The sequence below is a fragment of the Manduca sexta genome, chromosome 10 (genome assembly GCF_014839805.1).
Source record: "Manduca sexta isolate Smith_Timp_Sample1 chromosome 10, JHU_Msex_v1.0, whole genome shotgun sequence".
NCBI classification, from domain to species: Eukaryota; Metazoa; Arthropoda; class Insecta; order Lepidoptera; family Sphingidae; genus Manduca; species Manduca sexta.
The window spans coordinates 2,243,050-2,364,934 of record NC_051124.1 but is presented as its reverse complement, the minus strand read 5'-3'; the positions used below and the strand labels follow the sequence as shown (position 1 = coordinate 2,364,934).

The 121,885-nt window shown below is 36.4% G+C and overlaps 13 protein-coding genes and 1 long non-coding RNA gene across 19 annotated transcripts; 5 read left to right on the top strand and 9 right to left on the bottom strand.

The window, feature by feature from the left end:
• Positions 1-232: 232 nt before the first annotated feature.
• On the bottom strand, positions 233-11,340 carry LOC115441786. Its single transcript, XM_030166689.2, has 10 exons — positions 11,204-11,340; positions 9,540-9,676; positions 8,833-9,000; positions 8,153-8,295; positions 7,690-7,858; positions 3,092-3,290; positions 2,833-2,969; positions 1,496-1,663; positions 913-1,055; positions 233-604 (listed from the first exon to the last, which is right to left on the bottom strand). The coding sequence occupies exons 1-10, from the start codon at positions 11,323-11,325 to the stop codon at positions 434-436; spliced, it is 1,557 nt and encodes a 518-aa protein (XP_030022549.2). The 5' UTR covers positions 11,326-11,340; the 3' UTR covers positions 233-433.
• A 1,524-nt stretch (positions 11,341-12,864) lies between these two features.
• Positions 12,865-19,235, bottom strand: LOC115441789 (glutathione S-transferase 2-like). The gene is made up of 5 exons (XM_030166694.2): positions 19,115-19,235; positions 17,001-17,137; positions 15,879-16,046; positions 15,334-15,476; positions 12,865-13,126 (listed from the first exon to the last, which is right to left on the bottom strand). The coding sequence occupies exons 2-5, from the start codon at positions 17,131-17,133 to the stop codon at positions 12,956-12,958; spliced, it is 615 nt and encodes a 204-aa protein (XP_030022554.1). The 5' UTR covers positions 17,134-17,137; positions 19,115-19,235; the 3' UTR covers positions 12,865-12,955.
• Positions 19,236-21,571: 2,336 nt separating this feature from the next.
• On the bottom strand, positions 21,572-29,928 carry LOC115441806 (glutathione S-transferase 2-like). Of its 2 annotated transcripts, none has more exons than XM_030166715.2 (5): positions 29,726-29,928; positions 25,591-25,727; positions 23,830-23,997; positions 22,843-22,985; positions 21,572-21,837 (listed from the first exon to the last, which is right to left on the bottom strand). In XM_030166715.2, the coding sequence occupies exons 2-5, from the start codon at positions 25,721-25,723 to the stop codon at positions 21,667-21,669; spliced, it is 615 nt and encodes a 204-aa protein (XP_030022575.1). In that variant the 5' UTR covers positions 25,724-25,727; positions 29,726-29,928; the 3' UTR covers positions 21,572-21,666. The 2 variants fall into 2 exon arrangements, with proteins under 2 accessions (XP_030022575.1, XP_030022573.1); XM_030166713.2 differs by having other exon boundaries at positions 29,737-29,907.
• Positions 29,929-32,074: 2,146 nt separating this feature from the next.
• On the bottom strand, positions 32,075-39,847 carry LOC115441804 (glutathione S-transferase 2-like). The gene is made up of 5 exons (XM_030166710.2): positions 39,632-39,847; positions 38,682-38,815; positions 34,066-34,233; positions 32,838-32,980; positions 32,075-32,384 (listed from the first exon to the last, which is right to left on the bottom strand). The coding sequence occupies exons 2-5, from the start codon at positions 38,812-38,814 to the stop codon at positions 32,208-32,210; spliced, it is 621 nt and encodes a 206-aa protein (XP_030022570.1). The 5' UTR covers position 38,815; positions 39,632-39,847; the 3' UTR covers positions 32,075-32,207.
• Positions 39,848-44,200: 4,353 nt separating this feature from the next.
• LOC115441805 (glutathione S-transferase 2-like) lies at positions 44,201-54,778 on the bottom strand. Its single transcript, XM_030166711.2, has 5 exons — positions 54,542-54,778; positions 51,067-51,203; positions 46,521-46,688; positions 45,836-45,978; positions 44,201-44,614 (listed from the first exon to the last, which is right to left on the bottom strand). The coding sequence occupies exons 2-5, from the start codon at positions 51,197-51,199 to the stop codon at positions 44,444-44,446; spliced, it is 615 nt and encodes a 204-aa protein (XP_030022571.1). The 5' UTR covers positions 51,200-51,203; positions 54,542-54,778; the 3' UTR covers positions 44,201-44,443.
• Positions 54,779-55,361: 583 nt separating this feature from the next.
• LOC115441802 (non-structural maintenance of chromosomes element 3 homolog) lies at positions 55,362-58,017 on the top strand. The gene is made up of 5 exons (XM_030166709.2): positions 55,362-55,858; positions 56,321-56,492; positions 56,777-56,889; positions 57,338-57,433; positions 57,896-58,017. Exons 1-5 carry the CDS (start codon positions 55,643-55,645, stop codon positions 57,968-57,970), a joined length of 672 nt encoding a protein of 223 aa, XP_030022569.1. The 5' UTR covers positions 55,362-55,642; the 3' UTR covers positions 57,971-58,017.
• Positions 58,018-58,824: 807 nt separating this feature from the next.
• LOC115441800 lies at positions 58,825-64,000 on the top strand. Of its 2 annotated transcripts, none has more exons than XM_030166706.2 (4): positions 58,825-59,044; positions 59,696-60,178; positions 60,833-61,732; positions 62,509-64,000. In XM_030166706.2, exons 2-4 carry the CDS (start codon positions 59,706-59,708, stop codon positions 62,882-62,884), a joined length of 1,749 nt encoding a protein of 582 aa, XP_030022566.1. In that variant the 5' UTR covers positions 58,825-59,044; positions 59,696-59,705; the 3' UTR covers positions 62,885-64,000. The 2 variants fall into 2 exon arrangements, with proteins under 2 accessions (XP_030022566.1, XP_030022567.1); XM_030166707.2 differs by having other exon boundaries at positions 58,857-59,048.
• LOC115441807 lies at positions 59,656-64,321 on the bottom strand. The gene is made up of 3 exons (XR_005112182.1): positions 64,102-64,321; positions 62,397-63,504; positions 59,656-61,730 (listed from the first exon to the last, which is right to left on the bottom strand). It is a non-coding gene; the product is annotated as an uncharacterized LOC115441807 (long non-coding RNA).
• A 368-nt stretch (positions 64,322-64,689) lies between these two features.
• LOC115441801 (mitochondrial 2-oxoglutarate/malate carrier protein) lies at positions 64,690-82,280 on the top strand. Its single transcript, XM_030166708.2, has 5 exons — positions 64,690-64,941; positions 69,914-70,132; positions 77,940-78,119; positions 79,080-79,301; positions 80,089-82,280. Exons 1-5 carry the CDS (start codon positions 64,862-64,864, stop codon positions 80,267-80,269), a joined length of 882 nt encoding a protein of 293 aa, XP_030022568.1. The 5' UTR covers positions 64,690-64,861; the 3' UTR covers positions 80,270-82,280.
• Positions 82,281-84,156: 1,876 nt separating this feature from the next.
• On the top strand, positions 84,157-95,857 carry LOC115441824 (slowpoke-binding protein). Of its 2 annotated transcripts, XM_030166739.2 has the most exons (16): positions 84,157-84,377; positions 84,812-85,030; positions 85,736-85,924; positions 86,200-86,302; positions 86,885-87,006; positions 88,708-88,985; positions 89,458-89,508; positions 89,947-90,076; positions 90,406-90,477; positions 90,782-90,884; positions 91,484-91,669; positions 91,964-92,145; positions 92,468-92,642; positions 93,266-93,382; positions 94,476-94,606; positions 95,737-95,857. In XM_030166739.2, the coding sequence occupies exons 1-16, from the start codon at positions 84,301-84,303 to the stop codon at positions 95,783-95,785; spliced, it is 2,184 nt and encodes a 727-aa protein (XP_030022599.2). In that variant the 5' UTR covers positions 84,157-84,300; the 3' UTR covers positions 95,786-95,857. The 2 variants fall into 2 exon arrangements, with proteins under 2 accessions (XP_030022599.2, XP_030022600.2); XM_030166740.2 differs by lacking the exon at positions 89,458-89,508.
• A 248-nt stretch (positions 95,858-96,105) lies between these two features.
• On the bottom strand, positions 96,106-99,687 carry LOC115441775 (mitochondrial 2-oxoglutarate/malate carrier protein). The gene is made up of 6 exons (XM_030166676.2): positions 99,244-99,687; positions 98,615-98,845; positions 97,880-98,053; positions 97,503-97,605; positions 96,651-96,769; positions 96,106-96,303 (listed from the first exon to the last, which is right to left on the bottom strand). The coding sequence occupies exons 1-6, from the start codon at positions 99,390-99,392 to the stop codon at positions 96,123-96,125; spliced, it is 957 nt and encodes a 318-aa protein (XP_030022536.2). The 5' UTR covers positions 99,393-99,687; the 3' UTR covers positions 96,106-96,122.
• Positions 99,688-101,051: 1,364 nt separating this feature from the next.
• Positions 101,052-104,545, bottom strand: LOC119188950 (mitochondrial 2-oxoglutarate/malate carrier protein-like). Its single transcript, XM_037437253.1, has 6 exons — positions 104,316-104,545; positions 103,806-104,036; positions 103,429-103,602; positions 102,939-103,041; positions 102,113-102,231; positions 101,052-101,715 (listed from the first exon to the last, which is right to left on the bottom strand). The coding sequence occupies exons 1-6, from the start codon at positions 104,408-104,410 to the stop codon at positions 101,535-101,537; spliced, it is 903 nt and encodes a 300-aa protein (XP_037293150.1). The 5' UTR covers positions 104,411-104,545; the 3' UTR covers positions 101,052-101,534.
• A 383-nt stretch (positions 104,546-104,928) lies between these two features.
• LOC115441773 (mitochondrial 2-oxoglutarate/malate carrier protein) lies at positions 104,929-108,050 on the top strand. Its single transcript, XM_030166673.2, has 7 exons — positions 104,929-105,158; positions 105,539-105,766; positions 106,035-106,208; positions 106,398-106,500; positions 106,760-106,878; positions 107,276-107,464; positions 107,778-108,050. Exons 1-6 carry the CDS (start codon positions 105,082-105,084, stop codon positions 107,454-107,456), a joined length of 882 nt encoding a protein of 293 aa, XP_030022533.1. The 5' UTR covers positions 104,929-105,081; the 3' UTR covers positions 107,457-107,464; positions 107,778-108,050.
• A 2,495-nt stretch (positions 108,051-110,545) lies between these two features.
• LOC115441774 (sepiapterin reductase) lies at positions 110,546-119,421 on the bottom strand. Of its 3 annotated transcripts, XR_003938500.2 has the most exons (5): positions 119,258-119,420; positions 119,027-119,153; positions 117,683-117,852; positions 112,348-112,519; positions 110,546-111,541 (listed from the first exon to the last, which is right to left on the bottom strand). XR_003938500.2 is itself a non-coding variant. In XM_030166674.2 (3 exons), the coding sequence occupies exon 3, from the start codon at positions 117,670-117,672 to the stop codon at positions 116,872-116,874; it is 801 nt and encodes a 266-aa protein (XP_030022534.1). In that variant the 5' UTR covers positions 117,673-117,852; positions 119,027-119,153; positions 119,258-119,421; the 3' UTR covers positions 115,562-116,871. The 3 variants fall into 3 exon arrangements, 1 of the variants encoding a protein (XP_030022534.1); XR_005112177.1 differs by lacking the exon at positions 117,683-117,852 and having other exon boundaries at positions 119,258-119,421; XM_030166674.2 differs by lacking the exons at positions 110,546-111,541; positions 112,348-112,519 and having other exon boundaries at positions 115,562-117,852; positions 119,258-119,421.
• Between the last annotated feature and the right edge of the window lie 2,464 nt (positions 119,422-121,885).

The following is a 121,885-nucleotide window of genomic DNA, read 5'->3' as shown; positions in this document are numbered from 1 at the left end:
CTACTATATAAACAATTTAATAAGGAATATTTTGGTTGAATAATAATTTCATAAAGAACTTAAATGGATTTTTTTTTTGAATAATTACTCATAACTTTTACACTTAAAATATATGGAACAAATACTCAAGGCCGTTTGTTCGAGGGAACCCATCAATTTAATATGATATCAAATGTCCGTAGAATAAAGTAATATAATAACTCCAAGACATAGAGAAAATAAAAAAAACAAATATAAAAAAAAATGTTTTAATAGCTAATCAGTAATTCTTAAAATATAAACATTTATAAAAATATTATTAGTATTTATCACATCATGGAGCAAATCACACGCAGCGAAAAGCGGATGCCCTGGTTGCACTTCTGTCTACCCCTTCGGGAATAAAAGCGTGATGTACGTTTTTAATAATATGTATAGAAGAGTAGACTATTATCTAAACTTCCGGTTTGGGCGCAGAGTCAATGAACGCTTTGACTTTTGGAATGTTTTTGACGGCTTCAATGGGCTTTTTGAAGATAGGGTACTTCTCTTCGAGGTCTGGCATGCGGAGCAACATCTTAAGGCAGTCGAAAAAGCCGACGAAAACGAAATCAGCCCAGGTTAGCTGCAAAAAAATATATAAGACTCAATTTTGTAACTAAAATAAACATTGGTGTTTAACTAAGGATCTGCATACACGCTGTCCTCTTGCAGCATTACTCGAACGATGGCAACGTCAGCTCAATGTTCGTTCATAACTGATTGTGCATAACTTCTAAACACAGGAAACTGGAAAATTTATTACATAAAATGGCTACATATTTATATTTTCCCGAAAATCTATCTATTCCTACAGACGGAGTACCAACTCTACCAGAAGAACATTTTAAGTAAAGTCAATATACTCGAATAAAGATATCAGAAGTAACTCACCCTGCCAAGTGCAAGGAATCCGTTGTTTTTGGTCAAAATCTCGTTTAATTTCTGCAGGTAAAACGGAAACTTGGTCTCCGACAGTTCAGCGAACTTCTTTGCCCTCAGCGCTTCGTCTTTCTCATACATGGGGGCTGAACTAGCTGTAAACGTGTTTATTATTTAAAAATACACACAAAGAAAAAAAACTGCTCTCTAAAAATACATATTTGGCGAATGTACGGCATTTGTAGAGAGAAACATCAAATTTCTTACTTGTACTGATTTTATGGAAACTGCTGCTCGAATTTGCAGTAAAGCTAAATTGACTAAATCATATTTATATCCGCCCGGATAACGACCACCGTACACAAGTGGCGCATGTGTTGCATTCCGGAATCAGCCTGTGTGTATTAGATTCAACCAGATACAATTGTGTTGACTGGCGAGGGGTTATCATCTGTTGTCAGCTGACATTCTATCTGGACCCAACACCGCTTACAATCAGGTGCAGTGTCCTTCCAGTCCTTTGTCGTGGCAGTATAAAAAACATTAAAAAAATATATAAAATACAACCAATACCATTATAGATATTAGTACTTACAAAGACGGAAATCAGTAAAGAAATCCACAACTTGATCGATCTCGAAGTCTTCTTCGATATCTTTGCCGGCGAGCCCGTACTTGCGTCCGAGGTAGCGCGCGATCGCTGAACTTTGGGCATATTTCTTGCCGTCAATCACCAGCATCGGCAGCTGGCCGAATGGGGTCTCTGGGAAGTGGACATTCTTTTGTAATTAAACTTTCAAAAGGTGCCTAAAAGAACAAATCACTTTATTAATCACTCCAACCCATCAACATCGAGTACGTGAGATCTAAGACATGGAGAAGTGGACCAACTAAATCACTAAATTGACGATTCTGGAGAAAGACTAAAGCGAACACAGAAGTCCCGGTAGAAATAGCCAGACTAGACATAGTTGCAGATGAATCATGTTAGTTTACATTCACCATTAACACTGTACAAATACGTCTACGTGAATACATACAGAAAGCTTTAAAAACATATGTCATCACTGATGTTTTTGTATAGTGAGTTCTTAATTTAACTTTTCTTGATTTAAGACAATTAGAAAAGGCTGAACCATGGATCTTCGTATATTTGATACAATAAAGCGGCAAGTACAGATGTTATATTATAACTGTAACCACCTTCAGCTAACCAATAATAAGCAACACCATAATAACGAATCGAAATATATAATATATAGCTGACCCGAGAAAATTCGTACTTGTACTTCGTAGGCGTACCGCCTAACAGTCGATTTTTAATATATATATTTTTTAATACTTATTCTGCTATTCGGGTCACCTGGTCATCTAGTAAAATAAAAGAAAGTTGATAAGTCAACAATTACATTTTGTCAAAAAATTAAAATTAAAATTCTTTCCATCGTATAAATATTGACAAATATTGACATTAATATTTATACGAACACTCAATTGTTTTGCCTTCCCGGAACCCCTTCACTAACACTAAAACTTTATGGTATGGTATCAATGTTCAAATTGACATTTAAGTATTATTACAAATCTTTTGTATGCGAATATAGAAAAGTGTTGTTTTCAGGCATTTTTTTAAATTTTTCTCTCCGTAAGAACCACATCGTACTTCAAGGAATATTATAAAAAAAATAATTGCGAAATCGGTTCAGCTGTTCTGGAGATTTGCGCTTAGAAACACATTCAGATTCATATTAAAGATATATAAAAATAATAGGTATGTAATAAATAAAAAATCGCGATAATTAGTGATAACACCGACTTCAGTAGAGTGGTAGATAACGTCAGCCCTGCACTCCAAGTGTACATTCCAAAATAATGTTGCACTAATTATCCAAGAACATTTCATCACATCACCAGTTCAATAACATCACTCACCTGGTTTGAATTCACTGAATTTCTCGAACTCAATCCTGATGTCTTCGAACTCCTGCCCTCCATACGCCAGCAGCATTCTCTGACTCTCACCCAGGGACTTCAATTGGAAGTAGTAAAACGATACCTTCGGCATTTTGCTAAAAATATTTTACAGATTAATTGTACCTATCTACGTTAATGCATATACTACTTATCTAAATAAACAAGAAACTTGTGAAAAAATAATGTTCTGCCTACTCGCTAGCGTTCAGATCCTCACCACGACTTCACGGAATCTTCATATTCTTTAAAATATTTTTTTGTAAACTTGCAAGGCAAAGTGACCATAAGTGGAATGGAATCCAAAAGAATGTCGACTGACGCAGAGATGATTAACCCTCGGCAGTCGATACAATTATGCCGGCCTGTTGGAATCCGCTTCCTTCTCTGCATAGACGATATGAAGAACGCTTTGAACAGTTACAGAGACAGGACATCCTACAGCCTACTTCACTGACAGCTGGTAATTCGCGAACTTATTAATGACTAGTTTTTGCCTGCGGCTCCGCTCTGAAAAAGTTATTACGAGATATTTTCCCGGGATAGAAAGTAGCCTATGATATTCAGGAGTAATGTAACTACCTATTAGAAAAAAAAATCAAGATCGGACTAGTAGTTCTTGAGATTAGGGCGTACAAACGAACAGAATCTCCAGCTGTATATGTATGTTAGTATCGATAAACATGATTAAACTCTCAGTACTGCTTTCAAGATTAGTTTTTGCATGATCATCGTACCCACAAAATGTTTAGACACCCGGGAATGTTAGTTTCTGCTTGACAGATATTACTTCACAGTATCCGAACGTTACAGTCCAGCAATGAAACACGTATTTATTCTATCAAATAACTAACCCAATATAACCAAGGTCAGCAATAATAGTACGTATTAGAGTCCCACATAGTCCACCTAATGATACTGTACTCTTAGAAAATGAGTAACGTAACATTACGGGTGAGAATAGAAGAAGATTTACGAATAATGTCATTAAAAAAATATTTGTAGGTATTTTTGATGATTTTAATGTACCAAAATATTCCAATACTTTGTCTAATAATGTTGGTTGCAAATTAAAATGATGTATAGTTGAGGAGGAGATGCACAGAAGCAACAAATTTTGTGAGATTTTCAATATGACATTAATAAAAAAATATCCATCTTATAATAAAATTGAAATAATAAAGTAAAGATTACAGTATAATATAATTGTTGACATATTATCGATTAGATAGCTTCAAGGATTATGTCGTGTACGTCCTTTTCCTAGGGTTAGAGACTAGTAGCGAAGGATTAAGTTTTCCGTAAGGAAATCCGACGGAATATAAGTACCAATCATTTGCAAATATGGGATCTGCAAAACGTTTTAATAATAATTAGAATTTTCACATAAATTATGAAAGGGAAGACGACAGGAATCGGAATACATGGACCCTTCGCCATTGGTAGAGACTTAAATGGACACGACAATAGACATCCGCAAATGCAATAGATTTTTTAATTAAAATACACTCTCCTTGGATCTTTGTTTAGGGGAACAATATTTTTAAAAATATGGAGCAAAACCTATCGATTATAAAATCCACATAGTGTGGCCCAAACAGGGGTTCAAACCTAAAATCAATAAGTCCACAGACTGCCACAACAAAAGCAAACGAATAATGATTTTTTTTAAATATACACTAAATAAAAAAAAATCAATAATATTTTTAACTCAACTCAACCCAAAAAAGCGAAATACACTACAGAATTGCGTGGTGCCAACCAAAAAGATTTGAGGCAACCTATTACTACTATCTACTAATCAAAAAAAACACTAAAATTATCAATTCTCAAAATACACAGATGTCATTATTATTACCTACTATTATAACGTAATTTATTGTAATATGGTAACTATTCAAACCTCGCATTTCAAGTTACATAAAAAATACATACCTAAGAATGCGCAGCCTCACAAAATGTACTAACTCGTTACTAATAATCCATTGTTCCTAAACAACTAAACAATGCATAATGCCGGTTTACCAAAATAAAGTGCAGTGAAGCCACTTTGCTGAGCCATAATAGAAAAAAAATACGAAAATGCCATCACCGCAATACATTTTCAGTAATTACAATATAGTGGCATACTTACATGTAGTCAATAATCAACCATTGCCCCATTTGTTTAAATTATTAAAATAAAGACACTAAAATCCTTAAAAAAAACTGCGACAATGCTATCACTGCAATATATTTTCAGTAATTATAAATTAGTTGCATACTTACATGTATAGTGTTGTAAGAAGTGTCACGAGTACTGACTAGAGCGACAACATCAAACCCAGCGCTGATAATGTATATGTAGTCGCCTCGCGCCGCGCCTCAACTCGCACACGGTGTCGCCATACGATAAGCATTTACACGACTATCACGGTATTTCAACATCGCCTTCAATCTTTCTCTTTTTTACATTACTTCTGAATTTTTAAGGCTCCTTTTATCTCAGAAAAGCTTTATCACGCGCATGAAGTTGCGGACAAAAGCTAGTGCAGGATAATCATATATCAGGTATAATCAGCCATAATAATTATTGAAAAAATTTGAGATTTCAAATCGTCTTTAAATTTATGTGTTTGTATCAACAAACGTTTGTCGTCACTTAAATAAACTTTATAAGGTTTTTTTTTATTTAAGGTTAATTACGATGCCAGCGCAATCTATTCAAACAATCAGATTGAAAAATAATATCATTTCCCACGGAAGCAAATAACTGAGATAAAAATCCTATGTGCCTAAATATGTTCGCCCACCCGTGTGCCAAATATCATCTAAATCCATTCAGTTGTTTCTGCGTTTACTTCTAACAAGCATGCAAACATCCAAACACTCACAAATTTCCGCAGATTTATTGCACTAATATTTAACATATTTACCAAAACATAATATTGTTTCAACAAGTCATCGTGATGTGGATCTATTGTGTGACTAATACTGATTACTGTGGCCTCGGCGGTTTGTTCTTGCGAACATTGTGTGATGAGGTGATCAATATATCTAGCAGGAATATACGAATACTATCGAATACTATACTATCTATCGTATCGAGTCAGTTATCGTTTACTTATTTCTCCATAATTCTTTGACACAAATATACGTCAAATAACAAACTCGTACTCTCAGATCAATAACGATTGCCATAGGAGCCATACTAAAATAGCGACTTAAAATTTATATTAATACTATATTACCTTATGGCTTGGATAACGTGACAAAAAGAGATGCATACTCTTTCATGCATTCGAAACTTTTAAGGTTATTATTTTTAACAATTTTGACCGTTGCTTTTCAATAAACCACTGCATTTACCCGTGCGAATATTGGTATATTTTGTCACCACTTTAGTCAATGGAGCCCAAAATTATATTGATATAAACTTATATTCTTAGATTGCGTCCTACAAAGGCCCATTAACCTTGATAAGGTTTTCCAACATTACCTTTCGTAATAATAGCTGACCCATATATCGTCCTTACGAAAACTCGCACCTGCCATTTTATTTGTTGATGTTTGTCATTATTGCTCTACCTTGCTTATAATGGTTAAGGTTTTCATTAATTAGAAGTGATTCTCCGAACTGTTACATAAAAATCAACAAATGGGTAAGGGTTCAATATTTATATCAAACTGTAAGCTAAAGTAAGTGGAGATAGCTGTGTGAAGTGTAGGAAGTTCGAAAATATAGCTAGCGTGCCTTTTTGCTGACGGTGACACCTTAACATAGAAACAGGCTTCTATTCAAACCGGACAAGTACACAAATTTTATATTGTTTTTTAGTAATAAAAAAAAACTCCCAAACAGGCTGGGCCCGGGTGTAGCCGCGAACAACGCCTAGTTTTAAATTAATACCATTTTATCACCATTTGCCTTATTGCACAGTTTGTCTTCACATGAATCATCATACAACATCAGTCAAAACCGGGGTGATTAATATTCGTGGAGCAACAAACGAATATCACTATGACTTGCAAAAATTCAAGTGGTATGATAGTAAAAAAAATGATTATGCAATATTAATGAGATTTAATACAACGTGATGTATACCTCGGATATATTTTTAACAAGTTCTTACAGGTTTAATATATGTTATTTTTACTACGGTTGTTTGATTTTATAAAACTAATTCCATTATGAAAATGCCACTAAAATTGTTGGTTCTATGCATCTCCTGAAATATTCATCATTTTAATTTACAACCAACACTATTAGATAGACAATTTAATAAAGAATATTTTGGTCGTGTAAAGAATTAAAAAAAAACCTAAAATTGTTTTTTTTAGAATCTATTCGTAAATCAATTTTATTTGTAACTCGTTCGCCGTAAATATATGAAACAAATGCTCAAAGGCATTTACTCGAGTCCTTAACAGCTGTGCCTGCGTCCAACTCTCTTACATTTTGATTTTTACAAATTAGTTACTAGAAGATAAAAATATGCACTAATATCAAATGTCCGTAGAATATGGTAATAAAACAACTTCAAAACATAGCGAAAATAAAAATACAAATATAAAAATAATGTTTTAATAGTTAATCATTACCTAATTCTTAAAATATAAACATTTATAAAAATATTAATATGTGTTTTTATTAGCACAATCTTGCCGGAGTCATGAATTTGTGTACGATATAGCGATAGGCTTGCTCTATGTCACAACATTGAACTGAACACACACGACGATAAGCAGGTGCCGCGGTTGCACCTCTGTCTACCCCTTTGGTCATAAAAGCGTGATGTATGTGTTTTTTAATATGTATAGAAGAGTACACTATTATCTAAACTTCCGATTTGGGCGCAGAGTCAATGAACGCTTTGACTTTTGGAATGTTTTCGACGGCTTCAACGAGCTTCTTGAAGATAGGGTACTTCTCTTCGAGGTCTGGCATGCGAAGCAACATCTTAAGGCAGTCGAAATAACCGACGAAAACGAAATCTGCCCAGGTTAACTGCAAAAAAATATATAACACTAAATTTTGTAACTAAAATAGATATTGGTGTTTAACTAAGGATCTGCATACACGCTGTCCTCTTGTATTACACAATACAAAATGGCAACGTCGTGTAAATGTTCGTTGATAATGCATGACTTTCAAAAAATGGAGACTGGAAAATTTATTACCTAAAATGGTCACATATTTATATTTACTGAGAAGTTATCCATTCCTACGGTTGGAGTACCAACTCTACCAGCAGAACATTTTGAGTCAAGTCAATGTTTAAAGAAATCATTAGTAACTCACCCTGCCGAGCGCGAGGAATCCGTTGTTCTTGGTCAAGATCTCTACGAATTTCTGCACGTAAAAGGGATACTTGGTCTCTGACAGTTCAGCGAACTTTTTTGGCCTCAGCGATTCGTCTTTCTCGTACACGGGGGCTGCAGCAGCTGTCAACATGTTTATTATTTAAAAACAGACACAAAAAAATACTTAGTATAAACATAGCATATTTAATTTTGCTTCGACGATTATAAGAAAATGTATATCCTAAAAAACTCAATAATAAATCAATATTGGTAAACAGAACAAAACCGCCTGTCTAAAAATACATTTGTCGAATGTGCTGTATTTCAGGAGAGCAATATAAAGTTTCTTTCTCGTTCTTATTTTATGGAAACTGCTGCTTTAATTTGCGGTAGAGTTGAATTGGCTAACTAATAATACATCCATATTTATATCCACCCGTATAGCAACTGCCGTACACAAGTTGTCGCGTGTGTCGCATTCCGGGATCAGCCTGTGTGTATTAGATTCAACCAGATACAATTGTGTTGACTGGCGAGGGGTTATCATCTGTTGTCAGCTGACATTCTATCTGGACCCAACACCGCTTACAATCAGGTGCAGTGTCCTTCCAGTCCTTTGTCGTGGCAGTATAAAAAATAACTTTATAAAATGCAACTAATGTGAACAATAGTACTTACCGAGACGGAACTCTGTAAATAATTCCATTACTTGATCGATCTCGAAGTCTTCTTCGATATCTTTGCCGGCGAGCCCGTACTTGCGTCCGAGGTAGCGCGCGATCGCTGAACTTTGGGCATATTTCTTGCCGTCAATCACCAGCATCGGCAACTGGCCGAATGGGGTCTCTGGGACAATGAAATTCTTTTGTAATTAAACTTTCAAGAGATGCCTAAAAGAGCAAATCACTTTATTAAGTGATCACTCCAACCCATAAAATATCTATTACGTGAGATCTAAGACATGGAGAAGTGGACTGACTGATTGCATTATTAAATTGACCATGCTGTAGAAAGACATAAGGCGAATACAGAAGTCCCGGTAGAAATGGGCTAACTAGATTTAATGGTCAGTGAATCATGTTATTTAATTTATTTTTATTCTTAACACTGTACAAACAAGCCAGTCTACATGGGTACAGTGGGCCTGAAAGATGTTGTCACAAGGGGATGATAAAGTAAACAGTAGACATAAGCAACAGCATTACGAAACGAACTTTTACAACAGTTGAAATCATGTTTGCTTGCTTCATAATAATTAGTTGTTACACTGACAACAGTAGAGTGGTAGATAATGTCAGCCCTGTACTCCAAGTCCCTATTCCAAGATAATTTTTACCTAATTAACCAAGAACATTTCATCACATCATCAATTCATCATCACTAACCTGATTTGAATTCACTGAAGTTTTGGAATATAATCCTGATGTCTTCGAACTCCTGGCCTCCATACGCCAGCAGCCTCCTCATACCCTCACCCAGGCCCCTGAATTCGAAGTAGTAAAACGACACCTTGGACATTTTGCTGAAAATATCTTACTGATTAATCTTACTTATCTACATAAATAAATGTATTTAGATAGGTAATGACCTATGTTTGATCTCTCAATTGTACCCATATACACTTGACTGGTAGATCATGCTCAACCCATACTTTACCTGTATCGGTTAGCTTCCTTCTTTGCCTAGGCCCTAGACTATATGACGAAATCTTTGAAGAGTTACAGAGAGACAGGACATCTTATACACATATTATAAAAAAAAATGAAAAACAAGATAACATATTGCAGATATGAATATGTTATCTTGTTTTTCATTTTTGATATATAGAAAATCCACATAGTGTTGCCCAACCTGGGGTCAAAACTTTTTTTTTTTTGGTTTCACGGAGAAAGTGCCTTATTACTACCGCCCAGCCTTCGTGGGGGGCGACTGAGCGGTTATGCTGGGGTAACCGTGCCTTACGGCCCGGCGTTGAGCCGCCCGGATTTGATGGTGACCTTCAGGCGACCGCCGGGCCGAGTCCCTAACCCTATATACAACTTAACCTATGCACGGCCTACCAGCTAAAACTCCGCGGTGACCCTCTTCGGCGCATTAGGGACGGCTGCGGGCTTCCTCTGACGTTGAAGTCTGCGACCGCAGCCGCCCCTGCGCGGTGCCGTCTTGCGGCCCGTCTCCTATGGGGGCTCAGAAGCCCCGCGCACCGAAGGACGCCCTCGGCGTCTACGGCAGTGTGAGGCCAACAGCACACTGCCGTCCATCCCGGGGTCAACCGAAAGATGTGTAAAAATGCACAAAAATGCACTAGGGCGGACAGCCCCCTGCTGCCCGCCGACGACCCCCTTCGTGGCCCCTATTAGTCACCTCTTACGACAGGCAGGGGATACCGTGGTGGAATTCTCCAAACGCCCCCATTCCACAGGGCGAACCTGGGGTCAAAACTAGAACACGAACTAGACAGCCAAAATGAAAACAAAACGAATATTTTTTTTATTTTTTTTATAGACATTGGATTCACAATTATCAAAATCTCTTCAAACTTAAAACTACATAATTATATTTCCTTTGATATGCAAATTATCTCTCTCAGGGAATAAAAATCTCCATATTTCACCTAAATATTTAAATTCTACGGGAAAATAGAGATGGTCATAAATCCCTATATTCCTATGTGTAAGGAGTAGTGAGTCCGTGCACCCCATAAAATTGCGTGGTGCCCACCAAAAGGATCTAGAGGCAGCCTATTACCACTATCTAATTTTTTATAAACCACTATAGCTATCAATTCTGCAAGTCCACGGATGTCATTATTTTACCTACTATTATATTGTAACAACCATTAAAACCTCGCACCTAAGTTACACAAAAAATGTCAAGTAAGCGCAGCCTCATAAAATGTACTAACTTAGTAAACCTGTATTCAAAATCCAACCAATGCACAACGCTACTTGTTTAAATTATCTACTAGATACTAATAACATAAAAAAAACTTCTACAATGCTATCACCGCAATACGTTTACACTAGTTATAGTATAGTGGCATACTTACATATAGTGTTGTTCGAAGTGTCGCGAGTGACCGCTGACTAGAGCGACAACACCAAACCCAGCGCTAATAATGTATATGTAGCCGCCTCGCGCCGCGCCTCGACCCGCAGGCGGTGTTGCCATACGATAAGCATTTACACGACTATCGGAATATTTCAACATCGCGAAAAATCTTCCGTTTTTTTTTTTACTAAATAAGATAATATTAATTTCCAGTGCATCAACGACCGGAGATAATTGAAGTTAAAAAATGACGTAAGTGTTTCGCGTTCCGGGATCAGCCTGTGTAGGTATATTCGGCACCAACAGGCCGGCATAATTGTGTCGACTGTCGAGAGGTAACCATCTCTCGTCAGTCGACATTCTATTAGACCCCACAACACTTACCATCAGGTGCAATTCGCCGTAACCATATAAAAAAAAACTATTTGCCAAAATAGGCCTGTACGCCTGCATGCCAAATATCATCTAAATCTTTTCAGTTGTTTCTGCGTTTACTTCTTACAATTTTATGGCACAAATATTTAATGATTTTACCAAAACAATATTGTTTCAACAAGTCATCGTGATGTGAACTTATTGTGTGACTAATACTGGTTACTGATGGCCTCGCTTGTTTTTCGTGCAAACATCGTGTGGTGAGGTGATCAATACTTCTAGCAGGACTTTAGGCATTGTAGTATAATATAGTATCGAGTATTAGTAACCGTTTACGCATTTCTCCATAGTTGTTCGATAATAATATATGTGAAACAACTAACTCGTACTTACAGAACAATAACTAAAGCCATAGAAGCCATTCTAAAATAGCTACTTAATATTTATATCGTAATATGTCAATTTATGGCTTGGATAAGGTTAGAAAGAGATGCATACTTATTCATGCATTCGAAATTTACAAGGTTGTTACCAGTTTTCATGTAACTTTTTCATGCTAGTAATGTGAGTGTTAATTTTAAAAAAACCATCCGTCGGAGTATCCTGCCATGGAACAATATAAACCAAGGCTGGTAGCACTGTAATTAAGTGAAAGATGTATTTTTTTCCCATCTTCATTCTCTTCATTATGACCTTGGCGCCCAACAAGGAGTTTCACTGTCCAGAGTCGAACCTTACTTATTTCCTGTAATGGAAAGATTTCCCTTTCGACGCTATTGCTAACAAAATTGACCATTACTTTTAAATAAAACTACGACATATATCCCATATATACCACAGTGGTGCCCAAATTTATATTGATAGACTTGATTGTGTCCTACAAAGGCCCACCTACCTTGATAAGTTCTGACGTACCTCTACGTAATAATATCTGACCCATATTACCTTACGATAAAATGCAAGTTGGCGCAAAATAATAATTCCATATTAATTGGCACCTACTGCCTAGCCAGATCGTTTAATCGTTATGTGGGCACTTATCTAGATGAAATATATGGTACACTAAAATACATATAAATCATCCGAATACATATTACGAGTGAATAAAAAGTCTGAATCGTGGTATTTAGGACAACTGTACAAAATTTGACCAGGAGTCCCTTAGATGCGTTCTTAAGACTCAACGTTCGATTGCTTACCAAATTATGTAGCATTCTTTACAGATACAAAATGATACTGAAGTCGATGACATTGGTTAATGGAAATACAGTGAAAAAACACACATTTTATATATAAAAATAATTTATTAACAAAATAATACTTATACTTATATCACCAATTTTATTTATAATAGTTTAAACATACGGCGAAATCTTTATATTGGCGATTTTGGCGAGGAATCGATGTAAGCTTTGACTTTTGGAATAGAAACGACGGCATCAACGAGTTTCTTGAAAATTGGATACTTCTCCTCGAGGTCCGGCATTCGAAGGAAGAATTTGAGGGCGTCAAAGTAACCGACGAATATGAAGTCTGCCCAGGTGAGCTGTAAATAACAACAAAATGCCAAACATTAATTACCGGAGATTCAGAGCTAAGAATTTTACTTACTTAGATACTAATATTAAAAATACGAATTTACTGGTGGTGAGTCTCTCATATGTGAGAGTCCGCCTGGGTAGGTACTACTGCAATGTCTATTTCTACCGCGAAGCAGCAGTGTATAGTAACTGTTTTGTTCCGGTTTAAATGATATTGTGGCCAGTGTACATAATAAAACATCTCATGTCTCAGGATGGCGAGCGCATTACCAAACAATACGTTGTAATTCAAGGTATTGGATGGTGTTTCTACTGATCGTATCGCTTATCATCGAACGGCATTCGATCGAATCGAACGGCAACCTCGTCTCGTCATTAAAATCAATAAAAAAAAATCATACAGTCGAATTAAGAACCTCCTCCTTTTCTGAAGTCAGTTATAAAAATATCCAAATTATAGCTAAGTTTTAACGGTGATCCCCAAGATTGTACTTGTTTCGTAGACTTCGTTTTTAATTTATATCGCAAATGTAAATAATCTATACTATTATATAAAGCTGAAGAGTTTGTTTGTTTGTTTGTTTGTTTGTTTGAACGCGCTAATCTCTGGAACTACCGGTCCATACTGAAAAATTATTTTTGCGTTGGATAGCCCTTTATTCGTGGAGTGCTATAGGCTATATATCATCACGCTATACCCAATAGGAGCGGGGCAGTAATGGCTAATCTCAGGAACTACCGGTCCAAACTGAAAAATTCTTTTTGCGTTGGATAGCCCTTTATTCGTGGAGTGCTATAGGCTATATATCATCACGCTATACCCAATAGGAGCGGGGCAGTAATGGCTAATCTCAGGAACTACCGGTCCAAACTGAAAAATTATTTTTGCGTTGGATAGCCCTTTGTTCGTGGAGAGCTATAGGCTATATATCATCACGCTATATTCAATAGGAGCGGAGCAGTAATGGCCAATCTCAGGAACTACCGATTCGAACTGAAAAAATATTTTTGTGTTGAATAGTCCTTTGTTTGTGGAGTGCTCAAAGTTATATATCATCACGCTATGACCAATAGGAGCGGAGCAATAATGGCTAATCTCAGGAACTACCGGTTTCAACTGAAAAATTCGTTTTGTGTTGGATAGCCCTTTATTTGTGGACGGCTATAAGCTATATATCATCACGCTATGACCAATAGGAGCGGAGCAGTAATGGCTAATCTCAGGAACTACCGGTTTGAACTGAAAAAATCTTTTTGTGTTGGATAGCCCTTTGTTCCTGGAGTGCTATAGGCTATATATCATCATGCTATAACCAATAGGAGCGGAGCAGTAATGAAACATGTTGCAAAAACGGGGAAAATTATGAGTTTTGAGAGCTTCCGTTGCCTGCGCTGCGTAAACGGTTAAAGTTATGCAACAATGATGTATGACGGGATTGTTTCACTTAAAAGTTCTAAATAATATAACAAAGTCCCCCGCTGCATCTGTCTGCCTTAACGTGTTAAACTCAAAAACTACCTAACGTATTAAGATGAAATTTGGTATGGAGACAGTTTGAGACCCTGGGAAGAACATAGGCTCCCGGGAAACTACTATTTTTATAACGGAAAACTTTAGCCTGAAAAACTTTATAACGCGGGCGGAGCCGCGAGCAAAAGCTAGTATATTATAACCCGGTAAAGTGCTCTGTAGAAAATATTTGACCATTTATTAATTTCTTTAAATTGCTGACGCTGACGACCTACTGAGAGCTCTATCGATCCCTAGATTTTTCTAGAAACTTTTATACAGAGAGAGGCTTTTCACCTCGCCGAAACCGCGAGCATCACCTGGTAATTAACAAATAGTTTCACTCAAGTAAGGTCTAGTCGTCCATGTTGTAATACTATCAAGTAAGGTCAAGGGACCCTTTTCCGTCTATCGGGGCGAATCCCTCTTCTTGCAATTACAAGCGTTCTATTCTAAGGATGGCTTCGATTGCCATATAGGAAAGAGAATAAAAAAATAACCTATTTACCTATACGGCCATCAAAGCTGTCCTTCGATTAGAACGCCCGTAATTGCAATAAGACGGATATACCCTTGGAATAAGACCACCTACCTACCTTAAAACTATTCACCGTAATAGCAAAATTACTTATCGCCTTGTACGTTATTTTTAAAAACCAAACGCATTGGGAATATATTTTTATCAATAAAATATTAACTCACCCTGCCAAGCGCGAGGAACCCGTTGTTCTTGGTTATGATCTCCTCGAGTTTCTGCAGGTAGTAGGGGTATTTGGTTTCCAACATCTCAGCGTGCTTCGCATCCTTCGCTGCCTGATCTTTTATATGTGTAACCGCTGAGATATCTATAAAGATATTTATATGAACAGACGATATAAAGAGAAAGAAAATATTTTCTGAAAATGAAAAACGAAAAATCTCTCTTTCTTTTACAAATGGCAAAATTGCTAGCAAAAGAATTATTTGTCTTTTTAACCGACTTTAAAAAAAGGTCGTTAATTTATTTATCTAGTTTAACTAGCAATTTTAATTAGGCACCGACTCCAAAATTGGTATACAATATATACCTGTTATGTGAAATTATTTTTTGGTTTTGAGTGGCTTTTGAAGGCGGTTTAACTTTTTTATTAATGATCTTGTTAACATGTCGAGAAATAATAGACTACAACGAAACTAATATTTGCTGAAGTTGCTCAAACAACTTGCAATATGATTTGATGATCCTTATTCAATAGCACTGTACTTACTGGAACGAAGGTCGGAGAAGAGATCCATGACCTGGTCGATCTCGAAGTCCTCCTCGATGTCGTTGCCGGCGAGCCCGTACTTGCGGCCGAGGTAGCGCGCGATAGCTTTGCTCTGCGCGTATTTCTTACCATCAATCTCAAGCACCGGCACTTGCCCGAATGGGGTCTCTGGAAAAGTGGCAAATTTTTGGTCACAGCACGAACTATCTGCAAATGGTCCAATCTGGGTGTAGTGCTAACCATCAGGCGAGTTGCTTGCTCATAGCACTAGCTATCTGCAAATAGACAGCTCTGGGTGTAGTGGTAACCATCAAGCGAATTGCTTGCACGTTTTGTCATGAATATGTATATATAAACTGCATATCATGGGACAAAGAACACGCCCTATGCGCAGTGATAATTCCTTGCGGTGCCCGTCATGTCGCTGGCTGCTATTATAAGTTTCACGTTATATTTTTTGCATAATTGGAATTATATATATCATGGTTCTATGGCTTATTTAGTATGACATTTCAATAATTCCGAAAGATATAGAGGATACCATGAATTAATGTCGTTTCTAACTTTTATTCATGAAAATTCTTACTCTAATTTTTCCTACTCAAAACTGACATAAGACCTTGTAACACTGAGCTGGCGATGTGTTCGTTGTTCGTGGAGTTGTAGGTAGATCACAAACCTATCTCTCCACGGATAAACATAATCTACCAGAAACGTATATTCTATCGGAAATCAGCAAACAACGACTTTGAAGATACTATGGATGATAATACTTTAATAAGTATCTAAGTTAGCACCTAGATTACATTTTTGTTTGATAAAAAAATATGTGCTTATAGACATATTATGAAACAAAGTCCCCTTTTCAGTCTATCTGTATGTTATTGATTGTCTCAAAATCTACTGAACGGACTTTAATGAAATTTGGTTTAAGACCCTGGGAAGGTTATAGGCTTTTACTTTCTACCCAGTAAATACATAGCGGGATTTTTATAGTTGTATATAATTTTTACAAACGTAATTCTTGCATCAACCAAGCAATGAGCAAAGCATTTATCGACAACCGACAGTTATAGCTCTATCGTTACACTTGCTCGAACAATTTAACAAGTAATTACTCACGCGGTTTGAATTCGGCGAAGTTGTCAAATTGCAATCTCACGTCTTCGAACTCCTGGCCTCCATAAGCCAAGAGCATGCGTATGCTTTCCCCCACTGCCTTACCGTCGAAGTAGTACACCTTTACCTTCGACATTTTGCTGTAAATAATATGATAAATAATTTTATACTTAAATATAAAATGGTACACATCATACAATTTGTCGTTCAATTAAGTAATTATATTCCTTCCTAACCGAATTTCGGCTACGGCGGCCAATCTCAACGGAGGTCAGCCACGTATGCAGGAGATATTATAGTGCAAAATACACAGGTACACTCTCTGTTCCTTCACTCTAATACTCCGGTGAGACGGCAATCCAACATGACCGGAGAGAGATCAGGCGTAGGACCAATGGCTTTACGTGCTTTCCGAGGCACAGGAGTATCACACCGCCAACTTCCTGACTCCGAGCTGCGACTGAGCAATATTTTAAGATGGAAAAACCCAGTCATAATTATTTTGGCCCAACCCAGGATTCGAACCCAGGACCTCAGTAGGTAGTTGTACTCGTTCCGTGTACAAGTAATCCTGTAAGTATATTTAAAAAATTTACAACCTCCATCTTCTTTTAAAGTCGGTTCACAATTACCAACTTAGTAAAAGAAAAATTGTGCGGATGTTGCAGCTATGAAAAATTTTATTACAGCAGTAATGGCAATAGGGTGTGTAAAATTAATAATTGTTTCTTATTTATAATTTCGTTAAAAAAAACACTCTACTAATAAATTATTCACTACTAAGTTTGCTGTTTTCCGGGATTAAATAGTGCTTATTTTTTAAGTAAGACCTTCACCAATACTTCGACGAAAACTGCATTCAATTCTATGCAATAGTTTCTAAAAACCAATATTTTGGCTTCTGTTGCTCTAAGACACCCATATTAGTTTTTCTTCAATATCTACATAATACAGACATTAGCGTGTTATAATTTTATTATATTGTAATAAAATCATGCAATATAAACAGTTACGATGAAAAAAGTTAATTACTGAGATTTACCAAACTTATTAATGTCTCATGATGATTTGCGCAATACAGCGCTGTCATAATTACAGAGCTCTGCGACACACATATTGATGCGGAAGGCAATCATGATGCGCGCTAACCTTGGCGATCGATTTTCCTACAGCCCCCTAAACAAAATATTTTCATCAGCAGTTTTACTGAATCATAATCGCTCGAGGTGAAGTGTCGCCATGGCGATGTAAATATTAATTTACGATAATCGCTTAGTACGAGCGGCGCGGCGGCGCGGATGGCGGGAAAAACAATTGCATAGGAACGTTTAATGTTCCCGTATAATTGTTCCACCCTAGTGCTATTTGCTAGAGATCTAATTTTAAATATAGGCTCCATTTTTTCCTGGGAAAATATAAAGCAAGAGTTTTATCCAGGAAAACTTTTCACGCAGGTGGAGTGTTCATAAATATAAACACTTTATTAACTAATAAAAAGAACAGAAACTTTAAAATACAAATCACTAAAACCAAAATAGGGAAATCAGTACTAACTAATAGGAAGAATTTATTCATCTAATTTACAATAATTAAGATGTTCCACTAAATAATCGGCAACGCAGTAGATATTTTGTCTCTACTAAGTTTGTCCTAGGCGTTAAGTAATTAAAATCTATCTATATAAATACTGCTTATATTAAATAATTAATTATATTAATTCAATGGATAAATAATCTTTGAATTAAGGCCCTCCCCGAGCAGATAGCCTTAAGCATTCGTTCCATACATTTGCGGCGCACGAGTCCCGGGCGGGTATATGCAAAGATTTATGAATTATTTGTAAAAAAAAAAAACAATTTTAGAATAATTTAAACGACCAAAACATTATTTATGAAATTGTCTATCGGATTTTATTGGTTGCAAATTCATATGATGTGTAATTTCGGAAGAGATGCACGGAATCAACAATTTTAGTTGCATTTTAATTATGAAATTAATTAAACAATATTGAGATTACAAAAAAAATAAACATCCGCCTTAAGTACAGAAGTCTGATTTTAAACACGTTTTGTTTTATCAATGCCGGTATATTATAACTGTCACAATGTCAAACTTACAGTTTTTTTTGTACGATGTAATCCGTTACACTTGAGCAACAATGTCGAATTCATTGTTGATATTGTTTATATACCTGCGGCTCACCGAGTGCTACCGATAAAATGAAATAATCTGATCATTGTGCAATCCTAGTCAAAATAACAAATGATATCAGACTAAATTTCAAGGTGTTTCGTAATGTTATTGATTTATTTAAATCTTCTGCCGCTAGATGGCGGTATACAAAATTTTATAGTGCCAGCAATAAAACTGGTACTAGTGACATCTTAGCTTTCTTTCTTTTCCCGCCATCTATCACATTTATTTTGGCATTTGCCCAAATTGGGATTTGTATAAAGATGGCAGCAGGCTTTATTTTACAATTTTCTTCAGACACTATTTGCGTTCTTTTGGTAAAATTCTACACTCATGGGTTTGTTATCTCGCGGTACCCTTTTTTTGTTGGTTTCGCGAAGGAAGTGTTTAATGACCACCGCCCAGCCTTCATGGGGGCGACTAGACGGTTATGTTGTGGTCACCATGCCTTACAACCCGGCGTTGAGCCACCCATACAACGCACGGTATACTAACTAAAACTCCGCGGTGTCCCTCTTCGGCGCATTAGGGACGTCTACGGACTTCCTCTGAGGGAAGTTTCTGAGTCGTCGTCCGCAGCCGTCCCTGCGCGGTGCCGCCTGATGCGGTCTGTTTCCTATGGGAAGGGGGCCCCAAAGCCCCCGCGCAACCGAAGGACGCTCTCGGCGTCAACGGCAGCATGAGGCCTACCTTCCACACTGCCGTCCATAGCGGGGATACCTCGCGGTACCCTGGGGGGTCCTCCCATATGGCAAAGATTACCTCAGGATTTAAGTTAGCATCCCGTCCTGGGAAGTTTACCATAACCTCGGCGTACTCTTTCGCTTCATCATTTTATCAATGCACTTCCCCGCGAATAAATATCATAGTTCAATAATCACTAACTACTCGTACGTTTAATCTTATCAGGAACCAGAAATGTCGATGACCAGCGGAATGGTGATATAATGATAAATTATTGTACTAGATTACATTATCGATCAATACTAATAGATTTTTTTTACCTCCAAAACAAATTTGTTAATGTAGATTATTGATTTAAGTACTGTACAATTACTATATTTCATGCTGTCTAGTTGGTTGTGGAACGTGTGCCGATACGAATGTCCGCAGGTTCAAAACCGAGGGCACAAACCTCTGACTTTTCTAAAATGATGTGTGTATTCTTTATGAATTTTCGCTTGCTTTAACAATGAAGGAAAACATCGTGAGGAAACCTGCACACCTGAGAAGTTCTCCATAGGAATTTCGAAGGTGTGTGAAGTCTACCAATCCGCACTAGGCCAGCGTGGTGGACTAAAGCCAAAGTAGTAGCCTTTCAGTAGTAGAGGCCCGTGCCAAGCAGTAACACCGTATACAAGGCGAATGGGTGCACCCTGCTGCACTCTGTGAACTCTGTTATTTTGCCGTCTGCGTTAGAAATATTTTAAGATGGGTCATGCTTCATCTCACGGTGTGAATCCCTTATAGGTAATATTGCCGAATACTTTCAAATATCTTGAGAAATATCCTAGTAGTCTTGATATCGTGTGAAATGGGGTTTTCGTTTTCCTTCCTCCAACCCAGCACATTGCTCGCGATCTAACTATAGTAAGACGAAAAAGAATTAAGTTATAGTTATCCGTATAAAAAAACTTTCCTTCCTTAAAACAGCACTAATTCGTTAATTAGATAGAAAATAAAGTAGATTTAACGACATCTAAATTCCATATGGCGGCCTTCATTGGCGACCGTAATGGGGTGTTCGTTTGTAAAATGACCCTGCGTATATTATGGTTTGATACGGATTAGGTATAACGTGAGAGAACAGCAAGCAAAAACTAATCTGCTATCGGTAGGATAATACGACCACCGTACACAAGGTGTTAAAACTCGCCATATGGCCCACGTGTGTCGCGTTCCGGGATCAGCCTGTATATATATTACTAGCTTTTGCCCGCGGCTTCGCCCGCGTGATAGTTTTGTCTGGCTAAGGTTTTCCGTTATAAAAGTCACGCTATATATTTTCCCAGTAGCCTATATTCTTCCCAGGGTCTAAAACTATCTAAATACGTTGCGTAGTTTTTGAGTTTACCGCGTTTAGTCAGGCAGACATATGTGACTGGGACTTTGATTTATAATATATTTCTTTGAATATTTTTAAGAGGAACAAATTCGTCATACATAATTGTTGTATAACTTTAACTGTTTACGCAGCCTACGCAAGGGAAGCTCTCAGTAGTAATAAATTTTCCCCGTTTTGGCAACATTTATCATTACTGCGCATGCAGTACAACTACGCCACCGAGGCAGTCAAGTACTTAGCCGTTTAAAAAAGTCACTATAATACAGTCAGCAGCACCAATAAACAACTTGTAAATCAGTAAATAAAAAAATACAAATCATATTAAAATATATTTATTCAATATAATAATACTTAAAATAATAAGCATTTATTAACATATATAAAAATACAAATAAATCAGTGGTTTATGATTTAAAAAGGTGTTTCAGGCGCGGCGTCGACATAAGCCTTGACCTTGGGAATGGAGAGGACGGCTTCGATGGGCTTCTTGAAGACGGGATGCTTCTCCTCAAGATCAGGCATATCGAGCATCACTTTAAGGCAATCGAATAAGCCGGCGAACACGAAATCTGCCCAGGTCAGCTGAAAAAGAAAATAATATAAGACTCCAGTAGCGACCAGTCCATATAACCAGATTCTACCGGCTGCCCAATGGTCTTTATCTTTTACATAAGTATATAAAAATGAATCCCTATTTCCCTTGGTCACGCCATCACGCGTGAACGGCTGGACCGATTTCACTATTTTTTGTTGTTGTGTTTGTTAGTGTCAGAAGGTTCTTGTGAAAGAAAAAAGTCAAAAACATAATTCAATTAAAAAAATAATTAAGAAAACTTAACGAAATATAAATTTTATGTAACTGTCAATTATTTGAAATAACTGTCAGCGATTGACAGAATGCGCGCTGCAAATTCATAGTTAAGGTTATAGCTTAAGGTCCATTTTCATAAATTTAATATGACGAAATTTTAAAGGCCGAAATATCCATGATTATTAATTATTTTTACGTTTTTCTTTCAACTGCGAGAACTAATCACTAACTAGACGTGAATTTAAATTCTTTACTTGCCAATACTTGTTTAGTTACCCAGATTAAAGGTGAAACAAAATGTATGAAAAATGGACCTTAAGCTATAACCTTAAGACGGGACGTCTGTCGGGTCAGCTAGTGTAACATATAATTATCATTAGACCGATTTGCTGATCGCATTTATGCATATGAGAGCAACAGAAGCTAAACAGATTTTAGAAATTTAGTCTATCTGTCTTTATGTATGTACACACATCACGCAAAAACTACTGCATGAAATGGAATTCAGTTTTAATGATGTATTGCTAGACTTCTAACTTAAAGTATAGGCTCCATATTCCAGAAAAATATAAAGTGGGTCTTTATCCTCGAAAAATTTAATCACGAAGACGAAAGCCGACAAAATCTAATTATAAATAAGTCTGTTGGCAAACAGGCTGACATAATAATGTCGACTGGCGAGAGATACAATTGACACTCTATCTTGACCCCACTTCGGTTACCATTAGGCACAATGAAGTCATTGCCATAGCGGTCTAAAAAGAAAAAATACTTACTCTGCCAAGAGCGAGGAAGCCGTTGTTCTTGGTTATGATCTCGTCGAGTTTCTTCAGGTAGAAGGGGTATTTGGTCTCCAGCAGTTCAGCTTGCTTCTTAGCTTTCAGCTCCTCATTCTGTTCGTAGCGGACTGTCGCGGCGGCTGTAAACATTATTATACATGTGGACTAATAATTGAAAATATTTCGCATAAGGATGTACGATATTAAGTTTTATCCCAACTTATAACCATGATTTAGATTTGCTTTGATCTAATGAAATTAGTAGATGAAGTGAGTAAAAACTAATTATAATTTATATTGTGCTAAAGGTGTATGAAGCTCCAGAATCCAGATATACTGGCCCTTTTGTCCTACGAAGTGACCTCTAGTTACATCTTCGCTAATACCCCACTATTTTCTAGTATCAAAATTATTCTCTTTATACATCTACACCCTATATGATTACTGTCATTAAAGTCCATCCATAAATTACGTCACACGTTAAGAGGAACGGGGGCAGGTCAACTAAGTGACATGGCAAAAGCACCGAACATAAATTATAAAAAAAAAAGTAGATCTCTCTGGCTGTACATATAAGGTGTATGTAAAAGTGCAATGTTACGTCACCAGTGGTGGAGAGAGGTCCCGCAAATGTGACCACGTGATAAAGAACGGGGAAAAGACAAAATTCGTGTGACGTAATTTATGGATGGCACCTTATCCGTTCAATAATTATGACTTCATGAATTATTAAAGAATTATGACTTTGTGAATTTATCGTTCGCTTTAACGGTGAAGGAAAACATGGTGAGGAAACCTGCACATCTGAGAAGTTCTCTATAGGAATTTCGAAGGTGTGTGAAGTCTACCAATACGCACTAGCCCAGCGTGGTGGATTAAGGCCTAATCCCTCTCAGTAGTAGAGGAGGCCCGTGCTCAGCAATGGGCAAGTATATAATACAGGGCTGTTATTATTATTTATTATTATTATTTTCGCATACTTACTCATGCGGATGTCCGTTAAGAACTCCATGACCTGATCGATCTCGAAGTCCTCCTCGATGTCGTTGCCGGCGAGCCCGTACTTGTGGCCGAGGTAGCGCGCGATTGATGTGCTCTGCGCGTACTGCTTACCATCAATCTCAAGTACCGGCATCTGTCCGAATGGCATCTCTGGAAAATTCGAATTAATGTCACTCAAATGGTGGTGACTTCGTGTCCGAGGGGCCGTCTAGGTAGGTCCGATATGTCTATTTCTTTGGCCAAGCCACAGTCTGCAAGCACTGTTTTATTTTTCAAGGACAGTTTTCATATAGGCTGTCTACACAATTATGCCTGCCTGTTGGAACCAGATATACACAAACTGATCCCGGAACGCGGCACACTTACGTGAACTACTATGGCAGGTTTTAACACCTTGTGTATGCTGGTCGCTATCCAGGCGGATATAAAATATATCCACCGCCAGCAAATATCAAACTAGCTGGACAATGAACCAATAGTATGTATATTTAGAGTTGCAAATGCCTCATCAATCAGTATCAAAAGACTTGTACGTCACTCACAATCATCTTGTTAAACTCAGGTACTCATGACATTGTTGAACTATTAATCTAGGATGCACGTGGAAATCTGCCGAATCCGTTTTGAAGTGACTTGGCATCATAACCTTGGCATAATGCTTTATATTTACAAGGATCAACTATCAGGACGAAAAACAATAATTAATAATTTATGATTTAACATATCATGAAGCTAAATTAATAAGCATAGTAAACAACAACAAAAAATATCATAGTAAACTTGATAAGTATAATAACTGTGTGCGTAACCATTAACTAACAAAGAAATTTATTAACTTTCTTCTTCATTTTGCCACAACATGGCAAAGTTCTTTATTTCCTTATTAAAAACTGAAAACTGAGTAAAATTCTTATCCTATATAAAATTAATTTTAGCATTATTCGATACACTACCTACCAAATATTTTATTTGTATTTTAATTTGGGCAACAAACAGTAAACATACATCAACAAGTAAATTTGCCTATATTTTTACAAATAGCAGACTGAGTGCCAACACTTAATTTAAAAAACAATTACAATTAAAAATATCACTTATATTATGACACAAACGATTATCGAAACTCAAGGCAACCCATAACATCAAATCTTTCAATGTTTATACAAACACTTATCACTTAGTTAAGTAAAATAGATTCGTGACTGACTGAGACTGCCTCGGTGGCGTAGTTGTATTGCATGTCCGGTACAATAGCGCTCTGAGGTCCTGGGTTCGAATCCCGGGTCGGGCAAAGTGATATTTGGGTTTTTCTGCTCAGTATCAGCCCGGAGTCTGGAATTTGTGCCCGATATGGCGATAGGCTCTCGCCCCCTATCACATCATGGGACACGGAACATACTTGGCGAAAAGTGGGTGCCCTAGTTGCGCCTCTGCATACCCCTTCGGGGATAAATGCGTGATGTTATGTATGTATGTATGTATGTATGTAAATAGATTCGTTTTTTTAATATTCATAAAACCGTTATACTAAACTTATCTAATCCAGTATTAACAACTTACCAACAGTAATATTCAGCGATTAAATTTATCTAAATATTTCGAAAAAATGGTAATGTTTGTTTACATTTCATTGTTTGCTACCCTGACATAATCCTTCCTTGGATATATTAACTATATTATTGTGCTCTGACTGCTAAAATCCTTCGATATACGGCTTAAAATCGTCAAATATGAATGACTTACTTGGTTTGAGTTCAGCGAAGTCTTCCTTTGTGATTCGCTTGTCATCGAACTCCTGGCCGCCATACGCCAGCAGCATCCGCAAGCCCTCCGCCAAGGCCTTAAGGGGGAAGTAGTAGACTGCTACCTTCGGCATTGTACTAAAAATTGGACATTTATTATGAGTAACAGTGGTAAATATACTGTGAGCTCACTCTGCGTAGATCGGACCACCAACAAACATTTATAAAAAAGTTATAAATTGTTAAATGTAGGTAAGATATTGTAACTTTGACTTTGCGGATGAACAACAACTCAGTCCCCCCCCGTGACCATGAAGGCTGCAAAGTTTTCGAAAGGTTGGGAGGAAAGTAAAATATTAAAACCGCGATAAAATCCGAAAAATAGTTTAATTTAAGTGGTAAATATACTTATTACTTATATACAGATATACTTTTAGTTAGATTGTTAGATGTAATCATGCGGAACGGACGAAATACAGATTTCTAAAATATATTTTGATGTTTAAAAAAGTATTACATAGCATAAATAAGCATATTTGTATTGTTTTTTAGGCTTATTCCTTAATTCTTGTTATTAGCTAAAAAAAAAGAATTATTTTAGAGTTATTATAATTTTTATTTGCTACAGACTGCAGAGTGGATGGATATAATTAAATATTTATCAAGTAATACCTCTACAAACAATTATACAACGGAAACGCAATTCAATATAGTATGTAGATAAAACAGAATACTTATTTTTAAATGTAAAACAAACAGTCACATGTACCCTGGCATATCTCCAACGATACTATAAAAAATAAAAGGAAGACTGGGGAAATATAGACTAGCCTCTTTATTTTTCTTTAATTTCTTAATTTGTTCTAAATATATTAGAACAAATTAAGACATTTTCGTAAACAATTTCGAACTGGCACTATGACTTTCTATTAAATATGAATCCTAAATTATTTAAATACCGTGTATGCAAAGTGCAAACGCATTCATTGCGTCTTTTTTTGTTAGTCCGACTAGAGTCGGCTTATACAAACACACCGGACTTTCGAATGAGCGCTTTAGGCGCTCGCAACCTTTCGAAATTAAGTGACCATTCTGAGGGCAACCCACTAACGGGATACGAACCTCGGCTCAGGACGGTCACTGGGAGAATATAAGACAACGATCATAGAATGAGGGTACTAAACAATCTGTTACCCTGTTTTATCAGCACGCAAGTTGGAACAATTAGAAGGGTTGGTGGGACGGGGAACGCGGCGAGAAAGAACTGGGGTCTGGAGAGTGTAGGAGTTTCAGGTTTTTGCAGCCATGTTTTTACAGTGATATCGACCTCTGGATCGGTTAGAAATAAACGCGGCCTCCATTTAGCGCGGTCGAATGGAGTGTAATTCGATTTTTAAGGACTAACGTGTTCGGATAATTGACCAGCCGATCAGAATAACATCTGCTGGACATTTGAATAAGTGCCTGATTGTCGGAATATTAATGTCCACGTGGCGGTTGCGGTTGCGAACATACTACGGGGAACCAAAACCGCATAAGAATATGTTTAGCAAGACCTGCAGACGCTGAAGTCGAGCCGGCGGTATATGGCCGAACAGGTGCTACGAATGTCTTTATCGGCCTAATACACGTAGTATTCTAATCTTGTTGCAGGTTTTGTTGAATCTATTTACAATTTACCAAATATGGACGTGATAACGCGGACAACACTCATTTGATCGAATTCAAGGTCGCTTGAAATATTCCATGCGCATGAAAGCGAACAAAATAACAAATAAGTATAGATCACATCATACCTATGTATGAACAATATTTCGAGATATTAAAAATTCAACTGAAAGCATACTATTATTTTATTTAAAACAACCATAGTACTTATAGGCTCAATAATGACATTCAAATTCCATAAAGTTCATGTTAGAACAATTAAATTTTCCTCCAAGATTAAATTAATTTACTCAAGATTTTATATATTATTTATATATATACAGGGTAATTATTGCATTTCGTTACTAAATAAGATCACATTGAAAATATGTCGCTTCGACTAATTCTCTTCGTATATTATAGTAGTAATGGCCTTAGAGCATGGAAAAAATTAAAATAACTTTTTAATAATTATTTTATTCAAAACTTAATATTTTTATTTTACACAGATATAATTAGACAGACTTATAGCACTGTAGACACAGAGACAAACAAGTTTATGGTTTAATTTATTAACGCAATGTCAAAATCACCCTTATAATATAGGGTTAGGCAAAATAAAATAAATTCTTACTGCTACGTAAAATATCAACGCTGAACTCTGGTGAATGAGAATGACCGATTAAGTATATCAAATACAAGGTCACTTTTTCAATTCTCAATTCAGATACCGGGAATTACTAAACGAGTAATATTTTAAAACATATCTATACACGATAACAACCAGTGTTTACAAAAAAGGAAGAGATGCAATCATTAGACCCAAGCTTCGTGAATTAACTTTATACATAAATAAGTACTAGAATTATGTGCCACGAGCCGCTGCTTGTGTCTACCTTCCAGTCGCGAAGATTGATACGTTACTCGAGCCAATAAAAACCCTTGGTTAACATATCGCAACCAATTTAACAGAAAACGAAAACTAAGACAAACGTAAATAAACTTAAGAGGGAAGCCGGTAGGAATGAGGTTGTATGGACGCATCACCACTGCTACCCTCATAAAAAGCCATCAACCATTACAACCCCCGATTTAAATCCCTAAATCACTGTGTCCATAACGCCATCTATACAACGCTAGTGTAAACTATTTAAACTAGATTCATTTTTTTTAATATTACCCGCAGGAGCAAATGGCCGGGATAATAATTGCCTATATTTTAGTCCCGAACTCGGTCTATTTGCGACGCAAATTTCATCTAAATCTGTTGTGGTTTCCGCGTTTACTAAAAACGAAACATTTTCGCAAATATTCGTATTATTAGTAAATAAGATAATAAGTAAGATTAGATTATATACAGGCACAAATACCAGTCACATAGCACATGAGAATATTCCAAATGCCAATGATTTCTTATGTTTACGCGAATGTTAAACATTAAAATCAAAGCACTTTCCGATTAAAAATATAAAAACCCGCGGTAAAATCCGAAAAGTACTTTAATTATAAGATTCCAAGTTTAACCCAAATCTTTGGCGTCACAGATATATGCATTTATCATTCTTAGTCAATAATTCCCAATATAATATACCGTAAAAAGATAATGGTGATTCATTATGTTTTTGTGCCATCTCAAGGCTGCACACTAATCTGTATTTCCAGTCATATTTTAAGTATGATAATTGAATGCAGGAGAATAAATTTTAAATTCCTGCAATTACTATAATTTATAATTTTTTTTCATATCCCGGACACTATCTATTGGTGTCCGTTCGTAATTCTTCGCAGTTGTATGTATATATTTTTAAGCATCACCTTGAAAATAGCCATATTCTTTTTTGTCTAGTTTTAAGCTATTCATTTTACACTTACATAAATTAAATTTGCTTAAAAGAAGATTTTAAAATATCTAAAATATACGCCAATTTGCTATTAGCTCAGTTTTTATAGTTCAAATACCTACTCAGAAAAAAAACAAGTTTAACTCCTTTACCAACAAAAACCCGGCGTTATTTGCACAACTATGTCATTAAGTGATTTAAGTGGTAGTCAAGCGCCAACTGTTCTAATTTGGCATTCAAGACTTTACTGGCATTTTGAAAATAATTTACTAATTCACAATAAAGTTATTCTACTGTTCTTTTTTTGTTTGTCTTATAATTTTTTATTTTCTATTTCCTAGTCTAGTCTGTGTGAGCGGCTAACGACGAATACTTAACAAAATGTAATCCTTCATACTAAAATATTTTGTGATTGTAGGTAATTTTACAAAAAAATCTAGTTTTGCTAACCATCGCGTGATCATTTACGGTATGTAGGCGTGGCCGGTTAATTACAAAATAAATAATTCGTTATGTCGTATATTTTAAAGTCGTAAACGTGTCATAAAATAATTAATATAGAAATAAGGAATATAAAATATCATTAATCGATTTACACTGGCCCAAAGTATACTCAATAGTTAATGCCGGTATATAAATGTGACGTACCTGATACTTACAGATTTTTTTGCGATATAACAAGTTTCACGTGTACCAAGTACCACAACACCTAATTCAATGAATCCGAACTCCAATCCACAGACTATAACAGAAACCTCTGACAGAAACTACAGAGATACTTTGCTTACAATGTATAGAACACAGATTACGTATAGAATATTTATACTTCCGCTTGACGTAACAGCAGCGCCGCGTGCTGTTTGTCTTTTTATCTATTTGTTATGGCTCTAGAAACTCGTCCATTGAGCCCGTCTCCTATAACTAGTAGCTGTACTGTTTCCAGATATATGTAGTGTTACCAGTATAAATTAAATAACAATTACGTAAAAGACGTGTAAAATTTGACGAAAACATTTTTAATAAAAAAATATGTGCAGTCTAGAATAAGAGTAAAGAAGGTCCTTTGCAAGTTTTCTTATGTCATTAAATAATGAGACGAGTTTCTTACACGCTTATTCGGACCCAACTATTTAAAAATCAGATTAAAAAAATATTTATTTCCAATGAGAGTACGTTACTGGTACAAAATGTAGCGTATGTGTTTATCCAAAACATGATCCATATATGTATATGGTTTTGATAAACTTTTGTATTTCTATCATACGTATAAAGGACATAATATTATATTATATTATTATTGTAAATATTAAGTATTTTAGCGAACTATTATGAAAAAGTATCCACAGCAAATTATAACTCAAAAACCCACCACAATCGCGCTAGCGTAGCAAGAGGGTATAACATAAATTTTATGGGAATTGTATGCTATGTTCAATATTTTAATATTTCTGGTATAGTCGATGTATATGTGGTTGATAAAACATCAATACGTATATAAAACCTCAAATATAATATAGCAGAAGCCTTTTTGTCTTCTTCAACATCAAACTCTAATAACTTTTGGCACTATCTTTATCTTTTTTGTACATAATTTGACATAAGTATTTCGACGGACACTTTTCTATACACGAGATGATCTATCTGCCTCTACCCTCTATAATTCTGTATTTGTTCCTATTTCTTTAGGTAATATGCTCACGGTCTTGGTAATTAAATAAACTAAAAAAAATAACTAACGTTAAAATAAAATTAACAGATTGTAGATGTATAAAAGTGTAGCCATTCCGATCAGCGGTATTTCCGTCAAAAAAAAAATATTTTGTACTGATTTTAGCTGCAATTCTGATTCTAGAATGCAGTAGACGGATACAGATAATAGTTGTATATAATAATTTAGAGATAAGTAATAATTTTATACTGTGATCTTATATTGTGTAGTCTTTAATTAGACCAAAGTTAAAGGAATATGTCGTAACCTGTATTCCTGAGAAGTTATTTATAAGAATTTTAAAGGTATGTGAAGTCTGTCAATCTGCACTAGGTCAGCGTGGTGGATTAAGGACAGAAAAGGCCTGTGCCCAACAGTATATAATATCGAGCTGATATCATTATCATTAATTAAAACGACGATCCTTTACAGTGAGTTTCATCAGCTCTGTAAACACTAAGTATTTGTTGAACACTGAACGTTATTATTGTCTCCTCAATTTTATCAACACCTTGAAATTTGGCGCCGTTGTATTACGGTACGACTGCAGTGCTGTGAGGTTCCGGGTTTTATCCTCAGGTCGGAAGAAGGGATATTGGGTTTTTCTACTCAGTATCAGCCCGCGATCTGGAATTAGTGCCCGATACGACGATAGCCTTGCCCTCAATTACATCATGGGACCGAATATACATGGCGGGAATGGGTGCATCAATTGTGCCGCTGCTTTCCCCTTCAGGCATAAAAGACGTGAGAGTGTTAGTGTATTTATGTGAGTGAATCTAATAATTCAGACTTAGAAAAAGCTAAACTTAAATAAGAAAGAACTTAGTGTGAAACAATTGTTAGATATTTTTATCCCTGATTCTGTTGGATAACAGAATTCTTCCTCTAATCGCAACACCGAATTCGATTTTGGGTCGTCCATTCGATGTAGGCTTGCTACGTTAACGTTGTTTTTGTGCCGACAGGGGGCCTTAGTGATCGTGAAAATTGCATTGATTTCTTTGTCAGGCCTTTGAAAGGGCGATTATTATATATACAGCGTCAGGAGTTTAGACCGTTTGTCAGTGATACATAGAAACCTTATTTAATCCCTAAACTTCGTCTCCTCGATCTGTGGATCAAACATAGGATCATTGGCAAATCTAGAATTAACACTAGTTTTACACGCGGTTACGTCCGCGTGAAAAAGTTCAGGGGTAAAAGTGTGCCTCGTTCCATTCATTTCTGTAAATTAAATAGAAATATTTCTAGAATACAGCGAATGTCCATAACTTAAAACAATAAAACACAATTTATTAACAAAAATTTAATTCAATAACAAATAAAATAACCGAGTGTTAATGCGAGAGACAATCACAAATGCCGTTTTAAACCATAGGTGTTTTAGATCTTTTTTTAGGTACTTAGTGCTAAAGTTGTTTAGAATTGGTATTCGTATTCCCTGCCGAGGTCTACGTAAGCCTTTACTTTGGGCTGCGAAAGGACCGCCTGCTGCACCTTCTTGAAGACTGGGTAGGTCTTTTCCAAATCAGGCATTTGAAGCATGGTCTTCAAATATTCAAACATGCCGGTGAACACGAAGTCACCCCATGTCAGCTGTAAAGGGAAAATAAAAGTTATGAAAAATATATAAAACACGAGGCGGCATTTGATGGTATCGCAGACTTTAAAATGTACTCCACCATGTACTCCAACCATCATTTAACTCAGTCAAATTGTAGCAAATTATTGCTTCGTTGGCGGCCTATTTCGACCAAAATGCAACATTGCCTCAAAGGAAACCATGCGCTTATTTTATTAAATTAACAATTAACTCCTATACATAATGCAACTGTTACCTGAATTGCTCTTACCTAATATAATCTGCATTATATTAGACTAACATTAATTTAATACCTTCACAAATTACTATAGATGCTACGACTTAATATATATCTCAAATCATGATTAGATTAGATTCCTGACACGCCGTTGTTCTTCAGGCCTCTGACGTAAAAAATAAATACCATTTAACCAAAGTTTATCGAGTCTCAAAGTTTTAACATTTACCTTTCCAGCGGCAATGTGTCCGTTGTTCTTCTCAATGATGGCGTTGAGCCTTTTCAGCATGTCAGGGTACACGTTCTTGACGAAGTCCTCGTGTTTCTTAGCCTTCAGGGCCTCGTCAGCCTCGTAGAACACACCAGCGGCTTCTGTAATGTGCAAATTTTTATAAGGATAGTATCGCAAACTGTCGAGAAGTTGCACCAAATGTGTGATTTCTTGGCAAAGGTGTAGGCAGGTGGCGGTGTGGGCGCCAATGTGATCTCTGGATCAAAATTTAACAATTTTGTCGCCTACTTATAAATTAAAAGCTGGTTACATCCTTGTTTCTTTTCGCCATTTTAAGGGTGACTTCCAGAAGTTTCCAGTCCCAGTGAAGTATACTGGATACAATGTAAGATGGTTGATTAAAAAAATGGGTGCCAGTAAGAAATACTTGCCACTTTCATAGCAACATGTCGTTTAACTACGGCAATTATTTATCAGAAACGTTCAATGCGTTAATAAACTCATTAAAAGCGGTTCTGTTTACGTAACAGCTAACGTTGACTCTGGACGATCTGTCACATATTGGGCGCCAAGATTGTACCGAACTTCAAGGAAATAAATAATTTATATACAAGCAATACAACTTATTTACGAATAATGCTCGAACTTTCTCAAGATATAAAATTTTACATGATAGCGAAATAAACGTAGGTAAACATACAAGAATATTGCAAACGTTGTGCAATCACAAAAGCTTTTACTATCGTGTAATTACGGTCTCATTCCAGTTACAAAGAGTGCATGATAAGCGATTATGCGAAATGGCGTGATATCTACCGCAAATCAGTTGTCTTAATTAAAAAAAAACAAACCTAAATACTCTTATCTTATCGGTTTTTTAAGAGAGTAAAATTATCATTATTGCACTATGATAGAGGCAGCATAGAAGTCATCGCCTTATAGCCTCTCGGCGAAATCATCGGGCGCCATTTGAAATTAACTTCTAACACGATGTCCCTAAATCATGAAAATACCGTAGCACTCTTCAGTGCATTAAGGATGGCTCCGGGTTTTGAGGGTGCCTAGATAGCAACTGCAATGATCTTCTACTCACATCTTATCTAACTAAAAGCAATTTAATAGTTAGCAAATATGTCTTTGGTCTTCAACTCTATGCTATGTCTGTTGACCTAAAACCTCATTAAACTAGCATGTTGGGACACGGTTCGTATGGAATGATACTTACTAGCACGAATGTCGTGTAGGTACTCGACATTCTGGTCGATTTCGAAGGCCTCCTCCTCATTGCTGCCGGCGAGTCCGTATTTGCGGCCGAGGTAGCGCGAGATGGCGGTGCTCTGTGCGTATTTCTTGCCGTCGATGACCATCACTGGCATCTGACCGAATGGGGTGTCTGGAAAAATATGTACGGTCAGGTCTTTTGTCCCGGTAGAGTGCACCCACTTTTCACCTAGCTATGATAGGTGAGACTCAGGCTTTAATAAAAACGTTCCTCAATGAATGCCAGCTAGAAGTATGGTTTACTGATCTTAAATCATAAATATCTATTACCGGGGCATCAGAACTTTTATTCAAGTCATAAGAAAATAATAAAATTTAAGGATATCTACATACTAAAAAAAATGAGTAACAAAGTAGTTCGATTTTTGGTATATTTAGTATAAGTACTTAGTAAGTATATTTTTAGTTTAAAATTAGACCACTCATAAAGATAAATTTTATAGTCTTTCTACATATAGATGTCAAACTGAACGGCAAAAAAACATTTGGTATTCTGTGCATGATCGCGCGACGGCTGTTCAAAAACAACGCGACGGCCAAGGTCGCGAGGCGTCATACAAACAAATTGTATTGGAATGACTTGCAAAAATCGTTGCTAGCCGCCATAAAAACCGTTAATAAGTTCTGTTTGTTTCATCTATAAATACACAGAGATTAATATTGCTAAACAGATATTTATCCCGAGATATCTGTAGCTTTTGAACTCACATACAAATTCGTTCATTCACTATGATCTTTCGTGCAGGGTTATCGGAATCGTAGAAAAAATAACTGTATTGGCAAATAAATACCCAAGTGATTCTATATCTATTTCGTTTTTAACACCTTACATCTATCACATTGCAGCAAGTTTAACTACTGGACATAATTTGAAACTTAACATCTCATGTCTCAGGATGACGAGCGCGGTGGTATACCAAACAATACTTTGTAATTCAAGGTGTTGAATAGTGTTTTTATTGTTTATGGGCGGTCTTTTCGACAAACAGGCGAAGGATAAGCTCGTCTCGTCATTCAACGCAATAAAAAAAATCTATTTAATTTTTAACATTTTATGTACGTTAATTGCTATCGAGGCGAATATAAAATATATCCTACTACCAGCAATGTTATTAATAGAATCATAGCTAACATGAAAATGTTCAGTGTGGTCGGTAACACAAAGATAAGAAACGATGAGGTGGAATACTGGTCAAAAGATAATAGTATTACATAAAACAATGGTTGGGTATTGATAAAATCCAGTTCCCCTGAATGTTGCAAACTTTATTACATTACTAGCGGTTGCTCGTAACTCCTCGCGTAGTGAAGACTTCAGATAAAGTTCCCAGGTATTATTTTCGAGACCAAAACGTTGTCTATGTTTATCCAGGAAATGGTTAATTGTTGATATCCAATGAAAATCTTGTAAAACTTGACAGTTCTAAATGATAATTAAAAATAAATTTAAGTCTAAAATCCCGCATTAGGCCAGCTTGGATATCGATAGGCCAACACCCTCTCAATCGTCAAAAAAGTTCCCCTAAAATTACAATTAAATTTGGCTTATATAAAACAAAGTAATCTATCAAAGAATCTATCATTGACACATAAAACTCCGCCATGGGTCATCCGAGAAGCTATCAATTTAAACCGTAAACAAAAATTATCAATCAGATAACTCCATAAGATTACGTAACATACCCAAAAAATGCAAAACACCAATGTTATGTCAAAGTGATAAAAGCTAATTTACATTAATTACTTGTAATTTACGAAATCTTTGACCCCAGATCTTATCAAGTGATGGAAAAAAAATCTATTTTTACATCATTCATCTGTAGGTAATGTGTTTCACGGATTACCTTGCACAAGGTAAAACGGCATCTGATAGTAAGTTTATGAACTATAAGAGTAAAAGTAACAGCTTAAATAAGAGCTATAAGAATTGCCAAAATACAAACGTCGCTAAAGTAAAAGCTATAAGAGTTACTTACCACAACACAAATGATAATTTTGATAAAGGCAACAGTATGTAAAGAGCCCGTCCCGAAAAAACAGCCTCAGCAGATTAGAATACGCAAAGATTTGCAAATAAAACTCAAATGTGGGTGATTTTGAAAATTTTAAACTACCTAAATTTCCATTGACTTGTTGATCTAAATGTTTGGTTGAATATTAAAGGAGGTCCTTTAATAGTACTTTCTAAGTGCACAGAATCAAAAAAAAATGTGGAATGTATAATAGTATGAAATGAATGAAGCAACATACATATTTTAAAAACAATTAAAAAACCAAAGTGAAGATAACATACTGTAGAAATATGTAAAGAAAATCTATAAAAAAATTAAATTTAGAATAGCTTCTAAAAACAGTAAGCCAGTTGCTGGGCATAGAACATTAATGACATTTGTAACTGGCCATAAGGACTATAGGTCAACGTATTTTTAATCGTCAGAATTTTATCAAGCTAATAACGTCACTATTTTGATCGGTTCACAAATAAAAAGGTGGCATGATTGGAAAGTTTTCGAATACTATCTCATGATTTTATAGGCCGTAGATTTTGTTAAGATAACAAATATTGATAACATTATGTTCCTTGAAATGGGCGCCAAGATGTAGTGATAGTCTTACAGATACTAAGTGGGTGCCATTGATGGTACTTAGTACATATCGGTGGGTGCCAATAGAAGCAGAATTGAAATATTCCATTAATATTGTTCCCTCTCCCGCAATTGACTAAAAACAACTCCACACCTACCGAAGTTTAATAAGATACTTACGAACTATTAATAAAATCTACCCACGTACAGAGTAATAAAATGTCATTTCTAAACTCAATAAATTGATGACTAATTTTAAATAGACTTACAAACAACCAATTCTTCGCTGAAATAAACTAAAATCGCTTCCGTGTACAAGTAATTTGGAGTTTTTTCGGCTATTTCTGTGAATGACATACATCGAATTATATGAAGTGTGAATTCATGGTGATTGATTGATTGCATAATACTTAAGGAATGCTAACTCAGAATTCTGCATTTATAGGTATAAGATTACGAACCTGCTATACCGTGGTATCTGATAATTCAATTAGCAGTGAATTAAAAAACGAAGTTTCCAGAAATGTTATAAACTTATCTTTATATTTTTTATGGATACACTAAAAATCATCCTGCGTAAAAAAACTGAATTGAAAAGAAAGATTATAATTTAATTTTTAAATGGATACACTAGTTTCATCCTCCGTAAAAAAAGAAATATTGTAATAAAACATCTAATCCCTAATGAGAAAATAAGTCAGTATAGACTTCTCACTAAAATGAACCATGGACAAATAAAGCCGTAACTCATAGCCATGGATATTCCATGTGTTATTATGACTGGGATTGTACCGGTGCGTTTGACTGCACCTTAATGCATCCTGGCGGCTTGGCGGTGCGGGTGTGTGATGAGAGCGCGGGGGCGGGTATAATGCTGAAATTTACTGTAATTATATAGTCAGGATGTTCAGAATGTACCTAATAATACTTTTTTTGTAGAGTATTAGACTAAAACGTGATCACCAGCTCTCAAGGCCACGGCACATCGTCAACACTGCAGCAAATGACATCATGTATAATTTATACATATGTATTTGGCATATTGACATTAAGTATACTTCATAAGCGCATATGGTTATTTCCTTGCTTTACACGTTCAAATTTAATACACGTTTATATTATCTGTTGCGGCATCCTGCCTAGAGTCTTATAGGACTTTACTGTATTTGAAAAAAAATATTGGCATTTTAGTTTAAATTTTATTAAAAAGAAACGACTTCGACGAACCGCGCGTCTAACAAAAGCTACGTCAGTTAATTGGATTAACCAACATTTTTTTAACAATTGTTACTCATTGTTGGTTGATGACTGAAAATGCTTATATCTACATAATAGACCCCTAATATGACATCACGCGATCTTCAGAATATCGTTTTTATAATAAATCGGTTTCCTATACAATATTCAGGACTTGTGAACATAATAGCAGCGAAGAGTAACACGTTTACTATCGGCTTACTTTATAAAAATAGTGTTACTATCTTATCTACTAATGTAAATGGGAATGTTTGTAACAATGTTTAGGGGTTAGATGTAAACGTTATAACGACTGCATAGATTTGGAGGGAAGATGTTTGGATATAATACACATTCGACCTTTTATCGAGAATTATAGACCGCAATACCGTGCTTAATATTTATTTTTTACTAGCTGACCCGATAGACGTTGTCCCGTCTTAACTACGAATTCTGTCAATCGTTGAAATTAACTTTTCTTAAATTTTCTAACGTACCGCTCAACTTCCTTATTTTTTTCTTTCATAGGATCCTTCTCCTGACAGTAACAAACACAACAACAACAAAAAATAGTGAAATCAGTCCAGCCGTTCACGCGTAATGGCGTGACCAAGGGACAAAGGGATTCATTTTTATATATATAGATGAACGAAGTAAAATTAAACTATTATTATAACTTGACGTATATAATAGCTGCCTCGCTACGTTGTCTGCAAAAGCGGATATAGGCAATACTCACTCGGCTTGAAATCGGGCCAGTCTGCCGACAGAATCCTGTGGTCTTCAAACTCTTGGCCGCCATAAGCGAGCAGCATGCGGCCGCTCTCTCCCAGGGCCTTGCACGAGAAGTAATGGTACACGACTTTCGGCATCCTGGTGGAAATGAAACAAAATAGGTAAAGATCATACTATAAATATAAAGTTTTTTATGCAGGGGTACGTTACGTTTGGACCAGTGAACTCGGAGGCTAGAAATTATACTTAAATAATATCAGCCCTGTATTACATACTGGCCCACTATTGGGCACGGGCCTCCTCTATTACTGAGGAATTAGGCCTTAGTCCACCACGCCGGCTTAGTGCGCATTGGTAGACTTCACACACCCTCAAAAGTCCTATAGAGAACTTCTCAAGTATACAGGTTTCCTCGCAATGTTTTCCTTCTTCGTTAAAACAAGCGATAATGCACAAAAATATACTTAGCTAATTATAATTATGTGGTCAATTATGCAGAGAAATACGGGAAAAGATTTGTTGCGTTGACTTCACGTTGAAACGGAAGAATCAGGCAGGACATTATAAGGCTCAATAATAAGAAACGAATGAAACACGTTATAAAATGCTTTTCTGTTTGGTCGAGTCCAAATCTTCAAACTTAGGATCGGAACATAGTCTGCTCATCGAATGCGGTTTGGAAAATCGCGACCAATAATTCTAAAAATAAATCTTTATAAAATCATTGGTTGTAAGTGACTCATTCGCATGGCGAGCAGATGGGGTTACATCCCAAACATCTCTGGTTACTAGGAAAGAACCACACATTATTACAGAAATTAATTGGAAAACTTTAAAATGTTTTACTTATTATGTAAATTAGGAATTATTTAATTTGCTTGAAATACACGATAAAGATTATTAATAAGGAAAACCTGTTTAAAACAATGCAGATAATATAGTGTTAAAACTCACTTGTATGCGTGCGTTGACTTCGGCGAGGGAATGTTAACTGACAGCCAATCCACACCGATGTCTGAGGTGCCCTACGATCTGACAACAAATGATAAAAATGAACCATAACACTTGATCATACAGGTTTTTGGCGGTTAAGTAATTTTATTATGATAATTAAGCTACGGTCAAGGATAAATTAATATGCCATTATACATCTGTAATCATAAAAATGTCAAATACTTACATAAGTAACAACAGTGTTGAATTAAAACAATATAATTATAATGATATTACACTTGGCGGTGCGTTAAGGGTGGGAATTAATTTTTATAAAATTAATTTTTAAGTCTTTTAGAAAATTTTAAAGTATCCAAATATTCCTTATCCAATTGTTTATTCAATAGTGCTGGATATAAAATGATATATATTTTAAGTGACGCACATAATAGACGCTTTTGGTCTCATTTTTATTTTAAAATTATTGTTACCATAATCCACATTAAGTATAAAAAATATGAAACAACCAAAGTAAAGCTAATATATTGTAGAAATATGACGTTTATTTTTTTTCTATTTATACTTATTGCGAATAGATACTTAACCTCCAAAAATATGATTAACGCACCATTTACTTAGCTGACAAGCGTCAGAATTTACCAGCTTCCTAAACTATTTTAGGACAATATCAAAGCAACTCGTGCCGCGACTTCATGCAATCCCGGCAAAAAAAGGGAATATTAAGCATGCCCCTATCTATTCTAGCCTTTACCCGTGCTGAAAGAACCTCAAATCAAAACCTCAAATCGCAGGTATATTTTGTGTTCTTACCAACGTTTGTTTTTTCTTTATAACAATAAAATATCCAGTTCTACACAATATGGCGATAAGCTCGCCCCTATCACATCATGGAGCGGAATACACACATAACGGAAAATGGGTGCACCAGTAGCGCCACTGTGTACCTCATCGGGAATAAAAAGCGTGTGTGAGTGTGTGTAAACATAAAATAAATAGCACAATACCTTCTTTTTAAACTTATCCTTTAGGCCATTGAATGCCAAAGTGGTCCCGGGGGTCCACGGGAGATTTTACGAGGGTCTATATTGACGTGACCGAAAAATGGGGGTTAACCAGGGCTGTAGCTAGACTTGAATTTAAGGGCAGCTGTGGTTATAGCTAGGGCGGAAGTAAAAATGTGACTAGATCTGATGTGGTCAATCGATTTTTGGCTTTCTTGACTTGTGAACATGAATGAGTCAGGTTAATACTTACGTAACTGTTAGGGTAATATACAGAGTGTAACAAAATTCCCTTAAATCTCGAAAATTGTTATTCCACCCATCAATACGAACAATTCTTACTATGGGACCAACCTCCAAATCGTGAAATAAAAACCTGCTGGTCCATATATTTTAATTGAGTAGTTATGTAAAATTTTGTTGATTATTAAGGTAGGGCATTAGTATTTTAAGGTAGGGCATTGCCCCATAATACCCCCCCCCCCCCTAGCTACGGCCCTGGGGTTCACAATTCGTAAACGGAGGTCTACAAAAATGTATCTTGTCTTGATAATCAAAAACTAAAATATTGTCTTGACTTCACCTATCAATATAGACAGATAATATTTTAAGAAGCTCAGAAAGTTTTTACATGTAACAGATATATAAAAACTTGCATATTCTGGGGAATATGGTAGAAATTGAGCTGCAGAAGGTTCATCGGAACCAACAGTATTTTGAAAGTGCTCTATGGGAAAAAAAAGCTTGAGTAACTTTAGTTTAGGTGATTTAAAAATTTAAAGTTGTTGAGCTACTTACGTGGCTGAGTGTACTTGCTAAGATGCAATTGACACCTAATAAGATAAATTTATTGCTTTTAAAATGCAGCATAGTGCTAACAGATCTGATAATATTTGTTTGTTGTACACAAGATAATCTGTTTGATTATCTATAAAACTACAACAAATAAATAGCATTTAATCTTGGAATATGACTTTTCGTGTTTGCATTCTTAAAATGGAAGCGTATTTGCCGTTCTTGCTTTTTTATGCAAATGACTGAAGAAGCGAGTAGGTAATCGTCATGGAATATTTCTACCTAGCGACTGCCTGATATAAGTTTATATAGGTAGTGTAGCAACACCACGATATAGGATTTTAATTAACCTATACATAATGTATTGAGCGTATAAAGTCTAAATACATAATAATACATCACGCTTTTTATCCCAGGCGGGGTAGGCAGAGGTACTACCAGTGCACTCACTTTTCGACATTGTATTCCATTCTATGTTGTGATAGAGGGTGAGCCTATCGTCATATGAGGCACGAATTCCATTATTTATATTTTGTATTATGTGCTTTAAGAAACAATTAAAAGCATTGAATAGAGAAAATGAAAACTGATTTTTTTTATTGCTTTAACCGGGTATTGAACCTGGAACTTCACAGTGCACAGCCTGGTGCGTCATTCACTCAGTCTATCACGCCACTTTATCATTTTATTTCGATAACAATAAACATTATGACATTAGTAAAATGACAAATATTTACGATAAGGCAAAATTTGCCTTATTGGTGCTCAATACTTAGTTCCGAGGTCTCGGATTCGAATCCCAGGTCGGACAAAGTGATATTCGGTATAAAAAAATAAAAATATTAAAAATGCTTTATTCATCACGTAGGCGAACATGGTTGCACTTATGATAAGTCAAGGTACATGAGAACATTTAATTATTACTTAATTAGATTAGCTTATATAAATAAAGACAATTTATATTGAAAATAAAATAAATGAAAAATATACTTAGTAAACAAAGAAGCCAGCTCGGGCTGACAGGGAAGAAGAAATAAAATGATGTACTTATATATGTATTTTTGAATAAGCAACAAGGGAGAAACGCGTCGCGATCCTCACCGGTGAGGACAATAAAAGCCCTAACCTAGCTAACCTACCAGCCTTTCACTAACTACCTAAGCGATGACTACCCGAAGAAGAAAGGCAGAAAGAAACTCCGGGCTTTATTTTTTGTCATCAATTGTCCATTCTTTTATAATATTGTTATTAAATATATATTTTTTTAATAAGTCTTTTTAAGGTATATTACCTAGATTAAGATCTACATGTGTGCGGTTTTCTTACTAACAACCATACACCTACTCGTACATTTGCATTGTAACTTATTATATGTTATCATGGCTTTCACACCGACATCACGCATTTATCCCTGAAGGGATACACAAAGGCCCAAACAGGGCACCCACTTTTCGACAAGTGTGTTCCATCCCTACATGTGATAGGTGGCGACCCAATCGCCATATCGGGCACAAACCCCAGACTGAGCTGATACTGAGCAGAAAAACCGAAATATCATTTTGCCTGACACAGGATTCGAACCCAGGAACCTAGAGCGCTGCCGTACCACTGCGCCACCGAGGCAGTCTAATATGCATATAATATATGTATATAAATAGTATATTGCTTTCATAATATTTATTTATTTATTTATTTAAGGACCTCCAACAAAGGATACACGGCATATAAATACAATGTCGTAATATTGGTACAATTAACAATGTGACGTGCCTCTTCAATTATAGGAGACCACAGCATCCAAATTTATATATTAGTACAGCAGCAAAAATAATAATATTTGTTACTAATATTATTTAGGTATATAAGTAGAAACTTAAAGCATTAAGATTATTAATAACATTAAGAGTAGCGAAAGGACACAACTGGTGCACCCACGTTCCGCCATGTGTATTCAAATGATAAAGGGCGAGCTAAATTTAGATAAGTATTTATAAGTATTTTTATTTAAGTTATTTTAGGTTTAGGTTATCTTTAAACCTTTATAGCAGCCACTTGACTATTCAAACAATTATTCAACGTTAGCGATACCAGATACGTTATAACATTTTAGAAAAATGTGGTAATTTTAGTTTTATCCGTATCAATGACGAAAGGTGAAGTTTTCCGAAAGGAAACCCAACACAACATATAGTTACTATTATGCATAAATGCAGTCTGCAAATCACTCTAATGATAATTAGATTTCCACAAATTCTCCATGAAGGGAAGCCGGCAGGGATCGGGTTATATGGACCCTTCACCACTGGTACGTATTCTTATTGTTTTCGCAAAGATAACTTGGGAATTAAGTACGAAAACGTATTTTTTTTTCCTGGTGGATATATTTTAGATCCGCTTAAATAGCGACCATCCTATACAAGATGTTAAAACACGCCATAGGAGTCCACGTAAGTGTGTCGCGTTCTGGGATCAGCCTGTATATCCGGTTCCAACAGGCCGGCATAATTGTATCGATGGTCAAGGAGTAATCATCTCTCGTCCAACGACATTCTATTGGACTTCACTCCACTTACCATCAGGTGCAGTGGAGTCTTCCACGCAGGTATAATTTTTTAAAAAATCAATTGCGCCTGCGCACTCACCGGTCTCGTAAACTGATCCAAAGTAATTTTGTCTAAACTCATGGTATTATCCGATATTTTTATCTTTGTAATTCGATAACTATCGCTTACACGTGGAAACATTGGTAAACAGTAAAATCAATAAAAAAACGTCCAGATTATGTAATTTTTATTATTATTAACATACAGACTTAATACTGATATACACATAAAATATACTGGTATATTTATGGGTGAATACACATTAAGAAGTGAAAAGTGATTTAATCTTACTGAAATAGTTACAAATAAATCAATGGTTAATTAATAATTTTGAGAAGATTCAATAAAGTAAGCCTCCATTTTTTGGTTGAAAACCAATTATATTAATATCTTTTCATCCCTCGCTTAACGATTTAGAACTCCTTTTTAGGGGCGGAGTCGAGGTACGCCTTCAGTTTTGGGTTGGACAGGACAGTTTCAATGGGCTTCTTGAAGATAGGATACTGCTCCTCAAGATCTGGCATGCGCAGCATCTTCTTCAAATAGTCGAACATGCCCACGAACACGAAGTCGGCCCAAGTCAACTGTAAACAAAGATAAAATATAATATCCTCTACTCTTTTCAGGGGAAAAGTTATCAACGCATCACAATTCATTTCGTCAACTTACTGCCATTTTCAAAAGATCCCATTAGCTTTTTAAATTTCTCAAAAATGGCACAATTAGAACAAAATTTATCTTAACATTTCTACAAATGATTTATTTTTATTTGTTCCATTCTCAAAATGGGATTAAAGAGCAATCGTCAATGTCTTTCCGAGAATGAACCAATCCAAATAGCTGGATTTGGATCGTTTATTGAAAATGAAAACGGCAGCCAGTTAGGCCCTATGTGATGGAGGTGATACAAATGTGTATATCACATATTAGTGTCTATTTAAATATTCAATTCCAAAAATCGTTTGCCCGGAAACGAAATTTTGGCCTATTAAGTATCATATCATGTTCCACCCCTACCAAATAATCCATACATAGTTCACCAGTTTACTAGGTAGCTATTTGTTAATAGTGTAAGAAAAACTACTTGTTTCACTCACTGATTGTCACACATTCACTTTTATACACTCGTCACCAAATGAATAAAAACACCACACTTTCACTTGTTAAATAGTCACAATTTATTTAGAAAACTCAGACCAGCATAATCACCTTACAAGCGACCAACAAAAACTGCCCCTTTGGCAGACGAACATTCATTTAAATACAATATTCCCTCTCCAACAAGTAGTGCTGTCAAACAATAACTTGTTATTTTTGTGAAAATACCTTACTTTTATTTAAATATTTCTAAAACCCTACAATAGGTAACATCTGATATTTTATCATTGTAAATCAAAGCATAAGGTGAGATCCATAAAGCACGAGGCAATATTATTATAATTCTGTTATGTGTTGTTGCTATTAGTCATCATCATCATCATCATAATTAGCCACATAAAGTCCACTGCTGAGCATAGGACTTCCACAGGGAAGTGGAAATCTACAGAGATTTCCAGACGAACCTGTCGAAAGCGGCCTGCATCCAGCGTATTCCTGCGACCTTTAGCAAGGCGTCTATCCACCTTACAGGTAGACGTCCAATGCTGCCCTTGTCGGTACGCGGTCTCCACTCGAGACCTTTTTGCCCTATCTATCGTCAGTTCTGCGAACTACGTCCCTTACCCACTGCCACTTTAGCTTGCTAATCCTCTATGAACTTGTTATCAGAAGAACTGAATTATAAAATTGTGCAGTTTCAAACTCACCCTGCCTAATGCGAGGAAACCGTTGTTCTTGGTGATGATCTCGCTCAGCTTATTCAGCTGGAACGGGTACTTGTTCTTCATATTTTCCTCGTGCTTCACCTCCTTGTTCGCTGCATCTTGCTCGTACTCCACTGACGCTGCGCCTGTGACGGACGAAATATTTTTACCTTTAGTAATGATGACGAGGCGAAATGAAAGACAAGAACACAACGGGCCGGCATAATTGAGTCGACTGGCGAAGAGTAATTGATACTCGTCAATCGAAACTATCTGGACCCTACAGCAATACAATCAGGTGCAGTGGGTCACTTTTCCAAGCTTGTACAAAAAAAAACGAAAATTAAGTTTCTTCAGCATTTGACAGGTCCTAACAGACACTTTTAACGAAGTAGGTCTACCGGATGGCAACTGGCTGGCTGGCTCTCTCCCTCTCTCTTTCTCTCTTAACATATAATGTATATTAAGATCAGCCAATATATTGTCTCACTGCTGGGCACGGGTCTCCTGTACCACTGAGAGGGTTAAGGCCTTAGTCCACCACGCTGGCTTAATACGGATTGGCAGACTTCACGTACCCTCAAAATTCTTATACAGAATTTATCATACATGCAGGTTTCCTGTATGTTTCTGTGGCTACCTACGAAAAATAAAAAGCTATAATGATAACCTAAGAAGGTGTACTTACTGGCTCGGATGTCATTCACGAAGTCGACGATTTGATCGATCTCGAAGTCCTCCTCGATGTCGTTGCCAGCGAGGCCGTACTTGCGGCCTAAGTAGCGGCTGATTGCCAAGCTCTGCGCGTACTTCTTACCATCAATCTCTAGTACCGGCATCTGACCGAACGGAGTATCTGCAGATGAAATATTCCAATTATTTGACGAACCTGAACTGGAAGGGCGTTATGGGACTTAGGGCTTGATTCACAAGTTTCAAATTTTTCTTTGACGGTTGTATTAAACAGCTAATGTAGACAGAACTCATTTTAAAACCATTTGTTTGGGAGCATAGTTTAAAGTGACTTCTGTATTTGGTCGGCTTATGCGTTTAGGTGCAACAGGGAGGCATGACAATCACTGAAGGAGACCTTCACCTGAAACGGGTTAGTGCTCACCTATTAAAAATGAAAATGTTAAAATTAGAAGTACAGCACTTAAATTGTTTTGTTCTTCTCTGATGTATACGACTGCCGAACTGAAAATTTCTAAATAATATATGCATATGATTTTTTTATGGATACAAATAAAATTAGCTCATTTCAAAAGACCGAAGGATTACACCAAAATTGTGTAGGATTGAAAAATATTTTGATATCAAGATTACTTTAGAGTTCTCGCCTGGAAGAAACCGACTAGCAACCCAATCTCTATTTCTCCCAACAGTCACCATTTCAATTGGTTCAAGGACTTATTGTTCGTATAGTGGTTAAAGTATCAGATGAAAAAGCCTATCTTGACTAATCTTTCAATCAAGAGAAATCAGTGCAGCTATCAAGTATCAACCACTCAAACGCAAGGTCATCGAACAATACCCTCCCGAAGAGTTGCGTCAGAACTACATTTATCCTATTAAGAATGAAACGTAAAACCGAACGATACACTATATCCATATTTAGATCCTATTACTAACCGGGATACTAGAAAAATATGGTATTTAGGTTTTAACAAATTAGGAGCACAATTTTTTTTTGTCACAAGAGTGTTGCCATTGCATTGTGGGTAAATTGCCTTCACATTGGTCCCCCCGTGACCACCACGGCTACAGTCTTCGAAACGTCGGGACAAAATTGAAATATAACCGCGATAAAAACCGAAAATAGTTGAATTTTAATGTCTAACAATCGCGTAAACATAAGAAATCATTATTGTTTTTTATGTTATTCTTTGTGATTAAGGGGTAAACGAGCAATACTGTTCACCTGATGGTAAGTGATAACCGCCGCCCATAAACATCTGCAATACCAGGGATCATAGAGATGTTACTGGCCTTTTAGATGGGAATATTTAATGTGACTCTTGTGATGCAGACACAAATGATATTTCTGGTGAGTATTCCAACCAGTCTATTTCAAATAACAGCTGATGATCTTAAAATCATCCTCATTGAAGTTATAACTTGCCAGCAAACCTGAGCTGTCGATAAGGAGGTCTAGCGTTCAATTCTTAAGGAAGCACTGCAGTTTTCTAATACAAATTTTCCAGGACTGATGCCCAGACTGACGTCAAGCAGGTCATTGGGCACACACTCGGGCTGTATGCCAGACTAGAGACGGTTTCGGTATTGACCGCGAATTGCTTCGTGGTACTCTAGAGCCATATTTTGAAGGAAGGCTATCAAGGAGTTTTTATTCTACATCCCACAAGTTACTCTTAATTACCTAAGAATACGAACAACGTAGAAAAAATACAAATTAACTTAAAATTTTAACTACGGCCTATAAATGACTAGGTGTTTGCTCGCGACTTTAGCCGCATAAAAACGTTTCCGTTGTAAAAGACTATCTAATACTATAGCGATTTATAGCAACACCTGTACATCAGCGCCATCTATTCACTAAATCTGATTAAAAATCCATTGCTTCCCTTAGGAGCAAATTACAGCAATAAAGAAGTAGCCTATGAGTTCACCCAGGACATGGTCTAAGCGTGTGCCAAATTTCTTCCAAGTTCGTTCAGCTATTTTTGCGTTGAATTGTAACAAACTTTCACATTTATATTATTATTAAGATAACATTTTGCCAGACACTATTTGTTGTTACTGTCCTTCGATGTTGTTTTCCAACGTTATCAAGCACTCGAAATAAAATATTATCACCCATTATTTTGTAAACAGGATCGCAACTCCCTGAGAGCGTGTTTCATGTTATCATAAATATATTACAGAGGTTTATAGGTTTGTTTGTAGCGAATAATCTGAATTAATTTTGATTCTAGATTTTTTTCGGTATTTGGAAAATTATATTCTCTATTATAGGCCAAACTAGTCTTTAATAAAATTTGAAAACAGTTAAAACTTAAGTATACTGCCAAATTTTGAGTTCGCACTACTGCTGATGGTAGGATATATTTTATGTCCGCCCGGATAACGACTACCGAACACAAGGTGTTAAAATTCAAAACCCGCCATAGTGGCCCACGTATGTAATTGTGTCACGATCCGGGATCAGCCTGTGTATATCCAATTTCAACAGGCCGGCATAATTGTGTCGACTGCCGAGGGGTGATAATCTCTCGTCAATCGATATTCTATTTTTAGAGTTGGCTGTGTATTTGATGTAATGTATGGGAGTCGCAACTCTAGCATGAAACTCCAAAGATGACACTGAATATATTATGTATTTCAAAACTCCAGAGTACGTTTAATACACAGAGGCGTACTTAGATGGTAATAGTAACAAATCGTAAGACGTACTAATTAAACAAAGACGCGCGTTGCTTTTATACGGGAGGTATGGTGTGACACAGCGTTCTCGCACAACTACGCACGTGCACTTACATAGCTGCGCAAGGGTGTGTGTCCCAACACATTAGAAGTCACTTCACTGTGGGGTTACTTTGTTGTGCACATATAAAAAAAATACTACTGAGAAAATTTAGGCCTTAGTCCACCACATTAACTTAGTGCAGTTTAGCAGATTTTATATACCTTCGAAATTATTATGTTGTATTCTCAGTTATGTAGGTTTCCAAACGATGATTGTATATATCATTAAACAGTTGATAATTGATAACACATGTAACTTCGAAAAGTCAGAGGTGTGTTCAATGCTAGAGCGAGTATTCTTATCAGGTTTTGCTACTTTTTATAGCCATAACTGGCGCTTACCACCTGAGAGAGTTTAATAAAGAGTCTTCAAACTAACAACACGTGTATTTAAATTCTCCTTTACACTGGTCTTGAATTAAAACCGCCGACTTTATCTTTACCAGATAAAGTCGGTGGTTGTAATTCTAACTATATATTGTAATCACTGTGTGTTCTAAGCACTCTTTTGGGCCCTTGGCCAAGGGAGGGCAGACCCGATCGCCTTGCAAAAAAATCCAGTAAAAGGAGCACGGTAAATTGTTAGATCCGACCTTTAATACGGGTCATTTTATCCATGCAGGTTTATATTTGCTACCCAAAACCTGACTCTCCACAATCTGCTACCAGCAGATCCTCTCGTACTTTGACCATGTAGCATTATGATGATTAAGCAGTCAGACAGCCTGGTTAAGCAGGTTGTGGTCGGTAGAGTAGACAGCCAAAGACCTAGAAGCCGATCGCCAACCCGATGGTATAAGACCATGAGACAGATCATGGGAATCCCAATCACGGATGCTCTGTCAGGCATAAGACAGGGTGAAGTGGCAGCACCTCGTCGGCACCATCACCAAAACTTACCAAAGCGGGCACGACCTTCAGTCATGGAGAAAACGACAAAGAAGAAGTCTAATATGACTAAGGCGACCATAATGCGGCCGGTTATAGCTTTTTCATCAAACCTACGCCGTTATTTTGTGTATACAAGAAATACAGTTTAAAACGCACTAAGATAACAATTACAATACTGAGAGTACTAACGACATTATGTACTGCAACATCCGTTGACCATACAATAGTTGTATTGAAGTACTGTTCATTGTGCGTGGGAAAGTGGCTCTTTCAGAAACATGATTATATATTTTTTATGTGAAAAGACGAGTGTATCGATTCCGATAGCCTTGCCCTCAGGCACCGCCCATACAGCTATTACCGAGCCTTCCATCGCTTCATGTTTAAGCCGTGGTTTCCATTGTTAACAAACCTCACTGAAGCTGACTACTGCGTTTTGGAGCTTGCAGAATCGCTCGTATCAAATTATTTAAATAATGCGCAATATATTGCTGCAACAACTTGCTAGTTTAAGCTTGCTTTATAGCAGTTCAATTATCACAAAACCCTGAGTAGTAATAGAGGTATTGCTCACATGGTATGGCTTGAAGGTAACATACGTACTATTGATCTTACTCTAACTCTAATAATAAAATGCATAACCATATCATACAGTACACATGGCTTATCAGTTGAAAGTAAATCCACAGTGTTGAAAAATATGTTACCAATCATATTATAAAGGAAAAAAATATTTTTTTCCTCACAATAATATAACAGGATCATAAATCTTACGTTCGGTATCTACCAGTATTCATGGTCTAGTTCACATTTCGTTATCCCCAGTTTTCTGAAATTAAATCAATTAAGATACTAACTTGGTTTGAACTCGGGCCACTGTTCATACTCGACGCGGTGGTCTTCGAACTCCTGGCCGCCGTACGCCAGCAGCATGCGTTGGCTCTCGCCCAGCGCCTTCGCCCCAAAGTAATGGAACACGACCTTCGGCATTGTGCTGTGAAACATTCCACCATATTATTGTATATTCTATACCTAGGGGTAGTGGGGCATATTCTCCCCACCCTTAACTGCTGGCTTTATTTTGCCTACGCAATTTTGAATTAAGGAATTATTGGAAGTTGGGATTACCTATTCTGCCACTGTTACACCTGCGCATGAATACCTTCATTAATCATCTACAAGTAATTATAGTTGTACAAACATCGTTTCGTTTTGAATAACATTATAGAAAAACATTACAGTCATAAAAATTTTATCATTCGGTCATATATTTTTAAATGTAATCGTGCCAGAAAGAAATCTTCCTGATATGTTGAAAAATGCAGTCCCGCATTTTACCAAATAGTTTATAGTTTTAGAGGTGCTGCCATTATTTTGATGGAAAGTTGTGAAGCGTAGCTGAACTCCAATAAACATCATTGGAGTTCAGCTGCCATTATTCAATTGTAACGAAAATTCGGTACATAATTCCTAGATCAATTATTGATAGTGGCGGCTTAACCGACGCAAGGCCCCGGGCGAAGCAAAAAAATGCCTCGGTTTTAACAGTTTCGTCGGTAAAATCGTAAAAAAGGTCCACCAAGGCACCACGTGAGGCCCCGGGCGGTTGCCTGGTTCGCCTTCCCCTAAGGCCTTTGATTATTGAATTACTGTAAACCATGATCCATTCGCGTACAATACAATTATAACAAGACTATCACGCCTTTCCTATTTCCAAGGTTAGGCAGAAAGACACCCGACTACTATTTTAGATCAAATGTAATATGGATCAAGGGAGGCCATTTCATACAATTCTGGACTCGGAGCTCATTGCATATTATGATACTACCTGATCCAGGAACCAAACTCGAGACCTCAGCGCGATAGTAATACCGCGTATGACTAACTGCGCCAAATCAGTCTGAGAGTCAACGTCTGATAACCAAGTGCTAATTGCTTAGCTAATTGATTTGTCAAGCTGATACGTAACAGAAAATGTTGATAGATACTTTTAACACAAGCATTCACACATGACTCCACTCAGAGGCAGCCTTTGGGGGATGCGAACCGGGCAACCGCCCGGGGCCTCGCGCTTACAAAGGCCTCGCGCGGTGCCTTACAGGACCTTATTTTTACGTTCTTACCGACGAAACTGTTAAAACAGAGAAACGTTTTTTACTATGCGCGGGGCCTCGCGTCTGTTTCTTTTTGCTTTCGCCTGGAGCCTCGCGTCGTTTAAGGACGCCACTGACTCCACTCGCGTCATTGTCAAGCCTGCAAAAAGTAGCAATATCGTATTGTATTAAATGCACGGGCGCCGTCAAGATTAGTTTATGGGAGGTGCATCTGCATCTACGCACTATACTACATACTATCATTAAGATTTTCTTTCAAATTTAAAACGCGCGGGTTTTTTAAAATGCTTTCTTTTATTTTATTTATTAAAAATCCACAGCCCTTAATACAAGAGTAACACAATCTAATACACTTTTCTTTAGGCCAATAACGGATTTACATTTTGTTTACACGTTTAAATATAAAAAAAAACCTCTGTGGTCGATGATAGTTCCCATTCCTGCAAATTTATTGACTTATACATTTTTCACTTATTTATAGTCAAGGACGTGCACGTGCACCTACTTGCACCAGCCTCCCGGCGCTCATGATTACTCGTATATATATGTCACATCCCTAACAATATAGTCTTGACAGAGAAACACTTTTAACCGATAATTCACTTCTTATATCGACCCCACTCCGCTCACCATCAGGTACAGTGGCGTCCCTTAGCCATCCACGTGCAAAAAAAAATGTAATATGTTATAAAAGCTTTTGTTCGCGCCTCCGCCCGTTTCATAATTCGTCAAGATAAACCCTAAAAAGTTATATTTTTTCATTATAATTAATAAGCTCCTGGTTACATTTGATTAATATTAAAAGATTAGTATGCCCATTTGTTATATTCCGTGATTACGTTCATATAATCAGAGATTAAACTTTATCGCTGGGTGATTTGTATAAATCTAGATAATAAGGTAACAAGATTAAAATTCAGTTTCTTGGTACCTATATATTGCATTATATATTTATAATGATAAACAGTATCTACGATTATAGATATTACGTGTCTTTACTTTACAATGTACTTGTACCATTATTTTATTGAAGACTTGTATCCACTTACCAAAGATGTAGCGAACACAAATGGCGCCCAAGGCCGATATCACTGTCACCCCAGCCAAACGATTTTTTTCCTTTTACGTACGTATTACGTTTGTTAGGTTGGCAAGGGCCAACTTACACAGACACACCGGGCTTTTGAATGAGCGTTTTAGGCGCTCGCAACTGTTGAAAATTAAGCGACTATGCTGAGGGCAACCCACTAACGGGTTACGAACCGGCTCAGGTCACTGGGAGAGGATGAGACAATAAGGCGAACGATAGAAACACCTGATTTTTTGTAGTATTCGTGCGACTAGTATTTCTAGGATGATGGTCGTTATACCTGGGTATTTTTTTTATTGTCGCCCACCTCAGGCTTTATCCGGACTATAAATAACTACTTTGGTATAAGTATAAGAACACACTGTATCATTTTTATACTAAAGTAGATAAGTACATCCTGGGACGCCGACCGACGCCATCTCTCCTCTCCATAAAAAAAAATGCGGACCCACAGAAACTCCTTACATACTGCGCTCAACAAAATACACGAAACGTCCAGAAATTTCAATAAATAAAATAACCTTGACCTTCAGACTGAAACTCATGCTTGCATACAGTTCTTTAGCGCCATAAATACAAAGCAGTATTGAGAACAAATATTGGTATATGGAACCGAATTCATGGAGCCAAAATGAAATATATAAACACGTTTTACTTTTAGTCCATTTTCTGCGCCGAATATTTCCGGAAATTAAAAAGGCGTGGGGAACAAAAATTCGCGCTAAATGACTTACCTATCTAGCAAATAAATATACCTAGTTAATAAATAATGTTAATTGAATTATATATACTACCTAAGCTTAAAAAGTCAAGCTAAAATTATTAAAAAAAAAAAACGCCGGTAAGTAGCCGGTAAGCACAGTTCATAAGTAGATAATACAAAAGTCGAAATTTGTTTTAATTCTAGAATTGGTTTAAAAGTTATAATTAAGTACGTAAAATATTTTCTAATTCACAAATATCTGGGTAACTGATAAGATTTTTAGGTATCTATTTAGGTTATATCTAAGAAAATAACGCCGATAAATTTCGTAACTCGTATAGTTTCAAGCACAAATAACTAGATGCTGAACACCGTAGTACTTACAAATCACTAATTCGTAATTTTTTTATAGATGTAGTACTTACTTAGATTTTTGTCGCTCAAAGAATATTTAAAACTTCACCGCAGTCTGCTCACTGCAAACGAATAGACTGAATTGTGATAAATAAATACTAGCCGGCAATCGCTATTCGCTAAGCCGTCGCGTCAATAGTATGTGGGCCTTGTTAAAAATGGAATGTGTGTTCTCTCTCTCTGTCGCACTCGCCTTTTATTAACATTCAGAACGTATTTGTTTCATGTTTGACGTCATCTCATATGTACACACAATCTATAACACGACGGGTAGGTGGTTGGTAGCAATGAATATGTACCAGTTTTCCACAGCAAACATAAAACTTATAGTTTAGTTAGGGTGTGTTGAGCTGTGTTTTCAAATGCCCAGTGCCTACGGCTGTATTACATTAAGTATCAAGTTTTACAAAGAATAAGGTTTTTTTATCTTATTAATTGTAGAACTATTAACATAGATATACTATAATATTAGACATTTATGTATAAATAATGACAACATAAAATCTTTATATATTCAGAATCGAACATAGCCTGGACATAAAACAAAACAAAATAAAAAAAATACGTAATTGTCAAATTCATTGAACAAAACGTCAAATTACCTTCGAAGCAGTGTTGCCAACTTTGTGGAATACCATACAATTAGTGATTTAAACCTCTGTTTTAGCCCAGAAAATTAAGGGTAGGCTCGTGTTTTTTTTTTTGTTTACAAGAGTTGGTAAGGAAAAGAGGAAAATCCACACATCTAATATAATAAGTCACCAGAAAAACAGAGAAATTTACATTTATAAGTCGAGAAATAAATCACCGATGTTACTTTTTTTGGAAGTTTGACAAAAAGAGTTGGTAACACTGCTCAGTGCTCGGTGCTTGAATCAAAATAATACATAGAATTTATAAATTATAAATATCATTATTGTCTTTGCATTACAAACGTTAATGACCAGTAAACTGTGGAAAAAGCAAAGACACATTATTGTATCAAAGTTCAAACCACCAAAAAGAATATATAAGTCTCCACAAAAGTTTGTTACCAAATAGCAAGTCAAGAATATTTACACATATCCAAAAAGATAAAGTATAATATTGCAAAAACTTTTCCATAATCCACAATGAGCAAAAGAAAAAGCAACAAGTCAATTGCAGACGTAGATGTGCCCGACTTAAAGGAAGCTGTAATAGAATGTGTGCGTTTCATCGTATGCCGGGAAGGAAGCAAAATTCCAATAAAACGGGCGGAAGTTGTCAAACACTTGGAGACAACTTGCTCAACACCCAGTAATCTTGTTAATAAAGTCGTTCTTGAAGCAAATAATACATTGAAAAGGGTAATTATACGAATATCAAATCTGTTAGTGATAGCAAAGCTTAATATGGTCTCTTGCTAGACCGTGATGAATTCTTGCATTTACAAATAGAAGTCTGTTATTTGTAACCGCACTTGTATTTGATGTTAAAATGCCTCTTTAATTTATTACTTCTCTCCAACTGTACTATCGAGGGAAGTGGAATATTATTTTTTACACTGCTGTATCTAATCGATAAAGTTTAATGCGGACTAATGTCATGATTTTTGCCAGAAATTTGCTTGGTTTTATAATGCATGTCACTGTGAATTGTAGCCTACAGAATTGCAGTGGATGGCAAATAGGATATTAAAAAAATCTCCAAATAGAAAGAGGAAAATGCAAACACTGTTCAAGCCTTATATTATATAAATAAGATCAAAACCAAACAATTATGACCAGATTTCCTTTTGCATGTGTTTTATTAAATATTCTTCTATTCAGGTGTATGGATACAAATTAATACAAATAGAAAAAAAGAGTGATCCAAAATATATAATTGTGTTGGATGAGGATTGTGAGTCTTTGGATTCCAGTACACTTGACCAGGATCAAAGGAGATTGTTGATTTCGGCCCTACTTCATATATTCATGTCAGGCGGACCAGTTAAGGAAGGTTTGTTTTGTAGTTAACAGAAACCTTCAAGTATTCTACCTGTTCTTAACTAACCAATAAAGATGATGAAACACATACTCTTTTGAAAAAGTTTTGGCTTAATTAATACTGCATATCTGCAGATCAATCCCTCTTGGGTATCCAGTCCCAATTAAATTGTAATTGTAACTGAAAAAAAAAAATATTTTGCAACCTCAGAAATGAGCTCAAAGCCTTAATAGCTATTAAGTGTAGCACAAAAAGCTAAATATTGTTATTTTAAATTGTGTTTTTTCTAATTACAGATGACATGTGGATGTTCCTTTCGGAAGCTGGTGTTTTGGACGAGAATGACTATGCGGGGAGGAAAATTATGACCAAGACATTTACAAGACAGATGTATTTGACATACACTAAGGTAATGGGAACATACAGCCCAGTTGTTATATCTATTTCATATAAAAATTCACATAAATTATTACCTCTTCAAGAAACATAAGTGTCAGATAAAGTGTCGCTGTTTTACACAAAATAAATATTATGTGCAGTTAAAAATTATCTATGTATCATAATTTTTACCACATCATTATTACATTAATTTTTTACACTGATTGAGAGACTTACTCTATGGAAAATGTTAGCTTCAATTCTTTCCTCAAAGCCCGAGCTGGCTTCTTTGTTTACTTTGTAGTTTGCACTCTTTCATTTATTTTATTCCCAATATAAAATGTCTGTATATATAAGGAACTTGATTGGAGTAATAATTGCATACTCTCATGTATCTTGAGTTATTATAAGCCCAACTATGTTTGCCTATGTGAAGAATAAAGCATTTTATTTTATTTATTTATTTTATAATTGGATAGGTGGGCGATGGCGACATGGCGAGGACCGTGTTCGATTGGGGTCAACGAGCCACTGAAGAATTGCCAAAAATGTATTTACTGAAAAAAATGGCTGAGGTATCGCTTTCAATTTCTCTTAACTACAAATCATTGGTAAACTCTTATGGATATATAGAAGTAAAAGACTACTACATACTATAGAAAATGGAAATGAGTTATCCAGGAATTCCACACCAAAACGGAAAATAAATTATATGGAATTAAATTCCCTAAATATTGAAAATTAAATAGAAAACACATAGTATTATATACATAATGGTATTCAAAAGTCTAGTCAGTTAAAAATTACTTACTCTTGAAAAAAATTCTCTAACAATACCTTACGTCAGATGCTGTGTGATGTTGCTATTATTTATGAGCAGGCGCGACTAATAGTATCGGACCAAGTCATGCTAAATTTGTTATGGTATAGAGCCAGTAAACACTTGAAGAGAACATTTTCTCTGTTTTGTAGACTTACAACTTTCATGAATCCAAATTGTATTGACTCAAGACTACAATGTTTGTTTATTATTACAGGCTTTTGAGAAAAGCCCGGACCACTGGTGTGAACAATACAAAGCGGCAACAGAAGAAACGGGTTCAAATACCTGAGAAGTAATAGTGTTAATAAATATATTAAATAAATTTATTTTTATGAATAAAATTTTTTATTAGGTACCCATCGAAAAAAATGATATCTTTCATTGGATTTAATAATAAACTAGTAATTGCTAAATTTGATTTTGAGTAAATTATCTTATAAATCAGAAAACTAGATATATTCTACGATAAAATATTGCTTTTATTCATTTTGATATTAGGCTATTATACTAGTACAAAATTATATAGTAAGGGGCCGTTCAAGTATTACGTAACGCTATTGGGAGGGGAGAGTAGGGGGGTCTGGTAAAACGTTACGATGCGTTACAATGACGGGAGGGGGGTTTCGTACAACGCGTTACGTAACATTGTTTTTGTTTTATTTTAAAGCAATATTTTAATAACAAAGTAATTTTAGCGACTTTCCGGTATTTTGCGTAACATAATTGTGAATATTAGAAAACAATTACACTTTTAAGTTACTAACTTTTTGAGTTGCGTACAAGAAAACGTTATGGCAAGTTCCACTAGGGGGGGGGGGGGGTCAAAATCTTCAAAAATTGCGTTACGTAATACTTGAACGGCCCCTAAATGGAAACATTTTCATTTATTCATGTCAGTGAGCTTCTTTTGGCAGTCTACTCGCATAAAAATTAAATTATTGGAGCAAGGTTTTCTTTCACCTATTCAAGTTTATAAAATAATAAGTTCAAAAAATATTTAATGACGGTACCATTGTATTTGAACGTATGTTTATTACTGGTACCACCATACCCGAATATCGGTTATTAGGCAATCATAGTCTATGACATGTGTAGCATCTATAGGAGGCTGTCTTTGGTAGGGGATTTTTTTTACTGTGGTCGCGGATTCTTACTTAAAAATTTTTAAATCGATTTTTTAAATATTTTTCCTCCTTATCAAAATCATGGTTTTTTGCATTTTTCAGTGTTCGTAATTAATGATATCAACGGTTTTGATCATTGATTAGAAAACAGAAGTAATTTATAAACGTAGTGAGTTAAAGTCCTTTGACTGCAAGTGAAAACCCTTGCACCTCAGCGTTACACGTTGTACCCTAAATTGGTAGGTAAGCACGCAATTTAAAAATACAGACACGGAGAATTAACACATTATTCATATAATGAGAAATATAGTTTCTTTAGTCTTAAACAACTACAGACTACTGATTAAGTTTTGAAAACATTCCAGGATACCTAAGTATAGGATAAGATAATCTTAACCTTTGGCATTTTTTATATGAAAAGTACTTTAGTAAAATTTTCATACCACTTTGGTTTTACACAAATTAATATACTTAGGGGGTATCATTTTGACAATTGAAGGGAAACATTGTGTTGGACCACTTGGGCCAGAGGCTAGTTTAAGAAACATTTCTAGACAACAAGCATACATTCTTTTCTCAAAAATGATTGTTACTCCTACCATTTAGTTATTGCATTTCCAAGCTTCTACAGCAACTCAGTTGTGATGCCCCGCTTTATGTGCTGGTCCCCATTTTGCTTTTCTAATTCATAGCTGACTTCATTATGAGATTAAAAATATTCAAATGAATAAAAAGGGTGCCAGTATGAGCATACTTAGCATGGTGGCGGAAGCAGTTTGTAAAAAAAATGTAGTTCTTTGGATATATTTTCATATTTAAAATCATTTCATTTTTATATTGTATAACTAAGTTTCGCTATTATAATTTTATTTACTATTTAAATATTTCAGTTACAAAGCAATGGATTCTCGAGTTTGGCCTTTCAATTTTACAATAACAACACATCCATTTATGAAAGATATTTATGAAGCATTGGATAATGATGACCCATCAACAGTTGTGATCACAGCATTACATATATTAAGAAGGATAAATTTAATACCACAAATGAATCGAAAAAATAAATGTGAAAGAAACTCTGAATCCCTTCGTAAAAGCGGTAATGACATGTTAAAGCCAGATAGATACCAAGAAGCAATGGAATACTACAATGAAGCACTCATGTATGCACCACAGAACTCTCGCTCAATGAAAGTAGCTTTTGGCAACAGATCGTTTATTTACTATAAACAAGGATATTACCCAGCATGTGTTGCGGATATAAAGATGGCATTGGAAATACCAACGGCTACAGAGATTGATGACAAACTGAGACTTAGATTACATGAGGCATCAAATTTTTATGATGAGGAAGCTATCAGGAGATATAAAAGGTAATTATTTATTCTGAGTTTGGTAAGTTATTTTAAACTGTAATACAGTTATAGGTTGATTGATTTTTACACAACATAAATGAGAATCATGATAGTTCATCCTGATGTATGGTTGTCATAAATGTCCAAGTTTGCCATAGTCTGACACATTTCTTCGGTTTTGATATCTAATTCATCCTAGTATATCCCCAAAATGTATCAGATTATTTTCATAGGTCGTACTTATGGATATTCTAGTTTAGATTAAGAATTTACGGGAAATTCTCTCTGAGGTCCTATATCAGCTTAAACACTGTCAAATTAGGGTCAAGATCCTAAGATAGTCACCATTTAATAAATCCATTTTCACCATCTCAAACCATATCGTAAGTCACAAAATGTGATGGATTTTGACAGCTTGAGCTAGGTTCATTTAATAATTCAATATAAATGTCTACTTGAGATTTTAATCAAAAGTGATTGATTAATCAATGCAGTCCAAAGACATTAGTTTTCTCTGAGACTCACCGAGCTTAAATGCTTGATTTCATAAAATTCGTGTCACTGCTGATCCTGATAGCAGTGGGTTTGAGAGCAGGAAAACCTACCCAAGCTTTGCAAGGATGAGAGATGAGAGATTGCCTATTATTAACACATTTAACTTTTATATTTCAGCTACTCGATCTATGGACCAACAGTGTATAAATTGTCAAGCCGAAATCCGGACATACCGTGTGCTAGTGCCGACATAAGTGTTGCGTTAGACCGTCGAGCTCCTAAGGTCGTGGCAAAAAGAAATATCAAAATAGGCGCAGTGCTGGCTATAGAAGAGGCTTTTACCATCGGAATCTCTAAACTCAACTACCTTAATTCATGCTATTATTGCTCGAAAAGATCGTTAAACCTGATCCCGTGCACTGGATGCTGTTGGATTGTGTTCTGCGATGCAAAATGCCGTCAGAATAGCTTCAACGAAGGCCACAACATTGAGTGCCAAATTATGGAAGTCGTAGAAGATATGACGGCTGGGCCGATGCCAAAGTTAGTCATCAAGACCGTGTTGAAAATTCGTAAGAAATGCAAAAATTGGAAGGAATTTATAGATGCGTCGTGGAGTGTTGGACGCGAGAGATGGAAGAAGAGTTCTATAAAGGAAGTTTTCGATGTGGATGAAAAGTTTTCTATGCTGTGTTTTAATGATGACCGTCTCTTCATTCACGGCACTATGTGTAACACTTCGTTTGCGTGCGCCACCGTTATACACCACTTGGATAGACTGAATAACTTCTTCCCCAATGACGAAAAGGAGAAGTTAGAAGCGATGCGGGCGATGGGACGAATGATGATGTTCCTAGTTCTTCACACCATCCCCACCACGATGAATCAAGCTCTCGGGATCGCAAATCCTATTGGTGCCACCTTATCTCAGACCGCGAATTTCGGCTGGTTCTCATTCATAGGCAAATTGAGACATGCGTGCATCCCGAACGCGTGTGCGATTAACTTGAACAGGAGAATGGTTGTTATTGCCAGCGCACCGATTAAGGCCGGCACTCCAATCACAATTCACTATCTGTAAGTAATTAATATTATTACTGACTTTTGCTTGTAAAGTCCGCGTACCCTTTTTGAGATCAATAGGTGGTAGACTAGTGGCTAAGGGAGAAATTTTCCGCAAGGAAACCCGACACAACTTATAGGTACTAATAATAAATAGAAAAGCGGTTTGTAAATCGTTCTAATGGTAATAAGATTTTACATAAATTACGAAAATAAAGACGAAAGGAATCGGGTTATATGGACCCTTTGCCACTGTGGTAGACCATGTAAGTATAAATGCAGTTTATTGATCTGTCTGTACCGAATTTCATCTAAATCCGTTCTCGATTGATAGAAAATTAAGTAGATACACATTGTCCTAACAAAACAACAACAAGATTCTTCGTATTTGAATCGTAATAGAAACATATCGTAAGTAGTGAAGTAGCTTGACATAAAAGGCCTTATATTAAAATTTGTTAGGGCGCCTTAGGTCAGTGCGTATTTTTAGCCGCTAGTAGGTTTGGGCCAAAAGGGGCCCCTAGAGCTCGGGGGCTCGCAGCTCTGAATAGGCGGCAGGTACACCCCTGATCGTAAGCGTCATGTATTCCCCAAACGAGATCGTTACAAGCAATATAATTATAGGTTATTATAGTTTACCTGCCGAGAGTTGTTTAAAATTAAGATAACCAACACGTACCATATCGATACGCCACAATACGTGTGTGAAGGGCGTAATTATGACGTCGATCCAAACTAATTGATATTTCCATCCAGCAAAAGATTGGGAGTAATACATATTTTTCTTCCAGGGGCTGTCACGTGGACGTAAAAAAAATCACAATGAATTGCATAAATCTATACACGCTTTACGGAATGGTCTGCAACTGTATTCTATGCATTGAAAGTGTTAAGGTCAAGAAGAAGCAAATATTAGACGATGAAACGAAAAAGAAGCTTCGAGATATAAATGGGCTTATGGGAGATCCAATGAGTTTCAGTTTGCACGATATGCCCAGAATTTATCCCGCAGCTTGCTCTGCTATGGACCTTTTGAAAAATCTGCCCCTATCTGATGAATATGATGTGGCGAAGGATAATTTTCTCAAATGTCTTGTAATATTCTCAGATTATGAATGCGGCAACAAGATATTGGATTCGCGTGAAAGAGTAATTCGTATACAGTAATATTGTCTATGCATAGTCGTGATTTTTTTATCTATATGTTATGTGTACAAGAACCAAAGATTTATCTTTTTAGATTCACTCAACATTCTATAATTATTGAAGTAATCAGTATTAAGTGATTGTGTTATTTATATCCTAGAAATGTAGCCAGGTTTGATGGTAGAATGTCCTTATTTGTGAAAATTTATACATTCCAGGTACCTTATCAAACTGGAGAACTAAAAACATGTTCATACTATGTAATTTAAATAAATAATACTGTTATTTGAAAATATCTGTCGATCTCGTTGATTTTTTTGGGTAGGCGTGCCTGCACTCTATCCCGGGGGAAACTTGCGAACAAGTTACTAGAATCCCCCGGCTTAGGGACTGCAGGGGCTGGGAGGAAAGGGGGGAGAAAATGTAGGTCAAGGAAGGGAAACCCTTTAGGTTGGGCGAAGGGGAGAAGGAGAAATGTTCGCGAGCCCCAATGTGAATTTATAACTATGGATATACACACATAACTTGGTGCCTAACTGCCTAGTGCCGCACTAATTTCTCCTGTACATGGGGGTGCATTCGATGTGAAGACCAAGCGCACATAAATTGCCTCAGGGGGAGATCTCGTTGATTAGGTATGGCTGGAAAAAGAAGTGATAATATTACTCATTTATCAAACATAATACTACTCTAATAAGATTAAAAGATAAAAGTATTTATTCCGATACTTAATTTTTTTCTATAGTTAAGTACATGTTAGGAACGTAAACTATAGTAGGTTTAGTAGTAGGCGGGAGGTCGTGGCCCCCGGGTAAAAGTGTTGTTATTCACCCTTGATAAATGCCAAACCACGTTATCGTTAATTTAATGCTAAGTACTTTTGTATTTTCCTGATCTGGGATCAACCATTATAATTTATTCTAAGACTGTAAATTATGTTTTCCAATTTTTTTATTCCGGTATGTATTTATTAGGTTAAAACCTTCAAACTAAATTTCTGGATCCGCCACTGAATTTAAATCAATAAAAATTGGCCCTATTTTTTCTAAATAACACTAGAACACTAGTACAAGTAATATTGGTAATTTTTTTCTCTTTATAACCATGGTATAATAAAAAAAAAATAAAGTGTGTCTACCTGACAATGTTTTATTTTACGATTATTTTGTTATTACCTAAATTTAATGGTAAGAGTCAATCCAGTCCTCATACGGTAAGTAAAAAGTGAGCAAACCTACCCGAACTTTAAAAAAATCTTTGTAACATAGTAATTTTCTTCAGCAAAAAGAAATACAAGCTTCCTTGATTACTGCCGGAAGAAATTGCAGTGAGGGTCGTGGAATCTAATTTCCAATGAGTTTTGTCTAATGCTGGCACCACACGTATCAAAAATATTTGAACACTTGTTTGAACTCATGTGTGGCACGGGTATTTACGTATTTATGCAGTTTGTTTAAATGTTTGCTTATTTGCCATTCGGTATCGGTTTTTTGACAGCACATCAAAGCGTTCAAAGTTATCGAGTTGCTTGAAGGAGAACCGATTATATATGGAAACCTAAAAGTAAAAGGCATAAAAATTTAAATTTGGTCATTGTCTGTGACTGTGTTCAAATGTGTGGCAAAGTCTTTGTTTAAATATTTGTCTGTGTGTGGCGCCGGCATAACCTTAAATTTTTTTCTTTCATAGTTTTGCATATTATGGACTTTTGGAATACACTTATGCGTTAAATATCTATTAAAATCGTCACAAGCGTAGCAAACAAAATATTGTAATATTTCACAACGGTAATACATAATTTATTACATTACTTGCAACACCACACGTGACGTCTATGACATTGACAAATGTCAAGATTGTCAGACGTTGTCAATCGAACGTCGAGTCGCGACCAGCTGGTGTGTGCTGCGCTTTGCAGATATTTGTTCGATATCTGTATTAAAACACATAAATTATAATAGTATTATAAAAGTGCAGTGTCAGTGCTAACCATATAAAATGAGTCAAGCCGCTGCAGCGCCGCCGAAGGAGCGGTATATACCAAACGGACTGAAATTCGCGTTTGGTGGCCTTGCCGGGTAAAAACTATGATTTATTTTAAGATATAACACGTCCTTTGCGGAGAGTCAATGTCATTAACACGACCCCCTAATGCTGTTGCATTCCGACGCTAAATATGTCGTTAATTTGTTTATATTTGTGTGAAATAAATTATTTTAATTCACTATGGCTTCGTATCAGATCATTCGGTGCTAAGTGGTTAATCTCGTTGGCTGCTACTAAATAGTGTAGCGTGACCGCTAAATTACATAAATTGTAACAATTATGCAGTCACGATACTGGTTATGTAATAATATACAAGTTTTGGCTCAGATTAATGGAATTAAAAAAAAACTGGTATACTGCTGGAATGAAACTTTCTCTCAAAAATTCTGTTCCTTTTTTTAATGAATACAACAATATAGAACTTATATTTATCAAATAGATAAAAAAAGGAAGCAAATAAATACTATACCTATTTAATGTAAATAATAAAGTTTATTTCTTTAAGATATTTTAAAATATATCCACCATTAAAATTTTCTGTATTCTTCAAACAGTATTGTTAGATATGGAAAATATTTTTTATCAGATTATGAGTCATTGATTAGTATATATCTCTGAATGTTATGCAATTAATATCACATGGATGTAATGAATTAATTTACTGTCATAGAGCGGTAATTTCATGTAAATCATTGATTCCCAAATTGGTCCAGGGGTCTATGTGAGACTTGATGGGGGTCTACATTGACATGAACCAAATAATGGGGTCCATATTCGTAAGTGGTGATCTACAAAAAAATTTACTGGTATGAAGTTTGAATGGGTCTATGAGAAAAAAAAATTGGGAACCTCTGATATAGATTATACCAATAACTCAATACATTTTACAAGTACTTACAAAAGTATGTGCTTATTAAATCCAGGGATGGGGCTGGTGCTCCTTAGAAGCCTTTAATATCCAATGAATCAAATGGTGTGCCTATAGTCTTACGGGGTAGGTGCGAAAAAGGACCCCTTCAACATAGAACATGATGTAGCTAACCTCTTAGAAATATGTGTTTGAAGGTGAACTTTATGATATAAAAACAAACTTGTATAATGTTTGTGTCTGGAATACAACTCTGCCTACCTCTTAGAATTGGCGTTTTTGTATATCTCATGAATACATCCACTTGAGCTAAAATAGATCTGCATCAAAAACAGATAAACACAATCAGTTGATTGATTGTTATGTAAGACTGATAGTGAATGCATAAATATTGTTCTCATAATAAACATAGTGTCCATTTTCACTTACCGTAATCTTACAGGGCCTTAGTAGACTACTAGTAAAATTACACTGTCCAAATATAATGTCAACTAATGGAATAAGTATTATTTCACGATTTTCGTTAGGATTATGCCTTGTGGCATGTAGACTGGGTAACTTCGCAATACGATAACGGAGCTTCGCCCCCGTCCCCCTCTCAACCTATCTTCTTCAGATGGCTCTCCATTACTAAAGGTTGGCAGTCAGTTCCTTGAACCTTACCTTGTTCGTGGCTAGACAGGACAGTTCTTCGACCGTTTTTATTCCAGTCCACTCCCGTATATTGCGCAGCCACGACTTCCTTCTCCTTTCTTTTTTTCTTACTTTCTCACCCTATGCGAAACACTTTATGTTCACAATTTTTTATGAAAATTAAATTTAATACAGTCAAATCATTTGCCAAAAAAAAGAAATTCGGAATGCGAACCCGAGAAAAGTCAGTATAGTCATTTACCTTGGGTATAATTTTCGTTATCCACTAAATAACATAACATAGCACATATTTTTGAACCTCTGACGAGTTTGTCTATGGGTTTCCTGAAAGTAAGGAAGGGTGTGTGAAAAATATTTCCCATATTATAATTATTATCTTCGTTTGAAATCGTTGCCAATGCACGGAGTCTGGAACGTGTTTAGACAAGGTGACCTTCCATTAAAGCAATAAAAATATTCAGATTTTATTACAAAAATATATATGAATCTACCAAAAAAATATCTTATTTCTCTCAATCAGACATTTCGGTATAAAATTTTAGTAATTAACTACTCAAATCACAGTACAAATTGTTACGACCTTATCATCGAATCATAGTGTTCAATGTGCAACAATTTACAGATGCAATTAACTGATAGTCATTACGGTTACTGACTTCACTGGTCCAGGCTATGTCATCACAACTTTTAATTACTATAAGTCACTGCAATGCGCCCGTCGTTCCGAAATGTTGCACATTAAATGACATACAGTCTTATAAAAAATTCGCAAAGCTATGTTTATTCAAAACAAAAATTTACTCGATCAGCTGTAAGTCAAAACGCGCCATCTTGCCTCTTAATAAGGACTAGGAACCGGTGATGTTTTAGCAGCTATTTAAGCAATTCTTAACCACCTCTTAACGCTAAAACAAGTTTATAAGTAAGGCTGATAATGTCCAGTATTTTAAAACGGAAATATATCCTTGCCCTGTTGCTTGGCAGAATAAAAACAACATAGTAGTATCTACCTAGAAAGTTTATCGTGTACCGTGGTAATTAGTATCCACACGACAATCTAGATAAGGAGATATTACTATGCAGGTATAACTTAGGGTTCTGACGATGATGCCTTTCTGACCGGTCGTGTTGTTTACCTTCCAGCAACTTGTTTAAATCATCGTTCGACTGTATAAATAAACTCAAAAGCAAGATATCGTCGCTGTCATATCAAAATGTATGTTCAAACACTGAATTCAGGAAACACAAACAGTTATTTTGTAGTAATATGTAAAAAATTGTTTCTTTCGGAAAGGGCTTAATTTAACTGTGCCTTTTCAAGCATAATATCCTTCAAAACAAATTGTCGCAGTAGTTAAACTTTTATTCATAATTTTAGCCGGGAATCGTCCACTGCTGGTCATAGGCGTCCCCCATTGAGCGCCATAGGGAACGGTTCTGGGCCGCCCTCATCCATCGGACTCCGGCGACCCTCACCAGATCGTCGGTCCACTTTTATTCGGGCGAATTAAAACAAAATAACGTGTTACCGATGCAAAGGCTACATTTTAAATATTTTTTTTTGTTATATCAACGATGCAATTAAGTACAAGACAGTGTGTGGACTTATTCTATGAATTGAGACCGTCAATACAGAGTCAGCATATCTTAGTCCAGAAGGACGCTTCGGGACGTTGCATAAATAAGGATGGTTCGAGACGTTGCATAACTCGCTAGTTCATGGAGATTTGTAAATATATTGCCGTTTTCATTTTTATTTTTATAAAAACCAAACATACTACATTTTGATATCACAGCGACCATATGATGTAATGGGACTATTTGGGAAATCTATTTTAATAATAAAATAACTAATCACGAATTAAAGCCCCAGAGAAATCAGTGTAAATACATAAGAAATACAAACATTCGAATAGAGCACCTCCACCTTTTTTGGAAGTCAGTCCAAAGTAACAAAGTCTATGAGTTTTGAGGGATTTCGGACCGACGATACATTCGTCAAATTTGTCACTTTACGACAACTAAACCCACTTCCCCTCGTTTAGCAATTAGCAAACAATAGAAGTCATAATTAATACTAATTGTGAAATATGAAAAAATGTAAAAATATTCCATCATACGAGTGTATCTGTTCGTAGACGCATAACACCGCAGTGACGTACTGTGACGCACAAACTCCGCAAACTAGCGTAATAATTTATCTTATGCAATGTATGAATATTCAACTAAAACGTAGGAAAATGCGTTTATTAAGGTTACGTGCTAGGTCAGTAACAGTATATCGAATTCGTGATTGCATTTATGCTGTTGTCGTTCAAATGACATTAGAAATAATCTCTATTTGCGTTCATATAGAAAAAAAATTACGACACTATTACAGAATACTAAAGCGTAAAAAAATAGTTTCGTCCAAAAACACGTTTCGTTCATATTTTATCGCGAAATTATAAAAGAATATTTTGAAGATAGAACTGAAAAACTGACATTTATGCGCTGTAACGTCAATTACAGACAGAAGCGTATTCAGAAAAAGGTCAGGGGGTCATGGACTTTACTCAGTTCCATGAAACGAAATTATATAAAACCACTAATGACATTTTTAATGTATGGTAAAATGTGAATAAAGATTTTTTCCAACTGTATAAAAATTGCATATTGTAACTAACTTTTTACCGCAACGACTGCAAAATTTTGTTTCAAGCTACAATATCTATTGCTATATTTACCAGTTAGCAAATTTCATAGAACTGTAACAAGTAAAAATAAAAAAAAAATGTTTGTAATGAATTAGCCTTCTTTCTTCACTATGAAGGAGATTTTTTAGTTACTTTTATTTAATACATCACTAGTGACCGTAGATTTTTATTATAAAGCATGACTACTCTCCATTGGGCTCTTCTCTTGCTTCTAAGTCACATGACACGTCATTATCTCTGCCCTTATGCCGCTCCAATGTAGGGTCGGCGCAATGTTTATTTACACATATCGCAGAATTCATTTGACCTTGTTTTTATGATCAGTATGATATTGCTACAAGGTGGACGGACGACCTGGCTAAGGTCGCAGGAAGTCGCTGGATGCAGGCCGCTTCCAACAGGTCGACGTGGAGATCCTTGGGGGAGGCCTATGTTCAGCAGTGGACTTCCTGTGGCTGAGATGATGATGATGATGATGATGATGATATTGCTACAATATTAGGGCAACGGTTGTAGAAAAACCAGCAGAATTTAAACAGAACTTAAAACGAGGCTTAAAAAGGGTACTCACTTCCCGGTAGGCAAGGCTTAGCTGTGCCTTTGTGCAGGGCAAAGTCCATGGGTGGCAGATGCTGCTTACCATCAGGTGGACCACTAGCTCATTTGCCTACTAAGGCAATAAAAAAAAGAAGATTGCCCGAGCAACTGCCATCTCATTCCAGTCAGGTGCTGAGATTTATTAAGATTAACAATGCTTTAAAGTCTAATAAAACGTTTTTCTAACAGCATGGCAGCCACGTGCGTCGTCCAACCACTGGATCTGATAAAGACCCGGATGCAGCTGAGCGGCGGCGGCAAGACCTCGTTCGCGGTGGCCGGCGAGATCGTCGCTAAGGAGGGCTTCTTCGCTGTATACGCAGGCCTCTCCGCCGGCCTCTTGCGACAGGCTACTTACACCACCACGCGTCTCGGGGTCTACAATTGGCTCTTCGATTCTTATAAAGAGTGAGTTATGATTCCTATTCAATTAACCTAATGCAGATCAGTTGTAACTAAACTTTTATAAGCCAATAGGATTTTTAAGATTGATTGATAATGGTCTTTATCATATGCATGATTCAAATCTTGACCTATTTTCTGCATCAAAACTAGTTAATATTAGAAAAAGATAAATTAATATATTATTAGGAACAGTGATTTTGATTCAATAAAAAGAACTATCACTGACTACAGAAATACTTTCATATTTACTCAACCAACCGACTTTTACAACTAGTCAAGGACTAACTGCTTCGGTCTGTCAAACGCTCAGTATTTTTATAGCAAAAGGTTTTTTTTATATTATGGTAATTAGTGCCGGTGTCGACAATTCTGCCATTGTCAAAGGTGCGATGAGTACTCGTGTGTTAGCAAAAGGTGTTACATATTTGTGACAAGAATATTTAAGAATACCCTCAACAAGAATATTTTGATCCTAACAATATCATACATTGCTGAATTCCAAAAGGAGCATTCTAATATTGTCTATTGCGTTGTGCCTCACTATTTTAACCCTAAATATCCACAGAACTATTGCTTTAAATGTATGTTTGTGTGTCATGGTCATTATCTCACGAAGTATTGTTATCGATACAATCATAGTGCAAGATTTGTTTTATTACTTCTCTTTGTAACGTATGGATTAGAAAAAACATTTCAGCAAGAAGGTTATATTTTTGAGAGTACTTATATAGTAAATGGGATTTGACGCTCTCTGTAGCGTGAATTGTTTGTTAGATGTGTAAAAGTATAATGTTGTTAGTTTAACAAATAAAAACACTGCATATCAGAATAATAAAAGTTTTATTGGTGTAGAACAGAATGAGGAACCGAGCAAGCAGGTCATCTGAACGTAACACAATGTAATAATCCATTGACATAAACCCCACTCAGTTAGTCCCTTTAATTTATTCTTATATCATGGATTTTTGAAATTAATAGCATGATTACTTACCACATAAACAGACAAAGCTGTGGTACATAAGGCGGATCTACGCGTACGTTCTAATAACATTGTAATAAATGTGACCATATGGTTATGATACCACGATAGTGTTGCTTACAAGACAAGTATATACTTGTCTTGTAAGCAACACTACCATGAGTTACTCTAACCGTAGATGTAGAAAAAGTAAGTTTCGAACAAAGAAGTATTAGAAAGCGGCGATAGCCTAGTTGGGTGTGGAACTGACTGCCGAGACGAATGTACGCAGGTTCAAATCCCAAGGGCAAACACCTCTGACTTTTCTAAAATTATGTGTGTATTCTTTGTGAATGGTGTAGGAAAACATCGTGAGCAAACATGCATATCTGTGAAGTTCTCTATAAGAATTTTGACGGTATGTGAAATCTACCAATCCGTACTAGGCCAGGCCGAATCCCTCTTAGTAGTACAGGCCAAAGGAGGTCCGTGCCCAGCAGTATATAATACAGGGCTGATATTATTATTATTAAATTTTACATGCCATATATTCTTACATGAAGAAAATTTGTCAGAGCGACACGATACTTTCGTTAGCATAGGTAAAGATAAATATGTGGTCTCATTTAGCATCGTAAAAATGACCCTGTATGGTTATGAAATGTTTTCCCTTGACCATTTTTAAGTAGCCTATTTTCGTTTTAGCTATGTCATCTATTTTCAAAATGGGCTGGCTCAACTTCCCGTTTCATATTGTTTTAATTAGATCATTTGCCGCGTGGATACAATTAAATATAATTCTTGGCAGTACAACTAGTATCAAGATATATTAAAATGTCATTGGCATTGTTGTTTGTTTACATGTTGTGTGACGGTGTTTCGCATCAGACTTTTTACATCGTATAAAAGAATAGGTAATATAACGTAGTCGCATTAGGTTAAGACCTTCAGACCTAAGAATTCTTCCAAGTTTCTACACTGTGGTTTAAAATAGCATAACATAATGTAGGCGCGTGAGGTTGAGATTTTCATGCCTAAGAATTCTCCGAAGTTTCGAATGTAATACGCTTTAAATATGGGAATTAGTTCTATATTTTTTGAATAATTAAAATTTATGTTTACCAGTGGCGAAAGGTTTTTTTATTGCTTTGAATGACGAGACGAGCTTGTCGTTCGCCTGATAGTAAGCGACGACCGTCGATAAACAGAAGAAACACAATCTAACACCTTCAATTACAAAGTATTGTTTGGTATTCCATTGCGCTTGCCATCCTGAGACATGAGATGTTAAGTCTTATTAAATCCAGTAGTAATACTGGCTACAATGTCATTCAAACAGGAACACAACAGTGATTACACACTGATCTTAGAGGCAGAAATAGACGTTGCGGTGGTACCTATCCAGGCGGACTTTCACATATGAAAGAACTATCAGTAAAGGTCCATACGACCCGACTCCTGACTCCCTTTCGTAATTAAAATTTAATTATCATTAGAACAATTTACAGACAACATTCATGTATATTAGTACCATATATTAGTACCATAGTACCATATATGTTGTGTCGGGTTCTTTTTTGGAAAATTTCACCCTTCGCACACCGATGTTTACTAAAGGTATAATGTTTTGTAAAATAATCAAATTATTCGTCATTGTTATTGTATTACATAACATATGGGGCATTCCACGTGAAGCGGGCACGAAAAAAAACTCGATGTCTCAGATTTTCGTAATATTTGATTATGTTATACCTGTATATATCCTCGATCCAGATACAAAATATTATTAAAGTATAAATCATGGTTAGCGAGTAAAAGGACTTTGAAGTTTTGACTGGCCGGCTGGTATACGCCACTTCGAATCCAATTCTCAAGTTTTTAAATGTTACAATAAAATAAATAAAGCAATGAAATAAATACTTCATTTAATGAGCTTTTTTATTGTATTTTTGTTGTTAAAAAAATGTGTTCGAAAGTTTCAAACTTGAATTTCACAAAGTTGGCATATTTATATATTTTTTATTTTTTTTTCTAAAAATAGCTACTATTGTATAGATAATCCCTGCGAAGTTTCATAATGGGCTGAGAAGTAGTTTAGGAGCTAGACCGATTACAGTGCCGAAGCGCGGCGGTCGCCAGAAAGAGCGAAGTAGTAAAAACTTTCAATTAAACTAAATACTTTCGATCAGACTATTTTATCATGTTTTGCATCGCTCTAACGATTCAATTACATCTGATTATAATATTAAAAAACATATTTATATTACTGACGGTGCACTACCGCGTGCGGTGCGGTGACGGTCCTACATTACGTCTGATAATATAAGTATAAGTTTCGTTATGGTCCATGCTAGCTTGATATCATGATAGCAGTGGTAGCTTTTTTTTCTAAACGGCTTGAGCAAAAAAATCGAAATAGTGGTAACTAATTAGCAACAAATTAGCAACAAATTCCTACATTACGTCTGATCATATAAGTATAAGTTTCGTTATGGTCCATGCTAGCTTGATATCATGATGGCAGTGACCGGTTTTTTTTCTAAACGGCTTGAGCAACAAAATCGAAATAGTGGTAACTAATTAGCAACAAATTAGCAACAAATTCTAAAATATATTAGGTTTAATTCTGCTAAGTTACTACTGCTACCTTGACAGAGCTTATTTATTATATATGCCTTAAAAGGCTCCGTATCTCCAAGCAAACGACTTGGAGAAAAAGTCTAAACGGCCTGATGCTATCTTTGTTATCTCGTTAATACTTAATTCTGGAACACAAGTTTTGGATTATCTATATCTATCTATCTATCTATACTTTCTATCTATACTTATAATAAATCTGTAGAGAGGTCAATTCTGTACATGAAATATATTTCAAAAATAACTATCAGGGGGTGATTAGGGATCGATACTGATTCCAAAAATGCAATTAGTAAAATTTTTGTCTGTCTGTCTGTCTGTCTGTCTGTCTGTCTGTCTGTCTGTATAACCGTTATAGAAACAAAAACTACTCGACGGATTTTAACGAAACTTGGTACAATTATTTTTCATACTCCTGTGCTGGTTATAGTATACTTTTCATCACGCTACAATTAATAGGAGCAGAGCAGTGAAGGGAAATGTTGGGAAAACGGGAGAAGTTACTCCATTTTTAAGCTTCCGTCGCGTGTGCAACCTTAATGGTTAAAGCTACATAGAAATCATGTATGACGGAAATGTTCTCCTTAAAATTATGTAAAAATATCCCACGACAGCATATGTCTATCTTTTATGGTTGACTCACAATGACACGTGTAACTCCCGATAGCTTAGCAGTTCGAAGCTTTCTCATTATATTTGTTTACTAATCTTAGGAACTATCGGTCCAAACTGAAAAATTCTTTTTGCGTTGGATAGCCCTTTATTTGTGGATTGCTATAGGCTATATATCATCACGCTATACCCAATAGGAACGGAGCAGTAATGAAACATGTTACAAATACGGGGACAATTTATTAGTTTTGAGAGCTTCCGTTGCGTGCGCTGCGTAAACAGTTAAAGTTATGCAACAATGATGTATGTCGGGATTATTCCTCTTAAAAAGTTCTAAAAAAATATATTATAAAAACAAAGTCCCCCGCTGCATCCGTTTGCCTGAACGTCTTAAACTCAAAAACTACCCAACGTATTAAGATAAAATTTGGTATGGAGACAGTTTGAAACTCTGGGAAGAACATAGGCTCCCGGGAAACTACTACTTTTATAATGGAAAACTTTAGCCTGAAAAACTTTATAACGCGGGCGGAGCCGCGAGCAAAAGCTAGTACTTATAATAAATCTGTAGAGAGGTCAATTCTGTACATGAAATATATTTCCAAAATAATTATCAGGGGGTGATTAGGGATCGATACTGATGCCAAAAATGCAATTAGTAAATTTTTTGTCTGTCTGTCTGTCTGTCTTTGTGTCTGTCTGTCTGTCTGTCTGTCTGTCTGTCTGTATAACCGTTATAGAAACAAAAACTACTCGACGGATTTTAACGAAACTTGGTACAATTATTTGTCATACTCCTGTGCTGGTTATAGTATACTTTTCATCACGCTACAATTAATAGGAGCAGAGCAGTGAAGGGAAATGTTGGGAAAACGGGAGAAGTTACTCCATTTTTTAAGCTTCCGTCGCGTGTGCAACCTTAATGGTTAAAGCTACGCAGAAATCAAGTATGACGGAAATGTTCTCCTTAAAATTATGTAAAAAATATCCCACGACAGCATATGTCTATCTTTTATGGTTGACTCACAATAACACGTGTAACTCCCGATAGCTTAGCAGATCGAAGCTTTCTCATTATATTTGTCTACTCTTACGTTTATAACACTCTCAGTCATCCCTAATAAAAAAAGTTAACATTATTAAATATTCCATAAAAAAAGAATCATAGAAATCGGTATAGAAACACCAAAGTTATACATGAAATACGCTAATAATAAGCCATCACGCGTGAATACTGAATCATGCTATAAGCTTCCTTCGATTTCACCAGGATCCCATCATCAGACCCTGACAGGACAATCGGACCACCTGCATACCATCATACTTAAAAAAACATCCCGACAAATTGAGCACCTCCTCCATTTTTGAAGTCCGAAATCCACGCGGGCGAAGCTGCGAGCGGAAGCTAGTAATATATAATTATGTTAAAAATCTTTAAACAATTTTGTATACAATGTGTACCCGATTATAACCTGTTTTGTGTGCAATAAATAAATAAATAGATGTTAATAAAATACCCAAAAATACTAAACGTATGCCAGAGAAATATAAGAATAGGCATCGCTATATTTAGTTAATTAAGTTGATACCCTCCGAACCCGGGTTCTCTTCGGTCAAAGATAATGAAGCATTGTTTATACCGTATACAAATATAACTCGGCAACAGTCCGTTCAAAGTACGAATTTATAGACTTTCTTAATAAACTAGCAAATTTCTATTGACTGCCTTATTGACGTATTTATATTGCGTGCGCGATACAATACAGTTATGAGGTCCTGGGCTCGAATCCCGGGTCGTGCAAAGTGGGTTGAGCACATGGTTTTTTTTTGCTTAGTGCTTTGCTCAGGCCGGAGTCTGGAATTTGTGCCCGATATGGTGACTAACCGCTATGGCATCACGGGACGGAAGACACATGGCGTAAATTGGGTGCCCTGGTTGCACCTCTGCCTACTACTTGGATAAAAGCGTGAATGGAATCTTTTTGATATTCTATTCTATTTCTAAAAATAGTTCATCCAGTTGAAAATATAGTAGTTATAAACAGTAGAGTCGATATTTTATCCTTTTCTACATTGTATACTTCTACAACGTGAATTGCAGGGGTCGAATGACGTAGCACTATACCCTTAAAGAACATGGCAATACTCCAAATCCGAGATAGTGCTACGATCTCAAAGAATAGAGCTGAACTGGGGCAGTAACCAAGACCTCTTTCTACAATAATTAACGCTTATAAAAGCAGAAAAATATATTACCTTGACATACGATCGACAAGTCGATCGCTTAGCTGTCTCTCCTGAGGCAATTCATGTGCGCTAGGTCTTCACATCGAATGCACGTCCATGCACGAAGGTCATTTGTTGCGGCCCTAAGCGCACAGTTAAGTGTGTTTACCTCATAGTTGTAACTAAGCTTTGAGGCGTTTGAGGGCTCGTGAACATTCCCTGGCCTTCTCCCCTCCGCCCATCCTAAGAAGGTTCCTTTTTTCCCCCACACAGAATAAAAACAACTCTAACAATAACTTGATTCCTGTCGGCTTCCCTTTATTTAGAATTTATGTAGAATCTAATCATTATTAGAACGATTTGCAGCCCGCGTATATGCATAGTTTTAAGTGTTTTTTGTCTGTTTAGTTTGTTTGTTATATGTATGTATCTCGTGTTTGTTGCAAAATAAATTTCTTTCTTCTTCTTCTTCATATTAGTACCCACTTCAAGTGTCGTGTTCCCTTTTAAAGCACTTAACCTTTCGCCATTGTCGCTTAGATGTGTCATTCGCATACATTTTTGTTTTCTATCAGCAATAACGAAGGTAGAAAGGCGTTTTGTCTGCGGCCCTTGGTTGGAAATACAGTAAATACAATAAAATGTCTTAAAACTACACGGCGCTTTCTCCACAGTTAATTAACATAGTATCTTGGAGATTTGCTTATCTTCAATGACCTAATATCGGCTGTAACGTTGGCGTCCCGTTAAACCTGTTTTTGAATTCAAATGGATTCGTTGCATCATAATGTCGTTTGTATAGACATTACCCATTTGGTAATTTACCAACAAGACGGCTTCATAAGCTTCCAAATGGAGGGGAAAACGCAAGATCACGAAGAACAATGGCTATTTTGAATAAACAATCCCAATTAAATTTTTGGTACAATCCCGAAAATAAACTTTAAAAATAAACATTTGTAAGCATGTCAATATTTATTCTGATTGCTCGTTTTGCACGATGAATCGAAAAAACTATTGGTTGGAATCCTTTTTAAAAAGCGGTAAGAGAAAGGTCAACGAAAAAACATACATATTAGAGAATTCTCAGTAAAAAAAATCGAATATATGTGAAGTATACCAGTAAATATAGGCCTAGTACTAGGCCAGTGTGGTGGACTAAGGCCTAAACCTCTTTAACAGTAAAAGGACCGTGCCCAGTTATGAGCGGTATATATGTTGGTATTCATATTATGTAGCCTTCCTTGACAAATGAGCTATTCAATACTAAAAGAATTTTTCAATCCGAACCAGTAGTTCCTGAGATTATGGCGTTCAAACAAACTCTTCAGCTTTATATAATTCCTTATATTCTATATCATATTTCCTTATTTTTAGACGTAACGCAGGCGCCACTCCAGGCTTCGGCACAAAAACCCTCCTGGGTGTAGCCGCCGGGTCTATTGGCGCGTTCGTGGGCACTCCGGCGGAGGTGGCACTCATCCGCATGACGGCAGACGGTCGCCTCCCTCCAGAGCAGAGGAGGAACTACAAGAACGTCGCCGATGCGCTTATTAGGTAAGATACAGTTTTATGGTCTTATTGTTTGAATGTTAATTTAAATTATTTTGAAAAAAAAAATACTTTAAAATTTTAATGATCACCTTCATTTTGTGTGAAAATACAGTTCTGAAACTGTCGGTTTTTCTTTATAAAATACTGAATAATATTATTTTCTTTTTACAAAAAAATTTTTGCACTTTGACATTTAACGATAAAGAATATTCTTGAATAATTAACATTAAAATTTATGTTAAACTTGCATTTTGTATATCATGATCGGTATAGTTAAAGACATTACCAAAAGTATTGTAAAAGCGAAAAGTATCTCCGTGAAAAATGTTAATAAAAAAGACACACATGTCATCAATTATCGTTCACTCTTAACGGTGAAATAAACCAAGAAGAGAAACCTACATACTTCAAAATTCTCCATGAGAATTTCGGAAGTATGGGAAGTCTGCCCGCACTAAGCCAGCGTGGTGGACTAAGGCCTAATCCCTCTCAATAGTAGAGGAGACCCGTGCCCAACAATGGAATATTATTTTTACCAACATTTTTATTTTATTTATTATAGTGTATTTAGAAAACAACAGAGTACAATTTAACTTATACATATAATAAAAGAAACAAATAGAAATACATAATCCACAAAAGTTTCCACAGATTTCAACATTGACGTTTTACAAATAGACGCGTCATACACTAACAAAATGGCACACAAAAACGGCGCACTATTTGCTATATTCACGTACCTGTACATATAATTACAAATTGGCTCGAAGAAGGAATAAAAAGATGCAGCATACATTAGTTAGAAAAGGATATATCCATCGACAGTTACGTGACAGTGCCGCACGCTCATTGGCCGTCAAGTCGGGCAATTACCTTACTTTCGTCTTGCCAGTATTGAGCTCGGACAACGTATTTATGTAATAAAAACATCTTAATTCATGATCACATTACAAACCCTTATAGAATAATAAAAGAAGAAGGCGTGTTGAAACTGTGGCGCGGCGCTACACCCACAGTCAGCCGCGCGATGGTAGTGAACGCGGCGCAACTCAGCACGTACTCTCAGGCGCGCGAGATGTTTGTGGGATACGTGCCCGACGGCATCACGCTGCACTTCTGTGCCAGCATGGTCTCTGGACTCATCACCACCATAGCTTCTATGCCGGTTGATATTATCAAGACCAGGTGAGTTGATCGATTTGTAACGGTTAATTTTTACTCGCCATAGTGGCTCATCAGTTGGTCGCGTTCCGTGATCTGTTTGGTTATATCCGGCTCCAACAAGCCGCTATAATAGTGTCGACTGCCGAGGGGTAATCATCTCTCGTCAGTCGATATCCTATTAGATTCCATTCCACTTACTATCAGGTCCAGAAGGGTCACTGCCGTGCAAGTATGAAAAAAATATCAGGTGATTTATAGAGGTTGAGCTTGACTGAGGGTTTTTAAGTGACTTAAATATTATAAGGTTAAAAAAAATACTGCCTCAGTGACGTAGTTGTACGACTGTAGTGCTAAACTTTCGGGTTCGATTCCCGGGTTGAGCAAGTTATATTGGGTTTTTCTACTCCGCATCAGCCCGGAGTCTGAAATTTGTGCCCTACATGGAGGCTAAGCTCGCCTCTTATCAGAATGTGAAACATAATACACACAGCGGATAATGGCTACACCAGTTACACCTCTGCCTACCCCATCGGTATAAAAGAAGAGTGTGTGTGATTTTTTTTAAATTGTAATCGACAAACTGGGAAACGTCATAACTAGAAACTTGTTTCAGTAATAAGAAAGCATATATACTTTTTATCACAGCACGTTAAATAAATAAATAAAAATAAATAAATAGACCAGACTAGTATCAAATACATGGGTTACGAAGGTTATTAAAAAATCATAAATAGACGAAATAAAAAAATTATAAACAATAACCCCTTTTATATAAAGCCATCTTTAATTTCCTATACATTATTTCCAGGATCCAAAACGCTGCCAAAGGTCAGAGTCAAGTGGCAGTAGTGACCGGCCTGATCCGCAACGAAGGGTTCTTCTCCCTTTGGAAGGGCTTCCTGCCCTACTACGCACGTCTGGGACCTCACACAGTACTCACATTCATATTCCTGGAGCAAATGAACGCGGCCTACTTCAAATACACGTAAGAAATATCACAAAAGGCTTACCTTCACTTACATGTAAACAATCTACCCGATTCTATTTGACTGATATTAAAGTCATTTGAAAAAGGATATTTGGTTTATATGTTTTGTGGTATGCCTTTAATTTTCAAGTCGGTGTGACGTTTTTAAATTTTGACAGTGACAGGATTAAGACAGGTCTGTATTCAGGTATGTGGGGGGTCATAAAGTTATAGATGAATGGTTCATTGACCTTTGGACGTTTTTATCGATAATACCATTATCATGTTATGAAATATAATCTCGTAAATATGACTTTAGATTTCGAAAACGCCTCGTGTTTGGAAGACATAGATTCGTATGTTTATTAATTAAAAAGTAATTAACTTGTTTATAAATTCTTAACGATATTACTAATGGGTTTACGATCGTAACGTTTCAAACGACCATTTTTAACTGCTTTTAAATAGATATACTGTTACACAAATAACATACGAAGTTAAACCTTTGGTCGTATAACAATATTTCTCTTTCCTTACAAATGCCCCACAGCTGGAGAAGATCTCTCTTTATCTAATTATAATGAAAGCGTCACAGCGACATCATCATCATCAAACGTATCGTACAAGCCGCTAAGTGCAAGCAACAATAAAAATAATAAAAATCATTATGTAACTTACCGTTATCAAGGTTATGCTCGATTTTATGACCCAGTTTGACGCCGGTTTCGACTTATCTTATCGATAAGTACAAAAACGAATTTCGACTCTGCGTCATGTGTGTAAGATGTTTTTTTGATCGATAAATTATGTTTTTCACGTAAAGAATGATGTAATTAAAAATATTTGCTTTTGTCAAACATGTTTGCAATTGTACTATTTGTTACAATATTTGACAACTTGTATCTAATGTCAAACGGGGTTTTATGACTCGTTTTTACAAATATTGTTGTTAATTCAGTTTGTCTGGTTTAATTTTGATTTAATTCTTTGATTGTTTATCGCGTGTGTTTTTATCGCTGCGACGTTTCTGACGAGGTAATGTAGGCGCGAGATTGTCGTGTGCATTTTATCTGACAGAACTAAGCCTCTGAAGCCTAATATTAAATGAAGTAGCAATTGTATTTTATTATTAAAGACATAGATATTAAAATCGATTAATTATTTTAAAATGTATTGTAAACATTAAGGCGATATTCTAGACGAAATGAACGTGCCTAAATTGTACTTTAAGCGTTTATATATGTCTGTAAAATAGCAATAATACGTAATCTGATTTTACCGTAGGCTTTTTTAAGTGTATTTTTAATAGACAAGTATGTCTAAGACAGAATAATGGACATTAATTACATTATCTTTTATTGAAAAGTCTATCTTAACAATGATATTTAGGGTCGAAATATAACAATCGATTTTATTATTAAGATAAGTTATCGCGTAATTCGTTTTTGCCATCCATTATCAGTTGTTTCTATCAATATTTTTCAGTATTCACTTGATGTTCCATACTTGCGAGGAAAATTATCATTAAGGAATTTCGACATTGTGTATCTAGTGTCAATGTATGATAATCCAAAAGTAAGATTGGATCAATATGTTTTTTTTTAAGTAAAATCGGAAGTTAATGGCTTCAAGGAAGATTGTTACCACCATAGTGGTGAAAAAGCGAAAATATCACAAATTGAAAACTATAAAAGGTTCGATATTTATCCGATTTATGCTATTACTATACCAACGAATTTCAGATCAGTTGACATCAAACAGCTGATACGTCAATTCCGAGTGTTAAGTTGTCTCGCTTTTGGATAATGTTATATGTGTCTGATAATGTAAGCCGGCGGCTTAATGAACGGTTGTAGAGTAATCCCCTTGAGAGGAAACATAATCTATCACATATGTCTACCAAATAAAGCTGAAAATTGCTGCCATTAAAAGAAAAAAACTCATTAAAAATCACGTCTTATATTTCTATAGTGTATACGAAATTATAATTTACTGTCACACAATTCGGTCTGTTGTTAATATGCGTTGTAAAATTATTTTAACACGATTGATATTTGTAGATATAAAAGTAAATGTACAAAAGTTGAGGCTTATGATTTGGGGCCCGTGTGCCCCCTATTCACCTCTAAATCCGTACCTGTACAGTTAATGTCGAGTGCAATTTTTTTACGGGAATAAAGAACTTAATGATATGCGAACTGCCAATATTTTTTTATATTAAAGATTATGCACTTTGAAAAATGTATAGTTCATTTAACATTTTTTTATATAGATTTATTTACATTGTAATTACAAATAAAATATATCGACTTGTTTTTGTATTACATAATGATTTAAGATTTTTTTTGTCGTCAAATAATTTACTCATTAAGTGAAATAATATATTTTTTGAGTTTTTTTTATTTTAAATGTATTTTTATTCAATACGAAACATTAAAAAGTCACCTAATTTAAAAAAAAAAAATTTTTTTTAATGCAGAAAACATACTATAATTCTTGGTTTGTCCATAATCAGGATTAAATCCAACGTCCTATACTTCTATATCCGTCCCATCGGATATTTTTCGGATATAAAAATAAACAATATCCGAAAAAGTGGATTATTGAAACATAACTATATAAGAGTAATGGCACAATTCGATGTACATTAGTTTGCATTTTAGTTTTACTACTGGTACAAAATTATTGCTCAGAGTCGGCTTTTAGACAAAATAAAGGTGGGGCTGTATATTACGTGACTATGAAGTAGCTTATCGTTTAAACTATTGTCTATTGGTATTATAAGGTGATTAGATGTTATTTATTTATTGTAATTGTCAATTTTAAGTTCTTTCTAGCTATATGCAACGGTTCTCTAATACATTGAATGTTTAAAGCTATGAATTTAGTTTTTTGTTACTCAAATGGCAATAGTGAGGTAGAGTTGATCACGTGGTATATGGTTGTACCTCTAGAACGCTTTGAATGTTCCAGATGTAATCCATGTGATATGCGCTGTTATACAATTATATATTTTTATAGCAATTATAAGAATTGTGACTAACATAAGACGTGTTTGTAACGTTATAGGATAATAAAGATACTTGTTTTGTATGTTTACTTTTATTTTACCCACCACCTAAATCGACTAAACATAGCTGATCAAATAAAAAAAATAATTAACAATCGTTTTTTATTACTAAAATAAATTTTACGAGTTTTACTTTGTTTTATAAGAAGAAGAAATACATTTCGATTTAAATTGATTTGTAAAAGCGTTTTGAAGTTTTGTTCAGTTAATTTTATACCTTACGCTACATAACAGAATAACGATTTTTATATAGGCATAAATGTGACACTAAGTGAACTGGCGACGATATAGACTATATTTGTAAAATAGTGTTTCGACTGACGAGAGATAATCTCTTGCTAACCAACACAATTATGCCGGCCTATTTTATAATATACATAGGTTTCCGAAACAGGATGCACGTGGCCCACCACGGAATTGAAAAGGTGATTATCCAGGCCGATATAATAATAGGAACTGCTGAATGCAGGCCGCTTTCGACAGGTCCGTCTGGAATTCTACAGGAGAGGCCTATGTTCAGCAGTGGACTGTTTCTTTTTTTTTTTATAAAAGCTCGGGAAAGTAGCTTCACTGCATCTTATGTTAAGCAAAGTAAAGTCCATAGCATCTCTGGACGGTCGGTACAGTCATGCCGGCCTGCATAATTGCTTCTTCACGCTTCATGTGGCTCATAATGATGATATAAATAACCTACAACTATCTTGAATATAATGGAATTCATGGAATATAGGCTCTTTGGCCCATAGATATGACGACAAAAATAATAATAATAAAATTTTCAAAAATATACGAAAAGTATTTATTTTAAAACAATGAGTAAAACGGAATTTTCAATAACTTCTTAAGATTTCTTTTTGTCATATCGTTCCGTAGTATTTGTATTCTCTTTGATATCGTTTTTATCATCTGTCATAGAAGAAATGACAACATGATAATATAGAAAACATTAAAAATGAAAAATTGCTATTCAATAGACCACAACCATGTCTACAGACCTTCCAGATACGGCCCTAGAGAAAATACCTTACAGTCATAAAGTGCTCCTTGGCACTATAGCCGGGTAAGAATATAACTTAACATCTTTGTTAACGTAAATGCTTTTTAACGGCGTAAGATATCGGGGTAAGTAACAGTAACCGAATACAATTCAGTACCTGTTTGTATTGTATTGTAGTTAGTGTAATTAATTTGTGAATTATAGCTTTAACTATGAACGTGGTGAAATTCTTTATGAATTTTCATGTTACTTACAGTCTGCCAATGTGCACTAAGACAGCGTGGTGAACGAAGGCCTAATCACTCTTAATGGTAGAGAAGGCCCGTACCCAGCAGTGGGACAGTATATAATACAAGGCCGATATTATTAGTGTAATTAATGGGCATTATAAGCATGTAAGGGCTGTTACTGACCTGCTCCAAAAACTGACCTAGCAGTCCTTGCTACTATTTATGAGAAAGCATCATGCTCTTTATTTATTTATGTAACATTTCTAGCATGCTCGGAACTACGCTCTTCCATCCACTGGAACTGGTTAAAGTTCGCATGCAAATATACGACAAACCTGGAACGTCTTCGCAAATGGCGCTGAAAATGATCAAATGTGACGGGTACAAAGCCCTCTACAGGGGTCTTGGTGCGAGCCTGTTCCGACAAGCCACCTACACTCCCTCCGGACTCGCCCTCTACTACTATCTTTGGGAAGAGTATCTTCAGTAAGTATAGATTTACCGCCTTTTTTGATAACAGGTTCCAATTGCTTTTTTCGATCCATCGCGAAAATTGACCAATTAGAGCAAACTATATTTTTGACATGCTTAAAAATAACATTGTAATTGGTTTATTCTTGGGATCGGATTAAATTTATCTTTTTTCGAAAACGGCCGTTGATACCGGCGTATGGAGTAGAACTATAATATATGGATTAAAGTCCCAAGAATGACAATCAATGATTTTCAGATCGAGGAACTAAGTTGGTAGGTTAGAAAATTCTTAGATCTAAATATAAATAAATTCAAAAAATTGCTGGCATAGATTGCTGGCTAGCAAACTCTAACTATGAAACGTGACGATTCTTAACATAGACTGGCAACTTATCACATTATTATACCTATCTTGTTTAGCTACAAGCGTAGAGCATTAAGGCGATACCTATACTTGCCCTGCTTTAACTATTATACACAATGTTACTAATATAAATTTAAACTTTCCCGTTGTCGCAGTGATGTTCTTCGATATATAAGGGCTTGCTAATCCCAAAGGCGATTGGCAAAAAATCACGAAGCCCTCTCTCATTATCCAAAAAGTCTACCGCAAGTTGGTCGAAAATCAATCGTATGACCTATAATGCGCACGCACCCGTTTCGGCTGTCAAAGCTTAGGAATCTTAAATCGAAATTTATCAATAAAATCTTGTATAGTACATACAATGCCCCGCCGACGTATGACGACATGGCGGCAATGGGCGTGCTGTCAGGACTGGTAAGCGGCTTCGCGTGCATCCCCACGGAGGTGGTGCTGGTGCGGCTCATGTCTGACGGGCCGAACGGGCCGTGCTGCGTCGGCAAGCTCGGGCGCCGGTACCGTGGCGTTTGCGACGTCTTTGCTAAGTACATCAACCCATATTACATACTAAATCCTGAATATAATCCTCGTCCTAAGATTTCTAAACATACCGGTTAGCGACAGTGAAGGGAAGGACATGAATCATGTGACAGTTTTGCCGAAATTCGTTATTAAGTTGTAAGTTTTAAAAGTAAACTGAACTAATAGAGCCAATGTTCGCTACGTACAATTCGTATGTCACATTGTAGCTAACGTTCAATTAAAGAAACCGGTACTCTCCTATATTATCAGCAGTATGTAATAGTGGATGTTATTTCAGAATAGCAAAACGCGAAGGCGTGCGGTCACTGTGGCGCGGCGGCGTGTTGACTTTGACTCGTTCTATGTTTGTGAGCTTCGAGCAGATAGAAACCTATGACGAGGTACGGCTGACCAGCCGACGTATACGGCAAGATCGTCTTGTCATTCAAAGCAATAAAAAAAACAATCTATATGATACATGAAGAGCGCAACATCATGTTAAACAGCAAATAACATCTGGGGTTGTATACTACATGGACCTTGTAGAGACTAGACGGAATTTCCGCGCTTTCCGGCGTTTTTGCCATGCCTATTGTAATCAAATCTAACAGCTCATGTGATCACACCCTTTCTTTTAATTTTATCCGTGGTGCTTTATAACTAGCTTATCTAGTTGTAAATGCCCCTATCCTTAAGGGTAAAACGCCTCCTTAATTCATTATTTTGTCTCCCGCTTTGTATGGAGGGAAGTGGACATTAATGTTTCCAACTCCTCCTTATCTTTCTATATGATTCATTTCGTTGCAGGATAGTGACAAATTAGTTTTCCCTGAGACTCGCCGAGCTTCACCGCTCGGTGTCATAAAATGCGTGCCACTGCTGATACTGGCTTACAGGAGTTGTAGTGGTGGCTATGAGGGCGGGAAAGTCGCTATCTGATACTTTTCTTACTTGACTTGTTAATAGTCGGTTGCTTCGTTTAGACCCCGCTGGTGATCAGACAGAGAAACTTGGCGAAAGGTGTGGAACTACACTTCTACACGTCGGTGTTGTCGAGTTTTCTCACTGCATTCGCCACAATGCCGATGGACACGGTTAAGACATTGTAAGTTATGTCTTTCACACGCTCCTTTATACTTATTTTTGTTCTTTTGGGACCTTATCTCGAACAAATCATGTTAGAAATACTCACCGAAATGTTATATCAAAAATAAATGTTGGAATTAATCGGATAGCCATGTTTAAATAATAAAAACCCATCATAGCGCTTCCTTGTAACGTGTTTGGGTTTACCGAATGTTCGTCCAAAATTACAGGCCTGGTTCTGATGACTTTCAGAGGAACCGCGTCCTATTGGTCTATATTAGAAAATTTTGAATGTAGTTACACATAAAATCAGGTTGAATCTAGACTTTACCATTTTTTTATACGTGCACAATAATACCTTACTGCACCTGATGATAAAGGAGTGGGATCCAGTAGAAAGTCAACTGACGAGAGACTTCCCCTCGGCAATCGAAACAATTATGCCGGCCTGTTGATTATAGAGATATTTTTAGATACCAAGTCCGAAACGATGATATGACGCAGCGGGACATCGTGTCGTGCCTTTTGAGGAGCCGAGGACTGTTCCACTTCTGGAAAGGATTCTTTCCGTACTTCACGCGAGTATCCACCCACACCTTCATCACATCCTATACCCTGGAGATGCTATTCCACATATATAGACACATATACCACAACGACGTTATATGAAAATGACAACTGGAATTTTGTATCGTGTTTTTGATTTGATAACAATGGAAATTGTGTACGCGTAATTTTAATAAATCGACTTATATTTTTATGTATATTTTATACGAAATTACACTAAGCTCTTATAAACCCAGAGTAAGTAGACGTGTGTCAATATGTAGTTAGATTTTGTGGAGATCAGATGGCACATATGTGTTTCTTTATCCTAGTCGAGCTCTTTAGAAGAAAAAGGAAACCGGCCTCTTTATGCCGACGGATATGCTAATGCCTAGATTGTTAGTTTGCTACGACTTCGCGGGTCCATAATCGTTGATGTCTCATTATCTCCCAGTGACCGTCTCGAGCCGAGGTTCGTCAACCGTTAGTGGGTTGTCTTCAGCATGGTCGCTTAATTTGCAAGAGTTGCGAGCGCCTAAAACGCTCGCCCAAAATTTTAGTGTGATTATTGCCAGCCCTTGCCAAGCTAAAAAACATAGGGCCATGTTTAATAAATTAAATGTAGTTTTACTCGTGGTTGAGAATTGACCTATTACAAACATTAGCATGATAGATATTTTGATCGCAAAGAATTACTCAAAATTTTTCCATACATTTATGATGTTTCTTGTATATATAACGTCCTGTTCAATTTGAATATAACTTTTTAATCCTCCCCTTTTAAAATGATTACTAAAAAGGTGTTTAAGCCTCAATGTTGACGGAATAATGATGATTCAGAAATAAACGGGTGTCGATTTATTAGATTAACCCCACGCCCAGTGATTGATGCACCTACCCCGTGAAATATGCTTATTCACATCGTTGTATTGGATTATCTACATAAACTGACATGAATGTCTGGTCGGAGAACTGTAGATACGTCGTTGCTCACAGCTACACTAATGCGGCACTTGTGCGACTTCAATTAGTTTCTATTGACATACTTTCCTATGAGTTGCACGGGAATGGTGCGCGATACCACACAGAACTAACGTAACAAATTGGAGTTGAAAAGCTAACAGTGACTTTAATATGTGATAGTGTTTATCTTTATGCGATACAAATTTGAAAGGTTGTTTTGGAGTTTGCGAAGGAAAGCCAACATGTTCAACCTGTACCAGCATATGAAAGCGAATAGTGATGGGAAAGAACAGAAGGAGCCAGAGACGACTGGTCACGATCGGTTCTACCAGGAGCGTCCAAGGACGAGTTATAGAAAGAAGAAGCGCCGCGGCGCGTGCCGGCGGGCGCAGTCCGCGGCCGAGCTTAACCCGGAGTCTATTGCGGCCGCAAACAAAAGGAATGCCTTCAGAATACGCTCTGTGTCCACTGACAGGGAGGAGAGTGAAGGTAGATCATGATACTCGTGTATAATGAGCTAGAATCATCATTTACATGTATAGTTTATAATTAATTACTTAAATCTTACAAATCCAACTCGATTAAGAACGATTTTAGTGATTATTAGTTATTATAATTAGACACTGAATACCTAAAATGCTTCAACACAAATACTCTAATTTAAAATTTTCTGTACCTAATCAATTTAAATAAAAATAATTGTAAGGTACAAGTTAATGTATTTGTCGATAAAGTTATTGATATATTGCCGAATATTGAAAAAGGACTTGATATTCCAATTCACAATGATTTGTTTTAAAAGCGATCAATTTTAACGAAATAAGTATCATTGTGCTGTAGTTGCGAGCACAGGTCTTGCATTATTAAATTACGTCCTAGCGTACGATGGTCTTTGCAGAAGATCGATACATGCTCTGTTTTGTTTTAATAGTTTATTTTGTTTCTATTTCGCTGACGGAAGATGGTGGAAAACAAGACGATGGCGAAAAATCATCGTGCGCTTGTAGTTCAAGTACTGTTTGTTTTATTTTTATTTCATCCATTGCACTTCTTTTGTTGTATAGTTTTTAAGATGTCTGATGCTTTATTCATCAAAATTTGTTCTTTACTTCTGAGGAATAAAATCAAAATTTACCACCTTTACTGTAAACTTGAGAATGACCTTATCAAAATGTAGAGCCATTATTACACTACTGAATTTGTCAAGGTTGTAAAATTTTTATAATAACCTTCAAATATGATATCCATTCAGTGTACGCAAAATATTAATTTGGATCCAGCTTTTGTCTAAATTGCAAAACTTGTAATGGAGACAACAAAAGATGCTAACAGTGACATGATCATAAAAACTCCAACAAAGTAAAAAAATGTAAAATAATCTTACATAGTGTATGCCTTGGATATCTTGGTCAGATGTTGCAAATGTTACATAATGATCTCGCGGTTGCAGAAGAGAACTCAGAGCGAGCTCCGCTGGTGGCGCAAAAAATCGACTCTTTAGCCAAGCTGCTATTCAACAAATCTTTAATCGGAACTGGGTCCGGCAAGTCGTCGCCTTCCGAACCGCCCGCGTCGCCAAGGTACACCAAACTATATTTATCTGCAACTATTATTATTTATTTACACATTTACTGTATTATTTTAACTTAAAATAAAGCCGTTGATTTACGGACACAGTAAATATAATATTCCATTTACGAGGCATTGTTTATTCAAAGATTATTATGGTTGATGTTTACTTACGATTTTGTGGTTGCGAGTCCTCATGCAATTGTTATCTGTTCTTATTGCTCATTATTTCAAATACCAATTCACTATCAACTCTAAGTTCAAAATATTAAGTATAGACTTAAAAGTTATAATAATTTAGTAGTTTTAGTTTAAGGTATGTTTTCTTTATGCTACGCAGAGTTGGTGAGCGGTCCATGGAAAGTTCAGCTGCATTGGCCATCTGTTCAGAATATTTGTCACAAACTTCGAGGTAAAGTCTACTTCAAATAGATCTTCACAATATTATAGTGTCATAGTCTCTGTTCTTTGCACTGCACATGGTAAAAAATAATAACCACCTCCAGATGGAATTCAAATCGGGTTTGATCAAATAAGTAGAACAGTTATATTTAATAATAAAGCTGTTTGCTTTGAAGCAATGCAGAGAAATTTCGTGTTCAAGAAATACTTTTAACCGTAAATGCATGAAATCGCTAAGAATTGAGCTTCGATAAATTTTCTATCAATAGTATTACTTCGGTGCGTATATTTAATTTAAAACTCTCTATTTCCAGATATGATCTAATTTCTCAACTCAGCGCCATAGGGTCGCGTCCAAACAAATACTGGTTCGCGATACACGACAACTCCATCAAAACAGATCGACTGCTTACCTTGGTAAGTTTTTCGAACAATTTCAAACGCTTTCGAATTCGGTGCAATCGAAAGACAATGTGCAAATTGATTAAGCTCCATTGATGCCTCGGGCTATGTAGTACGACAGACATCATAAAAAGTATAGGCTTTTACCGTAGATACAATTATTGTATTTACTATAGAGTGTCAATTGACCTCTAGTCTGAACTTGAAGAGTGAAATGTTTAATGTAGCCTTAGAGCTCTGACCTCGTAAACGAGAATTATGTGTCATATTCTTGCCTTTATTAAACAATATTAATACCTTGACTTCTATACATTAGATTATTGTAACAATATGAAATCTATGCCTACATTTTTTATATGAGTTTAAGACCCGTTTTGGTAGAAACGATTTCTGCGCATTTTTAACACAGACAGAGCCCCTAACTTATGTACACAGATAGCAATTTCATCACGTGTTTACTAGATATGCGCGTCTTAGTAGACGGCGCAGAGTCAACGACCCATTTTAAAAACGGTCTATTGCAAAGGCACTAAACCCAAAACATGGTCCCTATCTTTGTCTTTGTTCATTATCACGCTGATTTTAAAGTTACTGAAATGAACTGTCACTTCCAGATGCCATTGACCCATAAGTGTCCAATCGAGCAGGGCGAGCGGTCCAGGAGCCTCATAATGGAGTTGTTCAGAGCCTTACACCATCCGTACATATACCCAGTGTTGGACCTGGAACTCTGCAACGGGCACGCACTCACAGTACTGCCTTTTAACGCTAGGGGGAGTCTCAAGGATCTTATTTATAAGGTTAGTAGGGGCTGGTGCTCTTTAATTTAGAAGTAGTTTTTTTATTATGGGCAGACGAGCTTGTCTGTCACCTGATGTTAGTGATATCCATCCAGATACCAGTAGAATTATGCATGGGCTGCCGGCATTGAAAGACTTATTAAAGCAGCATTGAATATTAACATAATTTGATAATGGCCTATGTCAGCTGCATTCAAACCACCAGTATTTGTAATCCATGAATCTTTAAATTCAATTGCAATACCGGTAATTGGTGTAGCGGCGTGTATATGGCATATCAACGTATTTGTTTAGAGCACGTGGAATGAAGAATATAACAAGAAGTACAGCACAGCGGGCACGGGTCTGCCAGCATGGCAGGTGGCGAGGTTCGGCAGACAGATGCTGGAGGGCCTATTGTTTCTAAAGGAGAAAGGGTTTCCGCCATTCCGCCATCTACACTGCGGCAACGTGATGGTACAGAATGGAGTTGCGAGGTAAGTTACCTACACATCATTTTATGTTTTGGGACACCCCTTTTTCGGCGACTTTTTTAAAGTCTTAAATATTTTTTGTTGGAAAAAAAATGTGTGTATGAGCCGATCGGCTTATACTCACTGATTCGCTGTACTCTGGTGGCAAGCATTCCTTACACCCCCGGAAGATGTCGGCACTGATTAAAGGAAAAAAAACTCGTATTCAACTCTGACAGTAAGAGCAACTGTCAATTATTTTTTTTATCCTTAATAAGACAGCAAAATAAAATAGAGATGCACTTCTGTTCGTTGTTGTAACTATTGAAATGTCTCCTTCCTTCAGGATATGTGGTTTGGAGAACACGTTAATAGGCGCCGTCCCGCGGTGTCCCATTGCTCTAGCGGCTCAGCTGGATCATGTAGAAGCATTGTCTCTGGGTCACGTGCTGTTCGAGATGTGTGCAGGCGCAGAGATCGACCTGTCGCTGCTGCCTGACTTGCTACCTTCGTATCCTCATGTAAGTGTGTCATTTTACTTTAAAACTTATATAGATTACCCGTGACATTTTGTAACAGTGGGCATGGCCTGTAAATACTACGTCTTTTCACTGTTCACAGTAGATACCAACTTATTAGGGCCTCTGACACAAGCGAGATAAGTACCATTAGCGATAATGGCTACATGTCGTTAAGCTTGTTAAGTCATTTTTTTCACCAAATCGTTTATAAATAAAAAATATTATTTAGGGTTAATGCGAGCTCTCTTAAAATCTCATGTGAGCTGATAAATCGACGGTCCTTATAAAAATGAACTGCATTTATTTAAGACAATAACGATCGAAGTGCTTATCGTCATAGAAATATAACACTAAACAAGCGATTTATATTCGACGGTCCCTACGTAAAGTACTGAATCTACAAAATGCAATTTTGCAGATTCGATACTTTACGTAGGGACCGTCGAAATAAATTTAGATATTAAATTAAAAGCCGCAGGAACACACTCGATGCAGGCCGCTTTCGACAGGTCCGTCTGGAAATCTTCGGGAGACCTATGTTCAGCAGTGAACTTTATGTGGCTGATGTTGATTAAATTGTATCTTAATACTTTTAAGAAATAAGTCCTATTGTTTTCGTTCAGGTGGTGGAGATAATAGAACAAATATTCGGGCCACGCACCCCATCCCTGCACGAGCTGCTGCTGTGCGAGCTCTTTAGGAAGATTGACCTACGGGAGATGAAGGGCTCCTGTTTACCGGTACGTTGCATTTACCCAACATATAAATATTATGTAATTTGAGATAATATAGGGTCCTATTACAAAACAAAAACTTGTAATATACACTACTAGCTGTGCCCGCGGCTTCGCCCGCGTGGTAATTAGTGTGTCACAAAGTTTTTCCCGCGTAAATCCCGACCCACAATTGTTTTTACAACCACGCGACATCTCCAACAGTAATCGATATATTTCAGTCAATTTACATAAAATTGTAATGTACTATTAACCTAAACCGTTCACAAGAATTGTACTATCTTTTGGTAAAAACCGTACAAAAATCCGTTTAGAAGATTTTGAGAAAATCGATCACATACAGACAGGCACCTTTTGGGGACTTTGTTTTATAAGATGTATAGATTGAGTGATGAGACGAGCGAAAACACTCGACGATACGATAAGCGTCACAATCGCTCATAAACAGTCAATAACATTCGAACTTTAACTCCAAAGCGCTTCCTAGCACATCACTGCGCGCATCACTCTAAGACTAGAAATCTCATAATGCCCAGTAACACCTCATGATAGTACAATGTACCCACACTACCCACGAGCATTGCTGTTTGACGACAAAAATACATTGTAGCGGCACATAGAGCGACCTAGACGGAAATCAGTATACGATAGACCTGTCTCCTAAGGAAAGGTCCGATATATTTTATATCTACATGGATAACGACCACCGTACACAATGTGTTAAAACCACCATAGTGTACCATATAGTTTTCGCGTTCTGGGATCGGCTTGTATATATCCGGTTCCAATAGGCCAGCCTATTATTGTGTCAACTGCTGGAAAGTAATCATGTCTCGTCAGTCGACATTCTATTGGACCCCACCAGTGGCGAAGCGTCCATACAACCCAATTCCTACCAGCTTCCCTTTTAGGATTATTAACGTTTGTTATAGTTTTTGTTTGCTGTTATACTGGCCGCGATATGTTAACAAAGGCAATTTTTGATGCCTCGGGTTACCTTTTGAAAAATTTCACCCTTCGCTACTGGACCCCACTCTACTAACCATTGGGTGCAGTTGGGTTTGCCGGGCTTGTTTAAAAAAGAAATGATTTTTCCCAGAATTTCAGCCAGCGTCTGTCCCGCTCGTGCCTGTCGCTGCTGGGAGAGGTGGCGCGCCGACAGCCGGGCTCGCCGCGCACGCCCACGCGCCGCTCGGGGCCCGGCTCGCCCGCCACGCCGCCGCCCAGAAGGTCAATACTCAATACTCAAAGAGTTCTATTATATAGAGCGGACATTGGGAAGATTGTCATACGAAAATTTTGCGCTTATGTGATAGTTACCCAATCTACCGTTAAATAGCAAAACATCAATGTAAACACACACACAACATCACGCATTTATCCGCGATGACGTATGCAGAGGCGCAACCGAGGCACCCACTTTTCGCCAAGTGTGTTACGTCCCATGATGTGATAGGGGGCGAGCCTATCGCCATATCGGGCACAAATTTCAGACGCCGAGCTGATACTGAGCAGAAAAATCCAAATATCACTTTGCCCGACCCGGGATTCCAACCCAGGACCTCAGAGCGCTGTCGTACTGCGCATGCAGTACAACTACGCCACCGAGGCAGTCGATGTAAAATACTTCATAGTTTTTCCATATCAAGATTTCATATTTTTTATGCGAATAGTAGCATATTTTCTGTTAATATCTAAGGACACTGTGATATCTTCTCATACGGACATTTCAAATAAGACAGCGACTTATTACCGGTAATAACTTTTGGAGCAAAAATTAGGCCCTGATGTCCGGTGTATAAGTAACTATATAGTGTCTTTGTCAATAGTTCATTTTATTTTTCATGACATGTTGTTGCTTGTGGCATACCGCCCGGATAGCGACCAGAGTTGAGTTGTAAAACTCGCTATAGTGGCCCACGGTTTGTTTATTCTGGGATCAGCCTGGTACATCCGGTTTCAAATAAGTCGTCATAATTGTGTCGATTTGTCTTCAGTTATTTCCCGAACGCCAATCGAAGTACCATCAAGGGCAATGCTAATGGGGTTACTCTGGCGTATAAGTTATGAATAGAAACAAAATAGTTTGCCCATATATTTTAATGCTTTATCCTATCCAATAAGTGTTGGTAAGAGTAGTAACTGCTTCTCTTCCGAGCCCAAGCCGCAAAATAAAGTTTCCCAGGTAAAGACAAAGGGTCACCGAAACATTAGCAAACCACCCGAATAGATAAAGCTGATCCCGTATAAGAGTTACTAGTATGTAACATGTATTATTACATGTAGGTATTTTTGTATCTTTGCCCGGCAAAAAGAGAGGGTCACCAGACGTTATGTTAAGGCAACTAATTCTTTTCCAGGAGGCATTTCCCAATGGAGCAAGACTTTACTGAAGAATGGCAGTGGTGATGTGTTTGTTCGTTTGTCGAAAAAATGTTTTAATTATAATAAATATTTGGTTAATAAATTAATTCACGAAATTATCTGTCTTTTACTACATTCTAAGTTAAGATTCAAGCAATATATTATTTTGGGCGGTTTTTTTCACAGCTTACATCATTATAACCCGATACTGTAATATAAATACTTTCAAATTGCGTATCGTACAATACTATTCATTTAAACGCGTAATTAAATTTTTTGTTCAATTCCCACATTTTTTCAACCCAGAAGAAATTTCATGATTCATAAGTCATTTTAATTGGTAATTTAAATGTAATAAAATCACATTTTGTGTCTTCATATATTAATAATTCTCCAAATACCATGCGTTCATCTGCTCGAGCAAGATGAAGGTGATCACAGTGTGAGGCGCCACTTTGAGATACGACGGCAGGAACCCGCTCCAAAACGTCATGAAGCCTTCTCTCTTTATGATCTCCAGTATGACTGCCAATTGGGTTGTCTTTTTTCGGGATTCTTGTATTCTATATACAATAATTTAACGTCTTTCTTTAAAGAAATTAATTCGAACATAAAGCTACTGTTTATCCCAAATCTAGTAAAGTCAATAAGTACACTTTCAAATGAACAATACTACATGTAAACGTAAAATAATTAGCCCGAATTTTAAAGATCCAATTAAAGAAGAACGTGGTCAACCAGGAAGCGGGTTGTGAAAACTTGAAATTTAAAAAACCAGTTGAAATCATTCGGTATATTTTTTTTATCTGACATCATTTTTTGCAGTATCTGTCTACCCTAATGCAAACTCTCTTTTCAATCAATGATTGGTAAAAATTTACAGTAATATTATGGGAAACAGAAGGAATACCTCGTCTTGATCAAGTCTACAGGCTGACCGATAACAGTGGTAATAAGACCAGCGATCATAGACGCGCTGAAATGCAGCTTCATTCCGTCACCGTACGTGGGTAGCAACGCTTCTCGGGCCTAAAGTAAACAATGATATATTTACCTATATAATAGGGGAGGGCAGCATACGAGAGACTCAGATATATTAAAATCTATAATAATATAATATCAGCCCTGTATTATATACTGTTCCACTGTTGGGCACGGGCCTCCTCTACTACCGAGAGGGACGAGGCCTTAGTCCACTACGCTGGCCCAACGCGGATTGGTAGACTTCACACACCCTCGAAAATTCCTATAGAGAATTTCGCAAGTATGCAGGTTTTCTCACGATGTTTTCCTTCACCGTCAAAGCTAGCGATAATTCACAAAGAATACGCACATATTTTTTTAGATAAGTCAGAGGTTTGTGCCCTTAGGATTTGAACCTGAGGACATTCGTCTCGGCAGTCCGTTCCACAACCAAATAGGCTATCGCCGCACATAAAATTAAAATATATGCACACGAGGATTTAAACGAGCTGTGACGTTAAGAGGCGTTGCAAATACAACCATGGTGATGTCATCAACCACACGACAGTGAGCAGTCAGGAACTACTCTTACTTATATAGACTTTTTGACATGTGTGCACTAAAGATGCTCACAAAAAAACTTCCAAATAGTAAATATGTATTTCTTTATCTTAGTAATCGAGCGTCTTCAGATAAATCGCCTCACTTAGAAATACTGCAGTGACGTCATTATGCATATGGAAGCCTGAAAGGGCATATAATTACATATGTGCTGGTGTTGTACTATGATATAGCTTACTTGCGTGTATGCCGCGAGTTGTGCCGCGTTCAGTATCATTGACCTCGATATAGTGGGGAGCAGACCTCTGGTCAGCACTAGTATACCTTCCACACGCACCAACCTACAATAAATACTGATCATTTACTCACCCAACGGTGATAATTAAATTGAAATATCCACTGACCAATTTTCGAAATGTAAAGAAATATTACTCAATAAACTAAAACCTTTTAGGCTCAGTGCAGACACTGTCAACTTGTTGCCTGTTAACACTAAATTATACGAAAGTTGTTTTGGGAAATTCACCTACTTGCTAAACCATGGGTTTCTCTTGTGTATAGGTAGGATCCCTGGTGATAATGACAATGGTCCTAAAAAAATTAAGAATACTACACCTGTGTATGCAATTGAAGACATTTTTGTAGTTTTTCCGTCTGTACTTGGGGAGCCTGCCGTCCGCCGTCATCCTGATGAGCGCCACGTCGGATGGCATCGACATCAGCGCCGAGAATATCCCCGCTGTACTGCCCATAATTACCTTCGTGCTAAAGCTCGGGATCCCGTGTTTCCTGACAAAAGATTCATAATGTTTTCGAAAATAGGGAGGATATATAAAATAGCGATAATTTTAGTTGGTTGAATTTATATTCTACGGAAATCACGATAGTATATAATCCGATGCAACTCAATACAATCAAATGTGAAATTATCTATGATCTGAAGCCCTCGTATGTAATCGAAAAACTCTATCCGACCAAATCCGTTGTCAGTACCCATATCAGTTATCTTATCTGGTAATGTTATAATAATCAGTTAGAACCGGTATAATTATGCTGAAAGTAATAGTGAAACAACGAAAGTTCAAAGGAAAAAAAACAGACAACCCTTCTGTCTCTATCACAAAGCAGAAGTATGCGAGCACTGCTAAGGTTCTTGTTGAAAGGCTACTCGAAACAGTGTTATAGTAATAAGTTAACATAGAAAATATTTAATGTATTTGGCTGGAATTTGACACATAGACCAAGACCTGGAGTAGTGTCTAAGGTAGTTTTAATCCCAGGAAAGTATACAATGCGATATTATTCGCTAACTTTCACATAACATGCTGTGAGCAGAAGCTATTAACTCACTCCATATGCCAATCGAACATGGCGTTAAAACAGCCCAGCCTGGCCCCGCTGGACACCATCTGCCTGAACAGAGCGGCGGACAAGCCGTCGTACAACCCCTTGATGCCTTTGCTCTGCACGATCCCCCGCGCCACCTGCAAGGTCGACACCTTTTTTGCCCCGTCTGGCCCGTGAAGCTGCATGCGGGTCTTGACCAGGTCCGCTGGATGAATGCATGCTGTCGACACCATTCTGAAAAGACGTGGTAATTGTACCTAATTATGAGTTAAAATACATCTTAGCTTTCTAATGTGATTTAAGTGCAGTGAATGCAAATTATAAAATGAAATGATGACCAATGAAAGGATTTTTGGCCTTTGTTTTTAATTTTATTAGCTTACTTATTTATTTTTATCACATTTTGTGGGTATAAGACTCGGGTTGTAGCCGATACTTTTTCTGGAGCTTATAGTTGAACAGAATGATACAAGGGCCTCCTAAATAGCAAATCTACGTTTTCCGCAGTAAAATCGATATTTTGGGTCTGTCAAATTTTTGCCTCCGTCAAGAGGTAAGCTTAGATATTTGCATACAACCTCACGCTAGTTTATGTTAATTAAGTATTAACCGTCAAAGAAAAAATATCTTACCCACTTATACCTCCAAACAAAAACTTCAGCGACAGGGGTATAATTCTGGGCGGTGATTTTTTCCGCTTTCGCCACCACATGTCACCCCAGAATTTTGCTCCGCTACCATTTCTTCTCAAAGTTATAAGATGTTTTTGTAAAGTAACCATTTAATAGTCGATGACAAGATTTTTCGGAGCTGGTGTTCATTTTATTAAAATGTTAGGGGATAGAGTTCAGGAGGCGCTTAAAAGCGTCGCCTTTGGGGTCCTTGTTGGTAACGGATTTGACTGACGTGACCTCCGGCATAGTCTACAATTAATTAACAAGTAATTTTCAAAGCTTAGATACAGAAATTTTGGAAGTGATTTAATAAAATTTTATATTCTGACTCAAGCGATTGGAATTCGGATCGAAACAATGCAAATGTCAGTTGACAGCGGCCCTACAAAAACAAAAGTAGTAAGTGGTCAATATTTGTCTTCATAAAAAGTATCTATTGCTTAATTAAAACTAAATTAAAATTATCTGCATCTCAACCAAATTGGGTTAGCAAGTCGCCTATATAATTGTTCACCTCTAACACACAACTTGCGAAAATTCCTCGACGAAGACGACTGTTTATTGTTGTTTGAAGAAATATGATTACATTCTTGCAACGTCGTTAAGATCTTGGTCTTTCCCGCAAAGAGAACCAGGGGTGAGGCGTATTTGATGTATATAACAGGTATGAACAAATAAACGAAAGAAATTTAAATACAGTTCCATAGGATGGACAAAAATTCCTTTACATTCTGTCACAAGATTCTCTTTATTCTTGCTTATTACATTTTCATAAGTAAAAAAGAGATGTTATCTGTTACTAATAACATTTCGTTCCATTCTTTTATAATTTCCAGATATGTAAAAATATTTTTTATAAAGGGTACGGTTTGTGGCAAACTCCTATCTAGTTTTGACATACGACTTTCTTATCAGTGGTGAATGGTGAAATTTTTCGAAAGAGAACCGGACATAACATAAAGGTATTAATATGCATAAATGCGGTCTGTAAATCGTTGTAATGATAATTAGATTCTACAGAAATTCTACATAAAGGGAAGCCGACAGGAATTTGGTTATTTGGACCATTCGCCATTGATTCCTATAAGTAAGAAAGAGACAACATATGTTTCCAATAACAATCTGTTGATTACTTCTTTGGTACAATCAAAGCACAAACAGATCTTAATGGTCACTCTATAGTTTTTAATAAAAAGGAAATATATTGTAGAAAAAAGAGCGGCGATAGCCTAGTTAAGTATGAAGCGGACTGCCGAGACGAAAGTCCGCTGGTTCTAATCTCAACGGCATAGGCCTCTGTCTTTTTTTAACTTATGTGTGTATTTGTAAGTTATCGGTTGCTTGAACGGTGAAGGAAAACATTGTGAGGAAATCTGCAACCTGAGAAGTTCTCTATAAGAATTTTGACGGTATGTAAAATCCACCAATCCGTCGTAGGCCAGCGTGGTGGACTATGCCCTAATCCCTCGCAGTAGTAGAGGAGGCCGATGCCCAGCAGTATACATAATACAGGGCTGACATTATTATTACTCTTATATACATATTTCAGATACCTTCCAAAATATGATTAGCGCGCATTTTTGCGGAAAATTGTCTTAAACCTACTGTTTGATCAAAACTATATATTTGATCTCGTAATTATCACGATATTTAAGTAATCATGATATTAAAATCTTATCGAGTTCACATAACAAAGTTAAAAGTAATAAAAACAAGAAATCAAAGAAACGTGTCAAAAAATATTTTTATTTACATAATGTCACATACAAATCAATATTTATCCAAACTTCAATTCATATTTTAATACAAAAATCAAAATGTACAACGTACAGGATACAGTAATGAAATAGCCTGTAAAAAATATATTTTTGAATGTTGATCCAATAAACATTGCAGTTACCATTTTTCTATTTCACAACTCTTTACATTGTTATCGAATTAATCACCTGCATAAGACAATACACAAGTAATGCATTTATTATCCTTCATTTTAGGAGATTCAATTGCCTACACTTCGAATACCTTCATTGTTTTTTATCACACTTTCAATGCATTAAGTTGTTAATAAAAAAAAAAGAAATAGCGTACGAAAACCAAAACAGTTCTATACACACGTTTTATCCCCGAAAGGGTAAGCAGAGGTGCAACTAGTACACCTACGCTTCTACGTTTGTCTTCCGTCGCATGATGTCATAGGAAGTAAGCATAGAAGCAAAAGTGTTCTTTTAGAAAAAAACGGATACTTTATTTCATTCAAGTCTGTTGTACAGCTTCTTCAGTTCCTCAATGAAAAAGAAAGTGAAGATAGTGTGCGGGCCCATCCTGGCGTATGTTGGCAGGAAGCCGCTCCAGAGAGTCATCACTCCTTCGTTTTTAATCACGTTGACCAACACTTGGAACTGATTGGCACCTTTTCCCGCGGTCTGCACTCTGGAATAATGAAACTCAAATAATTTTACATTGTTTTATAATATTATTTCGACGTTTAATAGGAATGTTTATTTATTTACTCCTCATTGTACCAAACAGAAAAAATATACAAAGAAGAAAAGAGAGACAAAAGGCACATGTACAAATGGAGGTCTTTCTAGGCAATGTCTTCCAGATAACCATGGGATGGATATAAAAAATGTTATAAGGATTCAGGATATTTTGTTGCGGAAAAGGCTCATCACGGGGGTAAATCCACGAGCAACACCTACTACCATCTTATTGTGGGATTTAGTATATTTTAATGCCGCAAAGTGGATGTACTGATGGCATCTGCCTACCCCTATGAGAATAAAAGGTGTGTGAATATGTGCATCAGAACTACGTAGTGTCTTACCTGGTTTTGATTATGTCGACTGGCAGCGAAACAGTCGCAGTCACGAGCCCAGATATAATTGAGGAACACACGTGCAACCTCATTCCGTTCGGTAGAAACGGCATAAGGAGCTCTCTAACCTAGAAATTAAGTGTACACAATTAACATTACCTTCATCTTTTACTAGTCTTTATTGTCCATTACTTCAATGTGGGATTATCGCTGTAAAATGTAAGTTACATAAAATTCGAAACTAACTCGTATATATTTTTGGAATATAGTAATTATAAAAATAAGGCGGTAAATTTTCCGTCGGCACCGACCGACAAAAAACCTGGCTACGTAATTACACAGAAACGATTCGGATTAATTTAAAATTTATACTATCGGTCGCAAGGCGTCAATCGCTTCAAGAAGATTCTAGATTTTAACGCTCTTAAAATATACTTACGTATTCATGAAGATTCATATGTTTACGAGAATGTTAGACATTGAAATAAAACTATTTTGCGGATTTTATGGCGATTTTTATATTATAATTTTGTCCTGACGTTTCGAAGACTTTGCAGTTTTTATGGTCCGCCCCGTGACTATAGTTTTATTCAATACTCATGAAGAATAAAAGTTTTTATAAAAAATGTGTTTTAATCATCATCATCTTAGCCACAGGAAGTCCACTGCTGAACATAGGCCTCCCCCAAGGATCTCCAAGGATGTGTTTTAATAATTATGATTAAACTCTAGACTCGTCAGTATAACCGTATTTTTACACGGTTCACGTCAAAAGACAAAGTAAGTGGATATGCAAAATAGTCAACTTTGCTTAGAAAATAAAAGGCAATAAGACCTGTGAATATGTAGCTAATTGTACTCCGTTGACAACCATGGCCCTGGTGATGGTGGCCGTCGCACCACTCCACAGTGTTATGAAACCTTCCTCACGTATTATTCTGTTGAAAATTAAATCTAGCTGGAATTGACACATCTCATTCCTAGAAGTGTAAATAACCCTACACTATCTACAAAGTATGGGTCTATTTACTAATATCCGTCCATCTATGTCCATTAATTATAATTACGTTCGCGGGTTATTGACGGGTCCAAAGTGCACTTGTACTTTCATAAATAAAATTGGCTATACAAGTCACGTAAGAGCGCATCGAACCGCGACCAAAGGATACCCAGTCTTAGCTCAAGTTGAATATGCTTGTCCAGTTTCTACAGTCGCCGTGGTCGAAATCGGCTAGGAAGACACGTGACAAACAAATAAAACTTACCCTTCCACTAAACTCCTTTTTCATTTTGTTTCATTGAATATTGGTTTTAGATTCTCTTACCTGCCCAGAGCATTAAACACGTTTTTATAGTTCCTCCTCTTTTCAGGTGGTAGTCTGCCGTCTGCAGTCATCCTGACCAGCGCCACGTCTGCTGGAGTGCCGATGAACGCGCCCACGCCCCCAGCTATAAGGCCCATTGCGACTCTTACTGGGTAGATAGGGGAGCCATAATACCTTAAAACGAATTATGGTGTTACTGGTGTATATTCAGTCACTACATAACTGGCTAAAAATTTAATTAAACTATATCACTCATTAGGAAGATGTGACTATCACGCATACAACAACAAAAATCGAATCACACAAATATTTCACTACGAAGCTCTGCTGATCTAATCTTAAAAAAATATAAAGATTAATGAAATACTCAAAATCACCTTGTATGGTAATCAAACAAAGTATTAAAGCATCCCATTCTGCCTGTGGTATACGTGGCCTGTCGAAAAAGCGCTGCTGACAGGCCATGGTAGAACCCAAATATCCCCTCAGTCTTGGCGATTTGCTTCACGACTTCTGACGTGGAGACCTTCTTACCCCCTTGCTTGCCGATCAGTTGCATTCTGGTTTTCACGAGGTCCGCAGGCTGGACGATGCATATTGACATCATTCTGAGGGTATACAGGAATTATATTGTACTTAATACCTTTTGTTCATTATTTCGGTGGGGTCTGTACTTACTCATAATTTGTAGTAGGAGTGTGGGACAGAGTTAAAGGAATAAACTAAATGCAAACAAAGATGTACTTAGCCCCTTCCAATTAGGTGTCTCTATTGTAAGTATTGAGAATAATTTGCAGGAAGAAAGAAGAAAATAATTGAAAATTAAATTAATTTAACGTTTTGATTTCTTTTGAAATATGTTAAACTACATTTATCTTTATGTTTACCCTGCCGAACCACCGATAAGGAAATTCACCCAACCAGGCACAGTTATACGCTCAAACTCTTTTTTTTCTGGCGCATTCTTCTGATCGTCTTCCATAATAGCGTAACTTCATGCTTAAAACAGAATGTTTTTCCTGTTCTTCCCACTGGTAAATTTTATTCATCGTATATTTATCTACAGAAATTTAATAACAAATTATTTGCTCTACATCGCTTTGAGTTTTGACGACTGATTGTCATTGTCTGATTATCAAACAGAACTTACTGAAACTTATTATTTTAAGAAGTTTACAAAAAGTTATATTTGGACAAGTCTCATACTCGCGTCGAGTTTTTCTGCTCAGTATCAAACACGGGTATCAAACCAAAGTTTTATGTCCGGTACCGCGATTAATTCAGCTTAACCTATCCTTCTGAAGTTGAAAGATGTGTATGTATTTATGTACAAAATTGTAATTTTACACACCGTCACGCCAATTTCAGACCATCCTGTCGAAGAAACCGTGAGAAAATTTTTGTAGTTACTAGGTATATTTTAAACAAAGACCTTCTAAAAAGATATTAATCTAAACAGTATTTAATGCAGATTTCAATGTAACTAGCCGTTATTTCATCTAGTTCTCTTCTCTTGAATAAAAGAAAAGCACAAAACACGTTACAAATTGACAGTCTAACGTCAAAAAAAACAGCAACTATAAAATTGTACCAGTAGTAAAATCATGGAAAACTGTTAAATTTATTTTGCGTGGAATATAGACGACGGTAAACATGGGGGATAAAAATAAAAAACCCGCTCCCAAGGTCATGCCCGGGTGGATGAATTTCCTCATCGGTGGCACGAGTGGGTAAGGCACATACCAGGCACCAAAATGAATTTCGAACATATTCTTCAAGGGATCACATTTTAATTATTTCAACCACATTTCAAAGATTAAAAACAGTCAAGTCGTTAATTTTGTACAGGACAAAAGAGTGTCATGACAAGTCATCACTATCTATGAACATCCATAATGTTCAATGCATCTTGCAATATGAAAAAAAATATATAGAATTTTATAACGTCCCTTGCAAATTCCTGTGGTCCTCTACCCTGGATGTACCATTCCACTTCAGTAACTTCCAATTCTTGAGTGATTCATCAAAACATTCGACCTAAAAATTTCTAAAATGTTCCACAATGCAAAATCCGTACCATATGTATTTGAAAATATTATTTTTTTTACAGAATGTTGGCTACATGTGTGGTCCAGCCCATGGATCTGGTGAAGACCAGGATGCAGCTGATGGGTCCGGCCGGAAAGAACGCATCGACGGGGGGTGTCATCAGGGATATCCTCAAGGCCGAAGGATTGTTCGGCTTCTACACCGGGCTCTCGGCTGGCCTGTTTCGACAGGCAACCTACACCACCGGCAGAATGGGCGTCTTCAACTCCTTGTTTGAATATTATAAGAAGTAAGGTTTAAAATTTTTATACTGTCATGATTATTATAAGTAAAGATTATTTTTGACGCCAAGCGTTTTAAATTTAGCTATGTATTGTTTTGGCAACAACGAAGTAGGATATTCGTTTCATGTGGTTCTTTTTGAAAAAATATAATTGCTACTTAATGAAATGCATTTGAAAATCGCCCGCCAACAAAATGTAAATCAGAACGGTTTCTGTAGCATAGACTTGACCTTCGTAATTAACATCAAACCAATCAAGCATAAAAATTGTCAGGAACTACGGTGTGCCCAGTTTCCCGATGAAGATCTGGATGGGCGTCGTGGCCGGCGGCATGGGCGCGTTCGTGGGTACTCCAGCCGAGGTGGCCCTCATCAGGATGACCGCAGACGGCAGGTTGCCGCCCGACAAGAGGAGGAACTACAAAAATGTGTTCAACGCGCTCGGCAGGTCTGGACTATAACCATAGTCGAAATGTGCCTCCTGCATCTCGGGGTTACCTTAGGACCTACTTTTTATCCGTATACCACCTGGCCGGATCCGGCAATACCGATGAAAATCTGGTAGGATCCAACTGGATTGAATGTGGTGCCAGATTCCAGTCCCTATTAGTGATTATTTTAATTTATTGTGTACCAGAATGGCGCGGGAGGAAGGCATCACCTCTTTGTGGCGAGGAGCAACGGCCACGATCACGAGAGCCATGGTGGTAAATGCAGCGCAATTGGGCACATACGCACAGGTGAAGATTTTTATAGTCAATACTTAAGTACATCGTGGCTAGCTATTCTGTAATGAATACATTATCAAACTGTTTTATTATCTTGCTTTTTAACATCTTACTGATATTATAAATGCTAATTAACTGGTTAATAATAGTACAGCATCGTGTACCTACACGGAGAAGTCCTTTTCCCGTTAACAAAATTGAACGAATATTGGAACTACCCACATTATGTAAATCGTTTTTCGGTTAATTCATTATCGCTCTTTGTCCGTAGTCTAGAGAAGCCTTGCTGCCTAGCATGGGAGAAGGTATAAGCCTCCATTTCTGCGCATCAATGATATCTGGTTTCATCACTTCTGCCTGTTCTCTGCCCGTCGATATTGTTAAAACCAGGTAATATGAAAATATCTCGAAAATATTATACATTATGTTACGTAAGTGATCTAGCAAGTCCGCAAGTGGGCTTAGATGTTATTCATTCGTTCAGAAACGATTTTTTTTTAATACCCTCACTCTAGAACACGAGTATAATTAAATTCCCTGTATTACCAAATCTACGAAACTAATGCAGTCTACGCCAATATCAAAATGACGACCAGCCAGCCTTAGATACCCAGTGTATCTATTTTTTGTCGATGCGGAACCCGTGACCCGCCATCCCCCTGCCCTTCCCCTCCGCGCTCTCTAAGGCTATAGTGCCCTTCGCATCAGTAGACCCGAGCAACAATACAGAAATCCTGTAAAAGTAATGCTCTGACGAGAATAGTAAACTCTATGCACAACTCCCCAGGGTACAAAACGCGGCGAAAGGCACCGGGCAGGTGGCGGTGCTGATGGGCGTGATCAAGAACGAGGGCGTGCTGGCGCTGTGGAGCGGCTTCTTACCCACGTACGCCAAGATCGGGCCGCACACGGTGCTCACGTTCTTATTCATGGAACAACTCAATTCTCTCTACTTCAAGATGGCTTAGAGTGTCAGGTGATTCTTTTCTTGTGCTATATATATCATACCAACATGCCTTTTTGGCTTTATCTTTGGTTCAATAGTGTAGGCGATCGACCCATTATTTCCATCTAGTAATATTTATTGATTTTTTATTCAAAAGTACCACAAAAGACAGACGAAATGTGCTATAATTGACGTAATCTGAAAAAGTTAAGCACGTTTTTTTACATGAAATATTAAAGCAGTTTTTTTTAATAACATTTTCCTTTTTCCGTAAGAATTTTATGCATGTCCACGCTAAGTATAGTCACGATTAATTCTCAGATGTAGTGTTACTTTTCAACAGGAGAGAAATCAATGTTTGTCCCGACTTCCGTCTACTGTGCGAACTGTAACCCCGGCGGTCGACAGCGACCGCAGCGAATGGCGGCGCGCGATCCCCCACTATTCCGCATCGTTCTTAATCGTACGATCAAATTCGGAAGAATGTATCGATTTATGTGCCGTTGTTTGTGATGCGTGCAGTAGGTAATACAAATACCATAAATTTGAATAATAAATAGAAATCCACAATGTCTTAAGTCGTTATGTGACTAAGTTAATAAAAAACTTTGTACAATTTATTGTTTATTCACACAGCCCATTATAATACAACTAAATAACATGTTCCCATATTATATCCGCGTTCGGAAGATTCTGACCAGTTTTTTGTTTAGCAAACAAAAAATTGTCGCCTAACTTTACCTTAATTCAAAATCAAGTACTTTTTCGATTTATTACACACCTATTGAAATATAACAAAAATTGGGAGAACCTGACTTGTTTTTAATCGCCAATATGAACAATACACGCCCCGATAAATCGTACTGCCTATAGTGCAATACGATTAATCGGTACTGTAAGTTTTACTATTCGAAAGTGATATTCTTGGAGGCTCACATATTAATCTTTTAATTTTCAAAATATCCATAAACCGTCAAACAATAGGTCAAAGAATATGTTTTTGTAAGAATGGTAAAATTAGGCGACTTCTAATTATAGTTATATGAACTAAGTACAATAGTAAATAGCTATAAATTACAATACCATATGCGGCATTACAAATTACTAGCTTCGTATTACAAACTGTTATACTTGATGTACAAATTAAATTATATATCACATAATTCTATGCCTTCCAGAGAAAATTTCCAAAAATCCCGATAAATAAATGGAGAAGCATGATTGTCTTTTAAAATTTATACAGACATGAAAATATTAATTCTCATTTTGCAACATAAATAAAAATTAACAATGACCTTACAATAGTGATCCAGCGAAATGTCTTCAATATTTTTACGATTCAATAATCTAATGCATGTCACACGATCTGAGAAATCGCTAACATTCGAACTGCACTGTTTAACAGCTGTTTTCAATAAGCCATCCCAATCTGTCTTTAATCCGACTCCGAGAATGAACCAATCAAAATAGCTCATTTGTAAGCTTGTCAAAAATCTTTGTTTTGATTAGTCCATTTTTGAAATAGATCGATAAAAGCAATTGAGATCGCTTATTGAAAATGGCGGTAAATCAAAACGAAAAATTGTTACACGATCATTATAAATAAACTTGTCAGATTTTAATGGCAAATTCAGCTGACCCGAAATCAACGTAGTTTAACTACAGATAAATCGGACCGATTTGTCGTATCGTGTGACGTAAAACTACAATGCGGTAACTTCGTACAATACAAAAGTACAAATATAATCCTCGCTCCCTTAATAACATTGAATACCAATATAAATCCAACTACTTTGCACTTTGGTTTAGTCTATTTCGGAACTTCAGCAAGATAAATCATACCTTATATATTATGCTCACATTTATATATGTAATTATATAATAGTATAGACTATAAATTTTAATAAGGTAATGAGATTAATAGATAACTACACAATTCAATTTTGAAATTGAAGACTTATTTGTTGCCAAGATCTCGTTTAGACACGTTTCAAAACTTTCTCTAGTATACAAGGGACGTCTAGGTAGGTACCACTGTAATGTCTATTTCTACCGCTAAGCAGTGTATGCAACCATGTTCCGGTTTGGACGACATTATAGCGTAATCACTGGGCATTATGAGATTTAACATATATATCTCAGGTAATGAACGCAATGGAGTGCCATGCAGTCAGTAATTCAAAGTTTTAGTATCTTTGTCTGCGGTCGTATCGTTTGTCATCAGGCAATCGGCATGCTCGTGTCGCCATTCAACTTAAAAAAATAATCAGGCGCATACGTCAAACTAGTATGGTAATATGCGCGTAGGAATGACACTATGTGGGATTTTTGAATGTGCTTTAGAATAGAATGAATTGATCTAAAAAATCTCAACTAACCCCTCCTTTTTTTATACGGGAACGGCAATGTGACCCCCCCATTGTACGTATTGGTACGTGGAGTGGCGTCAAACAGAATGTCGACTGACGAGAGATCGACATGTCGACAGTCGACACCTTTTACCGGCCTGTCGAAACCGGATATACACAGGCTGATCCCAGCGACACACTTACGTGGGCCGGTATAGCGCCTTGTGTACGGTTGTAGCTATCCGCGCGGATATAAAATATATCCCATCACCAACAATTAGTATTACAATTTGTTAAACAAAGCCTCAACACTTCGACTTTCTTCTTATTAACTGTATGCAGCCCTTCAACATATATAGTGGTTTTCATTTTCACGAACTTCACTAACTATTAGCCAATAGAATTACGCAAATGTCACATGACTTACTCTTCTACAATTCTATTGGTCAATTCACTTTCTAGCTCTACTCATATCTTATTAACCGCCATTTTCAATAAACGCCTTTTTCGCGCCATCGCGTAAATGAACCAATCAGAACAAAGCATTTTTTGACACGCTTACAAATGACTTACTTTGATTGGTTTAATCTCGGAATCAAATTGAAGATTGAGATTGGGATCGTTTATTGAAAACGGCTGATAGTTGATTGACGTTTTAACATCCAGGAATAATACAGTGTATTAGCAAGATGCTTAGATTATTTTTGGGGATAAAAATTTTTTGTGGCAAAACGCAGTGGCGGCCTTAAACGACGCGTGGCTAGCGGCGAAAGAAAGAAGAAATATCAACGCGAGGCTCCGAGCAGAGCAAAATAAATTCCCGATTTTAACAGTTTCGTAGGTGAGATAATAAAAAAAGATCCTCCAAGGCTCCGCGCAAGGGCCCTGTAAGCACGAAACTCTGGGCAGCTGCCCAATTCGAACCCCCTTCTCCCTCTACTAAGGTTAATTGGTACTTGGTGTTATACTATAACAAGTTATGTGTCAATTTGCTTCGTGTTTAAAAATACGATAAACATATTCTGAGATGAAAACCACTGCGAACCAGCTGGTTATATATTAGTATATATATTTGCCTCTAATGGTCGTATTCACTGGATTTCAGCAAAATGTAAACTAACCCCTAACATGCAACATCTCCCACCACTAATCTGGTGGGGAATTCATTCCTAAAGGTCAACTAACACAATGTAGGGTGTAGGCGAATACGCCGAATTATTACACAATATAATAATTTTATATTAAATAATAAATATTTCCATTTCGGATCTTATTTTGACTGTACAAGTTTATTTATTGGGTACGATTAAATTATCCATCGATAATTTACGCTTGTATCCAAATACTGGATATCAATACCCTATACCACATAGATAAACTAATAACATTATAGGAATGCAAACGCATATAATAACCCTATGTGGAGCCAAAATGCTGAAGGTATTTTTTTAAGTTAGTTCTTTTTTTTTAATATTGCAAATTAAAAAAAACCGAATTCCAAAGACAATTTGGCCTCTATACGTCCCTATGGATATCATAAATTTAAGTAAACACCTAAAATTTTACGAAACAATTTATCAAGTAACCAGACAACCATCTAATATACGAACGAATAGATCATATTTTGGCTTAGCATTTACTGGTCACTGTATCAACCGTAAGCAACCTCCTCTACTATAGTCTCCCAGGAGTCGGTGGAGCCTGTCTCCCAGGACTCAGCATCGCCTTGCTCGTCATCTTCCTCCTCGTAGTATGCTAGCTGAAATATTGAAAAACCATTTATTTAATATAGAACAAGGAGCGAGTATAATTGAAGCGGTTTACACTCAAAAATATGTTGCAACAAAAGGGGGCGAAGAGGGTTTTATGAGTGAAAACATACAAAAACTTGTATCTAGCTTGAGACGTACACAGCCTCGTCAATGCATATTGACCAAGAATGCCATGTTTACAGTAGGTAGTCGTGAGAATATCACATGTGCTGTTTCTCAACCCGAGGTCTACTCTGCTCACCACGTCAATAATTTCCTCATCAGATACACAGAAAAAATATAGAGGAAACTTTAGCTACCAAAATAAAATTGTAGATTGCCTGTCGAAAGATGAGAATTTATACCCGATGCGGTGATGCGTTCGCACTTTATCACGTCAAGTGACGAATCATGATCATGAAACTTTACTGGTGGTAGGTCTCTCATATGTGAGACTCCGCCTGGGTAGGTTAGTACCTACCCAGGCGGAGTCTCAATGTCTATTTCTGCCCCCAAGCGGGAGTGTGTAGTCACTGTTGTGTTCCCGGTTTGAAGGACATTGTAGCCAGTGTAACTACTGGACATGATAAGACTTAACATCTTATGTCTCAAGATGGCGAGCGCAGTGGAATACCAAACAATACTTTTTAATTCAAGGTGTTGGATGGTGTTTCTTCTGTTTATGGGCGGTCGTATCGCTTACCACCAGGCGAACAGCAAACTCGTCTCGTCATTCAAAGTAATAAAAAAAAACCTTAATTATAGGTTCATTAGTCGGTCTTCCGAACCTGGGAAGATTTATAGATAATCTTACCTCGTTCTCATGCAGCGTGTGGACGGTGTGCACACGTATCTGGAACATGAACGCGCGCCCGAGCACGGCCACCGTGCCGCTCAGGATCAGCGGCATGCTGAACCGACACTTCCAGGCCAACCCCATCAGGAATATGAACAGGCTCTTGCGGTTCCCGGCCATCACATATTACCTGGAGAATACAATCGAAATCTTTATAGCTATTTCCAAATGAATAACGTAATGGCAAATGCCAAGATCAGGTATCCATGATCAGCAGTCAGAACTTGGAATAGTGACAAAGTTCATAATGCAGTGAACTATGCATTCAACACACTAAGTCTTAATCTCATATTGTCTACTAATATTGAGGTCTCGGGTTAAATCCTCGAGTCGGCGGTGATATAAAGTAAAAAACTTAGCCCGAAGTCTGGAATGTGTGCCTAATATGGCGATAGCCTTGACCCGTATCACATCATGAGACGAAATACGCACGAAAGTAGGTCAGCAATTGCGCCTCTGCCCACCTCTTCGGGGATAAAAGGCGTTAGTGTGTGTGCTTACTAATGAAACTGGTTATAATTTATTTCAATCGAAATGGGACGTCTTGCACAATTGCTTAACGGCAAATATAGATTAAAGATGGTATGTGCTTAGGCGGTCTCATGCAAGAGTCTAAAATTACAACTTCGAAGTAAAACTGTTTAAATTATCTGCTGGAGGTGATTATTTTTACTCTATCATGCCATACTGGAGATAATATGTACCTTTTTTAAATAATTAATTAACGATTTTTTTTTCAAATGCGTAGTGAAAAGAGTTTTCGATATCTAAAAAAAGAGAAAATTTTGAGATTTTTTTTAAACGGACACAGAAAAATCACCCCAGATAATAAGCAAAGTGAGGCTAGTCTCGAGTGACGATAGATAACTCCTCGCCAGTCGACACAATTATGCAGGACTTTTGAAATTGGTATTTGTGACTTGACCAACTCATTAATCATAAGCAACAGCATACCAGTGCCGGCCGTAAACAGCGCGAGGCCCCAGGCGAAAGTAAAAAGGAAACCACGTGGAGCACAACAAAAGACAGTTGCCCGGTTACAAGTTTTTTCGGTAAGATCGTAAAAAAAGTCCTCCAAGACACCAAACGAGCCCCTGTAAGCGTGAGGCCACTGGCGGTTGCCCGGTTCGCCTTCTCCTAAGACCGCCTCTTGCTATCACCAGTGGCGTAGCTTAATGGGTTCGGCTGCGATGCTGCTCTTTAGAGAGGCGCCAAATGTCCACGTAATTGCAACTTAGTTCTTTCATATTTTGTCACATATACCAGTAGGTGGGGGGCACGTGGCGCTTTTTCTTATCTTTCCTTTTTTGGTTTCGCCCGGCGCCTAGGGGCTTCACAAACCCACCCTACGCCTTTGGCTGTCACTGTATACATTCTGGAAGATTGGTAACACGCCGTTCCATATTACAAGGACAGAACTAGTGTAGGCAAGGCAGTTGCGGCGCTATACCGAATTGATATTTGTATCATTTTATCCCTACCAGTTTGTTATACTCCCAAGAATACGGCCAATTTCAGTAAACGATCCTAATCTAACACTTCGATCCAATACCGAGACTACACCAATCAAAATGTCATTTGTAAACTTGTCAAAAATACTTTGTTCTGATTGGTCCATTGCAACTGATCGAAAAAAACAATTTGGATCGTTTATTTAAATCAGGAAATATGTGGTCTTATTATTGTTTCCTATCTAAACTAATTTGTCTAACTAACGGCTCTCTTAATTAATTTTGGGTGTTTTGCGTCACTCGTTAATGAAGTATTACTCGTTTATTCATAAGATCTTGATTGAACTCTAAAAATTTTACGTCATTACTTCAGGTCATAAAAGCAGCATGTGACATAACCTAGGCATGATTTTAATGTGCCTATGGAACCGTATACAGTGCACAGACAAAATATAACCTACAAAATCGGCAGACTAGCATGTTCGTAACAGAAAGGCAATCCGTCCTTCATATAGTGGCCGGACAATGTTTTAACGCATCGCCTTGAATGTAACACACTTATCGTACATTGTTTATGAATATGATTTTGTAATTATCTTATCAATTTAATTACTGGACACTTGATAGCTCTAACGGATTGACAAAGTATGATTCGATGATGTTTCGTCAGTTTTCGCTCGCTTTCGTGCTCATTCCAGGAATAAAGTTGCTAATGTTACTTCATATAAGTAGTAGCAATTTCGTTAGAATTTTTATTTCGAATGAGATCAGTGGTATCAGAGATTACCCTGTCGTCCATACTTAAAAACTTTATTGGTATAGTTTTTAGGATTGTGAAACAATTACGAATTTCATAAATTTTCATCCCTACCCGGATTAAAATAAACTTTTGCGTGGTGAATGTGTTTTATATATAATCTATATAAGATCGAAATCATAGTTCCTGTAGAAGCGTAGTTGGGGCGGCAGGGCCTACCTGCCCCGCGCGGCACAATGTATAATATAAAAGGTTATAAAAATTGAAACTCTTTCCTGAAATATTTTATCGCATGCACTAACAGCTAGGGGAAAAGAGGAGGTGTGGCGTGGTACATTTTTGGTTTTAATAAAATACTTTTTTTTTCTACTATTCGCTCGACGTCAAGGGCAACACATTTTCAATCGAAAATCCATGCTACGCTGCTGCCAATATCTACTATAGAAGCTAGTAGATACATTTGCTAACATAATATTTACATGGTCTAAGTATATTCTAGATCGTCATAACTTGTTTAATCACGGATTACGCAATTTCAATATTTTACGAGGTCTCCTTTAGTGCAATTTCTAGACATTTCTATTAGGGGCTTCTGTCTTATTTTCCTATGGCATTCTAGTTTAGTCCTATTTCAAATAAAATATAACTAAATTATACTCGACTTTTTTGTACTTTACACCAGAAAATAGTACCCTGGCAACAATATTAGAGGTTAAAAGTTAAAACAAAACATAAAAGATCCAAATAAACATTCACATAACCACACAAAAAATAATTGATAGTAAAATTAATCAATAAGTAAAAAATATGAAGCAAATAGAAACCTCTAACTTAGGCCAAGTGGCAAAGATAAACAAATGATAAGCGCTGACAAACAAAAATATGAATGTAACTCATATTTCATAACATAAAGGAGGCTGGGGTTAATTTAGCGATAATATTGTGAATGGGTAACAAAAACACGTTGAATTTCCAATGTTTATTACAGATTAAATATGAATTGCATTCATACACATTAAATACTAGTACATAACCACTTCGGTATTAATATACGGAAAGCGTACATTATAGAATAAAAATCAGATCTTTATATTTGACAAAACATAATTAACCGCTAACGAATAAAATCACAAGCAGATATATATGTTATAATATAAGCTGGCTTTGTAATGTACCAAAAACTGACGGTCAAAAACGACTTTTTACCCAATAAATTCAAAATATCACCAATGTCTTTATGTCATTAGAGCCTTCATTAACACATACAAATGGGGTTTTAGAGATTCACACAGATCTTTTAGTACACACTACATAATATTATATCTACGTTAAGTTACATTTGAGACACGTATTATAGAATATCTAGATTATGTTAATAGTTAAAAGTAAAGAAAGCAGAATACACGAGCGTGCTTGTTAAAATGCAATAGCGATAAAAATTAAGTTAAATTGTGCGATAAAACTTAGATATATTGAAATCCTACAGTTTATAAACCAACCAATATTGTCCAGGGAGATTTCCAGCTGACTTAGTTGTATTATAGTTGGTTTTATCAAAACTCTAAATTCACATCCTTACCATCTGTATTATCAACGCTATCAAAAGCGCTTTCTTATATTTTGTGCAGGACACAACCATAGAACTTATAAAGCAGCTTATATCGTTAAAACGATTGTTAAATAAAAAGAAAGTTTTCTTATTAACATCAATATAATTTAAACGCAATTTAATGGAATGTTAAATGTTACCCCAACTTCCTCAATAACAATCATAATTATGTACTTACAAACATAAGACACGTATCAACGAGCATTTCAACGTAGGTCCATAAAAGTAATCATTTATCAAACCAGCCTTTTTGCCTGTCTACTATGTGATAATAGCTATTTGTGTTTATAATTAGCACGATTATGTCTAGAAATATCGATAGAGCGTAAACACTAACATGACTAAATTCAAATAATTCTTACATTTACCTCATTTTCATAACGTGACAAATTTGAGCACTAAATACACGAGCATAAAAACAATTTTTGTATAAACATTCAAACATATCAGAACAGTAAAGCTGACATAATCCGCATATCTTATATTCTGCTTTCTTATATGTCAGCAACATGCCATTATTTACCAATAAAAATTCTAAATTAGTTACAATAAAGTAGCTTTTTATTTGATATAAAATGAGTTGAAAATATCTGATGTAGATTGGCATTTAAGTAAGAAATCTAACGCTAGTGTAGACATTCACCTTATGGACTTGAAATGAGCCATTACTCATCATCAAAGTAATCCACATGCTCCCCTGGGCTGAATTTGCTGTTAAGCAGCACCTTTACGCATTTCCTAGCTGTCATTTCAGGTTTGAGCAGGGTTCCCTGGTTCTTGAAAGAATTGAAAACATCTCTCAGATTCTTGTTGACTGTCTCGGCAAGAACATAGTCAATCATAGAAGTCTCAACGGGTCCTGGAGAGTAGTTCAACACACGGATATGTTTCTTCTCCTCAGCTAAAACTTTGAAGTACATCTCCCTGGCAGCCTTACCGCTGCAGTAGTAGGCCATGCCACTCATCGGCTTGATAGCACATAGAGATGTTATGTTTACAATCACCACTCTGTCCTCCACTTCTTCAAAGAGCTTTAAGAATTGGGTGTTCAACGCAATCACATTAAAGACATTCAAATCATAGTACTCCCTCAACTCAGGCACGTCTTGCATGCGTGCTGTGTCCACAGCTAAGTTTCCAAGAGACCCAACATTATGGAATATCAAACTTGTGCTGAAATCTGTGACCCTGCGTCCCTCCAATGATTTATTTAAGGCAAAGTTCATTTCTAGCAGTGATGCCTTTGATAAATCAATGGATTCGTAGAAAACTTTGACATTCTTAGATTCACACAGGCTAGCGGTCTGTGAGAGCTGTTCTTTGTTACGAGCCAGGAGGAGCATGACAGAGTTTGGGCCGAGCATCTTTGAGACTTGCGCAGCTATGGCCCGACCTATGCCCTGAGAGGCACCTGTGAGCACACAGTATGTTGTGCCAGATAAGTCAATTTGAGATGATGACGCCATGGTTACTTACAAAATTTATGCTACTTGATTATTCCTGCAACAATTTCTCAGCCTCTGTGTCGCCGATGACGGGGTCCAAGTCGCAGCCCTCGCGGAGGAGTCGGTCAATACAGTCAGCCCTGTACGCTGATAGGTTTTCAACTACCTTATTTTTGGACCTTACGGCCTTGAGTTTCCGTTCTGCAATATATTTTAAATGAATAAGAAGTTGTAGTCTATCACAACCAACAGGTGGATCAGTTTTTAAAGTATTTATTAGATCTTTGATGAAAAAAAGAAATGAGCAAACAATAAAACTGCATGTGATTTAAAATCTATTCATTTCAACAAGTTCAAATTTACCTCACATTACATAATTATTATGAAATTTGTTTTTTAAAACATATTTTAAAATCTTATCTAATGAGAACACCTATAACATTCAAATGCAGGTTTCAGAAAACTTTTTGACAAATAAAGAAAACTGATTAAGAAATCAAGAGTCAATTTCAATGCTTCTGTAAAAGTAGTTTTGCAGCAGTCCAATACTCCACAAAAGGATTAAAAATTGCAACACAAGGCTGAAATTAAAATACCTATACATTTTATATATTGAAGAGAATATTAGCATACAATATCATGTAACAAGCACTTGTATATATCACACAAGTGTCGAACACAATTATTTTAAAACAAAGTCCCCGCTGAATGAATATGCCAGTCTAAACACAAAAATATGTGATATATGGCAATGCAAATCCTTATCAATTATTAAATTATTAAAGCACATGTAAGTACATTTACTATCTCCATTGATATATAACATGCTAGTTTTTGCTTGTGGCTCCATCTACATGTAAAAAATTTACCAGAATAAAAATTTTCCTATAGCACTCTGGAGTAATGTAGCTTCCTAGTAGTGAAATTTTTTCAGAAACTGTTTAGTAGTTCCCAAGATTAGAAACCTCTTCAGCTTTATATATGAATTAGTATACATTAGGTACTAGAAATAAACCTACTATCTACAAAAACTATCTTTTAATGTATGATCTTACAAATAGAAAATATAAAACTTAATTGAGTTTGTTTTAAATAATTAAATTCATCTTAGGAAATAATAGAAAATGAAAAATAAAGCATGATTCAATATATATACAATCAGACTAATAAAACAGTCTTTAAAATATCTCCTCATGAATTCTTAAAGAATGTACTACAGAGATACATAAGAATGGTTACAATTTGATGAAAGACGCAATTTTATTTGCGGTTTGAACTGACAATATCACGTTACACCGGAAAACATGCACTGAGAAATTGTTGTGCAATGATTGTACACAGATTAATTACAAACACATTAAAAACAAATAATTACCCAAAACGGCCAAATATTCCTCGGAGTCGGACAACTTCTCGAATTCAGGAGCGGGCTCGAAATTATCTTCAAATGCAGACACAACTGTTGATTTTTCCACTTCAGTGCCCCAAGGATCCATCAAATTCTAAAAAAACAGACTAGATAAATACCTATGTATGTACTGTGAGTAGTAATTAATGAAAATTCTGCAATTCATGTAGTTTAATACGATATAGACAAACTACTTACTTGTGCGGAGGCTGGACGCCGAATAATCACATAAATCACGATGGAATGGGTTTTAATTAGACTGTGATTGAAAAAAATAGTTTAATCAATGGAAGGGAAGGCCGAATACATGGGCAAATAATTGTCATTGACAGCTACGTTTCATAGTCCAATATTTACCTATTGTTAACATGTGAAGCATTATATTTTAAAACAATAATTTTATTGTATATATTTCATTCAATGATATTAAAAAAATAGACGTATTTGTATCAATAGCAATTACGCCAACCAAAGAGCAGGTATATAGATAAGTCTGTTTCCCTAAATAGCCTAGACAAATTGGAATAATCTATGCAGACGTATTCAAAGGCGAAACGACATCGCGAAATTTAAAATTCGATTCATATATAGAACTGCATACTTTCATACTATGCAATTTTATGATCATACCAATATTGCGTTAAATAATGAAGTGTATCTAGTATAACTGTATAGGGAAAACGGTCAGGAAATAAAATAAATTACGAACTATACGAAAGCTACGCTTTAATTCCACGTTGAGGATTTCTCATTATTAATTATGAAATATTTACTAATTAGCGCTTTCACAGTGCGCGCTAAGGACGTGTTATTCGTATTTACTATGGTATTAGCAGTTAATCTACGATATTCTATTCTTACTAAATAACTTTATTGAAGCTTTGAATATTATTTTATTTTAACTTAACAAAGTAAGACCACACAATTTCCAGAACGCAATAACTAAAATAATATCATCTGTCAAATCATTTTTTTATAAGCCACGGTTTTGTTACCTAGTGATTTAAAAATAAAATCTTTGATCATATTAATAATTATCGCTTATTATTATTTTTTTTACCATCTTAGTGTCGTAGTTGTTTTTGCTGTATGACTGCCTCACTAAGGATGCGGGATGGATCCGTGATTTTAGTAAAATGATTAAGTTTTTATATAAGTTCTATATAAACCCGGAGTTAGGAATTACGCACGAAAAATCGGGATAGACGTCTATGTTTAATCAGTATCAGTATCAGAATATATCCACTTAGCTAACGCTTCACAGTCTTACTAATAAGATCTCAGATACTTATGCATATTGATTGAGTTAATCATGCTAAATATATTGCAGAACCAAACCTGTAACGCAATCTTAGCATAGATAATGCTGGATGAATAATGTTCTCTGTAAGAGAATTTATTATTTTTTTATTTGTATTATTTCGTCTGTGTATTATTATCAAACCAAAGATTACAATAAATATATACAAATATAATAAAAATTAAAGAAGTGGAAACTCTATCAATCAATTATTTAATTATAATTTTGAAACTCTTAAAAGAGAATTCATTTGGAAATGACTATTTCTCCATAGACAAATGACAGTCAGCGATAGGCAGAGCGTGTAAAAAGAACGTCTTACATTTACAGGTCTGTGGTTGGGGATTTGGCGGTAATATTTAAATCTTCGTTACGAACGTTGACGAATATAAGTAATTTTATTGTAACAATTAAAAGTATTATGTACTTGAAACCTATGTTGTACCTACGTCATTATCCCCCCATTGGACTCAATGCAAGTAGGTAGGTTTTGAATTCGAGTTTTTTATTGCTTAATTTGTAACTAGTTAAGTAGAAAAGGGTTAATTTACGAATGTTAGAAAATAAAAAGAACATTAAATATTATTTATTATAACTAATTCTGTGAATAATATGATACAATACATATAACTTTGGGATTTAGATACCTAATGATATGTAGGTACCTTACCTGTTTTAATCTTATAGGAATATATTGCTGCCATTCCTATTAGTTTCTTATTAGGTAGGTAGTTGACACTTAGTTGCATTTATTATTGTACCTAGTCCCATCTCCTATGCAACAAACGAACTGTTTTTGTAAAGTTCTAGAGGCCTATTTGCAAAGAAGATCCTATTTAAAATACAAAATTAGTTACTGTTATCAAAACTAAACTATAATTTATCATAGAAGTAGGTATTATACATATTAACTATAACGTTAAAATACCTAATATTACCGTGATTTTCAAATGAAAAAATCTGTATTCGCAATTTAGAGAATAATCTATTTTTCTATCTTTCTTTATGGCCGCAAACGCTTTCCAGTGTGCTTTCCAGCGAATGTTTTATGCGTGTGTATTGTTTTGGTTGCGTAGTTATTATTTGGTAAATATTGCACACCATAATGAACCGTGTGCCATTGACATTTAGTACATTTTTGTGTAATAGTTGCTTACATTCATGACGAACCCGAACGAAAATATATAAAATAGCTCTTTAGTATGTGGAATAAAGTTGGTTTTCTATTGCACGTCTAATTAGCGATAAAGGCAGTTTCACGGAGTTGCGAGCGAACGGTCGCAGTAGACGCAACTGCCCCCCCTCCCCTTTACTTCGCATGTACCCTCCCCGCAGACCGCGTTTACCCCGCGCGTGTCGCGGCGCCAAAGAATAAATTATTCTATCTGTAAAATGTCTGTAATGATTCGTGCCTAAAATGTGTATGCTTCGTGGAATTAGTACTCTTTTAACATCTAATAATTTTAACGTTTAACATGTGATAAATGAAACTCAATTTATAATCGGTTTGTGTGCATAATACCAAA

What these genes read in the sequence shown, in the direction of transcription:
- LOC115441786 (XM_030166689.2), bottom strand. Translation starts at nt 11,325, where the DNA reads ATGGCAACACCGCCTGCGGGTCGAGGCGCGGCGCGAGGCGGCTACATA. An exon ending in CTTCAGTGAATTCAAATCAG is followed by an intron (nt 9,001 to 9,539) that starts GTTAGTGATGAT and finishes TCATTGTCCCAG; the next exon opens with AGACCCCATTCGGCCAGTTG. An exon ending in CTTTACTGATTTCCGTCTTT is followed by an intron (nt 1,056 to 1,495) that starts GTAAGTACTAAT and finishes ACACGTTTACAG; the next exon opens with CTAGTTCAGCCCCCATGTAT.
- LOC115441789 (XM_030166694.2), bottom strand. Translation starts at nt 17,133, where the DNA reads ATGTCGAAGGTAAAGGTGTACTACTTCGACGGTAAGGCAGTGGGGGAA. An exon ending in CTTCGCCGAATTCAAACCGC is followed by an intron (nt 16,047 to 17,000) that starts GTGAGTAATTAC and finishes CCACTTTTCCAG; the next exon opens with AGACCCCATTCGGGCAAGTG. An exon ending in GGTTCCTCGCGCTTGGCAGG is followed by an intron (nt 13,127 to 15,333) that starts GTGAGTTAATAT and finishes TGTTATTTACAG; the next exon opens with CTCACCTGGGCAGACTTCAT.
- LOC115441806 (XM_030166715.2), bottom strand. Translation starts at nt 25,723, where the DNA reads ATGCCGAAGGTAGCAGTCTACTACTTCCCCCTTAAGGCCTTGGCGGAG. An exon ending in CTTCGCTGAACTCAAACCAA is followed by an intron (nt 23,998 to 25,590) that starts GTAAGTCATTCA and finishes CGAATTTTCCAG; the next exon opens with AGATGCCATTCGGACAGATG. An exon ending in CTTAACGGACATCCGCATGA is followed by an intron (nt 22,986 to 23,829) that starts GTAAGTATGCGA and finishes TAATGTTTACAG; the next exon opens with CCGCCGCGACAGTCCGCTAC.
- LOC115441804 (XM_030166710.2), bottom strand. Translation starts at nt 38,814, where the DNA reads ATGCCGAAAGTCGTGTACCATTACTTCTCGTGCAAGGCCCTGGGAGAG. An exon ending in CTGGCCCGATTTCAAGCCGA is followed by an intron (nt 34,234 to 38,681) that starts GTGAGTATTGCC and finishes ATATTTTTCCAG; the next exon opens with ACACCCCATTCGGTCAGATG. An exon ending in GACACATTGCCGCTGGAAAG is followed by an intron (nt 32,385 to 32,837) that starts GTAAATGTTAAA and finishes TTCCCTTTACAG; the next exon opens with CTGACATGGGGTGACTTCGT.
- LOC115441805 (XM_030166711.2), bottom strand. Translation starts at nt 51,199, where the DNA reads ATGCCGAAGGTCGTGTTCCATTACTTTGGGGCGAAGGCGCTGGGCGAG. An exon ending in GTGGCCCGAGTTCAAACCAA is followed by an intron (nt 46,689 to 51,066) that starts GTTAGTATCTTA and finishes TTTCATCTGCAG; the next exon opens with ATACTCCGTTCGGTCAGATG. An exon ending in CGTGAATGACATCCGAGCCA is followed by an intron (nt 45,979 to 46,520) that starts GTAAGTACACCT and finishes CGTCCGTCACAG; the next exon opens with GCGCAGCGTCAGTGGAGTAC.
- LOC115441802 (XM_030166709.2), top strand. Translation starts at nt 55,643, where the DNA reads ATGAGCAAAAGAAAAAGCAACAAGTCAATTGCAGACGTAGATGTGCCC. An exon ending in CAAATAATACATTGAAAAGG is followed by an intron (nt 55,859 to 56,320) that starts GTAATTATACGA and finishes TCTTCTATTCAG; the next exon opens with GTGTATGGATACAAATTAAT. An exon ending in TACTGAAAAAAATGGCTGAG is followed by an intron (nt 57,434 to 57,895) that starts GTATCGCTTTCA and finishes TTATTATTACAG; the next exon opens with GCTTTTGAGAAAAGCCCGGA.
- LOC115441800 (XM_030166706.2), top strand. Translation starts at nt 59,706, where the DNA reads ATGGATTCTCGAGTTTGGCCTTTCAATTTTACAATAACAACACATCCA. An exon ending in GCTATCAGGAGATATAAAAG is followed by an intron (nt 60,179 to 60,832) that starts GTAATTATTTAT and finishes TTTATATTTCAG; the next exon opens with CTACTCGATCTATGGACCAA. An exon ending in CCAATCACAATTCACTATCT is followed by an intron (nt 61,733 to 62,508) that starts GTAAGTAATTAA and finishes TTTTTCTTCCAG; the next exon opens with GGGCTGTCACGTGGACGTAA.
- LOC115441801 (XM_030166708.2), top strand. Translation starts at nt 64,862, where the DNA reads ATGAGTCAAGCCGCTGCAGCGCCGCCGAAGGAGCGGTATATACCAAAC. An exon ending in CTCTTCGATTCTTATAAAGA is followed by an intron (nt 70,133 to 77,939) that starts GTGAGTTATGAT and finishes CCTTATTTTTAG; the next exon opens with ACGTAACGCAGGCGCCACTC. An exon ending in GTTGATATTATCAAGACCAG is followed by an intron (nt 79,302 to 80,088) that starts GTGAGTTGATCG and finishes CATTATTTCCAG; the next exon opens with GATCCAAAACGCTGCCAAAG.
- LOC115441824 (XM_030166739.2), top strand. Translation starts at nt 84,301, where the DNA reads ATGTCTACAGACCTTCCAGATACGGCCCTAGAGAAAATACCTTACAGT. An exon ending in CTCCTTGGCACTATAGCCGG is followed by an intron (nt 84,378 to 84,811) that starts GTAAGAATATAA and finishes TAACATTTCTAG; the next exon opens with CATGCTCGGAACTACGCTCT. An exon ending in GTACAGAATGGAGTTGCGAG is followed by an intron (nt 92,146 to 92,467) that starts GTAAGTTACCTA and finishes TCCTTCCTTCAG; the next exon opens with GATATGTGGTTTGGAGAACA.
- LOC115441775 (XM_030166676.2), bottom strand. Translation starts at nt 99,392, where the DNA reads ATGGTTACTTTACAAAAACATCTTATAACTTTGAGAAGAAATGGTAGC. An exon ending in AACTCGCGGCATACACGCAA is followed by an intron (nt 96,770 to 97,502) that starts GTAAGCTATATC and finishes TGTTTACTTTAG; the next exon opens with GCCCGAGAAGCGTTGCTACC. An exon ending in GTAGACTTGATCAAGACGAG is followed by an intron (nt 96,304 to 96,650) that starts GTATTCCTTCTG and finishes TATTGTATATAG; the next exon opens with AATACAAGAATCCCGAAAAA.
- LOC119188950 (XM_037437253.1), bottom strand. Translation starts at nt 104,410, where the DNA reads ATGGAAGACGATCAGAAGAATGCGCCAGAAAAAAAAGAGTTTGAGCGT. An exon ending in AATTAGCTACATATTCACAG is followed by an intron (nt 102,232 to 102,938) that starts GTCTTATTGCCT and finishes CTTAATTTCTAG; the next exon opens with GTTAGAGAGCTCCTTATGCC. An exon ending in GTCGACATAATCAAAACCAG is followed by an intron (nt 101,716 to 102,112) that starts GTAAGACACTAC and finishes TCATTATTCCAG; the next exon opens with AGTGCAGACCGCGGGAAAAG.
- LOC115441773 (XM_030166673.2), top strand. Translation starts at nt 105,082, where the DNA reads ATGGGGGATAAAAATAAAAAACCCGCTCCCAAGGTCATGCCCGGGTGG. An exon ending in CTCATCGGTGGCACGAGTGG is followed by an intron (nt 105,159 to 105,538) that starts GTAAGGCACATA and finishes TTTTTTTTACAG; the next exon opens with AATGTTGGCTACATGTGTGG. An exon ending in TTGTTTGAATATTATAAGAA is followed by an intron (nt 105,767 to 106,034) that starts GTAAGGTTTAAA and finishes AAAAATTGTCAG; the next exon opens with GAACTACGGTGTGCCCAGTT.
- LOC115441774 (XM_030166674.2), bottom strand. Translation starts at nt 117,672, where the DNA reads ATGGCGTCATCATCTCAAATTGACTTATCTGGCACAACATACTGTGTG.